General features: G+C 46.3%; 6 protein-coding genes across 11 annotated transcripts in view; 3 read left to right on the plus strand and 3 right to left on the minus strand.

Annotated features, from left to right (window-relative positions):
• The window catches only part of LOC113445918 (uncharacterized), a 12,419-nt gene extending 10,036 nt beyond the window's left edge, over positions 1-2,383 (plus strand). Inside the window, exons 5-6 of one of the 2 annotated variants that reach the window (XM_026715325.2) lie at positions 1,336-1,397; positions 1,942-2,383. In XM_026715325.2, the coding sequence (XP_026571110.1) occupies positions 1,336-1,367 (32 nt within the window). In that variant the 3' untranslated portion in view covers positions 1,368-1,397; positions 1,942-2,383. Of the gene's footprint in view, positions 1-1,335; positions 1,406-1,941 lie in introns of both variants that reach the window. The other variant, XM_087940147.1, reaches the window with a different exon arrangement.
• A 4,677-nt stretch (positions 2,384-7,060) lies between these two features.
• Positions 7,061-17,042, minus strand: CEACAM19 (CEA cell adhesion molecule 19). Of its 3 annotated transcripts, none has more exons than XM_087940148.1 (7): positions 16,756-17,042; positions 11,895-12,260; positions 10,798-11,017; positions 10,117-10,175; positions 9,794-9,876; positions 8,927-8,968; positions 7,061-8,509 (listed from the first exon to the last, which is right to left on the minus strand). In XM_087940148.1, the coding sequence occupies exons 1-7, from the start codon at positions 16,805-16,807 to the stop codon at positions 8,462-8,464; spliced, it is 870 nt and encodes a 289-aa protein (XP_087796274.1). In that variant the 5' UTR covers positions 16,808-17,042; the 3' UTR covers positions 7,061-8,461. The 3 variants fall into 3 exon arrangements, with proteins under 3 accessions (XP_087796274.1, XP_087796275.1, XP_087796276.1); XM_087940149.1 differs by having other exon boundaries at positions 8,911-8,968; positions 16,756-17,004; XM_087940150.1 differs by lacking the exon at positions 8,927-8,968 and having other exon boundaries at positions 16,756-17,004.
• A 6,859-nt stretch (positions 17,043-23,901) lies between these two features.
• LOC113446047 (cell adhesion molecule CEACAM10-like) lies at positions 23,902-38,908 on the minus strand. The gene is made up of 4 exons (XM_026715477.2): positions 38,683-38,908; positions 26,487-26,858; positions 25,148-25,510; positions 23,902-24,088 (listed from the first exon to the last, which is right to left on the minus strand). Exons 1-4 carry the CDS (start codon positions 38,906-38,908, stop codon positions 24,084-24,086), a joined length of 966 nt encoding a protein of 321 aa, XP_026571262.2. The 3' UTR covers positions 23,902-24,083.
• Positions 38,766-66,223, plus strand: BCL3 (BCL3 transcription coactivator). 3 transcript variants are annotated; one of them, XR_015744872.1, is made up of 10 exons: positions 38,766-40,298; positions 43,315-43,495; positions 48,817-48,925; positions 54,907-55,108; positions 56,329-56,417; positions 57,707-57,784; positions 58,436-58,603; positions 60,498-60,615; positions 61,318-62,410; positions 62,538-66,223. XR_015744872.1 is itself a non-coding variant. In XM_026715468.2 (9 exons), the coding sequence occupies exons 1-9, from the start codon at positions 39,833-39,835 to the stop codon at positions 61,824-61,826; spliced, it is 1,920 nt and encodes a 639-aa protein (XP_026571253.2). In that variant the 5' UTR covers positions 38,766-39,832; the 3' UTR covers positions 61,827-66,223. The 3 variants fall into 3 exon arrangements, 2 of the variants coding, with proteins under 2 accessions (XP_026571253.2, XP_087796295.1); XM_026715468.2 differs by having other exon boundaries at positions 61,318-66,223; XM_087940169.1 differs by having other exon boundaries at positions 43,438-43,495; positions 61,318-66,223.
• Positions 66,224-77,177: 10,954 nt separating this feature from the next.
• Positions 77,178-99,003, plus strand: CBLC (Cbl proto-oncogene C). The gene is made up of 11 exons (XM_087940176.1): positions 77,178-78,240; positions 82,798-82,944; positions 84,472-84,628; positions 87,964-88,085; positions 89,190-89,327; positions 90,764-90,851; positions 91,976-92,107; positions 93,573-93,755; positions 95,651-95,767; positions 97,125-97,290; positions 98,130-99,003. The coding sequence occupies exons 1-10, from the start codon at positions 77,621-77,623 to the stop codon at positions 97,260-97,262; spliced, it is 1,842 nt and encodes a 613-aa protein (XP_087796302.1). The 5' UTR covers positions 77,178-77,620; the 3' UTR covers positions 97,263-97,290; positions 98,130-99,003.
• A 22,791-nt stretch (positions 99,004-121,794) lies between these two features.
• The window catches only part of BCAM (basal cell adhesion molecule (Lutheran blood group)), a 66,417-nt gene continuing 48,157 nt past the window's right edge, over positions 121,795-140,054 (minus strand). The window contains exons 4-16 of the mRNA XM_087940170.1: positions 139,683-139,753; positions 137,860-137,956; positions 136,696-136,878; positions 133,425-133,549; positions 132,525-132,684; positions 131,678-131,793; positions 129,832-129,973; positions 127,521-127,636; positions 126,900-127,038; positions 125,581-125,616; positions 125,192-125,339; positions 123,331-123,457; positions 121,795-122,211 (exon numbers count right to left, since the gene is read on the minus strand). Of these exons, the coding sequence (XP_087796296.1) occupies positions 122,206-122,211; positions 123,331-123,457; positions 125,192-125,339; positions 125,581-125,616; positions 126,900-127,038; positions 127,521-127,636; positions 129,832-129,973; positions 131,678-131,793; positions 132,525-132,684; positions 133,425-133,549; positions 136,696-136,878; positions 137,860-137,956; positions 139,683-139,753 (1,466 nt within the window). The 3' untranslated portion in view covers positions 121,795-122,205. The remainder of the gene's footprint in view (positions 122,212-123,330; positions 123,458-125,191; positions 125,340-125,580; positions 125,617-126,899; positions 127,039-127,520; positions 127,637-129,831; positions 129,974-131,677; positions 131,794-132,524; positions 132,685-133,424; positions 133,550-136,695; positions 136,879-137,859; positions 137,957-139,682; positions 139,754-140,054) is intronic.

Raw genomic sequence — 140,054 nt, forward strand, 5'->3', positions numbered from 1 at the left:
AGACCCTGCGAGCCCCCAGCAGCCCATCCCTGGATGGGGTGAGGTGAGGGGCAGGAACTGGGGGATCCAGAGAGAAATGAGAGAAGGATTGGTGGCTACCTCGGATTCTAACTGGGGTTTAAACCAGAGTTTCTCAACCTTGAACTTTAAGACTTGGGAACTTCAACTCCCAGAATTCTTCACTCAGCAAGGATAAAGAGACTAAGCTGAACTTCCAAACGAATTCTTTTCCAAGCTTCTGGGGGAGGGAGGGATTATCTTTCTTATTTTCCTTTATTTATTTTTTTCCTCTGGGAAAACACACACACACACACACACTTGTGGGAGCTTCATCCCTGGAAGCTTTCAAGAAGAAACTGTCAAAAATTGGCTTTCCTTGGGCGGGGATTAGACTAGATGACCTACAAGGTCCCTTCCAATGCTGTTAATCTGTGTCTGTATCTGACACATACACATTACAAATCTCTAGGATGAAATCAGCCTGCCCTCTTTCACTCACCACCAAGTTGTTGCCTATCGACCAATCCATGTTCAAGAAAGAGAAAAGGAAAAAGTGGGAATTGTAGAAACCGTAAGCCGGGGAAATGAATTCCTTAGGCTTCTTTGATCGGTAGTGATTAGGGGATGAGGAGGCACATGGATTTCTCAGAAATTCTGATGTGCCGCTTGTGCCACATGCCTGTCCTGATGTTTGTCGCATGAAAATGTCATTCGTCTCATCAAGTCACATTTTTAAAAAATACACACAGTTTGGGCCTTAGACACTAAGAGTTCAGGATTCAAATATACTGTAGTTGTTATACCATTCAATATGCTTGTAGTCTTTCCTTCCTTCCTTCCTTCCTTCTCTTTTTACTTTCCCTACTTCCCTCTTCTTCCTTCTTTCCTCTCCTTCCTCCCTTCCTCCCTCTCCTCTTCCTTCCCTCTCTCCCCTCCTCCTCTTCCTTCCTTCCTTCCCTCCTTTCCTCCCTTCCCTCCCTTCTTTCCCTCCTTCCTTCCTTCCTTCTTTCCTTCCTTCTCTTTTTGCTTTCTCTGCTTCCCTCTTCTTCTTTTTCTTTCACCTCCTCTCCTTCCTCCTTCCTTTCCTCCCTTCCTTGGTTCCTTCTGCAAGTTAACATGGGGGGAAAACAGAGTTCCCAAAGTATTTTTTTTCCCAGGAAGCATCAAGAGGAGAAATTTGAGTCTATCCGTCCTTCTTTTGCTTTCATTTAGAACAATAGTCCTCCTCAGCTTTTTCTGAGGCTAAAATGACCTTGAGCAGCTTGAAACAAAAGGGGAAGGATAGGGAACGCCTGAAATGAGAATTGCAATTTCTTTTTCTTTTTTTTTCCATAGGCGTGTTGTCACTATTCTCCCCTGAATGCTGAATTTGGAAGCCATTCCTTCTTTCGTGAAAGGTAGGTGTGTGGGACCTTGGGAGGGTTAGAATTCAACTCAATTCAGCTCAATTTTGCCCAGGAAGCCAAGTGTTTGAAGAGTGGTCTGCAAATCAAGAGAGAGATTTAAAAAAAAACAATTTCATGTCCTTCGGAAGAAGTTAACATTCTAAGAATTCCAGAATCTTCTTCTAGGGTGGAGTAGAAATAAGACCCAAGTTCTTCCCACAATGATGGAAGTTCATCAGATGATTCTGGACCAGTCTCTATTTGAGATCATAGGATATAGTTTGGGAATCTCCAACTGAGCTAAGCCATTGACTTCCCTGTCTCAAAAGAGATCATCATTCTCTTACAGTTAGAATTATATTTTACGTTCTTATTAATTACAGTACTCGTTTTAATTGCAAACACTTTTATCAATAATAAAATAGCATTATTGTTATTGCTGTTGTTGATGTTGTTATTGTTATTGTGTGGCTCAGACCAAGATTGCTGTCCAATTGGTACTGGATCATATCGCCCAATTCATATTTTGCTTTCTCCCCATTAAATCTTTCTGCAGATGTTTCCAGAGAAGGCAAACACACACGTTATCCTCCATCTGCGTGTGTAAAGCTGAACAGTTCTGTGCTTGGATATTAATCTTGATCTGATGCTAATTTCTTTTGAAGCTCAACTTTGACCCAAACTGTATGTTAGCTTACTTTGTTTCTGTTTATATGAACAAAACCTAAGTCATTCTCAACTTTTAAAAAGTGAGAATGTTTGCAACCTACAAAACAGCTAAGAAATAAATCCAGGAGTCAAAAAAAAAAAAAGGATGGCACAAAATCAAAATTATCATAACGTTTTGTATTAAGCACCTCAGGCTTTATAGGAAGTCAATGTGATGTTATCCAGTTTGGAACACAACGGAAAAATATATGGATGCCCTTTACACATTCTAACATTGCTCAAAATAAAATGTGTTTTTTCACTTGAATTAAACTATTGTCTATGAAGAATGTCTGGGTCTTTTAATAAATATTTCTGTATTGCATTGTGCATGCTTTAGAATAGAATAGAATTCTTTATTGACTAAGTGCGATTGGACACACAAGGAATTTGTGTCCATATGCTCTCAGTGTACATAAAAAGAAAAGATACATTTGTTAAGAGTCAAGAATCATAAGGTACAACACTTAATAATAGTCATAGGGTACAATAAGCAATCAAATCATACTAGGAAACAGTCATTAAAAATCGTAAGGATGCAAGCGACAAAGTTACAGTCATACAGTCACAAGTGAGAGGGAATGGGTGATAAGGAGTGATGAGAAGATTAATAGTAATAGTAGTGCAGACTGAGTAAGCAGTTGGACAGTGATGAGGGAATTATTTGTTTAGCAGAGTGATGGCATTTGGGAAAAATCTGTCCTTGTGTCTAGTTCTGGTGTGCAGGGCTCTATAGCGTCGTTATGAGGGTAGGAGTTGAAACAGTTTATGTTCAGGATATGAGAGGTCTGTAGATATTTTCACATCCCTCTTTTTGACTCGTGCAGGATACAGGTCCTCGATTGAAGGCAGATTGGCAGCAATTGTTTTTTCTGCAATCCTAATTACTCTCTGAAGTCTGTGTCTGTCTTGTTGGGTTGCAGAACCAAACCAGTTATAGAGCTTCAGATGACAGACTCAAAAATTTTCCTTTCTGGTCAGCAATGAGTTGAAGTTTGAGCTGCAATATTGAGGGATTTTCTCAATAATTTCTTCATACGAACCCTAAGACATTACAAGTGTTGGCTCACAAAACCACCAGTTTGCCAATTTAGCTGGTTGAAATGAACATGCCATGCCTTGTGGTTACAAGAACATTTTGCAATTTTTTTGCAAATACCAAAATCAGCCGCAGAAGGAAGGAATCGAATTTCAACCCAGAGCCAGAGATTTTTTTAAAAAATGTGCTTGTGCAAATAGCGAGGAAGACTTTAGTGACCTTGGGGTTGCAACCTGAATTGTGAGTGAAAATTTTGATGTTCTCAGAAGGATCTAACACCACCCTTTCCTGCGAGTCCTGTCCAAGCTGAGAACCCAATAAAACATTCCAGATGATCAGTAGAGGGTTAAAAAAAAAAATTCAATCGAAGTTTGTCCAGTTAGATTGGGTGGGGACCCTGTTGGTTTCTCTGTCTCCTTTCTGGCAGGTTTTTAGTTGAAAAAATTTAGCCAAACATTATCAATAGAAGAGAATACAGTTCATGTGCTATTAGTATGAACATTCGCCTCCGATTCAATCCTTTCTCCTTTTCGGTCTCTTAAATCATATTATTCCTTATCTGTAAACACAATGTATATATAAATTGGCACTTTATCTTTCCTCCGCATATTTACTTTATTATTTATTAAATTTGTTTGCCACACATCTCAACTCTTCCTAGACATTCCTTTCCACGGGTTTTATTTATTTCCCACCTTTATTATTTTTATAAATAACTCAAGGTCACAAACATATCAAATACTTCCTCCTCCTATTTCCCCCATAACAGCCACCCTGTGTGGCTTTCATTGCTAAGGCAGGGCTAGAACTCCCAGTCTCCTGGTGACTGGCTGAAAATCACCCAGCAGGCTTTTCTGCCTAAGGTGGGACTAGAACTCCCAGTCTCCTGGTGATTGGTCCAAAGTCACCCAGTCGAATTTCATGCCTAAGGCGGGACTAGAACTCTCAGTCTCCTGGTGACTGGCTCAAAGTCACCCAGCGGGTTTCATGCCTAAGGCGGGACTAGAACTCTCAGTCTCCTGGTGACTGGCTCAAAATCACCCAGCGGGATTTCATGCCTAAGGCAGGACTAGAACTCACCATCTCCTGGTTTCTTCTAGCTTGGTGCCTGAACCATTAGACAAAACTGACTCTATATAACATTTACATAGTGCTTTTGCTACAAGATGCGTTCATTTATAATGACAGGACCCTATCCTCTTATTATACAATGGCATGATTGCTGCATATACAATCTTTCATCAATCTTTAATTTAAACTTCTTGTAAACATATAAGGAAAATATTCCGATGCGATCATGCTGCGTCTTTTGATATTTTATGCATGGAAATTCAGGCTACCCGATCCGATCTTCCAAAAATTCTGAGCTGTCTTTCTTGGCTGCCATTCTCCCTGGAACGTTTTAGGTTCCCCGCCGCCCCCCTTGATATTTTATTTCTCTAGATTTTTAACCATTGAACAAACCACTGTTTCTGTGTGACATTTTGAGGTTAGCAGCCTTGCCTATTTGCCGAGTAGCAATTCAGAGCATGAAATCAATGCTCCTCCAACTTGTCACCTTAAAGATATGTGGACCAACTCCCAGAATGCCTTAACTTAGCCAACCATGGGAATTCCAAGAGTTGTAATCCACCCACCTTCAAAGCTGACAAGTTGCTTTAACTTCTCCCTTTATTTTCCAACCTTTGATAAAATAAATCCCATATCATGTAATATAAAATAAAGGAAGAAGTTAAATGAATATAGTTACAATGTTAAGATATATAAGGTTGAGTAGTTTTTAATATGAATGTAACCCTAATAAGAATTCGATTCTATTGAATTCTACCGTATAGTGCAATATTAATGCAATATCAGGGGTTTTCAATTCAATGTATAAAATGTGAAGTATATAAAATGGGTGCTTGTGTTTATTTTCATAGTCATAAGGTACACTGAAGAAGGTGTTTAATTTCACTGTATGAGGTGCAAGGACAATAAACTAAACTAAACTAAAAAAGCTAAACTAAATTTTCTGACAGTGAGGACAATCCACCCATGGAACAGAAGTGGCCTTTGGAAGTTGTGGGAGCTTCATCCCTGGAGGCTTTCAAGAAGAGACTGGACTGCCCTTTGTCAGAAATGGTGTAGGGTCTCCTGCTTGGGCAGGGGGCGGTTGGACTAGATGACCTCCAAGGTCCCTTCCAACTCTGTTATTCTGTTGCCAAGGTTTCTGTTTTGTGCTGGTGCTCAGCTGTGCCTTTAAAAACAAACGACCTAATTTCTTGGTTGGGGGTGGGGGGGAATAGTTTCCTCACTTTTTCTAGGCTGAGAAAAAATAACAACGACATGGACCTGTTGCCTGTTGCCAACCTGTTCTTAAAGGCACACATGTATCCCAAGCGCCTGAGAACTGGCCAGGCGCAGCCTGCATTTTAATGATGCATCCCACACTGGATGAGTTCCAGTTTTGAGGACAAGCCCAGGGGCAGGACGGGTTGCTTTCGGGAAGTTTACTAATTGCAAGCGCTGATCATTAGCCAACCCACCCAAAAATGCAGAAGTAAATGCTGTGGAGCATGCAAACCAAATGTGGGGAAAGGTTCAGTCGCGATCAAGATTAAGAAGTCAGAATACGGCAATTCGATCTCAAGGGAGGAACAGTTAACAGAATAACAGAGTCGGAAGGGACTTTGGAGGTCTTCTAGTCCAACCCCGTCCTGCTCAGGCAGGAAACCCTGTTCCATTTCAGTTATCCAATCTATTCTTTAAAAACTTCCCAGTGTTTGGAGCATTCACAACTTCTGGAAGGATGTTGTTCCACTTATTAATTCACTGCCAGGAAATGTCTCCTTAGTTCTAAGTTGCTTCTCTCCTTGATTAGTTTCCATCCGTTGCTTTTTCTCCTGCCTTGAGGTGCTTTGGAGAAGAGGCTGGCACCCCTCTTCTCTGGGGCAGCCCCTCAAATACTGGAACACTGGTGTCATGTTCGCTCCTCATCCTCCTTTCTTCGGTTCAAGTCATTCAATCAGCCAGCCGTGTCCTCTTCAAAAGAACACACTTTAGTTCTCCTCCCCGCCCCCAGCTTTCTCTCTCTTTCTCTCACGACAGTTATAAGTGTGAAAAATGATCACAAGTCACTTTTTTCAATGCCATTGTAACTTTGAACAGTCACTAAATGAACTGTTGTAAGTGAAGGACTTCCTGTATATTTACAGTATATCTATATCTATATCTCGGTCTCTACCTATCTATCTTCTCTCTCATATCTCTATTTCTCTTATCTCTATCTCTTATCTCTATTTCTATCTTTATCTCCACCATATCTCTATTTCTATCTCTATCTGTACCATATCTCTACCTCTATCTCCATCATATCCCTATCTCTTATCTTTATTTCTCTTATTTCTATCTCTATTTCTACTCTATCTCCACCGTATCTCGCCACCATACCTCTATCTCTTATCTCTATTTCTCTTATCTCTATTTCTATCTCTTCCACCATATCTCTATATCTTATCTCCATATCTCTATCTCTATTTCTCTTATCTCTATTTCTCTTATCTCTATCTCTATTTTTCTTATCTCTATCTCTATCTCCACAGCATCTCATCTCTATCTCCTATCTCTATTTTTCTTATCTCTATCTCTATTTCTATCTCTGTCTCCATCATATCTCTATCTCCATATATCTCTCTATCTCTTATCTCTATCCCTATTTCTTTTTCTATCTCCACCGTATCTTTATCACTACTGTATCTCTTATCTCTATCTCTGTCTCTATATCTAGCTAACACACACATATATAATATTCATATGTACATATCAAGCCCATTTATGTGTTGGTGGTCCAAAAGAGCTGTTCCAAAATGCTAGGAACAGCTGAGATGCTATGAAGAACCCTCAAATTCCGAGGTAGAAGAGGACCCAAGAATGAGAAAGACAGGCGAGAAAAGAATATTTTTAATATACGAATATCACCGCTTCGCCAAACAAAGTCAATGGGAGAAACCAGATTTGCTTAACAACCTTCCAGATGCCTCTCATAACTTCACAGCTTCACAACCGTGGCAAGAAAGGTTACAAAATTGGCCGTGACTCACTTATCAACTAGCTGGTTTAGCAACGAAAACTCTGGTCCCCATTTTGGTTGTAAGCTGAGGACTCTCTGTGTTCCTTGAATCTGGAGGCTGTGCAGCCTCTGCTTTCCTTTCCTTTCCATGGTGAGGTATTCTCTCAATTGAAATGTGAGAATCTCATCTTTTACCCAAATCTCAAAACATGAACTTGTAACCCTTTAATGCTGTTTTGCCGTTTGACCCAGCTTGGAAATTTCCCAGCCTGAAGAGAATGTCCCTTATCCTTTCACCTTATTTTGAGATGGATGCTACAGGCGGTCAAAGATAGATGCCCCATCTTTAGATAAGGGTCAGCCTTTCTTTCAAACTCTCTCACACACACACACACCAAACTCTAGAATGAAAACAAACCAGTTTCGATGGGATATTATCGTTCACAAGAGGGTGTAGGGGCAAGGGCCTTCAAACTTGACAGCTTTAAGACTTGTGGACTTCACCTCCCAGAATTCCTCCTCCAGTCATGTTAGCTCAGGAACTTTGGGAGTTGAAGTCCACAAGGCATAAACTTGCCATGTTGGAAGATCCTTGGTGTAGAGAAACAAGGAGAACATCAGATGGGAGATGTCTACAGATGTGCGAAGGGATTAAATACACTTCTTGGAGACAGAAAACCAACATTGGTGAAATCCTCAGAAGTCCTCACTATTTCCTGGCTATCTCAGAGGAGCCCATCTTCTAGGCCGACCATCGTGTCTCAAAGCTGAGGTCAGATGGACATCTGTGCAAGATCCACACACACACACACATCTGGAGAGAATAAGGCTTTTTCTCTCTATGTGAATTATTTGGGGTCCTCAGAATTTTTAGAAGAACTGCACAATCACAGAATAACAGAGTTGGAAGGGTCCTTGTAGGTCTTCTAGTCCAACCCCCGATCAAGTCTATATTGAGTGACAGCCCCGGCTGTCCATTTCCTCTTCCATCCCTCTAGATCTTTTAAACCGTGGCCCACAGTTTGGGTGAAAGATGTTGGCCAACTGACTGCCCAACTCTGTGTGACTCCATGCCCTCAAGAGACAGTCTTGGGTTCAATAAAATATGGATTTAACAATAGGTTAAAGCTATTTGTATTCGCAGTCTGGCAGAGAAAGACTCTTTGATCCCACAAAGATAGAAATATTTGGATTACAGTATTTTGTTTTTGTCCCAACGTTTTCGGATGGATCGTTATCTGAGATGACCCAAGAATCAGGAATCTCTCAGCGATAGTATCATCTCTTGATTTCAGAGTAAACAGACTTCTCACTGTAAAGTAAGTCCTAAAAAAAGGAGAGAAAGAAAAATGCAATAAATATTTTTATATTTAATAAATATAAATAAAGTTGCACACCATTGGCATTGACAAAATCACCACCCGTCAATTGCAAAAGGCAGCTTTATTTTGATCAGCTTACATCCTGAGATGACAACTTTTAACACCATCAAACAACAACAGCTGCCTATTCCCAGATGATTGAGAAGGACTCGATAGGTGGATAAAAATAAATCCAATCTAAACATCTTATTGACTGTGCAACCATCAATAACTTATAGGGATCTGCTGGAAAATTGGTTGAAAGATTACTTAACAAGCCTCAACCTGTGGCTCCTTTTCATCTCAAGCCCAATGTTGTGATTATTATAAATTAAGCCTCATGGAAGATCCGCTTAGGATAATCACCTGAATTGTAACGTACCGTATAGTTTGAATCCAACTTGGGGCAAGTCCCTGGAAGCGGCTGCAAAAGAGAAAAATATACAACCATGGTAGAGGGGAGAGGGATCCCTTAAAACTAAAAAAACCAAGGTTCTCTTTTTTTAAAAAACAAACTCTTTCCCTTCCTTTCTACTTTGCGTTTTTAAGAGAAATGTTAAAGATCCATTAAACCGAGCAACAACAAAAAATAAATCAAGATGGCAGCCACATGGTACAATTGAAGCGCCACCCATTTTATGTAAATTGCCTGTGCAAATTTTAAAATGGGTGGGGCTTTGATGTCCCTGTTTGAATTTACATGGAGACATTTTGTGAAGGCTCTTTTTTGGCAGTTAACAGGGAGGGAGGGAAGGAAGGAAGGAAGGAAGGAAGGAAGGAAGGAAGGAAGGAAGGAAGGAAGGAATCCTACTCCCGCAAAGAAAACAGGAGCAAATCCTAAAGCCATCCATGCCTAGAGAACAGTGTTTGTTAACCTTGGCAACTTTAAGGCTTGTGGATTTCAACTCCCAGAATTCATGCTGGCTGGAGAATTCTGGGAGTTGAAGTCCACAAGCCTTAAAGTTGCCCAGGTTGGAGAGCTCGGCTCTAGAAAAGTGAAAGATCCAGGTTGAACTCAAAACCAGAAGTTGCTCTTTGCATTAAAGTCATCTGTTCCTCCAATGGGGGGAAAAGGGGACATCAGTCTGTGGAGCCTTCTTTTCCAAGAAACACAGGTCCATCTTCTACTCCAGTGAGGTCACCGATTTGAGAGTCTGGCCCATGTGGATTTGGTCCATCTCCTGAGCCCTCGACCTCCTTCACTGTTCAACCTCAGAAGAACCCAAGGAGAAGACAGGTGGAGACTCACCGGAAGAGGAGCAGAGATCGGGAGCAGATCCTTTGGTGTTTCCACTGCAGAATCCACTACCTCATAAATGGGTTCTTTGTCATCTGGAAAACAGAAGGAAAGGATGGGATCTCATCACTAACCCACTGCTGTATAGTGTAATATTAATGCAATGTCAGAGGGTTTCAATTCAATTGTATAGAATGCGAAGGATGGGTGTTTGTGTTTTATCGTTAGCATTGTAATGCACACTGAAGATGGCATTTAATTTCATTGTACGAGGTGCAAATGACCATAAAGTTAACTAAACTAAACTAAAACTAAACTACCTGTAGCATACCTACCATGTTTAGATGGAGGTGACTTTTTTACTCCTAGACCTAGATCCAATTTTCCTGTTACCCTGAAAGAGAAAGAGAAAGAGGAGATTGAGTTGGATGAGAACGAAGGTTGGGTAACATTTCTAACTTCTTGCACATTTCCACGGAAGTGCAGATACGCATCGTTGGTGGAGGGCACTCCTCCTTCCTGGAACCAAACCTGAAAGGCACGATTCTCTCTCTGACCTGAATCCCAGCAATGTTTGCCCAACAACCCCACCCCCCTGTAATTTCAGATTTCAACATTTGGAGCAGAGGTGGTATTCAATCGGTTCTTCTGACCAGTTCTGGAGAACCGGTAGCGGAAATTCTGAGTAGTTCGGAGAACCGCCAAATACCACCTCTGACTAGCCACGCCCCCATCGATTCTCCGCCTCCAGAGTCCCAGCTGATTGGCTGGTTCTTCTTTGGTTGCCCTGCACAGGAGAACGGAGCTGGAAAGCAGGTTAGTGGGGTGGGGAGGGAAGGGGGATTTTGCAGTAACCTTCCCCTGCCACGCCCACCAAGCCAAACCACGCCCACATAACTCGTAGTAAAAAAAATTTGAATCCCACCACTGATTTGGAGACCTGATTAGAATCATGACCGAACTAGGAAGGTGAGGTAAGAGGGGAGAGAGAGGGGGGGGAAGTGGGAAACTCCTACCCTGTGCTGGGTTCCGATTTCCGTAAAACAAACCGGTAAACCATCACGGCTATGAGTGCCCCGCACAGCAAAACGCCAACCAGAACCCCAGCCACAATCCAGCCCAACTTCGAAGGCTCTTTGGGAACCTCCTTAACGGGTGAGGTTCCTTTTGTTGCTGTGGATACTGCTGTTGCTGTCGTCACCGTTGTTGCTCTTGTCGCCGTGGTCAGAGGTGGTGCTAGAATAGAAATAAGGATGGAGAGATCAGGATTAACCATTCCTGACCCTGTACTAGCCAGTGAGGCTTTGAAGTTGTTTCAGATTAGGCCTCTTAGCTCACCCATCTTTCAATGTCTGGAACTCAGCTAAACCTTCCTGAATATCTACCAGCTTCTCACCAGTTAGGTGAGAATTTTGGTTGCATCTGAGATTCGGTGTTGTTCAACCTCAGCAATTTTAAGATGGGTGGACTTCGATTCCCAGAACTCCCCAGGAAACATGCTTTAAGATGAGTGGACTTCAGCTCCCAGAATTCCCCATCTAGGGTATTTTAAGATGAGTGGACTTCAAATCCCAGAATTCCCCAGGCAGCATGCTTTAAGATGAGTGGACTTCAACTCCCAGAAGTCCGCATTTAGTGTACTTTAGGATGAGTGGACTTCAACTCCCAGAATTCCCTAGTCAGTGTGCTTTAAGATGGGTGGACAAACTCCCAGAATGCCCCAAACAGCATACTTTAAGATAGGTGGACTTCAACTCCCAGAATTCCCCAGACAGATAGGTGGACTTCAAATCCCAGAATTCCCCAGACAGCATGCTTTAAGATGAGTGGACTTCAGCTCCCTGAAGTCCCCGTCTAGGATATTTTAAGATGAGTGGACTTCTATTCCCCAGACAAATAGGTGGACTTCAGCTCCCAGAATTCCCCATCTAGGGTATTTTAAGATAAGTGGACTTTAATTCCCAGAATTCCCCAGCAGCGTGATTTAAGATGAATGGACTTCAACTCCCAGAATTCAACGGTCATAATCAGTATGAAAAATGGTCATGTCATTTTTTTCAGTGCCGAATGGCCGCTAAACAAACTGCTTTATAAGTCGAGGACCCGTACTTACTAGCCAACCGGAGATCAATGGAGGCATTGAGAATTTCTTTGGGCCGCAGTAGAATCACAACATTGTACTGGCCGGCATCACTGTGTTTCAGCCCAGTAATCTGGATAGATCCATTATGGAAACCAAATTCTCTGTTGGTAAATTGAACCCCGTTGCGCTGAGGGCGATAGTTTCCGGGGAAGAAGCTGAAGATCCTTGAAGACCCCTGAGAAGCCAGCCCTCGGAACCAGTTGACTTCACGGATGTCACCCTGCACTCTTTCCACAGAGAAAGTGACATTCTGACCTTCGGCGGGATTCTCTGGGATGGACACTATATTGATCCTGCTTGCTTGGACCAGAATAATCCACAGGGCTAGGAAAAAGGCTGTCGGGAGAACAGAGAAATAATTGTATGGGTTGTCCCACAGAGGGCTGGACTAGAAGACCTCCAACAAACCACTCCCATCCAAATCATCAGTCTCTAGCTGCATAATCTCAGAGTTTAAAAAAAATGATTTATTAGGAGTGACCATGTCGGCATTACCTGGGTGCAGCCAATACTAAGACACATCATTCATTTCCCTCTTGACCCTGGTCTTCCCCACACCCCCTGGATGTATATTCTCCAGTGGGACACGTCCATAGCCAAGAGTCATACTCTCCAGTAATAATCTTGCGCATCAACAGCTTTAGCTGCCTAGCAATTATCTGAAGCATTTAAGGAATGCACTACTTTCTTCCACTCCCTTTCTGCTGGCAACTAAAAAGACCAATGAAGTATTTTTTTAGTTGACACCAAGGTCCCTTCCACCCTCTCTTATTCTGGTTATTATCTCTTTTATAAGAATACAGTTGGACACCTAGACAGGAATCCGACATGGTCTCTGTCTTGAAATAAACAAAATGTCCCCACCAAGATTTCTCATCAACAAAGATGATTCGGGAACTTGAGGCTAAAACAAAGCATGGTTACCGGAATGGGGTATGTCTAGTTTAATGAAAAGAAGGACCACAAGCGACATGATAGCAGTGTTCTAATATCTCAGGGGCTGCCCCAAAGAAGAGGGGAGCCAAGCTATTCTCCAAAACTGCTGAAGGCAGGACAAGAAGCAACGGATGGAAACTAACCAAGGAGAGAAGCAACTTAGAACTAAGGAGAAATTTCCTGACAAGGAGAACAATTAACCGGTGGAACAACTTGCCTCCAGAAGCTGTGAATGCTCCAACACTGGAAGTTTTTAAGACGAGACGGGAAAACTATTTGTCTGAAATGCTATAGGGTTTCCTGCCTGAGCAGAGGGTTGGACTAGGTCCCTTCCAACTCTATTTATTCTACTCTACTTCTATTCTATTCCATTCCATTCCATTCCAACTTCTATTCTATTTCTATTCTGTTCGACTTACTTCTATTCTGTTCTATTCTATTCTATTCTGTTCTGTTCTGTTCTGTTCTACTCTACTCTACTCTACTCTACTCTGTTCTATTCTATTCTATTCTATTCTATTCTATTCTATTCTATATTTACATTATTTATATTTACATTTACATTTATATTTCTATTCTTCCCAGCTCTATCATTTACCCCTCAAGGAAAGGTGTTTATAAAAACCCTGTATTTTCTCCAGTGGCTTGCTGCTTGCTGCAGCTTGGAAGGGGAACGGTGGCCTTGCCAGTCAAGCCTTTGAATTCCAGCTTGGTTCCATTATACAGGGAGAATCCTTAATGGTTCCCAAGGCTACACCTGCTCTTTCAGAGGTTGCCACGATCCAAGTTGACGTTTCTTCCTACTCCTGATCAGCCTCTTGAGGGCGGAAGCCTTCAAGGAGGGCATGTGAAAACCGGGCGTCAAACTCGCCCAGGCTTGACTCTTCTGCTGCCAAGGAATGTCCTGGAATATTAAGAGCTCAATTATCTCCACCGAGAAGCCGGGGGACTGAGGGTCCCCGCCCCCCACTGGCAGGAGCCAAAGTCCAGCGTGACGAAAGATCTCCAACCTTAGGCATGGATTCCAAGATCTTTCCCAACCCCCAGAAAGCTCAGGTTGCCCAAAGATCTGCGATTGGGGTTCCACAGAGGAAAATTCAATCTCTCATTTGTACCTCAGTAAATGTCCGGTTTGGCACTGCAACCAAACAGGACAGACACAGACTTCAACGGATAGTTACGGCCAGTGGTGGGATTCCAAAATGTTTACTATTGATTCTGTGGGCATGGCTTGGTGGGCACGGCAGGGGAAGGACACTGCAAAATCCCCATTCCCTCACTACCCCACTGGCCTGCTTTCCAGCTCCGTTCTCCTGTGCAGGGCAACCAAAGGAGACCCAGCCAATCAGCTGGGACTCAATGGGAGGCAAAGAATAGAAGAGGTGGGACCAAGACAGAGGTGGCATTAGCTGGTTCTTAGAACCACTCAAAATTTCCGCTACCGGTTCTCCAGAACTGGTCAGAACCTGCTGAATACCACCTCTGGAGAGGACTGCAGAAAAAAAAAACAATTGCAACCATCTTGCCTCCTATTGAAGATTAGTAGACTGCACAAACCAGAAAGAGGGCTGAGAAAATATTTACACATACACACCTTGGAGATAAACTGTTTCACCTCCTTCTCTCTGGATGCCACTATAGGGCATTACATGCCAAAACAATTAGACACAAAATAGTTTCTTTCTTCCCTCTGCTGAACGTCTCATTCCCACAGCGCTGTTGTAGACCTGAAGATATTTACCCATCCAGTAGGCTGTCTTGCGATTATCCTTGTTATCTGCTCATCTTTCTCGTCTTCGCCTCTTTCCTATGAGCTTCTCCTCTTGATATCTATGATTATCACTTGTTGTTCATATCTTAAGAATAACGATTGCAAATATGATCTATGGTATATGACCTATCTATATATTGTTGTTTGTATGTACACTGAAAGCTTGTGCACTGGAGAGAAATTCCTTGAGTGTCCAATAACACCTGGCCAATAAAGAATTCTGTCTGTCTGTCTATCTGTCTGTGTCTATCTATCTGTCTGCCTGTCCATCCATCCATCCATCTAGCATGCATCTATCTATCTATCTATCTATCTATCTATCTATCTATCTATCTATCTATCTATCTATCTATCTTATTCTATTCTATTCTATTCTATTCTATCTATATATCATTTATCTATTGTATCTATCTATCTATCATCTATCCATCCATCCATCCATCCATCTATTCTATTGATCTATTCTGTTCTATCTATCTATCTATCTATCTATCTATCTATCTATCTATCTTCTATCTATCTAATCAATCTATCTATTGTATCAATCTATCCATCCATCTATTATATCCATCCATCTCCACCCGTTCTATCTATCTATCTATCTATCTATCTATCTATCTATCTATCTATCTATCTATCTATCTATCATCTATCTATCTATCTATCTATTGTATCTATCATCTATCTATTGTATCTATCTATCATCTATCCATCCATCCATCTATTCTATTGACCTATTCTGTTCTATTCTTTCTATTTATCTATCGATCTATCTATCTATTTATCTATCTATCTATCTACCTACCTACCTACCTACCTATTGTATCTATCATCTATCTATTGTATCTATCTATCTATCATCCATCCATCCACCCATCCATCCATCCACCCATCCATCCATCCATCCATTCTATTGATCTATTCTGTTCTAATCTATCTATCTATCTATCTATCTATCTATCTATCTATCTATCTATCTATCTATCTATCTGTCTTCCCCAGCCTCCTCCCTCCCTCCTAGCTCTCTCGTGAAGGCCATAATACTGGGAAAGGTGGAAAGAAAGAAAAGAAGAGGCTGGCCAGCAGCAAACGGGTGGATTCAAATACATCAGCCATGCATACACTATTGAAAGGTCTGAAGTTCAGGAGGGGAACATGTCATCCTGGAGGAAATCCATCTAAAAGTTTGAGAACGCCTAATCCGCCAGTCACCTAGCTCCCAAGTCGTCCTCTACCGCGGGGTTCTTGGCGCTCTTTGAGCCTGGTGGTTTTCTTGCAGACGTTTCGTTATCCAGTTAGGTAACATCCCCAATGCTGGGAAAAGTTACAGAAACTCTGAAGGCGTCACCTAGTTAGGTAATGGAAAGTCTGCAAGAAAACCAACGAGCTCAGCAAATACCAAGGACCCCCACAATTCAACTCTGAGTTACAAATACCCTCTTCTATCCATGCCTCTCTATTTTCCAGTGGCTAGAATAGCTGACATCCTGCTGTGACACTCCAAGCTATCTAAGGATGGATAATTTGGACAGGAATATTCCCAAAGGATCAAGGAAAGATAATTTGAGAGGAGAAAAGTCGAAGGTGGCCCTCAACAGCTGATGTCTAGGGAGGACTGTCCTTCTTTGCTCTAAATCCAGGACTCCTGACGAATGTATCTTTTCTTTTGTGTATACTGAGAGTATTTGCACCAAGACAAATTCCTTGTGTGTCCAATCACACTTGGCCAATAAAGTATTCTATTCTATTCTGTTCTATTCTATTCTATTCTATTCTATTCTGTTCTGTTCTGTTCTGTTCTGTTCTGTTCTGTTCTGTTCTGTTCCCTCCAAACATGGCAAGTTTAAGACTTGTGGACTTCAAACTCCCAGAATTCCCACAGCGGGCAAATTCTGGGAGTTGAAAATCCACAAAGTCTTAAAGTTGTCAAGTTTGGAGACCTGTAAACATACAGCCATTCTCCTTGCCCCAGATTCAAGATCTCTTAACTGGAGTTTCCTTCCCAACGACGTAATGCTCAAAAGCAGCCTTTTGGGATCCCATAGGAATTTTCCCATTCCCTTCCAGCCCTACCCACTCAACTCTACTCCCCTCCTGCTACGGAAAACTGCTCCGTTTCCTCACCTTCAGTAAAGGAACGGAGTCTCCAAGGAGTCCCCCATCTCGGGGCCTTCATGGCTTGTTTTCCAACTTCATCGGTCTCCGTCCTCCTTCCTTTCCTTCCTTGTTTTTCACCGACAGATTTTCCTGAGATTCAGCAACCGAACCAGCTGGATTCCAGGATGACAGCAAAGAGGCAGGGCAGCTGCTTTCACTCGGGTGTGTAGTAAGGAGTCTGTAGCTCCAAATATGTTGCCTGCCCTTGCACAACACGCTTAGCTGTGTGAACTTCCCCAAGATTTTGGATTGGAAAGCAGCAAAGGAGGCTGGGCTTATACAGCCAAAACACGCTTGAGCCTCGGGGGGAAAAAAAAATAAAATCTAACCTACTAAGTGTAGCCACATCCAGCTTATGCAAATCAATATTTAACAGAGTTGGGAGGGACCTTGGAGATCTTCTAGTAGAGTGGTCACCCACCAGTGGGCCGGGGACCACTGGTGGTGCATGAGAAAATGTTGGTGGTCCACAGAGAAATGTCACCCCCAAAGCAATTAATCCAGGCTGCCTGGGAACACAAGGCTGTGCTGCCCACATGGCCCGCGGGAACACAAGGCTTGTGTCGCTTGCATTGCAAACACTATGAGGTAGTGAGGGGAGGGGGGGAAAGGGAGGAGGGGGGAACTTGCCCCATTCGCCTCATGCACCTGGCTTGGCCACCAGGCTGCTTCTTTCTGCTTCTTTCTTCTTTTGGACTAGATGACCTCCAAGGTCCCTTCCAACTCTGTTATTCTATGTTCTAAAGCAAGCGTCTTCCAACTTAGCAAGTTTAAGACTTGTGGACTTCAACTCCCAAAATTCCTGAGCTAACATGACTGGAGGAGGAATTCTGGGAGCTGAAGTCCACAAGTCTTAAAGCTGTCAAGTTTGAGGACCCCTGATCTACAGTATCTATCTTCTATCTCCATCTCTGTCTGTCTGTCTGTCTGTCTAATCCAAGGGTCTTCAAACTTGGCAAGTTTAAGACTTGTGGACTTCAACTCCCAGAATTCCCAAGCTAACATGACTGGAGGAGGAATTCTGGGAGTTGAAGTCCACAAGTCTTAAACTTGCAGAGTTGGAAGGCCCTTGCTATAAAGCCTCAGAGAGACAGACACAGCTAAATCTTTAAAACAACATTTATTTGTTTGTTTGTTTATTCAATTTATCTGCTACCCGTCTGGCTGCAGGCTTACTCTAACAATGGTTGCCAAACAATGGCTGGCTGAGGAATTATAGCAGTTGAAGTCCACACCCCCTTCAAGTGGTCAAAGTTGAGAAACACTGCATTAGGGCCTTCCCAAACTTGGGGTGTATCTCCAGATGAGCCCAAATATTTCAGCCTGTAGGAACATTGGAGCTAGTTTCCTCACTCAGCTACTGTGACGCTCAAATGCACGCTGCTGCTTGAGTTCACGGAACATCCTCAAATAATCGGGTTACACTGAACACTTTTTTAAAAAGTCTTTGTTTATTTACATCCCTCCTTTATTGTTTTTACAAATCACTCGAGGTGGTGAACATGCTTAATACAACTTCTGCCTCCTATTTTCCCCATAACAACCACCCTGTGAGGTGGGTTGGGCTGAGAGAGAGGAACTGGACTAAGGTCACCCAATCAAATTTCACTGGGCTGGACTAGAACTCACCACCTCCTAGTGATTGCCCCCAAATCACCAAGTGATCTTTCTTGCCTAAGTAAGGCAGGACTAGAACTCACAATCTCCTGGTGATTGGCCCAGTGTCACCTAGCCAGCTTTCATGGCTAAGGCAGAACTAGAACTCACTGTTTCCTAGTGATTGGTCCAAAGTCACTCAGTGGCCTTACTTGCCTAAGGAAAGACTAGAACTCACCGCTTCCTGGTGATTGGCCCAGAGTCACCCAGTGGGCCTTTCTTGCCTAAGGCAGGACTAGAACTCACCGCTTCCTGGTGATTGGCCCAGAGTCACCCAGCCAGCTTTCATTGGCTAAGGCAGAACTAGAACTCACCATTTCCTGGTGAATGGCCCAGAGTCACCCAGTGGCCTTTCTTGCCTAAGGCAGGACTAGAACTCACCATTTCCTGGTGATTGGCCCAGAGTCACCCAGTGGCCTTTCTTGCCTAAGGCAGGACTAGAACTCACCGTTTCCTGGTGATTGGCCCAGAGTCACCCAGTGGCCTTTCTTGCCTAAGGCAGGACTAGAACTCACCATTTCCTGGTGATTGGCCCAGAGTCACCCAGTGGCCTTTCTTGCCTAAGGCAGGACTAGAACTCACCATTTCCTGGTGATTGGCCCAGAGTCACCCAGTGGCCTTTCTTGCCTAAGGCAGGACTAGAACTCACCGTTTCCTGGTGATTGGCCCAGAGTCACCCAGTGGCCTTTCTTGCCTAAGGCAGAACTAGAACTCACCATTTCCTGGTGATTGGCCCAGAGTCACCCAGTGGCCTTTCTTGCCTAAGGCGGACTAGAACTCACCGCTTTCCTGGTGGTTGGCCCAGAGTCACCTAGCCAGCTTTCATGGCTAAGGCAGAACTAGAACTCACCATTTCCTGGTCATTGGCCCAGAGTCACCCAGTGGCCTTTCTTGCCTAAGGCGGGACTAGAACTCACCGTTTCCTGGTGGTTGGCCCAGAGTCACCTAGCCAGCTTTCATGGCTAAGGCAGAACTAGAACTCACCATTTCCTGGTCATTGGCCCAGAGTCACCCAGTGGCCTTTCTTGCCTAAGGCGGGACTAGAACTCACCGTTTCCTGGTGATTGGCCCAGAGTCACCCAGTTCATGGCCTTTCTTGCCTAAGGCAAGGACTAGAACTCACCGTTTCCTGGTGATGGCCCAGATTTTCTTGCCTAAGGCCAGAGTCACCCAGAGTCACCCAGTGGCCTTTCTTGCCTAAGGCAGGACTAGAACTCACCGTTTCCTGGTGATTGGCCCAGAGTCACCTAGCCAGCTTTCATGGCTAAGGCAGAACTAGAACTCACCATTTCCTGGTCATTGGCCCAGAGTCACCCAGTGGCCTTTCTTGCCTAAGGCGGGACTAGAACTCACCGTTTCCTGGTGATTGGCCCAGAGTCACCCAGTGGCCTTTCTTGCTTTCCCATTTTCTAACCTGGTGCCTTACCCCAGGGGTGGGATTCAAATTTTTTAACAACCGGGTTTGTGGGCGTGGATATATGGGCGTGGCTATGTGGGTGTGGCTATTTTTTGCAGCACCTCTCCTTTTTTTTTTTTGCCTCCTGGGCCTTAGGGAAGCCTCCAAGCGGGTGGCGTTTTTGCTCTCGGAAAGCTTTCCTGGGGCCCAGGGAAGCAAAAAAATGGAGTGTGGGGGGGGCACAGTGCACCTGTGCGCCATTTTTGGGCCTCCTGGGCAAAGCAGTAAGACAGAGAGAGGGATCCTGGAACAGCTGATCATCGGAACAGCTGATTGTTGGGAGGGAGGGAAAAGAAATACCTTAAGGAGTGACTGGGCGCAGGAGAATGCAGTCGGCAATGTTGGGCATGCGCGATAAGGACTGACTGGGTGGGAAGGGGAGGGGCAGGTGGAGAGGGGAAGGGCCAGCCAGGGTTATGATTTGCCGGTTCGCCAAACTGCGCAGAATCATAATAACCAGTTCGATAGAACCAGTCCAAACCAATAGAATGCCACCCCTGCCTTACCTACTAAACCTATTTTCTGGGTTCACCATCATGGATCTTTCCACTAATTAAACCAATGGCTGGAATTCACACCCTTTACCTTACTCCAAAGCAAGCCATCTTCTTTTAATGCCCCTTCCCCCAAATTCAGCACGCTGAATCAACATGTCCGTTAGAGATTCTCTGACCTGGTTAAAATAGACTGCTCTAGTCGGCCCCCAAATTGGCCCTTAATCTGTCAAGCGAGGCCTCCTCCTTTTTCACATTGTGTTGGCCTGGAATGTCGTGGTCACAACTGGATTTTTTGTGTGCGTGCTGGAAAGTTGTGGGTTGCATGACTCATGAGAAAATTGCACATTGGTGGCGCAGGCGTTCCTTAAGAGATCGGAAATTTTCATTTTGTTTTCATGCTCAAGTATGCCAGGGGAACCAAGTCATTCGTAAGCTATAGAAGGGAGGAATGCCTTCTGCACATGCATAGAAACACCCTTGCTCCTCCTCTGGGAGAGAAGAGAAGCCTGTTTTGATGTGTCTTTTTTTAAAAAACAAACAAACACAAGAACAAATTATAGTTGTTTCTAGGACAGTATTGGGAACTTCCTAATGCCTGGACTTAATTTATCCAACCTTGGGAACATCTTAATCCATGGACTTCAACTCCCAAACTTCCCCAAGCAACTTGGCTGGTTGGTGAATTCTGGGAATTGAAGCCCACACTTCTTAAAGTTCCCAAGATTGATTAGCAATGCTCTAGAATAGATCCATTCCTAAAAGACAGTAGTCTTCAAGGGTTTCCCCAGGTGCAATCAAGCATCCCAATCCCGATTTGTAGTTTTGTAAACCCAGATATTAGGGTGGTTATGATGGAGCCCAACCAGCGCCTGAATGAGGAAAGAGCTTTGTTATACCATCAAAGAGAGGAAAAATAGCTTGTATAAATCCCAAAGGTGTTTCTCAAATGGCAACTGGACTTAGTTTTTTGGTTTTCCCTTGAAGACATTTCGCTGTTTCATCCAAGAGGCTTCTTCAGTTCTGATGAGAAACGAATCGTCTTCAAAGGAAAAACGAACAAACAAGGAAGTCTAGTTGTCTTTTGGAAAAAGCACCTTTTGGGACAACCGTGTCCTGGGTGATTGAGAAGTTCTACCGACATTCGGGTGGTATAAATCTAAAAAATTGATATATTGGTACCTGGGCCTTTAATTCTGGATGCTCTTTATAATCCAGATCAAGAACCGAGGAAGGGATGGTCGAAATTCTTCTCAGTGTGCTTTTAAACCAGGGGGGAACAAGCCAACGTTTAACCCTGGATGGAATCAGTTCTTTCTCTCCTTCTTCTTCTCCTCCTCCCCTCTCTCAATCTTTCTTTCTTTCTTTCTCTCCTTCTCCTCCTCCTTCTCTCTCTCTTTCTTTCTCTCTCTTTCTTCTCCTCTCTCTCAATCTCTCTCTCTTTTTCCTCCTTCTCCTTCTCCTTCTCCTTCTTTCTTTCTTTCTTTCTCAATCTTTCTTTCTCTCCTTCTTCTCAATCTCTCTTTCTCTCCTCCTCCTCCTTCTCTATCTCAATCTCTCTTCCACTTTCTTTCTCTCCTTCTTCTCTTGCTCTCGCTCTCTATCTCAATCTTTCTCTTTCTTTCTCTCCTTCTCTCTCTCTCTCTCTCCATGTTCAATGACACACTTGTTTCAAAGGCTTTGATGACTTGTGGCTATTAGCAGGGGTGGGTTTCTACCGGTTCTGTCCGCCTCTGTAGAACCGGTAGCTCTGAAGAGCAGCAGACATAGAACCGGTTCTATGTCTGCTGTTTTGTCCTACCCGCCTGCCTAGGCTCTTATCTGACCTTTATTTCCTGGTTTTTCAACTTCAGCTGCCGTGCGAGGCTGCTGAAAGGCTGCTTCTCTGCATATAGCGTGCTGATGACGATTTACAGGTGCGTCCGGCAGCATGCAGGGAAGCACATCGTAAATCACCCAACCTCGTAACTCACCAAACCGGTAGTTAACCCTGTCAGATCCCACCCCTGGCTATTAGCTACTACAGGTAGTCCTCAACTTATGACCAGAATTGGCACCAGACAACCTGTTGCTAAGCAAAGCAATTCTTAAGTGACTCTGGCTTGCCCCATAGATTTTCCCTGTCAATAGCCGGCCAGGAACGTTGCAAATTGCAATGACCGTGGGACATCTCAACCAGTGGTGGGATTCAATGTTTAACCCCAGATGGAGTCAGGAGAGGGAAAAGTTTTGTGAAGAAAGGAATTCTCTTCCCTCTGAGTATAAGAGGAGAATGCAGCTGCTGCTGTTGCCAAGCCATAGAGCTAAAAACCAGCTGAACCAGGATTGATAAAACCCGTTTGGCTTGCTCCAGGCATGCATCAGCAACGCCGAGATAGAGCCAACCATCTAATGTATCCTCGTCATATCACACGAGTTGGGCCTGTGGGTGTGCGATGGTGCAGAGGCCGATTGGCGGGTTCCATGTGGACAAATTTTTGCTTTTATTTTATTTATTGATACATTTCTACACCACCTGTCTCGCTTAAACGAGGCTAGGCAGCTTAAAACAACGGTTAGTAAACCATCATAGTCCATTCCACCTCTACAAGGAGGCCTGCTGGTATGTTCCAGCCTGCTGCATTCAAGATGGACTGGACTACAATGCCCATAATAAAAGCTGTGGTATAGTCCCCTACATTTGATGAGGGAGGTCAATGGTAGGAAAGAGCCTTTCTCTCTCTCTCTCTCTCTCTCTCTCTCTCTCTCCCTCTCTTTCTTTCTTTCTTTCTTTCTTTCTTCTTTCTCCTTCTCCTCCTTCTCTCTCTCTCTCTTTCTTGCAGCACCCCGCACCCCTGCCACCCCCATTTTGGGGGCCTTCTGGGCCTCAGGCAAGCATCCTGAGGGGGGCGTTTTTTCTCCCAGAAGGCTTTCCTAGGGCTCAGGAAGGCAGAAAATTGTGCCGGGGCGCACACACACACCCACCACTTCATTTTGGGGCCTTCTGGGCCTCAGAGAAGCCTCCTGTGGGGGTGTTTTTGCTCCCAGAAGCCTCCCCTCAGGAAAGGGAAAAAAAACAGAGGGGTTGCCTTCCTGGGCCTCAGGGACGCCTCCCTGACAAAGCAGTAAGCAAGTAAGGGGAATCCCAGCACAGCTGATCATGGGAACAGCTGATCGTTGGGAGGAGAGAAAAAAGAAATACCTTAAGGAGTGACTGGGTGGGCTAGCATCAGGCAGGTGGGGTGAGTGAGCATCAGACCAGGTGGGGCAAGCAAGGAGCAGCGACCAGGTGACTGGGTCAGGGGAATAGCCAGGCAGAAGTTACTACCAGTTTGGTGACCCATGCCAAATCTTTGCAACCAGGTCGCCCAAACCGGTGTGAACCGACTGAATACCTTCGGTGGGTGCAGGGGATGCTTCTGACAAATGGCACCCTTCCGAGCTATTTTATATCAGCAGATAGAGAAGTGAATCTGGATTTTGGGGTCCTGAGAACCACATCGCAAAGAGTTGTTCCGAGAAGACACATCCGTTTTGCCAGAAGACATTTTAATGCTGGTGGGTGAAGGAAAGAAACCGGGGAGGGATCCCAGACGAAGTGAATGGCGGATCCCTTCTGGGAATCCCCCGTGACTGACGGACTGCAGCTTCTTTGTTTCTCTTCCAAAGATCAAGACGCCCAAATGGACAGAGGCATCTTCCAAGCATCTCTAGGCTGCAAAATAAATGAGAGGATGAATATTATTAGTTCTTCAGATTTCCCTTTTGGTATTAATTCTGTTATCTTCTAGCCCTTTGTTCTTTTCTTCTTTCTTTCTTTCTTTCTTTCTTTTTTCCTTCTTTTGCTCTTTTTCCTCATTCCCATTTCCTTCCTTCCTTTGTCCCTTCTTTCCTTCTTACCTTCCTGAATTCCCATTTCCTTCTTTCCTCCCTCCCTCCCTTCCACCCTGCCTCCAATTCTCATTTCCTTCCTTCTTTTCATTTACCATCTCCTTTCTTCCTTCTTTTTATTGCTATCTCCTTCGTTCATTCCTTCCTTCCTCCCATCCACACTCCTCCAATTCACATTACCTCCCTTCCTTCTTTTCATTGCCATCTCCTTCCCTTCTTCCTTCCTTCCTTCTTTCCATCCACCCTCCCACCAATTCTCATTGCCTTCCTTCCTTCTTTTCATTGCCAACTCCTTCCCTCCCTCCTTCCTTCCTTCCATGCACCCTCCCTCCAATTCTCATTTCCTCCCTTCCTTCTTTTCATTGCCAACTCCTTCCCTCCCTCCTTCCTTCCTTCCATCCACCCTCCCTCCAATTCACATTCTTCCTTCCTTCTTTTCATTGCCATCTCCTTCCTTCCTTCCTTCCTTTCCTTCCTCCTTCCTTCCTTCCTTCCTTCCATGCACCCTCCCTCCAATTCTCATTTCCTCCCTTCCTTCTTTTCATTGCCATCCTCCTTCCCTCCCTCCTTCCTTCCTTCCATCCACCCTCCCTCCAATTCTCATTTCCTCCCTTCCTTCTTTTCATTGCCATCTCCTTCCCTCCCTCCTTCCTTCCTTCCATCCACTCTCCCTCCAATTCTCATTTCCTCCCTTCCTTCTTTTCATTGCCATCTCTTTTCTTCCTTGCTTGCTTCCTCCCTCCCCCTTCCTTTCTGTCTACCTGTACTTCGGGGTTATCCTTCTCCTTTTGCCTCTCAGTTGCCCCTACTAATAGATTCTACCTCCTACCCCCACACTCAATACTTTCTCAACCTCTTCGCAGTCCCCATCTTTGGCACTTACTGGATACTCGCAATTCTCTCCATGCCGTTATGGGATACGCGTCCCACTCATCCCCCACGGAGATTGTGTAAGGTCCAGCATCCGAGGCCTCCACTTTTCGGATAACTAAGGCGCACGCTCTCCACACCTCCTCCCGTCCTCTGTGGGCTGCTCCTTTTTGATCAATGAGATAGGAATGGCTGGTCCTACTAAATTTTGCTCTGAAGATCCGTCCTTCTTCGCGTCGATCCTTCCCACGGAACCAGCTGCAGTCGGTAGGATTTGGGATATCGTCTAAGTACAGGTAGACTGATTGGCCAACCCGTGGGTTTGGTGGGAATTGGACCAAGCGGGTGGCTTCAGGATGGGAGATGAAAGGGGAATCTGGAATATCAGAGGTGGAATTCGGCCAGTTCTGACCAGTTCTAGAGAACTGGTAGCGGAAATTTTGAATGGTTCGGAGAACCGCCAAATAACACCTCTGACTGGCCCTGCCATCCCCATCTATTCTCTACCTCCTAAGTCCCAGCTGATCGGCTGGGTCTTCTTTGGTTGCCCTGCACAGGAGAACGGAGCTGGAAAGCAGGTTAGTAGGGTGGGGAGGGAATGGAGATTTTGCAGTATCCTTCCCCTGCCATGCCCACCAAGCCACGCCCACAGAACTGGTAGTAAAAATTTTTGAATCCCACCACTGAAGGAGAGGTTAGGGGAGGGGAAGTTGGAGGAGAAGAGGGGAGGGAAAGGAGGGGAAGGGAAGGAAGGAAGAGGAAGAGGAGGAAGGGGAAGGAAAGGGAAGACAAAAGAGAAAGAGGGGAAACAATGGAGAAGAGAAGGGGAAGTTAGGGGAGGGGAAGTTAGAGGAGGGGAGGTTAGAGGAAGGGGGGGAGGGAAGGGGAGGGAACAGGAGTCCCTAAGGCCATTCTTCCCTTTTACCCTTCAGTTGTCCCCCACCAATAGATCCCGGGTTGGTATTCAGCTGGTTCTGACCAGTTCTGGAGAACCGGTAGCGGAAATTTTGAATAGTTCGGAGAACCGGCCAATACCGCCACTGTCTGGCTCTGCCAACCCCATCTATTCTCTGCCTCCCATCGAGTCCCAGCTGATCATTGGCTGGGTCTCCTTTGGTTGCCCTGCACAGGAGAACGGAGCTGGAAAGCAGGTTAGTAGGGTGGGGAGCGAATGGGGATTTTGCAGTATCCTTCCCCTGCCACGCCCACCAAGCCACTCCCACCAAGCCAAGCCACGCCCACCGAGCCACGCCCACAGAACCGTTTAGTAAAACCATTTGAATACCACCACCGAATAGATCCCAACTCGATTCTTTTCCAATAGCTCCGCAACCCCCGTCTTCGATACTTACAAGAAAGTTGCAGGTTTCTCACTCCAGTTACACGGTCCTTTCCTCCCAGCCCCACCATGGAGACAGTGTAAGGTCCAGCATCAGAGTCCTGTACGTTTTGGATGAGTAAGGAGCACCCTCTCTCCACATCTTCCCGTCCCGTGAAGGCTGGCCCCGTTTGGTTGATTCTATAATATCCCGAGACGGGATCGGACTGCCCTCTGAAAATGTGACTTTTCTTGCTTTGATCTCTCCCTCGGAACCAGTTGCAGGCAGGAGGGGATCGGGGGTCATCTAAAAAGAGGAGGATCATTTTCCCAAAAGTGTGGTAGGGTGGGAATTGGGCTATGTGGATGGTTTCTGATGGTGGGAAGTTGGAGGCCAAAGCCCAAACTGGAAAGCCGGAAAGAAACAAGAGGAGGTGAACGTCGCTTCAATCGCTTTCACATCGGAAAGGACTCTGAATTGGCCCGAATTATGAGATGTGAAGCTTACAAAACTAAACAAAGAAACTAATGCTTCATACACAATCAGACTCCAACATAACCATTTTGAGCCTTGCAAGGGGACAAAAAATAACAATAGACTACCCATCTAAATTCCTAACTAGAGTATAACTTTATTAAAGGTAAAAGGTTCCCTCATACATCCATGCTCATTGCTTCCGGCTCTAGGGGGCGCTGGTGCTCATCTCCGTCACAAAGCCAAAGAGCCAGCGCTGTCCGAAGACGTCTCCATGGTCATGTGGCCGGCATGACTAAACGCCCGAAGGAGCACGGAACGCTGTTCTCTTCCCACCAAAGGGGCCCCTCTTTTTTTACTTGCATTTTTTTTTACATGCTTTCCAACTGCTAGGTTGGCAGAAGCTGCTAGGACAAGGAACGGGAGCTCACTCCATTACGCGGTGCTAGGGATTCGAACCGCCAGCCTTTCAGCGTCTTAGCCGCTGAGCCACCACGTCCCAGTAACTTAATTAGGACCACTCAAATTCATAAGAGGTGCTGGTTTCTGTGTTCACCAGAAGTCTTAATTGGAGGAGGAGGAGGAGGAGGAGGAGGAGGAGGAGGAGGAGGAGGAGGAGGAGGAGGAGGAGGAGGAGGAGGAGGAGGAGGAAGGAAGGAAGGAAGGAAGGAAGGAAGGAAGGAAGGAAGGGAAAGGAGGGGGAGGATATAGACAAGGAGGAAGAGGAGGAGGAGAAGAGGGAGGAAAGGGGAATGGGAAGAGGGAGGAGGAGGGGAGGAGGGGGAGGATATAGACAAGCAGGAGAAGGAGGAGGGGACAGGAGAGGGAGAGGAGAAAGGGAAGGGAAAGAGGAAGAGGAAGGAGGATATAAACAAGCAGCAGGAGAAGGGAGGAAAGAGAGTAGAGGGAGAAGAGGGAGAAGAGAAGAGGAAGGGGAGGGAAAGGAAGGAGGATATAGACAAGGAGGAGGAGGAAGAGGGAGGAGAAGAGGAGGAGGAGGGGAAGAGGGAGGAGGAGAGAAGGGGAGGAGGAGGATATAGACAAGCAGGAGGAGGAGGAAGGAGAGGAGGAGGAGGAGAGGGAGAAGAGAAGGGGAAGGGGGAAAGGAAGGAAGATATAGACAAGGAGGAGGAGGAGGAGGGAGGAGAAGAGGAGGAGGAGGAGGAGGGGAAGAGGAAGGAGGAAAGAGGGGAGGAGGATATAGACAAGCAGGAGGAGAAGAAAGGAGAGTAGAAGGAGAAGAGGGAGAAGAGAAGAGGAAGGGGGAAAGGAAGGAAGATATAGACAAGCAGGTGGAGGAAGAGGGAGGAGAAGAGGAGGAGGAGGGGAAGAGGGAGGAGGAAAGAAGGGGAGGAGGAGGATATAGACAAGCAGGAGGAGGAGGAAGGAGAGGAGGGAGAAGAGAAGGGGAAGGGGACGAGGAAGAGGAAGGAGGATATAAACAAGCAGCAGCAGGAGGAGTTATCCACATTTTCCAAGCTTTGCTCCTGTGACTCACTCAGTCCCTTGACCAGCAAACTTTCAACAGGGACAAGAGAAGCTTTCAGGACCATATTCCAAAGTTCACCCCTGTTCCCTCCCCTGCATTCCACCCAGTTTCCTCTCTCGGCCTCTGAGTGCACCTGAGGCAATGCAAGAGCATGAGAGAAAGGTGTGTGGGGCCACGGGGCATGGATAGAAAAGGACTCACCTCCTCCGCTCTACGGCCGTCCCAGGAGTCTTCCCCAACCTGGTGCCCCTAATCTGCGGCAGTGTGGCAAGTCTAGAGCCCCCTCCCAACAAAACCCCCAACCAAGGTGGAATCGGGGACCGCAGCCCATTTAAATCTTCTGCACGGTTGATTCCTCCCTCTGTGGTTTCCTTACTTCCACCGTTCCCTTCTCACCTGCCAGGATTAGACCCATCCAGCCCATGATGGAACAGTTTAGAAGTGCTGGGGAGAGAGAGAGAGAGAGAGAGAGAGAGAGAGAGAGAGAGAGAGAGAGACAGTCCCAAGACAGGGCTCTCGTTTGGGGTGAAAAATGAATATTTTCTTTTAGCCTTATATAGCTTTAGACCGTCTTTTCAAGAGAATAGGGGGAGTTTCCAGGTAAGCCTTCCCAAATGGAGGAGATATATGAGAACGCTGGAATTAAAGACCGGGGAAGAGATAAAGAGAATTGTGTGTTCCTGGAAATAAAACCCGTTTCCCAACTTTTCCCTGGCAGCTTTGCAAGAACTTTACAGATTACAGATTCACAGAGTCGGAAGGGACCTTGTAGGTCATCTAGTCCAACCCTCCCCTCCCCCACCGCCCAAGCAGGAAGACCCTACACCATTTCTGTCAGGTGACAGTCCAGTCTCTTCTTGAAAGCCTCCAGGGATGAAACTCCCATAACTTCTGAGGGCGACTTCTGCATTGATGACAGAATACGGGTAATCCCAACTTAGACCGGTTCAAATCTTAGTGACCATTCAAATCTACAACGGCGCTGACAAAAGTGACGTATGACCATTTCTCACACGGAAATTCTGTTATCTAGAAGAGGATCCTATTGACAATATAGGGTTAACTCTCTCTGTCTCTCTTTTTTTTTTTTACTTAGTTCTGGAACTTTATTCCTTCCAAATCAATTCAGGGATTTCCCCTGATTTTTTGCTTTGTCTGGTTCCAGTTACTTAATCAGCAGTGACCTTTCCCCCTTTGTTCTTGCTGTTACATAAAAAAATATAACAATGCCCCTTATATAAAGGTAATGGTGCAATCTTGTTTTGGGCCAGATATAGCCATGTCTCCCATCATAATACAGGTACTTCCCAGGTGCATAATGTATAAAGGCCTCCGTAGCTGCCATCATCTTCATCAACATTTAAAAAAAAAAACAACAGCAGAATTTACAAGAAATAGCAGGCAAAACTTATTTTGTGACCAAAAGAAGAAACAGTTATGCAGCGGTAGCAGTCCCTGCATTGAAGCTCCTTGAAGATCCCCAATCTGTTACTATGTTGGCAATTTCATTCCTCTTTTTTTGCAGTAAACTACAGGGTCTGGAATCTCCCAGGTTCGAGACCCACGCTTGGCACGACGGGGTGAGGTCCCCGTTCATTGCTCAAGGTCCTGCCGACTTCGCAGTTCAAAAGCATGTGAACGGGAGTGTCAACTCATAAAATATTTCTGTGATCTTTTTAGAATTGCCAACAGAAAAGGAGGAGAGGGAGCAGCTTGCAAAACCGAAACTGCATTCCATAAATGTTTTCAAAGATAGTAACTAGGTGACCTAAGTTTCTGCCTCGCAAATATCTAACTGGAGAGTATGATTGATGACTCTTGGCTACGGATGTGTCCCATTGGAGAATATGAATTACAATACATTCAGGGGATAGGGAGGAAAACCAGGGTCAAGGGTGACAGTGAATGATGTGCCTCAGAGTCGGTTACACCCAGGCAGCGCCGGTATGTTTACTCCTAATAAATCTTCTTTAAGCTTTGAAAATCCAGCTAGAGACTCATGATTTAAATGCGGGTCACTACCGCAGCCCTGACAGTGAGTAGATCAATAGGTACCACTTCGGTGGGAAGGTAACAATGTTTCGTGCGCCTTCGGCATGTAGCCATGCTAGAAATTGTCTTCAGAAAACGCTGGATCCTTCGGCTGGTGAGCCTGGTGATATTCGAACTTCCAAATTGCAGGCAGCCAGCAGAGAGCAGAAGTAGCCTGCAGTACTGCACTCTAACCACTGCACCACCGTGGCTCTTCCACCTGTTACTTCTTATCCTGCCCTCAGGTGCTTTGGAGAATGGGTTGACCCCTTCCCTCTTTTCTCCGACAGCCCTTCAATATTGGAAGACTGCTATCATATCACCCCTAGTGCTTCTCTTCACTGTCTTGACATATCTGTTAAGATGTTGGATGAAATAACTGCTGGAAATACTTTCCCAACCTTAGCAATTTTTAAGATAGGTGGACTTCAACCCCCAGAAGTCCCCAGGCAGCCACGATAGTAGCTGAAGTCCACAGATCTTATTTTATTCCTAGAATAGTCCAATTTCCCTTTTTCTTTTGTTATGGGGAAACATCTGCCCAACTGCTGGAGATTCCACAATCTCTGCTGCCACCTACTGGCTGGGATTAAAATCTCTCCCAGGAAATCTCTCCCTAGTCCAGGGTAGCATTCACACAACAGAGAACTTGGTTAGTTGCAAACCTTCAGGCTGCATTTTCCACAACCTGCCAAGGTTAGTTGGAGTCATCTTATAAGGGAGAAGAGAGAGAGAGAGAGAGGGAGGGAGGGAGAAAAAGAGAAAGAAAGAAAGAAAGAAAGAAAGAAAGAAAGAAAGAAAGAAAGAAAGAAAGAAAGAAAGAAAGAAAGAAAGAAAGAAAAAGAAAGAAAGAAAGAAAGAAAGAAAGAAAGAAAGAAAGAAAGAAAGAAAGAAAGAAAGAAAGAAAGAAAGAAAGAGAGGGAGGGAAGGGAGGAAAAAGAGAGAAAGAAATAAAGAGAAAGAAAGAAAGGAGGGAGGGAGGGAAGGAAGGAAGGAAAGAAAGAAAAAGAAAAAAGGAGGGAGGGAAGGAAGGAAGGAAAGAAAGAAAAGAAAAGAGGGAGGGAAGGAAGGAAAAGAGGAAAGAAAGAAAAAGAAAGAAAGAAGGAAGGGAGGAGGAAGGAAAGAAGGAAAGAAAGAAAGAAAGAAAGAAAGAAAGAAAGAAAGAAAGAAAGAAAGAAAGAAAGAAAGAAAGAAAGAAAGAAAGAAAGAAAGAAAAGAAAGAAAGTTTGGTTGCAGCACTTTGTTGTTTCTGGCTGCGTGTACAAAGAAATTTCATGATGTGTTAACCCATTTTGTGAATCTACTCTTTAAGGTGAACCATCCATTTGCTTTGGTGCAATAAGTGTATTTCCTTAAAAACCATGTGTTTTATCCCATACGATCACCACGGCTGTGGTTTCTTCGCTTGTCCGCCTGCTGCAGAACCACCAATGCCAGCAGTGAGAGCAAAGGAAAGCTCGCAAAGATCCCTAGAATCTGCTTCCGAGGATCTCACGCTGCCATGGATCTCTGACACGGTGTCTCAAATTAGCCACCAGAGGTCACAAGAGTTATTCACATCGAAATTTCAAATGTAGCAGCCACAGCAGACTCCCAATGCCTTGTTATCCTCCTCACCTTTTCAATTTTTTCATTTGTTTTTCTATTATCTTTCCTTGGAAGTTTTCACCTGTTTCTAATTCTGTGCTTAACTTATGCTTTCATCCAGTGGTGGGATTCAAATAATTTTAATAACCGGTTCTCTGCCTCAATAATTTCTTCCAACAACCAGTTCACCAAACTACTCAGAAAGTTAACAACCGGTTCTCCCGAACTGGTGCGAACTGGCTGAATTCAACCATTGCTTTATATTCATTTATATCCATGTATTTATAGAGCCAGTTTGAACTAGCGGTTAAGGCGCCAGGCTAGAAAGTTGGACACTGCAATCGAGTTTGGAGTGGTTTACCTTCAGTTTGTATCGGTTATTTGCCCGTGTATTATTGTGGTTGAAGCTGAAGAAATTGTTGACATGCAAGACATTGTAGCAGACAATTATGTGTACTATACTTAGATTGGACCGCAGGCGGCGGAGTTCCAGGTTGTCCAAGCCCAAAATTTCAAGCCTGGAGACATAGGGAATTCTATGATGAGTAGAAGAGAGGAGAACTCTACTCCTGAAGCCGCTCAATTGTGTTAATGTCTGATATACAGCGTGGGTATATCTATCTATATCGATCTAGCGTTTGACAAGGATTATCTCTTGTCTGTTGTTTTGGGCTTTTTGTGGTTGTTGGTTTTTTTAGCAAAAGTTGGGCGGGCAGGCTAATCCTGACTCCTCACGACACACCCCCACATTGTTATCGTTTTCTAATCACTTTCTGGCATAGGTTGTGGAAGTGCGAAAACGGGGCTTTCCAGGCATTCAAACTTCTGGGAAATTTGATCTTTCCAGGGGGAGGGGGCCAGGGGAGGTACGGGAACCATGGCAAGGTCTGGTCTCCAAGTTAGAGAGAGAGAGAGAGAAAAAAAAACCCCAAGAAGGTCTAGTATAACCTGACATCCCTTTACTGTCCCTCTCTACCTCCCACCTTATAGTGCAGGGGTCTCCAAACTTGGCAACTTTAAGACTTGTGGACTTCAACTCCCAGAATTCTCCAGCCAGCTAGATGAACAGTCTAGTGCAGGGGTCTCCAAACTTGGCAACTTTAAGACTTGTGGACTTCAACTCCCAGAATTCTCCAGCCAGCTAGATGAACAGTCTAGTGCAGAGGTCTCCAAACTTGGCAACTTTAAGACTTGTGGACTTCAACTCCCAGAATTCTCCAGCCAGCTATGCTGGAGTGAAGTCCACAAGTCTTAAAGTTGCCAAGTTTGGAGACCTCTGTATATAGTGGGTGGGTGGGTTGTGGGGGAATAATCCAAAATTTAAAAAAAGAGAATGGGAATTTTGAGAACTGCTGGGGTTGAGTTCGGTTGGGATATCCAGCTGCAATCATAGGAGCTTAGGTTCTTAATACAGGTCCTCAACTTATAATGGTTCATTGAGTGACCATTCGAAGTGAGAACAGCGCTGGAAAAAGCGAGGTAGGAGCGTTTTTTCTGGCTTATGACCATTGAAGCCTCTCCAAGGTCAAAAGTGAGACGCTTGGCAACGGACGCGTGTTTATTGAACACACTCAAAACCGTAGAGATGGAAGACACCCTCCCATGCTACCACCTCTTACAATACTAGACAACACAGTATCAACAGTAGAGACCTTCAAATTTCTAGGTTCTACTATATCACATGACCTAAAATGGACACCTAACATCAAAAACGTCATCAAAAAAGCACAACAAAGAATGTTCTTTCTGCGCCAACTCAGAAAGCTCAAACTGCCCAAGGAGCTGCTGATCCAGTTCTACAGTGGAATGATTGAGTCTGTCATCTGGACCTCTATAATTGTCTGTTTTGGTTCTGCAACCCAACAGGACAGATACAGACTTCAGAGGATAAATAGGACTGCATAAAAAACAATTACTACCCACATGCCTTCCATGGAGGGCCTGTATTCTGCATGAGTCAGAAAGAGGGCTGTGAAAATATCTACGGACCCCTCACATCCCGGACATAAACTGTTTCAACTCCTTCCCTCAAAACGACGCTATAGGGCACTGCACACCAGAACAACTAGAAACAAGGAGTTTTTTCCCCAATGCCATCACTCTACTAAACAGCTTATTCCCACAACGCTGTCAAACTATTTACTAAGTCTGCATTACTATTACTATTAATCTTCTCATCACTCCTTATCACCCACCCCCTCCCACTTGTGACTGTATGACTGCAACTTTATTGCTTGCACCCTAATGATTTTTATTGACTGTTTCCTGGTATGATTTGATTGCTTATTGTACCCTATGACTATTATTGTTGTATCTTATGATTCTTGACTCTTGATGAAAGTATCTTTTCTTTTATGTACGGTGAAAGCATTCCCACCAAGACAAATTCTCTGTGTGTCCAATCACACTTGGCCAAGAAAGAATTCTATTCTATTCTATTTTTGATTCTATTCCATTTTTGATTCTATTCTATTCTATATTCTATCCTATTTTCTATTCTATTTTCTATTCTATTCTATTCTATTCTATTCTATTCTATATAATCTTCTCATCACTCCTTATCACCCATCCCCTCCAACTTGGGATTGTATGTCTGTAACTTTGTCACTTGTATCCTCACGATTTATATTGACTGTTTCCTAGTAAGATTTGTTTATTGTACCCTATGACTATCATTAAGTGTATCTTATGATTCTTGACTCTTGACCAATGTATTTTTTTTTATGTACACTGGAGCATTTTCCCTAAGATAAATTCCTTGTGTGTCCAATCACACTTGGCTAATAAAGAATTCTATTCTATTTTCTATTCTATTTTCTATTCTATTTTCTATTCTAGATAGATAGATAGATAGATAGATAGATAGATAGATAGATAGATAGATAGATAGATCACCACTCCTTATCACCCATCCCCTCCCACTTGTGAGTGTATGCCTGTAACTTTGTCACTTGTGTACTTATGATTTATATGGACTGTTTCCTAGTAGGATTGGATTGCTTATTGTATCCTATGACTATTATTAAGTGTTGCACCTTATGATTCTTGACCAATGTATCTTTTCTTTTATATACCCTGAGAGCATTTACACCAAGACAAATTCCTTGTGTGTCCAATCACACTTGGTCAATTAAAAAAAATAAAGTATTCTATTCTCTTCTTAACAACCATGGCAAGAAAAGGCGTCAAGTGGGGCAACATTCGCCTCTCAAAGGTCGCACTTGGCCATAGAAATGTTGGGCTTAATTGCAGTCATTAAGTGGAGGACGGCCTGCTGAATAAAAACTGTTGAAAATGGGTCGTCAGGAGGCAGGATTTCTGTAATTTCCACAAAAATTACATTTAAGATGAGAAATATCACTTCCTCTTCTGGATATAACCACATCTCCTGGGTTTACGATGATGGGAAGACAGCAGGCTTCTCTGCTGGGGGTCTCCATACACAGAATCTTCCACCTACAGGTAGTCTTTGACTTACAACCACAATGGAATTTCCATCGGTTAAGCAAGGCAGTTACTAAGTGAGCCATGTCCTATTTTACGGCCTTCCCCTCAGAGGTGGTATTCAGCAGGTTCGGAGCAGTTCTGGAGAACCGGCAGCGGAAATTTTGAGTAGTTCGGAGAACCGGCCAATACCGCCTCTGACTGGCCCCGCCCCCATCTATTCTCCGCCTCCCATTGAGTCCCAGATGATCAGCTGGATCTCCTTTGGTTGCCCTGCACAGGAGAAGGGAGCTGGCCTCTTTTTAAAAAGCACCTTTGGAGACCGATTCATGGTGGGGGGTTTTGTCTCAGCAATCCAAGCCGATTCTACAATGCTCCTTCTGACTTCCATCCTGCTCGTCCTTATTCAGCCTTCTGCGTAAGCTGCACCATGACTCACGTCCTCAGTTTCCCACAGCCCCGAGCTGGAAAGCGCCAGATCCCTGAGTCACTCGCAGTTCCCAGTTTGCAAGGAGAAACGCACCATCGTCTCTATAGGACATCGGTGAGATAAAAACCCCAGCAGCCACAAGCTCACGCAGGATCTTCCTTGGGGGGCAGGGGGGGAAGAGAGGATGAAAAGTCCATAGAGGAACAGAAAAAGGACTCCAAGACCCAGCGCCCCCCCGCGGGTTTCCCTCGTTTCTAAAAACCAGGATTTGTAAGAGGGCCTCCGTGTAAGGGACTCCGTAATCCAGCCCGTCCGCCCCCTTCTCCCACTCATGGAGGCAGAGAAAGGATTTCAGCCAGCGAGATGACGGCCGCATATTTGGAACACCCAAGAAATAAACAGATCTTGGGTTTGCTTGCATCCTCATCCGGTTTCCTGAAGGCTCAAAGCTTTGAAAAAGTCGAGAATGTTGATAGAAGAGGATGTTTGTAGCTGAGGGTTAAACTGTAAGGCCTTCGGTGCTCTGCGAGCCTGGTGCTTTTCTTGCAGACGTTTTCACTACCCAACTAGGGAACATCATCAGTGATAGCAGGGAGTGGGGTTTACAAGGAGGAGGAGGAGGAGGTGGAGGAGGAGGAGGAGGAAGAGGAGGAGGACTGTGAGGTCTTCGGTGCTCTGCGAGCCTGGTGCTTTTCTTGAAGACGTTTTCACTACCCAACTAGGGAACATTATCAGTGCTTAGCAGGGAGTGGGGTTTACAAGGAGGAGGAGGAGGAGGAGGGGGGGAGGAGGAGGAGGAGGACTGTGAGGTCTTCAGTGCTCTGTGAGCCTGGTGCTTTTCTTGAAGACGTTTCACTACCCAACTAGGGAACATTATCAGTGCTTAGCAGGGAGTGGGGTTTACAAGGAGGAGGAGGAGGAGGAGGGGGGAGGAGGAGGAGGAGGACTGTGAGGTCTTCAGTGCTCTGCGAGCCTGGTGCTTTTCTTGAAGACGTTTTCACTACCCAACTAGGGAACATTATCAGTGCTTAGCAGGGAGTGGGGTTTACAAGGAGGAGGAGGAGGAGGAGGGGGGGAGGAGGAGGAGGAGGACTGTGAGGTCTTTGGTGCTCTCTGAATTTAGTGGGGTTTCTACATTTCTTGTAGATGTTTCACTGCCCAACTAGGTAACATCATCAGTGCTAGCAGGGAGTGGGGTTTCCAGGGAGGAGGAGGAGGAGAGGAGGAGGAGGACTGTGAGGTCTTTGGTGCTCTCTGAGCATAGTGGTTTTCTTGCAGACATTTCACTGCCAAACTAGGTAACATCATCAGTGCTGAAGGGAGTGGAGGAGGAGGAGGAGGAGGGATGCTGCAACGGTCGTAAGTGTGAACTAAACGAAATGGTTGTATCTTGTAAGCCAAGCACTTACCTGTAGCCCCTATAAACGGGCTCGAAATCCCAGGACGCTCCCCTCCCTCCCCCTCCCCCAATCCATGGGCCTGTTACTCCTTCCTCAGCCACCAGGGGGCCCGATTCCAAAACCACCAGAGGCAGCGCCACCCCCACCTTTAATCCGGTTCTGGCGGGGGGGGGGGAATCCCGTTCTCCGAAACCCCGCCTTTCCCCCCCCCTCTCCTCCCCCTCCCCGCCCGCCAGCCGCACGTCATTTGCAGCATCGCGCGATCCCTCCCCCTTCCCCTCCCCCCGGAAAGAACCGGACGGCCTGGCATCCGTTGGCGAGGATCTACACCGGGTCCTCCTCTCGCCTTCCTCACCCCCCCCCCCCCCCCAACATACACACGCACAGCCCTTCCAGGATCTGGGGAAGGGAAAAGAGCAGATTCCCACGCGTTCCTCTCCCGCCCCCCCCCACGCGTGGCAGATCTCGCCTCCGGACGGCCCCGGGGAAGGGCTGCGAAAGGGGCGAGAATGGCAGGAAGGGGAATGCGTGCATGAGTCGATCAATGAATGAATCAGTAAATAAATCGAAGTAAAGAAATGAATAAAGAAGTAAGCAAGCCAGTATAAATAAACAAGTAAATAAGTATAAATAAGTAAATAAGTATACAAGTAAATAAATACGTATACACAAGTAAATAAATAAATATAAATCAATAAGTAAATAAGTATAAATAAATAGGGAAATAAGAATAAACAAACAAGTATAAATAAATAAGTATAAATAAATAAGTATATATAAGCAAATAAATAAATAATAAATAAATCAATATAAATTCAGGAAATAGGAATAACTAACTAATTAATTAATTAATGTTGGGAAGGGTTTCCCCCCCCCCCCAAAGTTGGCAGCTCACAGCTTCCACGTCGCAACAACCCTCGACTTGCAAACGTGCTGGGCGGTTGAACTGAACCCAGCGCACCCACCCACCCACGCAAACCCAACCACACACGCACGGAGGCACCCTCCTCCCGCCCCTTATCTCCGAAGGACGCGACCGTCCAGTCCCGGGACTTGTAACCCCGCCCGGGAGGAAGCCGGCTCGACCCTCGGCAGGTGAAGCTCGCCTGCACCTCCCCAGGTGGAGCAGCCGGAGCCCACCTACCTAACACCCCCCCCACACACACACACACACCTCCACCTCCACCTCCACTCCCCGGACTGCTTGCAAGCTGCTTCGTGCCCCGTTTTGTTGCCAGTGTCCCGGGAAGGAGGCGGGTAGGTGTGTGGGCGAGGGTGGGGGGTGGGGGGGCAGGCATCGTTAAACGGGGACAAAAGTCCACGGCAGGCTCCTAGGACGGCGGAAGAGCCTGGCCGCCACCGCCTCTGCCCTACCTGGAGTTGGCGAGGCGCCCGGGCACACCTGGCAGCCTTGAGCCACGCACTCCGGGCGCCCGGGCTGGGGCTTCCCTCGGCTCTGGAAGCCGCCGGGAAAGGGCCGAGGCAGGCGGCCAGGAGGAGGAGGAGGAAGAGGAGGAGGGGTTGGAGGCGGAACTCCCCCGGGGAAGGGAGGCCGGTAAGAGCCACTCCGTGAAAGTCCCTCTCTATTCAGCTGAGCCATCGGGGAAGTCCCAGCTTCCTTCCTCCACCTCCCAAGCTGGGCGAAGCCGGTGTCACCGCCGCAGCCGCCCGGGGATCGGCTCGTGTGGGCGACCCAGGGAGACCCCAGCTCGGCCCACCGACCCTCCTACCGGGGAAGGTGGAGGGGGGGGTGCAAACTTCTGCACACAGCCCGTCGTCGTCCCCCGCTATCGCCCGCCTTTCCCACCTCCCTCCCTCCTTCCCTCCAGCCCGAGAAAGCAAGCGAAAGGATGACTTGGCAAAGGCAGAGGCGAGACGGTCGGGAGGCGTTGGACGGGTGACTCCCTTCGCAGGAATCCGGGCGAGGGATCCAACGAGGTGGAGGGGGGCAAGCTTGGAAGAAGCGTTCGAGCCCTCCCCACCCCCCCGCTTCCCCATCTGCAAACCCGGGATCCACCGGAGAAGAGGCTCCCCGGGGGAAAGGCGCACGGCGCACCGCTAACTCTCGCTGGGAAAGGGGGCTCGGGGGTGGCCGCATGGCTTTTTGGAGGCGGGGAGGCCCCTAGGGAATCAGGAGACAACACCCCCCAACTATCCCACCCCACCGAATGGGGTCGTAGTTGGACACCGAGCCCGCAATGCTCGGAGAAGGAGGACGCCGCTGCGCCCTCCTCCTCCTCCTCCTCCTCCTCCTTCTTCCCATCAGCTGAAAACCGTGCACGGGGTTGCTTGGCAGAGTATATTTTTTTTTGGAGGGGGGAAGGAGTAAAGGAGAATTTGTCCTTGCAAAGATGGGGGGTTGAGGCGTCTGCTCCCCCACCCCACCTCCCTAAATCCCCCCCACCCCACCCCACCCGCCTCCAGGAGGAGGAACCTCTCTTGAAAGAAAAAGGAAAAGCTGAAGAAGGAACCTGGGACAGGTAAAACGGCAGCTCCCCTCTTTGAACCCGGACACCCAAGGAAGATGGCCGGGGAGTTTCCTGTGGACCTGCGTACCTGGCGAAAAGAGGGGGGCCAAGACAAGCCACCCCCCGCGCACGGAGACCCTCCTCCCGCCCCCTCGGCGGGCCACCAGGAGCCCCGCTGGGTAGCTACGACCGCGGGAGGAACCCCGGTGCCCCGGGAACCCGTAGCCAGGGAAGCTCCGGTGGGTCAGCCTGGACCCCGGCCCGGGACTCAAGACGCCGCTGCGACCCCCAAAGAGGGGCTGCCCGAGGAAAAGAAGCCCGAGATGTATTTACCTCTGAGGAAACGCCGTTACGCCGTGGAGGGAGCGAACGGGGACGCGCCGGGACCTCTGGCGGGCAAGGTGCCCAAGGCGGAGAGTGAACTGGAAGGGAATGGATCCCAGTCGCCCCACTGCAACGGCTACCACCTCCCTTGTTATGTCTCCATGCCCTACCCCCGGGTCTCGGTGTCCTATTATCCAGGTAAGGGCTCAGCACCTCTTTGAAATGAAAACCTTCCTTCCTTCCTTCCTTCCTTCCTTCCTTCCTTCCTTCCTTCCCTGGTCCCTCTAATTTTTAGGCGTCCCTGCCAGTTTCCTTCTTCTGCGTCCCCCTCCCCCCCCCAGCATCTCACCCCCCACCCCCAATGATTTAGGGCAGCTTCCCTTTCTTCTGGTTCCACACGTCCAATCTATGTATGTTATTTCAGGCAACCTGTGGTAGCCTCCCTGCTGCTCCAGCAGACTCGGGGGTGGCTTAGAATAAATGCTACGGAAACGAAAACAATGCAAGATAGAGAGAGACGTCGACAGGGAAGGAGACTATATGAAGACTATATGAAGAACCATTAAGAGAGAGGAAGAGAACCCTCCCCCCCACCCCCCCCGACCCCCGACCTAGGTTTTTCCTGAGCTCTTTCTTACCCAACCTGGGGTGTGAGGAAGGTTAAGTAAATAAATGAGTGGGGGAGAGATTTGCTTTAATTGGAGCCCCCTTTCCCCCAATCTCTCCTTGTGAAGTAGGCTGGAAGGAGGAGGGGGCAGAGGGAGGGAGAAAGGGGGAGACACAGAGGGAAAGGGAGGGAGGGGAGAGAGGAGAGAGGAGGGAGAGGGGAGAGAGGGAAAAGAGAGAGGGGAGAGAGGGGAGAGAGAGGAGAGAGAGGAAGAGAGAGGGTGGGAGACAGAGGGGAGAGAGAGGAGAGAGGAGAGAGGAGGAAGAGAGGGAGAGGGGAGAGTGGAAGGGAGAAAGGGGAGGCAGAGAGGAGAGGGAGGGAGAGGGTAGAGAGGGAGAGAGGGAGAAAGAGAGGGAGAGAAAGAGAGGAGAGGAAGAGAGAGAGACAGAGGAGAAAAGGGGGAGACAGAGGGAGAGAGAAAAGGGGAGAGAGGGAGGGTAGAGGGAGAGAGGAGGGAGAGAAGGAGGAGGGAGAGGAGGAGAGGGTGGAAGGGAGAAAGGGAGAGAGAGACAGAGGAGAAGGGGAGAGGGAGGGAGAGAGAGACAGAAAGGAGGGAGAGAGAGGGAAAGGAGGGAAAAAAGAGGGAGAGAGAAAGTGGGAGAGAGGAGAGAGGGTGGGAGACAGAGAGAGGAAGAGGAGGGAGAGAGAAACGGGAGAGAGAGTTGGGGTAGAGGGAGACAGACATTGCCCTGTAAAAATGTTTTTTTTTTTAAATTAAAAAAGTGAGAGGTTGCTATCGACCAGCCAGCAGTTCAGGTGTCTTCGTGAGCCCACAGCACTTCCTCAGGCTGCCCTGGGGGTGGGATGGGGTGGGGGAAAGAGGGGCAGGGGGTCCCTGTGGGGTGGATATTAGGATCGGTGCGGGGGGGGGGGGAACCATAAGCAAGACCTTCCCCAGATGAAATAACATCAAGAAAAGCATCTGAGGTGGCCCCCCCATTGCGACAGCTCAATCTCTCCTCACAGTCCTCGCTGAGCGACCGCAGTCGAGAGCGGCAGCTCTGTGGCCGGGGGCCAAGGTCGTAAAAGTGAAATGTCCCATTGGCCACGTCCCTTTTATGACCTCAGTTCTGCTGGGGTGATTCAGCGAATCACCTGCCGTTCTTTTAAGCATGATGTGAGCAGAAACTTGCAACTTCCTGCTGTCTTTCCCATCACTGAGAGACACCCATTAGTTCAAGGACTGGTCATAAAACTACCTTTCCAGCATCAAAAGAAAGGACTATTTGTAGCTCAGGGTGGAACTGTGGAGCCACCGATGCTCTCTGAGCATGGTCGTTTTCTTACAGACATCTCATTACCCTACTAGCTAACATCATCAGTCCCAGAAGGGAGTGGGGTTTGCTCTCTGTTTATAATGTATATAAACGGCTGGCTTTGTCAGTGTTGGGGGCAGGGGAGTTTCTTGGTGATTTCTTAATTAGGCTGTTTTCACACCAGTTCGAACAGTCGCTAAACAGGGCAGTTGTTAATTCTCCATATTTTATCCAGGTGCATAAACAGGTAGATAGTAATGAGGTTTTCTTCCATTCTGCGTTACATTGAATATCCCCAACATAGACAGCAAGTGAGATGCTGGCGCTCTCTCTGGGATGAAGGGAATCAAAGATCACCTTAGAAACCTGGCCAGAAACCAGGAGGCTGTGAGTTCTAGCCCAGCCTTAGGTATGAAATCCTGACTGGGTGACTTTGGGCCAATCACCAGGAGATGGTGAGTTCTAGATTCACCTAGTAGAGTAAATCACCAGGAGACGGTGAGTTCTAGTCCCACCTAGGCATGGAAGCCAGCTAGGTGTCTTTGGGCCAATTACCAGGAGACGGTGAGTTCTAGTCCCACCTTAGGCATGAAAGCGGTTGGGTAGCTTTGGGCCAATTATCAGGAGATGATGAGTTCTAGTCCCACCTTAGGCATGGAAGCCAAGTAGGTGACTTTGGATAAATCACCAGGAGATGGTGAGTTCTAGTCCCACCTTAGGCATGGAAGCCAGCTAGGTGTCTTTGGGCCAATTACCAGGAGACGGTGAGTTCTAGTCCCACCTTAGGCATGGAAGCCAGCTAGGTGTCTTTGGGCCAATTACCAGGAGACAGTGAGTTCTAGTCCCTCCTTAGGCATGGAAGCTAGCTAGGTGACTGGGTAAATCACCAGGAGATTGTGAGTTCTAGTCCCACCTTAGACATGAAATCTGATTGAATAACTTTGGGCCAATCACCAAGAGACTGTGAGTTCTAATCCCGCCTTAGGCATGAAACCTGGCTGGGTGACTTTGGGCCAATCACCAGGAGATTGTGAGTTCTAGTCCCGCCTTAGGCATGAAAGCCAACTGGGTGACTTTAACCCAGTCCTCCTCTCTCTCAGCCCAGCCCACCCCACAGGGTGGTTGTTGAGGACAAAATAGGAGAAGGGAGATATGTTGGATATGTGCAACCACCTTGAGCGATTTATAAAAAATAATAAAGGCAGGAACAGAAGTAAATAAACGAGCAAACCACCTTCGCTTCTCTCATCGCCATCTCCTCTCTTCTCCTCTCCTCCTTTGGAATCCTCAGGTCTGGCCAGCCCATTTTTGAATCCAGAACTCCCTCCCCTTTTGCAACCTTTGACCAGACCATCCCTGCTGGGAATCCTGCCTTCTTACTCAGAATTCATTCATTCATTGATGCCCCCTGCAGAAACCCAGCTGGCTTTGGACATTGCCACGGCAACGCAGCAAGATGAAGATGGAGACACGTAAGTGGAGACATTTCTTTTGCATGCGGAAATCCAGAAGGAACCGGGCAGCGAAGGGAACAGCCGGCGGGGTTTAGGCCCCGGACAACCAAGTTTGGTCAAGGAAGAGAGGCAATTTGCAGAGGAGCATGTGACCTCTCTGATTAGGGTTATGATGCCCAGAATTCATTCATTCATTCATTCATTCATTCATTCATTCTTCCTTCATTCCTTCCTCTATCTTATATTCTTTCTATCTATCTATTTTCTTTCTATCTCTATATTCTTTCTATCTATCTATCTTCTTTCTTTTTCTTTCTTTCCATCTATATTCTTTCTTTTTCTATTTTCTATCTATATTCTTTCTTTTATCTATATTCTTTCTTTCTATCTATATTGTTCCTATCTATCTATCTATCTATCTATCTATCTATCTATCTATCCTTCCTTCCTTTCCTTTCCTTTCTTTTCTTTTTTCTTTCTTTCTTTCTTTCATTCATTCATTCTTCCTTCATTCCTTCCTCTATCTCATATTCTTTCTTTCTATCTATTTTCTATCTGTCTAGCTCTATTCTTTCTTTCTATTTCTTTTCTATCTCTATATTCTTTCTTTCTATCTTCTTTTTTTTTCTTTGTTTCCATCTATATTTTTTCTTTTTCTTTCTATTTTCTATCTATATTCTTTCTTTTTCTTTCTATTTTCTATATTCTTTCTTTTATTTATGTTCTTTCTTTCTATCTATATTCTTCCTTTCTAACTATCTATATCTATATATATTCTTCTTTCTTTCTTTCTTTCTTTCTTTCTTTCTTTCTTTCTTTCTTTCTTTCTTTCTTTCTTTCTTTCTTTCCCTCTTTCTTTCTTTCTGAAAAGATTCAGCGTCCAAGGCCTCATAGGCAAAATTCTGCAGAGAAATTGAATTGTAATTGTGCTTTTAGCTTGATACAGTAGCTGTATGGTTAGTCCTTGACTTACAACCATTCGTTTAGTGACCATACCAAGTTTTAATGGCACTGAAAAAGCAACTTATGATAGGTCCTCATACCTATGACCGTCCCAGTTGTAGTCGTAAGCCAAGGACTACCTGTAATTGGGCTGTGGGGTAAGGGTCATATGCACCCCATTTTTCTGACTATTGTATACTTTCAATATCTTCAATACAGGTAGTTCTCAACTTAGGACCCCAACTGAGCCCAACATTTCGGTTGTTAAGTGGGTTTTGTCCCATTTTATAGCCATTCTTGTCACAGTTATTAAGCAAATCACTGCAATTAAGTTAGTAACACCATCGTTAAGTGAATCTGGCTTCCCCATTGGCTTTGCTGGTCAGAAGGTCACCCAAGGGGATCACCCCCATCACAAATACAAGCCAGTTGCCAAGTGGCCAAATGTTGGTCACGTGACCTGGAGATGTTGCAAATGGTCATAAAGTGTGAAAAATGGTCACAAGTCCCTTTTTTCAATGGTGTTGTAACTTTAATGGTCAATCAATGAATAGTTGTAATTCAAGGTCTTCCTGCACAAGTAATCCTCGACTTACGACTGATCACTGTATCTGTTTGAAGTTACGATGAATGCCCTAAAGCAGGACTCTCCAACCTTGGCAGCTTTAAGCCTGGCGGACTTCAACTACCAGAATTCTATATTCTTTCTTTCTATCTATTTTCTTTCTTTCTATCCATCTGTATTCTTTCTTTCTTTCTATATAACTATCTACTATTTTTCTTTCTTTCTTTCTCTTTCTTTCTATTTTCTTTCTATCTATATTCTTTCTATCTATCTATATTCTTTCTATCTATATTCTTTTTTCTATATTCTTTCTATTTTTTTCTGTATTCTTTCTATCTATATTCTTTCTATCTATATTCTTTTTATCTATATTCTTTCTTTCTTTCTTTCTTTCTTTTTCTTCCTTTCTTCCTTTCTTCCTTCCTTCTTCTTTCCTTCCTTCCTTTCTTTCGTTGCCAAAGTTGGAAACTCCTGCCCTAAAGCTTCTTACAAATAGTTCCAACATCTGGGAGAAACACACAACCACAGTCGTACAACTGCATTTTGGTCACTCGGCAACCCGCTCGCATTTTGTAGTTGTTTCCAGCCCCACCCCAATGATTGTACAATCACGATTTCTGCTGGAAGCTGGCAAACACTTTGGATTTCTGGCCAAAGTCACCCCCGAGTAAACAGCGGGCTTCCTTAACAGCCGTTGCATTCAACTTTACACGCTCTTCAAAAAGGATTTGTAAAATCAGTTGCGGTCAGTCTGTATGACTGTCAGAACTTGCAATTGTAATGACACGGCTCAATTACAGTCGTAACTCAAGAACTACAGGTTGCCCTCAACTTACAACTGTTTGAAATTCCAATGGCACTGGAAAAAAAAAAGGTGACTTAGGACCGTTTTTCACACTTATAAACACAGGAACACCCCCGCTCCCCATAGTCACGAGATCAAAATTCAGACCTTTGACAACTGACTCATTCTTATCACGGTTGCACTGATCTCCTTTTACGGCCTTCTGACCGGTTGACTCGATGGGGAAGCCAGTTTCCCTTAACAACAGAGTTACTCATCCAACGGCGGCAGGAAACGTCGTAAAACGAGGCCCAGCTCACCGATCCAATGTTTCATTTAGCACCTAAGACATGTAAGGCTCTGTGGCGGTCGTACAGGGCTCAGTTACGGTCGTAACTCAAGGACGACCTGACCCTTCCCATTGAGCGGGGCTGTTGTTGGAAACCACGTTTTCAGTCAGTTTCAAGCTCTGCCTGACAAGCCAGCTTTGATCTATTTACAAATAAATAACCTGCAAAGTTATATATCCCCTCTTCTCTTCCTGTTCTGGGCCAAAAGCCGCATTCAAGGGTTCATTTTTTTTTCCTTTTAATGCTTCTGCTATTGTTGCCTCAAGAACAGTTCCTGCTGCTTTTGAATCAAAGCGAGCTTAAGCTGGAAGGGGATTCCCCCATTTCTGCTGCAGCTAAATATCTCTCCTACACACACACACACACACCCGCTCCTCCCTAGCCGGCTGGCGTTTTATTTGGTTTTTTTTTTCTTCCTTTCCTGCTACGTAATAGTTGGCAACTTCGCTCCTTTTACAGGAATGGGGCAAAAGGGTGTTGGCTGGCCCCGAAGGCAGGGTGGGGGAAGAATTTCTCTTACCAACACACAATCTCACACAATCTCTCTCTCTCTCACACACACACAAAACACAGAGAGACACCCTTTTATCTTCTCCTGCTGCCCTGCAGAACGGCAGAGGAAAAAAACAAAAAATCTGGCTTGCAAAAGCGAAGGAGATCGACTAGCCCGGAGGGGGGGGGGGGGCAGAAGAATCCCGGAGGAGAAGTGGTGGGGGGGTTTGGGGCAAAGGGTCTCCAAACTCGGCAACTTTAAAGACTGGTGGGCTTCAGCTCCCAGAGTTGAAGCTTTGCTGGCTGAGGAATTCTGGGAGTTGAAGTCCACAAGTCCTTAAAGTTGCCGAGGTTGGAGACCCCGGATCTAGTCCAAACCCACCCACCCAAACAGGAGGCCTAAGGTCTTCAAAAGTGGCCCGTTTAAGACTTGTGGACTTCAACTCACTTGAGACTTTGAAGAAGAGATTGGGCTGCCATTTGTCAGAAATGGGGTAGGGCCATGAAGGCGAACCTATAGCCCGAGTGCCGGAAGTGGCACGCAGAGCCATCTCTGCCGGTCCCCGAGCCACGACGCATGTGCGTGTCCCTCCCGCCAGCCAGCTGACTGTCAGGTATATGCGGTGCATGGGCAGGGGGGCAGGTGCGCGGGGGAGGTGCGCACGGATGCGTAGGGGGGGGCTTGTGCGCGCATTGCATTATGGGTGCAGGCACGCACACCTGCACACTTTTGGTGACGGAAAGGTTAGCCATCACTGGTGTAGGGTCTCCCGCTTGGGCGGGGGGGGGTTGGACTAGATGACCTACAAGATCCCTTCCAACTCTGATGATCCGTTAAATCTGTTAAATTCCTGAGCTAACATGACTGGAAGAGGAATTCTGAGAGTTGAAGTCCACAAGTCTTAAAGCTGTCAAGTTTGGGGACCCCTGATCTACAGTATCTATCTTCTATCTGTCTGTCTGTCTGTCTGTCTGTCTATCTATCTATCTATCTATCTATCTCTCTCTCTCTCTCTATCTATCTATCTATCTATCTATCTATCTATCTATCTATCTAATCCAAGGGTCTTCAACCTTGGTAAGTTTAAGACTTGTGGACTTCAACTCACAGAATTCCTGAGCTATCATGACTAGAGGAGGAATTCTGGGAGTTGAAGTCCACAAGTCTTAAAGCTGTCAAGTTTGAAGGCCTCCGTGGTTTGGGGGATGCTAGGCTTGGGTTGGGTTGGGTTGGCTGCTCCGGTGAGGAAGCGTCGGCGGCGATGAGGCAGGAAGCAAAGGTCACAGCCAAGATCTGGTGCTTCTTACGGGAAGCCTTTGCTTGGGGAGCCCTTCCCACTGCTGCGAATGGGCCGGAATGGAGCTCAGCGACGCCAGAAGACAAGTTTCGCTTTATTGTAAACGGAGTGCCGGAGAGGTTTGGTGAAATCACACGATGCGGCATGACCTTGGAGAGAGAGAGAGAGAGAGAGCTGTCCCACGCCCGGAAGTGTGGTTGGGGCCCTGAGGGCAGGGACTCATCTGTGAGCAAAACACATTTACAAAGGAGGAGGAGGAGGAGGGAGGTCCTCTCGGTCCGTTTGAGCTCCGCTTTGCAAAAAAGGGAGCGAGTTCTGAGAGAGGCCTCAGCAGGCAAGAAACCCCAGAACTGTGTTTTTCCACCTCAGCAGGGATAGTAGGGATTTGATTCCCAGAATTCCCCAGCCAGCATGTCCACAGGTCTTAAAATGGGATGACTGGGGAACTCTGGGAATTGAAATCCATGCATTTTAAAGATGGTGGCTAGAGAATTCTGGGAGTTGAAGTCCACATCTCTGCCTGTCTGCCTGCCTCCTTCCAACCATCCATCCACCCAACCTATCGTCCGTCGATCCATCTATCTATCTATCTATCTATCTATCTATCTATCTATCTATCTATCTATCTATCTATCATCTATCTCGTTTGTCTAATCTGTCTCCTATCTATCACCTAATCAAGGCGCCACCTTCACTAACACTAACAGGGCAAGCCACTAGTATTGAAACAGAGCAAACCCCGCTCCTTTTGTAGCACTGATCATGTTCCCTAGGTGGGTGATGAGACGTCTGCAGGAAAACCACCCAGCTCAGAGAGCATCGAGGACCCCACCCGCCAGGCGAAAGGTTTAAAAAGAGGTGGGGAGGCTCACTGAAAACGCCCTTTGCCCCCTCTCTCTCTCTCATAGGCCGCTCCACATTGCTGTAGCTCAGGGGAACCTGCTGGCCGCTCAACATCTGGTGATTCTCTTCGACCATGGACAGCGGGACCTGGATATTTTCAACAACCTGCGACAGGTTAGTGCAACCGCAAGGAGAGAACCATTGGGTAGATCCGGGGGGTCTCCAACCTTGGCAACTTTACGACTTGCGGACTTCAATTCCCAGAATTCCTCAGCCTGGGAATTGAAGTCCACAAGTCGTAAAGTTGCCAAGGTTGGAGACCCCTAGTGTAGGATCCTCCTCCTACAAAGCGACGATAAAAACAAGGCGGGTGTTTTTCTAAATCTGAGCCTCCAGTGTCCGGGAGTTTCTGGGCAGCTTTTCTCTCGTGCTAAGTTAAGATAATGTTCTCCTAGCATTCCTTCTTCATTCGTTGGGAGGATGTGATCTTTCGAACCTGGGGTTTTTCTTGCCTGGAAAACACGGTTGTGTGGTGTAACCCTGATCTGTCACCTTTCCTGGGCTAACGGAGGAAAGGTTTCCTCAAAGTACATGACCCAGAGAGAAAGCTGCTGGCGTTGATTTAAATTAAAAACAAGTTTCTAGCCCTTAAGCCTGAGAAGATAGGGTTGAATGAACAGAAGCGGAGAGGCAGCTGAAGTGGGGTGCGGCTTTGGCATACCGCTTGTTTCCCGGTGGCCCTCCCTGCAAGGAAAAAGTTGCATCATCGCTTTGAGGTCAATTGAAGCCAGTGGGGTGAATTTCTGCAATCCAGAGCAGGCAGGATCCGGCTTCCTCCGGCATGGGAATATGGGGTTTTTCAAAACGGGAAACTGGGGACCAGTGCAAGGAAGTAACTGGGAGGTTGTTGGAGCAGGTAGAGGCAAGACTGGCAGGAATTCATCAGAGGGAGATCCAATGATCCGGAAATAAGGAGGAGTAATGGAAATTATCGTGGGTGCGCCATCAAGAAAAGGTTTTCAAGAAAAGATTCGTCCAGGATGGTACACGGATAGTCCTTGATTTACAACAGTTTGTTTAGTGACCATTCAACGGCACTGGAAAAAAAAGTGACTTATATGGCCGTGATTCACGCTTACAACCGTTGCAGCATCTCCATAGTCACGTGATCAAAACTGGCAACTGACTCGTACCTTTGACAGTTGCAATGTCTTAGGGGGCCACGTGATCCCCTTTTGTGACCTTCTGACGAGCCAAGTCAGTCTGATTCACTTAACAACCGTGCTACTTACTCGACAATGGCCGTGAACTTAATTGGGGCAAACAAAGCCATCAAACAGGAGGAAACTCATGCAATGATTGTCTCACTGATTGACAGAAATGTTGGGGCTCGGTTGCGGTGCGTAAGTTGAGGACTACCTGCAATTGGAATAGGAGGCCTCCAAGGTCCCTTCCAGCCCTATAATTCTCTGATTGAGAGAGGGAAACCAGTTCTACACAGGTGATGTCCTCAAAGCAGGAGCTGAGTAGGAATTATGATTTCACAGCAGAACTTGGTTAGTTGGGCAGGAAAGAGGCTGTTCTAGAGAAGATAGACTTGATTTATTCAACCATGCCTGGAGCTTTGATTGCCTCATTGCGACCACCGTTTTTACTTCTTTGATTCTTCCTTGGAGCTTTGATTGCCTTATTGAATCCACCATTTTTATTTCTTTTCCTGGAGCTTTGATTGACTCATTGCACCGCCATTTTTATTTCTTTGACCCTCCCTGGTCTTTGTTTGCCTCATTGAGACCACCATTTTGACTTCTTTGACTCTTCTGTGGAGCTTTGATTGCCTCATTGCATCCGCCATTTTTATTTCTTTGAATCTTCTGTGGAGCTTTGATTGCCTTATTGCATCCACCATGTTTTATTTCTTTTCCCTGGAGCTTTGATTGACTCATTGCGACCGCCATTTTTATTTCTTTGACCCTCCCCTGGTCTTTGTTTGCCTCATTGAGACCACCATTTTGACTTCTTTGACTCTTCTGTGGAGCTTTGATTGCCTCATTGCATCCGCCATTTTTATTTCTTTGAATCTTCTGTGGAGCTTTGATTGCCTTATTGCATCCACCATGTTTTATTTCTTTTCCCTGGAGCTTTGATTGACTCATTGCGACCGCCATTTTGACTTCTTTGACTCTTCTGTGGAGCTTTGATTGCCTTATTGCATCCACCAAGTTTTATTTCTTTTTCCTGGAGCTTTGATTGCCTCATTGCGACCACCATTTTGACTTATTTGACTCTTCTGTGGAGCTTTGATTGCCTCATTGCATCCACCATTTTTATTTCTTTGACTCTTCTGTGGAGCTTTGATTGCCTCATTGCATCCACCATGTTTTATTTCTTTTTCCTGGAGCTTTGATTGCCTCATTGCAACCGCCATTTTGACTTCTTTGACTCTTCCCTGGTCTTTGATTGCCTCATTGCGACCACCAATTTTATTTCTTTGACCCTTCGCTGGCACTTTGATTGCCTCCTTGTAACCGCCATTTTGACTTATTTCATCATGCCCTGTGTTTCGATTGCCTCATTGCCACCGCCATTTTGACTTCTTTGACCCTGCCCTCGGTACTTTGATTGCATCCTCGCCATCCCCTCTTCTTAACGTTTGTACCGGGCAGAGAACACAGTTTGTTGGCTTAGTAGTTCCTGTGGCAACCATTTGGGCTCTGCCTGCACCCCACCCCCCCTCTCTCTCCACCCCTGGGACTTTCCCTAGCTCTGCTGGTGGCAAAAACTCAAGAGTCACTTCCTCAAACAATTGCTCAAGAGAACTTGCTTCATGGTCAGCAAAGCCTGATTAGAAGCACCAGGAGGAAATTGGGGTCAGGGCTCGTGGCTTTGTTCTGACGTCTTTGTTTGGAGCATAGAACAACAGGGACGGAAGGGACCTTGAGGTCGTCTAGTCCAACCCCCTGCTCAGGCAAGAGATTCTCACCTTCATCATTCCTTTATGCATTATACCAGTGGTTCTCAACCTAAATAATAACATTTCTTCAAGGCTTTGCATCACTCCCTGGGATGACTTCGTGGCCCCCTCCAAGGGGTCTACGGGCCACTGGCTGAATGAGAGCACATTATCTATGTGCTGTGTTCACGTAAGGTGTTCAAAGTAGGATAATTAGAGCCTGGTCTTTTGCTCCTAGGGTGAGAACTTTGAGATGATCCATTGATTTGATTTCTTGGCCACCTATGGGGAAGTCTTATCCTTTCCTGCTTCTTTGAAGTTCAACTTTCACTTTCTGAGAGTATCGTAGTTACTGTGGTTTGCACAGTTCTGATCTTTGGAGTTATATAGACTAGTGTTCCTCAACCTTTATAACTTTAAGATGAAGAACGGCTGCTGGTTTTGGGTCTGGCTAGTCTAAGGAAAAGAAGAATTAGGGGTGACAGGATAGCAGTATTGCAGTATTTGAGGGGCTGCCACAAAGAAGAGGGTGTCATATTATCCCCCAAAGCACCAGAAGGCAGGACAAGAAATAATGGATGGAAACTTATCAAAGAGAGGAGCAACCTGGAATTTAGGAGAAATTTCCTAACAGTGAGGACAATTAACCAGTGGAACAGCTTGCCACTAGAAATCATGGGTGCTCCATCACTGGAGGTTTTTAAGAAGAGACTGGACAGTCGCTTGTCTGAGATGGTATAGGTTCTCCTGCTTGAGCAGAGGGCTGGACTAGAAGACCTCCAAGGTCCCTTCCAGCTCTATTCTATTCTAATTCTGTATGGACTTCAACTCCCAGAATTCTCCAGCTAGCCAGGGAGAAGCAGAAAAATTGACACTCTATTTTGCTATCCTGTTTCCCCACTCTCTCGCCTGCGTTAAATAGATCTCCAGTAAAAGTTTAGACTCCTAAACTGCACATGGCCCCTTGGTTTGGAAACAAACTACCATTAGTTCTCATTTAGTGACCATCTCTCTCCGGCAATTGTTCTGACGTTGAGGGGGGAAAAAAATAACTCTGCAACCATTCCTCACATTTACAAGCTTCCCAGGTTTGCCAAGCAAAACACAGCTGAAGTCAGACCCCTAAAATCATGATGATTGCATTGGGTGGCTGCTCCGTTTAATGACCAAGTGGCTAATTGTGGTGGCTAAGCGAGGACTCCTTGCCTTTCGTTAACTTCTGTAAAAGTGTCTCTCTACGGTGGGTGGGTGGGAGGTTTTATTTTTTAACAATTGATGACTTTAACGATTGTTTCGAACTTTTTATCTTGTGAGCCATCCAGAGTTGCTGGATGCGAGATGGATGGCAATTAAAACTTCATTCATTTTATACGTGTCATTTATTTTCAGTCAATGCATGCATGACTGCATGAATGCATGCATGCATGCATGCACGATGGAATGAATGAAACGTTTGCCAAGGCGAGCTGTGCCTTCCTAACAGAAGTCTGCCTGCATTTCCCGCATGCTAGCAATCTTACTGGGACGGGGCAAGAGGGGTACGTCTTTGGGTTGCACCTGTCCCGCACGTGGCTCCCATTCCGCCCCCTGCCATCATTTCCTTCTCTGTTTCTTATAAACCTTCATATAAACCCAGTCCCCCCCACCCTCTTCTGAGAAACCCCCAGCTGCATGAGTGCCGGCAGGTGTAAGGGATGCGGTCTGATCATGAGAACTCAGCTGGTTTCCTCCGAATCGGATGAGTAAGAGCTGTTGAGACGAAGCCGGCGAGAGCTGCCGGGCATTGGCAGGGCCGTGGTTCCTCGGAAGAGCACCGAGGACAGTGGGCTCTGCCTTGTGGGTGTCTCTGTTTGTTGTGTGTTGGCTTCCTCTGCAAGCGGGTGCCGTTACCCAGAAATGACCCGCGTAGCCCAACCAGCTTTCTCGCACCAATCAAGCGTGGGAGACGCTGTGCATGAAAATGCGTGTTCCTGTAGCAGAAACCTTAAGCCCGGCGTGTTCAATTCGGGAGTTGAATTTAGATTCGGGCTGTTTTTTACTCATTTTTAAAATTTATTTTAGTTTTTTCTATATGGCCGCCCATCTGAGCAAGGGACCCCGGAGGGCGAATTGTCTTAAAACAAAAAGGCGGCTTTGTTTTTGTTTTTTGTTTTGTTTTCGTTTTCATTTCTTGCACTTTTTCTAAAATTTTCTTTCTTTCCTTTCTTCTTACTTAATGCTACGTTGGTTTGCATTACTTTTTAAAAATCCGTTTTAAAGGGTTTGGTTAAAAATTCTAGGCAGGTCTGGGCATATCGAGGCTCATCTGGTGTGTGTGTGTGGTGTGTGTGTGTGTTTGGGTGTGTGTATGCGTGTGTAAATAAGCCCTTTACAGAAAAACCCAGGGGCTTTTAACTGAATAAATTTAGCTGCCATTAAGGCACCAGGCTAGAAAGTGAAAGATTGTGAGTTCTAGTTCTGCCGTAGGCATGAAAAACATATGAGTGACTTTGGGCCAATCATCAGTAATTGGTGAGTTCTAGTTCCATCTTAGGCATGGAAGCCAGCTAGGTGTCTTTGGGCCAATCATTAGGAGATGGTGAGTTCTAGTCCCACCTTAGGCATGGAAGCCGACTGGTTAACTTTGGCCCAATTACCAGGAGACAGTAAATTCTAGTCCTACCTTAGACATGAAAGCTGATTGGGTGACTTTGGGTCAATAATCAGGAGACTGTGAATTCTAGTCCTTTCTTATGCATGAAAAAGCCAGCTGGGTGACTTTGGGCCATACCCGTTCTCTCAACCTAACTCACCTCACAGGGTTGTTGTTTTAGGGAAAATAGAAGGGAGGAAGTTGGGCTGGATATATTCCCCACCTTGAGTTAATTTTAGAAATAATAAACATAGGAAAGGAAGGAAGGAAGGAAGGAAGGGAGGGAGGGAGGGAGGGAGGGAGGGAGGGAGAGAGGGAGGGAGAGAGAGAGAAAGAAAGAAAGAAAGAAAGAAAGAAAGAAAGAAAGAAAGAAAGAAAGAAAGAAAGAAAGAAAAGGAAGAAGGAAGGAAGGAAGGAAGGAAGGAAGAAAGAAAGAAAGAAAGAAAGAAAGAAAGAAAGAAAGAAAGAAAGAAAGAAAGAAAGAAAGAAAGAAAGAAAGAAAGAAAGAAAGAAAGAGAATTCCATGTATTCTCTGGCGGTGATCAGTCCCTTTTCTTACCCCCCTTCCAGACTCCTTTACACTTGGCAGTTATCATAGCTCAGCCTTCCCTGGTGAAACTTCTACTGTCCCACGGAGCATCTCCCATGGTGCTGGACCGGCATGGACAATCTGCCCTCCATCTGGCTTGTGAACACAGGAGCCTCCGGTGCCTGCAGGAGTTGTTGGAAGGAAGTCCAGCCACACTGGATCTCGAGGCCCGGAATTTCGAGGGTGAGCGAGGGAGACCTAATCGGTTGACATGACGAAATAAGATCGTCGAAAAATTCCAGACGATTTAAAGAGTTTGTAGCAGAGTCTTCGACTTATAACCATTCATTTACTGACTGGTACTGAAAGAAAGGACTTTATGATCAGTCTTCACACTGAACAATCCTAGCATCCCCTGTAACCATGCGATCAAAAATTGGGCACATGTATTTACAACCAATGCAGCAAATCCTGAGTCTCAAGCCAAACTTCCAAAACTTCAAAAGGATTTATCGGGAGTTAAAATGTCCGGCACTGCCTGGGTGTAGCCAACTCTGAGACACATAATTAATTGTCGCCCTTCAGCCTGGTTTTTTCCCCACCCCCCTGGGTGTATCATAATTCATATTCTCCAATGAGACACATCCATAACCAAGAGTCATCAGTCATGTTCTCCAGTTAGATATTTGCCCAGCAAAAACTTCAGTCACCTAGTTACTATCTTTGAAAAACTATTTATGGAATGCACTTTTGATTTCCAAGCTGCCACACTTGCTCTTTCAAACCCCTTCCTCCCCCCGCCTTTCTGTTGGCAATTCGAAAAAGACCATGGAAATATTTTATGAGTTGACAACAGCATCTTTCGGTCACGTGATCGCCATTTGCGGCCTTCCCAGCCAATGAGCAAGTCAATGTGGGCAGAGCCATATTTGCTTAAGGACCGTGTGATTCATTTTGCAACGGTAGCAAAAAAAAGGTCACAAAATGGTGGACTCACTCAATAACTGCCTTGCTTAGCAATTGACATTTGAGTCCCTTTTCTGGTAAGACCTCGACTTACAGAAGTTCCTTTAGGGACCTTTTAAAGTTACACTGCTGAAAAAAAGTGGCTTAGAAGCATTTTTCACGTGACAGTTGTAACATCCCTCTAGTCGTGCGATCAAAATTCAGGTGCTTGGCAACTGATTCATATTTATGACAGTTGTGGTTTCCCGGGGTCATGTGATCTCTTTTTACGACCTTCTAACCAACAGGGGAAGCCAGCGTCACTTAACAACCGTGTTCCTAACTTCACAAGTGCAATGATTCCCTTAGCAACTATAGCAAGAAATGGAGTCAAACTCGCTTAGCAACAGAAATGTTGGGCTTATTTGTGGTCGTTAAGTGGAGGGCTACCTGTATCTGGAACTGTTTCTCGTTTTTGAAATGTCCCTATTGTGTTCCCCCTTGTTGTCTTCGAATAGGTTTTACCCCGTTGCATTTAGCTGTTGCATCTTTGAATCGTGACATTGTTCTTGCTTTGCTGGATCACGGGGCAGATGTAGATGCCGTGGTAAGTACGGAGTTCAAGAGGTTATTGTCAAGCGCCCGGGAAATCAGGAGATTCAGGCAGTTCAATGAGTATAAAGATTTATTGCAAGTTCTCGACAAGAATCTGGCCAACTGGCCGTTCAGGGAAATGAGACGGAGATAAGAGAGGCGTTCAAGGTGGGCTGGACTTAGATCTGTTACCTGGACATGCAGGGACTGGTGACTTATGACACGTTTGACGCCTCCCTCAGGCTCAGCCTGGTAATCTCTTACAGATATTGGGTATTGTTCATTTTGTTGGTGTGGGAAGGAAGAAATGAGCTGAGAGAAACTGCACAAAAACTCAGCTGATCTCTGCGATTGATTACAAGCCATGAATAATTAAAGGATGAAATGGAGGGACCTGTTAGTGAACCGTAAAGTTACATGATATTTTGCATGTATTTGCTTCAGTGAAACCCGGGATGGTTAAATGAAACTCGGGAGGTGTTCTGATTAATGGGAAAGTTTGTTTTACAAAAGTAAACAAAAAGAACTTGAAATGAATAAGCAGAGGAAAAATTCCGGGAGACGGGTTGTGGAATAGGATGATACAATTTTAAACAACTGACTGGTGGAGGGTTGGAATTTTTAAAAGGAATGTTTGAGTAGATGGAGGAAAGGACAAGGAGGAAAACAGACAAAAAAAGGCCCAAGCTAGAGTTGAGTGGCTATATTTTGTTATGATGCCATCTTACTTTGATACATTTTTTAATGAAGAGTTAATATGTTTGCCTGCCTGCAAACTTGCATCTTGCACTAGTACAACAGTGCATAATGCAACAGAATTCCATTGGAATATAGCAAAATTATTATGTTTTTCCATGAGAGCTTAAGTGGCCCTAATACGTTGCCTGTTTCAGAGTTACTGGTTCCCATAGTGTTCCCCAATGTTTCTATGGGAATTCAGACTTCAGACCTTTGGATAATTTTTTGATGAGGAGTTAATGAATTTGAAATAAATTGTTACCGTGCATGTCTGGGAGTTTACTGTACAACAGAATTACATTATAGCAAAATTATTGTTTTTTCCCATGAGAATTTAAGCCTCACACATTATCTATTTCAGAGTTATTGGTTTCCAACAGTGTTCCCCACTGTATGGGGATTCAGACTTCAGAGCATCATAGAAGACTGTGCTAATGTTAACTACTGCTTTTTAAAGAGTAAATGGAGAAAAGGGAAAGAATAATGGTTTCGGAATTGTAAATTTAATTAATGTTCCCAACTTAATGCCAGTTGTAACCAACTCTTATTGACTCTTGTTTTTAGGATATAAAGAGTGGCCGATCTCCACTACTACATGCTGTGGAGAACAATAATTTGGATATGGTGGAGTTGTTGCTACAGGTAAAGGATGATTTGCCCTTCTTGAGAAAAATCCTCTCTCAGCCTTAAACTGTTTTTTTTTTAAAAAAGAAACACAAGAAAAATATTTTGACAAATGTTTGATTCCAATAAACAATAGTTTAGTGCAAATTATATGGAAAGATTCAAACCTGGCCACTTTAAGCTCTGTGGACTTCAACTCCCAGAATTCCCTAGCCAGCATGGCCGGCTGGAGAATCCTGGGAGTTGAAGTCCACACAACTTAAAGTAGTCAAATCTGAGGAAACACTGACAAACTTCCACTTCCCCAAACTATCATTTATTTTGTCATCTGGGGTCAATGGATACGATTATCATAAACCCTGTAGCAATACCGCCACTCAGTAACCATGACTTTAAATGCGGCTTGTTTGTAATAAACCATTGTTAACATTGATCAAAGTTTTCACACTGGCAGAAAAGTTGTAAACCAATCCAGCCTAGAATTGTAAGGACCGGCAAATACGAAATTGATCCCTGAGCAAATACTTTCCGTTCCATAAGTCCCGTCTTATCTTTTCATTTCCTCAAATGCCCTGAATTTTTGGCAAGCGTGCATGCAGAATTTCTGCGACCTCGGTGGTTGCACATCCTTAAAGTGTTGTGTGTGTGTGTGTTATGCCCGTTTTACAGCATGGCGCCAACGTGAATGCCCAATCCTACGGGGGCAATACAGCACTCCACACAGCTAGCGGAAGAGGCCTGTTGGACATGCTGCGGCTTCTGGTGAGGAACGGGGCGGACGGCAGCCTGAAAAATTACCACAACGACACTGCCTTGACGATAGCAAAGAACAAAAGGGTGAGATGATACTACGGAGTGAATTTGTGTACGTCTGACTAAGAACTACAGTACAGGTGGTCCTCGACTTACAACAGTTCATTTAGTGACCGTTCAAAGTTACGATGCCACTGGAAAAAGGGGACTTACGACCATTTTTCACACTTACAGCTGATCCGCGTCCCACGCCCGTGGTCCCATGACCGAAATTCAGAAGGTTGACAAAACTGACTCAACTTTACAACGATTGCAGATTCCCGGGGTCTCGTGATCTGCTTTTGCGACCTTCTAACATAGTTAATGGGGAAGCCAGGTTCATTTAACAACTGTGTTACTCACTTAACAACTGCAGTGGGGGAGCTGCTGGCAGAGGGGAAATATTATTCCAGAAATGTGGACAAAGGCATCAAGAGAGACGCAGAGCAATTGCTTTGGCTCTGGGACAAAGGACAGGAAGCAGAAAGCGGTGTTTACAAGGGGAGCGACATCATTCAGGTCAGACTGGTTAAACCGTTTCCTCAAAGTTAACAACAGGAGGATACAAGAGGCGCATCTTTGGTGTAAATGCAGTGGGGCTTCGGTAGGTGATTTCCCCCACGGATGGTGACCCGAGTTCATAACAGGCAGTCCTCGGACTTAACATCCACGATTGAGCCCAAAATTTCCGTGGCTGAGCGAGACGTTAAGTAAACTTTGCCCACTTTTCTCGCCACAATTGTTAAGTGAAGTACTGCATTTGTTAAATTAGTAACTTGGTTGTTAAGGGAATCTGGCTGCCCCTTCACTTGTCGGAAGGGATCACATGACCCTGGGACATGGCAACCATCGCGAATGTGAGCCAGTTGCCAAGTGTCCAAATATTGATCACAGAACTAGGGGCATGGTGCCAAAAAGGATGTGAAAAATTTCCCAGCCAGGTCCTGACAAGGAATGTCAGGGGCAGAAGCCTGATTCACTTCATTTAACCGTGACATTCACTTCATAGTTGCAGGGATTCGCTGAACAACCGTATCCAAAAATGGTCATATAATCAGGCGTAACTCAATTAAACATCAACTTCCTTAGCAACCAGAAATTCTGCTTCCTGTTCTGGTGGTAAGATGAGGGTCCTCCTCTCCTTACCTTATGACCTTAAATTTTACCTAAATTTGATCAAAATTTAGATCCTTTTTACCTGTTGCTAGTTTTCTCATCTCAAAACCTTGGAAAACCAAAGGGTTGAAGGTTATCCACAAATTAACATCCACTTGTTTATGTGACTGCTTGAGGTTACAACGAGGAACTTACTATGGGTCCTCATAGTTGAGATTGTTGTAGTTGTCATAACACCCCCATGGTCACAGGATCGCAATTTCGGGCACGCAGCAACCTGTACGCAATGACATTGTTGCAGCGTTCTGCCATCACAGAATCGCTTTCTCTGACCTTCCCTGACAGCTTCTGATATGCGAAGTCAATGGGGAAGCCTGCAGGAGGTTGAAGGCATAGTCAGGTGACCTCAGGCTTAAGGAACCTGTACAGTGGTGGAATTCAAAATATTTTGCTACTGGTTCTGTGGGCGTGGCTTGGTGGACGTGGCAGGGGAAGGATTTTGCAAAATCCTCATTGCCTCCCCACCCCACTAACCTGCTTTCCAGCTCCGTTTTCCTGTGCAGGCCAACCAAAGAAGACCCAGCCAATCAGCTGGGACTCAGGAGGCGGGGAAGAGATGGGGGTGGGGCCAGTGAGAGGCGGTATTTGCCGGTTCCCCAAACTACTCCAAATTTTCACTACCAGTTCTCCAGAACTGGTCAGAACCTGCTGAATACCACCTCTGAACCTGTGGTAATCCGCTCCGTGATGGCGACTGAGAGCGACAGATCCAGTCTTTCGGTAGAAACAGTACAACATGTCACCTTCTCTTTTGGATCTCCAGGTGATTGACATCCTGAAAGGAAAAGCTGTTCGGCCTATCCCACACCCCGAAAACAGCCATGATGGCTCGTCCCCCACAGTCAGCACTGGCAGCTCTCCGGGCCTTCGGACTCACAGCCGTAAGTAACTTCTTCCCCAGATAGGCAGCCTGGATTTTGTGCCATGTTTCAACTGCCTCCTTGGCAGTGGTGGGATTCAAAAACTTTTACTACCGGTTCTGTGGACGTGGCATGGCAGGCGTGCCGTGGCTTGGTGGGCGTGACAGGGGGAGGATACTGCAAAATCCCCTTTCCCTCCCCACCCCACTAACCTGCTTTCCAGCTCTGTTCTCCTGTGCAGGGCAACCAAAGGAGACCCAGCCAATCAGCTGGGACTCGGGAGGCGGAGAATAGATGGGGGCAGGGCCAGTGAGAGGCAGGGCTTGCTGGTTCTCCGAACTACTCAAAACTTCCGCTACTGGTTTTCCAGAACTGGTCAGAACCTGCTGAATACCACCTCTGGATCACGTTGATGTTCCTCAAAACAGTTTGCTCACAAGAGCAATATGTATTTCATGCTAAGCCCATAATTAATTCCCATTTAGGAATGGTCATTCCTTCTTCCATCTCAGAGGTGTCCAACCTTGGCAACTTTAGGACCCGTGGACTCCAGTTCCCAGAATTCCCCAGCCAGCAACACTGGCTGGGGAATTCTGGGAGTTGAAGTCCACAAGTCTTAAAAGTCACCGAGGTTACTCCACCACAACCCAGCCCCATAAAATTCAATATGCGTTCAGTTAATCAATGGATTGCCCTTCTAACAGTGCTTTTATCCCCCTTCAGATGTGCTCCACGCTTCACCTGACTCCTGTTCCACCATCCCCAGCCCTGATCACACGCCAAAGCCTCACATAGCAGGCCACTCGCCCAACACAACCACTCTGAGGCCAGAAAGCATTATCGTGACGAATGGACCTTCAACCTCTGCCCCGTTGCCTGGCATGGAACTGGACAGAAGTCCCCATTCATCCACCCTAGAGCAGCCGATGGGCTTTCCAAGATCCTCCCAGGTTCTCCACCCCGAGAACGTGACCGATCCTGCCTTCCACACTGCCCTGTATCCCTTTACTCCTTCCAGCCCTCACGTCTCCTCCCATCCTCTCCAGTTGCTTCCGATAGGCCTGAACCATCCGGTAATATCCATGCCGCCAAGAACCCTGGCCAGTCGGATGTCCATGAGGTACCCAGGGATGGACCAGTCACAAAGACTACTGGACTTAGAAGGTCAGGCGGTTCTTGGCTGCGAAGGGCAGTGGCTCCACAGCACTGACGGTGGCCCTGGGGGCAGCTGACGAGAGGAAGTCCAGAGGCCTTCAGCAGCTTTGTGGGACAGGATGATTTCTCAAGGACCATTTCACAAGGCAGAAGAATGAGTCAAGGCGTTGCTGCCGCCGTGGGTTTCCAGCCTGACATTTCTTCACGTTTGCTGCAGACTTGAAACTACTTTCCTTTTCAAATTGACATGTAGCAGAGCCCAGCACATTGAGTATATGTCCACTGAATATAACTCCGCATTGGCAACAGGGAGGGTATCCGGCCAGTAAAAACTCAGCTCCATTCAGTTGCCCAGAATCTACCCCGCAAGGGATTATGGGGTTGTTAAAAGATGGTGATGTAGCAGAGCCCAGCCAGCCTGAGATGACCCTTCAGGCGTCCAAAAAAAAAAAAAAATCAACAGTGACCTTCTTGATCCAGCGATATCTCCCACTCTCCCAATCTCTTTGAATGTACCTCACACCACTACCTGAGCAGAATCTGGGTTGGACCAATTTGGGGGTGAGTGTTCAAGGGGACGTGATGGCTCAGCGGTTAAAGACACAAGAGTTTGTCAGCTGAAAAACGGAGGGGTTCGAGACCCGCGCTCCATACTACAGGGGTGAGTTCCCGCTCCTTGCTCCAGCTCCTGCCCACCTAGCCGTTCGAAAGCGTGCAAATGCGAGTAGATAAATAGGTACCACTTCGGTGGGAAAATAACAGCCTTCCATGCACCTTTGTCGTTATAGCTATGCTGGCCCCGTGGCCATGGAAAATGTCTTCGGACAACCCTGGTTCGCTCGGCCAAGAAACAGAGATGGACACCGTGCCCTAGAGTCAGACACGAAATCTTTACCTTTTGTTCAGGGATCATGTTTTAGCTCCAAGGAAGAGGAGCTGTGAGAACTCAAAATCCAAAGCCCAATCCACTCCTCTCAGCTGAGGGCCGAACGTGACTTTTTGACACAATGCTGGAAGCGACGCTCGAGTGGGGTAAAAAAAAACCCATCCATTTGAATCAATGGTGTTCTTTGTATTTAATAGGCATTAATTTAACTTGAGTGAAGTTAATATGGTCGCTCTGTGTGTATTTAAGCCTTGTGGCTGTGTATTGTGTTAGGGATTGCAATATGATGATGGCACCTTCTTCGGGGTTTTGAGGGGTCTTGTTTACAGGTTGAATTGTGTGCAGCGACATGTGCAGGTGGGATGTAGGAGGGTTGGCAGCCACGAGGCTCTTCCCCAAGGCACCCCCAAATCGCAGGAGTGTGCCCAGGTAGTCCTCGACGTACGACTGCAATTGAGACCCAAATTTCTGTTGTTGAGCGTTGAGACCGTCGCTCAACAGTGAGTTTCGCCCCCATTTTACGATCTTCCTTGCCATCGTTGTTAAGTGAGCTTGTTGCAGTTCTTAAATCAGTAACACGGTTGTTAAGTGAATCGGGTTTTCCATGCTGACTTGGTTGGTCGCCAAAGGGGATCATGTGATCCCAGGACTCTGCAACCGTCATAAATATGAGTCAGTCCGGATTTCAGATGGTGTGATCATGGGGATGCCACAACGGTCGTAATGGTGAAACACGGTCACATTTTTCAGTGCCGTTTTTAATCTTTGAACGGTCGCTAAACGAACCTTTGTAAGTCAAGGGCTGCCTGCCTTTAACACACCTAGTGTTTTGGGGGATCGAGAGCCAATTCCTCGGCCCAGCATCAACTGGGGTACCTTGATTAAAGACGAGGAAGGGGACCTGGTCAAGAAAGGAAGCGAGGCATTTCCCAGAGTAAAAAATCCTATTTTCTTTAAACCCCTTTATTTTAATCCCCCCCGCCTCCCCCAATGAGCTGATTCCTTTTCACCCTCCTTGATCTTATCCACTTTCAACGTGATTTCAACTGGAAACGACCAGCCAGTAGCTACACCTGAGGGATCATGAGAGAAAGAAAGACCTCGAAGAGAGAGTGCAGAGAAGAGCAACAGAAATGATCGGGGTGGGTGGGTGCGGGTCAGGATGAATTATATGATGAATAATTGAGGGAATCGGATCTGGGTGGGCTTCAAAAAATTTAGCAAGGGGTTCTCTGCCCGGTTGCTGGGTGACCGTAGCCATGGTGGGTGTGGCCTAGTCGGCCTCCTGCACCACGGTGGGTGGGTGTGGGGTGTTTTTCCTAAATCCTCCAGGAGGATGCAAACAGCCTCCCCAGGCTCCGGAGGCTCTCTGGAAGCCGGAAATAGGCCCATTTCCGGTCTTCCCGAACTTCCGGGATGCCTGCTTTTCACCTTTCTCAAGCTTCCGTGCGCCCCCTGCACTTACCTGCATCCAAAACGGGCCACGTGGGGACTCCTGGGAGGGGCAGGTGGGGCCAGCCAGGAGTGGGATTTGGGGGTTCCCTGAACTGTGCAGAATCTTAGCTAGGGGCTCTCGCGAACCCCCTGCAGCCCCAGCCCTGACTTGGATGTGTCTGGTGTAATAAAGAGAAGGACCCGAGGTAACCGGATAGCCCTCTTCCAATATCAAAATGGCTTCCACAAAGAAGCAGGGGTCAATCTCTTCTCCAAAGCAGGGGTTTCCAACCTTGGCCACTTTTAAGACTGGTGGACTTCGACTCCCAGAATTCCTCCTCCTCCAGTCATGGTAGCTCAGGAATTCTGGGAGTTGAAGTCCACCAGTCTTAAAAGTGGCCCAGGTTGGAGACCCCTGCTCCAAAGCACCTGAAGGCAGGACAAGAAGGTACAGATGGAAACTTTATCATAGTGAGAGCCAACCTAGAATTAAGGGGAAATTTCCCGACGGTTAGAAGAATTGATCAGTGGGACAACTTGCCACCAGAAGTTGTAGGTGCTCCATCACTGGAGGTTTGCAAGAAGAGACCAGGACATCCATTTGTCTGGAATGGTTATAGATTCTCCTGTCGGAGCAGCGGGGGGGTAGACTAGAAGACCTCCAAGGTCCCTTCCAATCCTGTTATTCTATGTCCTATGATTTCACTGTCTCCTAAAAATTGCTAAAGCTGCCAGTGTTGGTGGCGCTGTGTCTCCGACCAATGGCGAGACTGTGAATTGCACCACCGTGAGCAAAATAGAAGCAGAGCCAGGAGGAAGAAGCCAAAAACTCTTTCAAAGTCAATCTCCCCACACCCCCTCCGAGAAGACCCAGGAAGGCTGACTCATTTTCTCCGTTCTCCCGGCTCTTTCGTCACCACGAGGTTGAAGAAATAAGCCTGAGCTGCACGGATATTGGAATGGGGGAAGGACCAGAATGATAAAACGTCTGGGAAAGAAGGGGAGAATTGGGGGAATTTCCAAAAAAACGGCTAGGTGGAATATTGGGTGCATTTGAAGGAGTGAAATTTCAGAAACTCCCAAGGTCGATTCCTAGTCATCGGAGGAAGTTGTAGCACTGGAGTGTGAGTCAGGGCGGTTGCGATGATCGGAAAGGAATTTTTAAAAAACGGAATCGCTGTACCTGGGAAAAATGAGACCGCCCTAATATGAAGTCGGTGACAGTTTAGGTGGTGCCTTGCTCAATAGGAGTAATTGTGAGAGGGATCTCGGAGTCCTAGTGGACAACCATTTAAATATGAGCCAAGAGTGTCCAGCAGCTGCCAAAAAAGCCAACACAGTCCTAGGCTGCATAAACAGAGGGATAGAATCAAGATCACGTGAAGTGTTAATGCTCCTTTATAAGGCCTCGGTAAGGCCACACTTGGAATCCTGCATCCAGTTTTGGTCACCATGATGTAAAAAAAGATGTTGAGACTCTAGAAAGAGTGCAGAGAAGAGCCACAAAGAGGATTAGGGGGCTGGAGGCTAAAACATATAAAGGACGGTTGTAGGAACTGGACATGTCTAGTGGGTCTAATGAAAAGAAGAACTAGGGGTGACATGATAGCAGTCTTCCAGTATTTCAGGGGCTGCCCCAAAGAAGAGGGAGTCAAGCTATTCTCCAAAGCACCAGAGGACAGGACAAGAAGCAATGGGTGGAAACTAATCAGGGAGAGAAGGAACTTAGAACTAAGGAGAAATTTCCTGACAGTGAGAACAATTAACCAGTGGAACTGCTTGCCACCAAAAGTTGTGAATGCTCCAACACTGGAAGTTTTTAAAAAGATGTGGGATAACCATTTGTCTGAAGTGGTGTAGGGTTTCCTGCCTAAGCAGGGGTTTGGGCTAGAAGACCTCCAAGATCCCTTGCAACTCTGTTATTCTGTTATATTCATATCTTGACCCCAGCATCCATTTTATATGCAGGGAATTCTCCAGCAAGCCGTGGGAAACTGAAATTCTGGAGAATAGTGGCTAGTTATATGTATATCAATGTAGACTCCTCCATCACCCAGGCCAAAAGTATTGTGGCAACTGGAATTGGTTAATCTGAGACGCTTCCTTGCTCATCCAAGCAACTTCCTCAGTCAAAATAAAATAAAATAAAATAAATCAATCAATAAATAGGCAGAGAGTCAGAGAATTGTTGGAATGTTCCGACTCTTGCCACACTGACTTCAAGGGTTTCTTCCCAAAATGATTTGTCAATGTAGACTCAATCATCCAGCCCAAAAGTACCTAAAAAGTTGACTTGTGACAACTAAACTAGAATTTATTAATTCATTAATCTGAGATGTTTCATCGCTGAGCCAAGCAATTTCATCAGCGGCTGGTTATAATGAAATGGATGGCTAGGTTGATTAGCTATTCCTTTGGCACACTCCTTCCTTCTGGGTAGAGCTAAAAAGGGCCCTTAAGCACAGTTGGCAGCTTGGCTTCACTGGGTTGTCCTTCTTGGTTATCCTGTGAAGAATTGCCTTTTGGGACAGCCAGCCCTGATTGATAACAGTAGATAAAGTCTAGTGCAGGGGTCTCCAACCTTAGCAACTTTAAGACTTGTGGACTTCAACTCTCAGAATTGAGCTGGCTGGGGAATTCTGGGAGTTGAAGTCCACAAGTCTTAAAGTTGCTAAGGTTGGAGACCCCTGGTCTAGTGTTTTCCCAACCTCTGCAATGTTAAAATGTGTGGACTTCAAGTCCCAGAATTCTCCAGCCAGCATGCCTGGACTTCAGATCCCAGAATTCCTAAGTCAGCACACCTCTACTTCATCCCCCAGAATTCCCCAGCTAACATACTTGAACTACAACTCTCAGAATGCCCTGACCAGCATGTATGGACTTCAACTCCCATAATCCCCTATACATGGACCTCCGCTCCAGAATCCCCCAGCCAGCATGCATGGACTTCAACTTGCAGAATTCCCCAGCCACTGTACTGTCTAAAGCAAGGGTCTTCAATCTTGGCAAGTTTTAAGACTTGTGGACTTCAACTCCCACAATTCCTGAGCTAACCTGACTGGAGGAGGAATTCTGGGAATTGAAGTCCACAAGTCTTAAAGCTGTCGAGTTTGAAGGCCCCTGATCTAGAGAACTCTGGGAGTTGAAGTCCACACATCGTAAGGTTGTCAAAATTGAGGAACGCTGGGCTAGAGAGCCCAGGAATTTATCTCATTTAGTGCCGTGTCATGGTTGCTACTAACTTTTCTATTCTCTAAGTAGCCTTTCCCTTCCCTTAAATAAACAGTGGTCTGTCCTTTCGATGGGGACCGTTACTTGAAAAAAAAGAAATCAGATCCTCAGATCATCTCCTGTTGGAACAAAGGAGATCGGAGGGGGCCTTGTGTGTTTATAGTTGAAATGTGTCAATAAAATATTTTTTCTACTTTCAAAGCTGTGTGGGTGTTTTTCTTTTTTCTTGTTTGTTTTGTTTTTTTGTTACAGAGACCAGCCCCAGGGGACTGAAATGATGCAACCTTTGGGGTTTTTCTCTTTTTAGCAGAAAATCAATTCTGTGAATTCACACCCTCTGGTTATAGTTCCCTGGAACTGGACTCTTTTGAGGAGGCCGCGTCATTGTGTAAGCACAAATGCCTGCCGAAGCGTTTTGAGACATTTGAATAACCTCTGCCAACCAGCGCCCATGCAAATTCAAATCTGTCAGGCTATTTTCTTCTGGTGTTTGGCGGGGTGTGCCTGCTCTGTGAGACCTGCCTGATTCCCAGAAGGATCTTCCCAAGGAAATACAAACCCTAGACGAGGAAGATCCAGGAACAGTTCCAATTCTTTCTACCCTGCTTCCTTGAAAATAAGATGCTGCCTTACATTTTTTTGCCACTAAAAAAAAGCCACCAGGTCTTATTTTCAGGGGATGTCATCCACTGATTCACCTCACTTGCATGCGTTGCGCCCCACCTCCGCTCTCCTTTTCACTGTCAGAGGCCTTCAGGAACTACTTCTTCTGTGGCCAGCAAGATTTTCTTGAAGGCCTCTGCAGCCGATAATGGAGCTCTGGGTCGATCCAGAATTTTCTTATCAGCTACAGAAGCCTTCAGGAAAGCCTTGCCAGCTGCAGAAGAAATGGGCCGGCAAGGCAGGTGTCGGGGTGTGCGAGGCCTGGCTACAACTGTCCAAAGGTACGTAGTAGGGCAGCTCTACCCCCCGCATCCCCACCCTACCTGAATTTTTACCTGTGCACTCGAGTGAGTGGGATCTTAGGGCTTATTTTGCGGGTAGGACTTATATTGGGCACACATGTAAAAATCAAGCTAGGACTTACTTTCAGGGAAGGTCCTATTTTGGGGGAAACAGAGTAGTTGTCCTTAGATGGAGAGTCTCTCACCCTAGAATGGATCTTCTTCAGATCTTTTTCAGTCTGGAGACCAGCCTTCCATGGTCCAGAAAAGGGAGGAGATGACTGACCTGGAGTCGCGTACTCAAGCAGCCTGAACTTTGGGGGACTACAGTTCTCCGCTGTGTTTTCCCAGCCGTTCTTTCAGCTATGTGGCCAAATTCAATCTAATGAAATAATGCTTAATTCTGTTGAGTACAGTTGAGGTCAATTCTTGAAGCAAGCTTGGTAGATTTTCTTAAGCAGGGTGGACCACAGAGAAGGTGAGGGAGGGAGGGAGAGAGAGAGAGAGAGAGAGAGAAGGAAAGGGAGAGGGAGGTCCAGGGTCAGTAAAAGGATTGACCCCCTTGCCCTGGGAAGGATAGGGCATTGAACCAGGGACAAAAACTTGACGATTAAACATACCAACCCAACTTAACTCAGTTAACCTCTTCTCCAAAGCACCTGAGGGCAGTACAAGAAGTAATGGGTGGAAGATCATTAAAGAGAGATCCGATCTAGAACTAAGGAGAAATCCCCTGACAGATAGAACAATTAATCAGTGGAATGGCTTGACTCCAGACCTTGTGGGGTGTTCCATCAATGGAGGTTCTCAAAAAGATGGCTGGAGAATTCTGGGAATTGGAGTCCACCCTTATTATAATTGCCAAGGTTGAGAAAGACGACCCTAGATTGCCTTTCCAACAGAGGCTTGTAAAATGGAAGAGATTGGAGAGTCATTTGTATAGGATCTCCTGCTTGGGAAGGGAGTTGGATTAGAAGACCTAAGTTCCAACCCTGTTATTCTATATTCTATGAAATTCTACAACAGTGGTTCCCAAAGTGGGTGGTGCTGCCCCCTGGGGGTGGGGGGTGGGATGCCTTAGGGAGGGCGCTAAGAGGCAAGGGAGGAGGCGCTGGAGGTGGACCCCTTGCAGGGTGCAATTCAGGGGTGGGATTCTACCGGTTCATTACCGTTCCCAGTAGTTTGGAGAACCGGTAAAATGGGCGCCTAGCTGGCCCCGCTCCTCTCCGCCCACTCCTCCATTCCCTGCCCGGGGAGTCCTTATTGTGCATGCACGACATCACGTCCATCGTGCAACCATCGCTGACTGCCACAGCGGCACACTGGAGAAGCCGAGCAAGCAAAGCCAGAGGTCGGAAATTTTCGCTCCAAAAAGCCTCCAGACGCCATGTGGAGTCCAGCCGCTCTGAAGAAAACATGTAACATCTGGAGGCTTTTTGGAAAATTACTGACCTCCAGCTTTACTCTGCTTCGTTCTAGACACCGGACGTGCAGGCTCACCCCACTGACTGCTGCAGCACTCCGCTCGGACTTGCTTGGGCAAGTCTCTCCCGTGCAGCGGGCTCAATGGGGTGGACCTGCGGAGCCAGTGCTTAGAATGCGGTCGCAGCGGTGCATTGGAGAGGCAGAGCAAAGCTGGAAGTCGGTAATTTTCGGTCTGCAAAAAAACTCCAGCCGTCGCGTGTTTTTCCGGTGCAGTTGGACTGCAGCTGCACCGAAAAAAAACACACGGGGGCTGCAGGCATTCATGATAAGGACGACATGGGCTGGCGGGGAGCCCAACAACAACAATGGCTCAGCCCTGGCTTGCTTTCCCCGGCAGCCAGCTGTGAGAGGAAGGTAAAGTCACGGCCATGGGATGATGAAAGAGGCGGTCATGGGGGAAGAAATGGGGAAATTAAGGGCTGGAGCCTCTGAAAACGGAAACGGAGTGATGCAGGATTAGCCCAGGCCCAACTCCAAAAACAGGTCAAGTAGCTCTGGGGAGGCCAGTCATACATTAGAACGCTTACCACGGCCATTAAGCGAGGACCACTTATATTTGGTTTTGTCGGTCACCTGGCCACCTGGCCACACCCACCCAGTCATGCGACCACCAAGCCATGCCCAGCCAGCAAGCCCCACCCAGCCAGTCACATGACCATCAAGCCACACCCACAAATTAGGCCATGCCCGCAGAACCAGTTAAGACATTTGAATCCCACCCCTGGGTGTGGTGGGGCAATGAGAATGAGTTTGTAGCATCAGTGTTCTACAACAATATTTGGGGTGGGGAACTCCAAAAGGAGGGCCTAATTTAGGGACAACCTTAGGAAGAACCCAACCTCACATCCTGTCGCAGTGGAAGGATGGAATCATGGCAGAATCTCCAGCTGCCAAGAAAAACAGATGTGGAGATAAAGACTTTTTTTTTTGTCCCCCAAAACAGAGCAGTAACGACAGAAACTTGGTCTTTTGGAGGGATTGGGGAACTAAGAATTAATATAGTATTCTAAGTTTATTAGAAGTTAACGTACAGGCCATCTTCCATTTACAACCTTTCCTTTGGTACTACAACAGTGCTGGCAAAAGTCTGGTCCTCAGACTTAACCAGTTCTCTCACTTATGACCATCACACCACCCTCCAGGGTCACATGATTGCGAGTCAAGGCTTGGCAACCAGCTCGCCACCGGTTGTAGTGTCCTGAGATAACCACGGGATTGCCAATTGTAACCCTTATTGCTGGTTTCTAGCAAATTTGCAACAACTTGCAAGTGCATCATTTGTTTAACGACTGGAAGATTTGCTTAATAACTGTGGTGACTCAGTTAGCAGCCGTTGTAAAAAATGGTCATAAAGTCATGGCTGAGGAAATTCTGGGAGGTGAAGTTTACTCATCTTCAAGCTGCCAAGGTTGGGAAACATTTGTACAGGATTCGCGGTTTGTTAGGACACAAAATTCTTTATTTACATGTGAGTCAGGCTTTGTTATGGTCTGTGTGGTTGATTTGCAAAGTGTGGTGGAGCAACTTTAGAAAAAGGATTAGAAAGCCTGGAGAAATGTAATCCCAAGATTGTTCACACCTACTAGACATGACCTACGCAACATCCGAGTTCATTCACATGTTAAAACCATCCCAATCCTATGTAGATTGTGGTTTAGCCCGATATGGGAACTCAGGGTTCTTCTACCATAATATTGTTTTTTTAAAACAGAAAGAAAAAAGTTCACATTTCATAGAACATCCTTTAAGTTTCATCCTTTACGCATTTATTTTCAGCGTGTCGTTTGGATGAACAGAGGAAAAAAAAATAGCACTACCCTCTATGGCACACAGTAAGGAAAAGCTAGAACCATATTTCCCTCTGGTGGTTACAGTAGTAAACAGAAAGGTGACTTCTCAATTTTATTGAATCTCCACTTCTTCTTTGGCTTTGTAAATAGCCACCTTCTTCACTCAAGGGAATGGAGAAAGGGAGGGTTTCTCAGGTGAGCTATTGGTTATACAGGTGCAGTGAAATATGATAGAAGAGAATGATAGAAGATAATATCTGCAGTTCAGGGTTGAACGGTTGAGTCCTTTTTGTGCAGACGTTTCATTACCAAACTAGGTAATATCTTCAGGAGGCGGAGGAGGGGGAGGACTGTGGGGGTCTTTGGTGCGCTCTGAATTTAGTGGTTTTCTTCAGACATTTCATTACCAAACTAGGTAACATCATCAGTGCTAGAAGGGAGAGGAGGAGGAGGAGGAGGAGGAGGAGGAGGAGGAGGAGGAGGAGGAGGAGGAGGAGGAGGAGGAGGACTGTGAGGTTTTTGTTGCTCTCTGAATTTAGTGGTTTTCTTGCAGACGTTTCATTACCAAACTAGGTAACATCATCAGTACTGCAGGTAACACCAAAGACATTACCTAGTTTGGTAATGAAACATCTGCAGGAAAACCAGCAAGCTCAGAAAGCATCCAGGACCCCACAGGTGTGTCCTGGCTGTGCCAGTGGCTCTATTACTGCCTCCTCCTGCCCTCCTTTTCCTGCACCCCCCCTCCCCAGTGAGGAAGCCTCAGCCAAAAAACCCAGCCGAGACTCATCAAGGAAAGGAAAAAATATCAGTTCTTCTAATTCAGTTAATCTTTTCTGGGTTGGACTGGGAGAGAAGTGAGTCTGTTATCCAGGTTTATCAACCCCAAACCAACATCAGACCCATAGTTGCTTCAGTGAGTCTGGTAAATGGGATTGCGAGACCTGTCCAGGTAAATGTGACACCTGGTGCACTTATCGGTATGATTCCCAGAGCTGAGCCTAAGGCGACCACTTTAATTTCAGGTAGAATTCCTGTGCATTTAAAGGTGCCAAAATTGGACCTGATGCTCGCCGTAATCCACAACTTACAATCATTGGTTTAACGACCGTTGGATGCTACTGTGGCAGAACTGACGGGGGGGTGACTGGTCCTCAGATTTACAACCATTGTAGCATCTCCACAGTCACATGATCTGAATTCGGTCGCTTGGCAAACCGCTATGCAGCTTGCAGCATCACCATTTGCAATCTTTCCTAGCCGGCTTCCGGCAAGCAGACTCAATGCGGAACCAGGATTCGCTTTATGACTTTGTGACTCACTTAATGATGGAGTGATTCGCTTAACAACTGTGGCCCAAAAAAAACCCATTTGTAAAATTGGGAGTGAGTGTTGCGGTTAGCCAGCAGCAAGCGCGGGTGGCTGAGGAGAGCGAGGACTCAGATGAGGGGCCAGGACCATTAGGGAGTGGACTGCTGCATTCAGAGATTGTGAGGGCTGACAGCAGCGATGAGGAGGTTCCCGAGGAGCCTGTGCCAAGTGTGCGTGTGTGCAGGATTGCTCATAGGAAAGAGCAGCTGCAACAACACGGGCGACTTGGGAGTAAGGCTGCAAGGTAACGGCCCCTGCTTCAAGAAGATAAAAGCCAGCTGTGAAGCGAACGTTCTTTGCAGGAAGCAAAAACGTTTTGAAACTCAGCCTCATGGACATTTCAGTATCTTAAGTTGGTATTTGTGTTGTGAAATATTTCTTATCTGTGATTCTTGGCAGTCTTGCACAGTTTTGGCAAAGTTTGTGCTTATCAAAGTTAATTAGTTTGCAGCAGCCTTTTCACTGGTGATTCATAAGACTCATTAAAAAGTTTCTGTTCCCTTTGATTATTGTTTGTTTTATTGGAAAAAGGTTTGGGTCAGAACAGTGACTCCCTTAACCACCACCTTGCTTAGCAATGGAAATTCTGCATCCGGTGATGGTCGTAAGTCAAGGACTACTTGTAAGCCCCGAGATCACATTTGGGAGACCCATGTACTAGTGATGGGATTCAATTTTTTTTACTACCGGTTCTGTGGGCGTGGTTTGGTGGGTGTGGCATGGCTTGGTGGGTGTGGCTTGGTGGGCGTGGCAGCAGAAGGATACTGCAAAATCTCCATTCCCTCCCCACCCCACTAACCTGCTTTCCAGCTCCATTCTCCTGCGCAGGACAACCAAAGAAGACCCAGCCAATCAGCTGGGACTCGGGAGGTGGAGAATAGATGGGGCGGGGCCAGTCAGAGGCGGTATTTGCTGGTTCTCCAAACTACTCAAAATTTCCGCTACCGGTTCTCCAGAACTGGTCAGAACCGGCTGAATACCACCTCTGCCGTGTACCATATTTAGCAAGGCCACTGGGCTTTTTGAGAGAGAAAGAGAGCAATCTGCGAGCCGCTCAACGGTTGTTTAAAAATGACACTGGTGGCTAATTTGAGGCAGGAAAACGCCGAATGGCTGTGTTCCAAAACCTCTCTGGAAATATGTCCACCTGTGCAGAAGAAAAGAAAGGTAAACTGAGGACGTGGAGGGAGTAGTCGAGGGGAAAAACTCCACAAGTTGACTTTGTGGAGTTGGTATTTTGCGTCTGGCTTTGAGGCAGGCATAACTCATTCAAATTTGCCTACCACAAATATTTTCAAACTTTCAAGCCCTTTTCCATTTGCCAGCATGCATAGTTCTGGAACAGAAAAAGCCTGGGACAGAAGGAATATTTGCAGGGGTGGGGGGTTGGTCAAAAAAGTCAAGATGGCCACCACTGGGATGCAATCCCACCTAAAGAAGGGGAGGCCCCTCAACTTGCTCTTTCGATCATGTCCCCTAAGGCATGTCCTTCTGAACCTTAGCAATTTTAAAATGTGTGGACTTCAACTCCCAGAATCCCCCGACCAATGCTGGAAAATTTCCCACATGCTGGCTGGGGAATTCTGGGAGTTGAAGTCCGCACATCTTACAATTCATAAACAAGTTTCCTGAGGAATTATGGGAGTTGACACCCACACATCTTAATGATCATTAGCATGGCAGCTAAGGAGTCCTGGGAGTTGAAGTCCATATAACTTACAGCTCAGAAACATGCTGCCTAGGGAATTCTGGGAGTCGAAGTCCACACATCTTACAATTCACAAGCTTATTTCCTGAGGAATTATGGGAGTTGACATACACACATCTTATAAAAATCATTAACTTGTTGGCTGGGGAATTCTGGGATTTGATGTCCACACATTTTACAATCAGTAAGCATGTTTCCTGAGGAATTACGGGAGTTGACATACACGCATCTTAAAGATCATTAGCTTGCTGGCTGGGGAATTCTGGGAGTTGAAGTCCACACATCTTACAATTCATAAGTATATTTCCTGAGGAATTATGGATGTGGACATACACATCTTAAAAAACCATTAACTTGCTGGCTGGGGAATTCTGGGAGTTGAAGTCTGCATATCTAACATTTTCTAAGATTGAGAAATAGGTAATTTACCTGGGGGGGAGGCATCTTGGAACACGTGCAAAAGGGCCTTTTCTTCTAATACTAGGGGAAAGTTTAACTTCCTGGGACATTCTTGCTCAAGGCTTATTTTGTAATCGGAGAAGCAAACAAGTTCAAGATTGCCCAGAGGGATTATCTCAAAAAATTCACTTCCCAGTCTAATCACGGGTGTTGCATAATGGGTTACAAGTGGCGGAGAAAAATGCCTGGTACCTCAAGGTACTTTAGTTTTACAGTAGTTATTGTTAGAGCGGGCTGAACTTTATCCAAAAAATCCCACCTCTGCAGCAAAGATTAAGTCCCAGTCAGGGCTGGGTTGGCCTTTCACTGAATTTCATTTTTATTTCATTCCCAGAGTATAGGAATCCACAATAAATATGAGTCGGTTGACAAGCGTCTGAATGTTGATCACGTGAGCATAGGTCATAAGTGTGAAAAATGGGCACGTCACTTTTTTATTGCCATTGTAACTTCAGTCACTACACAAAGTATTGTAAGTCAAGAATTACTTGTATAAATAAGTGGCATTATGATACTACAGTGCTAATTTGGTGATCTTCCTCTTGTGGGTCCTTATGGTACCCCAGATTAAATCATGGCTTACTTATTTAGTTGACTGTAAATCACAAGTAGCTGGGTTCTCTTCTGTCATCTTGTGGCCTGTTAGGTTTAATGCTGTGTTGCGCAACCTCGGCAACTTTAAGGCATGTGGACTTCAACTCCCAAAATTCTCCAGGCTTGCTGGAGAATTCTGGGAGTTGAAGTCCATACATGTTAAAAATTTAATGGCCAAGGTTGAGAAACGCTGCCATAAAGCATGGCACGGCGGCCTGTGGACAAATAAGTGGATTCTTTAGCCACTTATCAAGATTACTGGCAAGTAACAAGAGAAATGTCTGCAGGGTGAGGTCAAAAAAGTCAAAATGGTCTCCACCACAGTGTGCTTAAAGCAGCCATCTTGACTGTTTTGAACCCACTCTGTGGGCATCCTATATGCCAGTAGCCTACAACCAATATAAATTTACTGGTTTACTAGTCCTCTAAAAGTTTGTCAGACTTCTGTACAAAAAAAATCTAACTTTTGAGGATTCCTTTTTTAATGGCTTTCATATTTCTTGTGGTAAATGCAACTTGCCAAGTGCAACTTATCATTGTTGAACTTTGCCCAAGAAATTTCAAGATATACCGGACTTTGGTTTCTACAGAACTGTTTTGTTCAATGAAGCTGAAAATAAACTTTAGTCTGATATTGTTTGAGATCCCCTGGTTCATGTTTACGTAGTTATTTTTATTTATTTAAACAACGCTTGCAGCTGCTCATCTCAGGACAGTTTTCGCACAAGCATCATTTACAAAATAAGCACCCCAAAATAATAATATGTGTCTCAGTACAAAAATCAATCAATGTTCAATTTGTAAAGACACAAATAAGACAATCCCCTCATCAGGGCTGATGAGGAAAGCTAGGATTGTATTTGTCTGGATCACACGTCCTTCTCCTGAGCTCACAAAGGAGGATTTTGGATCTTTTTTAAAAGTGCAAAAATAACTTTAAAATGTCAGTCCTCCTTTCTTTCTTTCTTTCTTTCTTTCTTTCTTTCTTTCTTCTCTTTCTTTCTTTCTTTCTTTCTTTCTCTTTCCTTCCTTCCTTCCTTCCTTCCTTCCTTCCTTCCTTCTTCTTCTTCTCTCTCTTCACACTCTTTCTGTCTTCCTTCCTCCTTCCCTCCGCCTCCCTCCCTTCCTCCCTCTCTCTCTCCTTCCCTCCTTCCTTCCTTTCTCTCACCCCCTTGTTTCTCCTCACTCCTTTCCTCCCTCCCTCCTTCTTTCCTTCCTTCCTCCCTTCTTTTCTTCCTCTCTCCCTCCCCCTTGGTTCTCCCTGCTCATTTCCTCCCTCCCTCCCTTCCTCCCTCCCTCCTTCCTTCCTTCCTCCCTCCTTTCTTCCTCCCTCTCTCCCTCTCCCTCCTCCTCCCTTCCTTCCCATTCAATTCATTGCCCAACCTAAAACAACCAATTAATACCACCATTTCTTAATTTTGTCTGCTTTTATCAGCTCAGCCTTTTGCGGGGAGGGGGCAGAGCAGGATTGCAACAGAATTTTGTGGCGCTGCAATTGATTTCTTTCGTGCCATGAATTACACCCTACTTCACCTGACTCGGCCCAAAAAGAACAGGATGGAAACAAAAGAAAACAAAAAAAGAGCAATCAGCCACTGTTAGAGTCAATGCAACACGCATATGCCTGATTAAAATCTATCGAAAGAGGGAAACGTAACTTCTGGTTGTTGTTGGGTTTTTTTTCCAGGCCTTGACCTGCTGCTCTGCGGATGAAACAATAGCAGAAACCTCTGTCTAAGGTTGCCGGCCTCCGGACTCCTTCTTCTCAGGACCAGGTGGAGCATTGTACGAATTGGTTTTTTTTATTTTGCAATTTGTCTGGCGCTGGCACTCCCGTCGTTCCCAGAGCTGAATTACAGGCGGGACCCACCGCCTGCCTTGAAACCTGACCTTCCTTCCCTGCAAGCTTGAACCTGTCCACCTCACTTGTTGACTTCACTCTCTGCTTTGTGGCCTATGTGTTTGTCTGATGCTCTCAAGCCGTTTGTTATTTCCTCTTCGGTTCTCCCCCACGCCACACACACACACACACACACACACTTACTACTTCACTATTCATTGCCTTTGTCACTTCAATCCTCCAGTTCCCTTCCTCCCTCCCTCCCTTCTTTCTTTCTCTCTTTCAAGCTGGCTGGGCTCCTTCCTTCCTGACACACGCAGCAGTGCCCTCGCTGACCTGCAGGTTGGCAGCAGGAAACTCCGTGGCAAGCAAGCTCCCTCCTTCCTCAGCTCACCTGGGAATCCCAGCATGGCCATGGCACCTGGGCCGACTTGGATGCCCCGCTGGACGGGAGCCCACCGTTCTTTGGAGAAAGCCCTCCAGGGGTTAACCAAGCTGCAACAGCTGGCGTGCCAACCTCAGGTGGCCCTTCGGAATAGCCCACCTCACCTGCCTTCCCTCCTGCCCCTCATCTACCAGCACCTGAGGCTTATTCGAGAGCATTACGGGGCCGGTTTGGCCGAAGTTTGGGAATCAGATTTCTTTCGCATTTTTCTCCTGAATCTGCTGGAAAAAGTTAAGCAAGCCACACGGCTGTTCAAAAGAGGGAAAGACAAGGAGGAGATTTTGCTGGAAGGCTCGGCTGCCAGGTAAAAAATAAAAAATGTTTTATAATTGTTTTATTTTCATTGCATTTGTTTTTTTTAACCTCAGGATCTCACTTCGTTGTTTTAAAGTTGCATTTACCTCGAGGTCTGGAAGCGGCTTAGAGCTGTCTTCGGTCAGCTCCAAAGAAATAGTTTTTTAAAATGTTAAAATTACACCGCTTCAATGAGCGGCAATGTTTTTGATTTATTAAATAAATAAGCAATAATTATACATTGTGGCTAATTGAAATGGTGTAGTTTGAATGTTTTAATAATCTTTTTACTTGTTTCATAATTTGTAAGCTGCCTAGATTCACTTTAGAGGGAATTTGGGCAGCATAAAAATTTAGTAAATAAAAATAAAGAGCACCGTATACACCTACTTCCTCAAGCATGAGCATAATTATTCTTCAGTCCATAGTTAGGATTTGAATTATGAAGTGTTCCCCTTTCTCTTATCTAACTGTAGATAACAATAATAACAACAACAACAACAATTTTAAATTGTGATACATTTGTAAATGTTCAGTTGACCGAGTTTCATGTTTAATGAATAAAGGAATAATTATTTTATTAATAATTTTAAGAAGATACTTGGCTGATACTTAGGATGCTGATCAGTGCCAGTCAATATTTGAGATACATTTTGAAATGTTCAGTTGACTGAGTTTCACGTTTAATGAATAATAATAATAATAATACTACAAAATGATGACGACAACAGCAATAATAGCAATAATAATAGAAACCAAGGTTGAACTATGTGATGTTGCATTGTTATGGGGGACAATAAAATCTGGAACGAAACATGTTGGAGAGAACCAGAATAGTAAAGAAATGAGGAAATTTTGTGCATGAGAGAAGAATAAGTAGAAAGCATCATCCTAATCACCTCATCTTTGTGACTGTGAGAAGATCTTGATGCCTAGTTGGTGGCTGGTACTTAAGGAATGATGGGCAGAAAATGTTTTTTTATTTAGCCTTTCAGTATGTTGTGCCTTTTATTACTTGTTAAATTGTTCAGTTTAGGGCAGTATTTCTGAACCTTGGGCACTTTAAGAGGCATGGACTTCAATTCCCAGAATTCCCCAGCCAGAAACGCTGGGGATTTCTGGGAGTTGAAGTCCATGCCTCTTAAAGCGCCCAAGGCTGAGGCACTAGTTTAGGACCTCTATTCCAACTGCAAATATCCAACTCTCCTTATACAGATGGATAACAGTCACGCAAAACTGATCAAAAGAACACGTCTAATTAAAGATCTGTCTAAATATTATTTGTGGCCTTGTTGATGCTACCTAAGATGGGTAGCCGAATAAATCTTTTAAATGCATACATATCCAAGCCCTACAGAACTGAGAAGGGAGGGGAAGAAAAACATTTATATATACAAATGCAGGTAAAAAGGCAAAAAAACTTTTTTTTATAATCATTCATTTTTATTTTCATTGCATTTTGAAAAAAATTCAGGATCTCTCTTTATTGTTTTAATGTTTTATATGTTACGATCACCTTTGTGGAACTGTAAAAAAATAGTTTAAAAATATTAAAACTACACGGTTTCAATTAGCTGCAATATATAATTATTTATTTATTCATTTAAACGTAGCTAACGAAGAGGAACCAATGAAGAGACAGCAAGGCGATTTTCAAAACGAAGCGTGAAAGCAAATAGTAATTTTTAAAAAGCCGTATTTTATGTCCAAATAAAGTAGAATAACTCTAATATCATCATAACTCACTATCCTCATAACTCCAGTATTCAGGGGAAAATGGACAACCAATTTTTGTTTTGCACTTAATGTGCAGCGTTTTTCAAAGTTGAAGATGTTAAGATGTGTGAACTTCAACTCCCAGAATTCCCTCTTCAGCTGGGGAATTCTGGGAGTTGAAGTCCACCCCTGTTATAATTGCCAATTATTGAGAAACGTGACTCAGGATTGCCTTTCCAACAGAAAACTGTAAAATAGAAAAGACTGGACAGCCATTTGTCTGGAATTGTGTAGAGTTTCTGCTTGAGTAGCAGATTGGTCTAGAAGTCCCTTTCAACACTGTTTATTCAGTCACTTTGGCCCCAAATCCTGCTTAAAAATTATAGCTTGATACTATAGGCTTATCAACCCTTTGTTAAAAGCAGAAGGAAAGGGTTGATAATCGAAAATAAGAACCATGGTTTACACTGTTTCCCCTTTATCAATGAATGATAATATGGAGGTTTGATAACCAGCCTCTCCTCTCCCCACCTGTGGGCCCCCTCAGATAAAAAGCTAAATTCACAGGTGCCAGAGAGAAAGAGAGAAACCAGACTGGATTTTGGGGGCAAAAAACAGGGAGTGCCAGCTTATCAAACTACCTTTGGCACCCTCTGGGTCTGCATGAAGTAGTTAACCTGCCTCAAAATATTCCGTTGCTGTAATTTCTGTATACAGTAGCAGAACTACTTCCTCTTTGCAAAGTAAGAGTAAAATTCGCTGCGTTTGAATCAGGTGTGTTGGCCCAGGTTATTATTTATCCCCCTCCCAATCCTTGTCTGGCTTCCCACATCGGGCTAAGTCATGGTTTGTTAAAGGGGTGGCTGTAAGGGGCAGGAGGCCTGAAAATCCAGGCCGCACAGTTGCAGCTGCCATCTTGACTTTTTTGACTTTCCCACTTTCGTCTACCCCACTGACACTCCTACTTTACTTCAGCTTAGATTTCTGACGAATCCCTGAATCCATGGCTAAGCCACAATCGGCCTACAAACCAAAACTGTTTGCTTTCCGCCAACGGTTTGAGCCGACCGGTAAAAAGGATTGGGAGGATGTCTTTGTGGTTTTATTACAAGGCTTATTTGGGCCTCTTGCAACCTGGTTCTTTGGCCTTTCAATCAGTGGTGGGATTCAAATTTTTTTACTACCGGTTCTGCGGGTATATCTTGATGAGTGTGGCAGGAGAAGGATACCGTAAAATCTCCAGTCAGAGGTGGCATTTGCCGGTTCTCCAAACTATTCAAAATTTCCGCTACCAGTTCTCCAGAACTGGTCAGAACCTGCTAAATACCACCTCTGCTTTCAATCTCAAGCTGTGCCCCCCTGTTAAATATAAATGCCCCCTCCAGGTTTGATTGGTTATAATGGATGTGGTGGCTCAGTGGCTTGTCGGTCAGAAAGGCCAGCAATTTGACGGTTCGAATCCCTAGCACCGCGTTAATGGAGTGAGCTCGTTATTTGTCTGCCAACCTAGCAGTTTGAAAGCATGTAAAAAAATGCAAGTAGAAAAATAGGGACCACCTTGGTGGAAAGGGAACAGCGTTCCGTGCGACTTTGGTGTTTTGTCGTGCCGGCCATATGACCACGGAGATGTCATCGGACAGCGCTGGCTCTTCGGCTTTGTAACAGATGAGCACCACCCTCCTAGAGCCGGCTAGCATGTATGTGCGAGGGGAACCTTTACTAATGGTTGCAAGTATAAAGGAGATCGGGGTTGCACACTGCCCACATCTGGATAAATCTGACAATGATGGTCAAGGCCCAATCTGAGGTTCATTTACCCTGTCTGTAAAATGGGTGCTTTAAAAGATGAAGTTTGGGGGTCCCAGGCCTCTCATGGGCCTCCTCAAACATGTCTCTTGCGTCTTGCTCTACCCTTTGTTGACGTTCTAACACACATTTATGGGTGATGGAGGAAATTCATGGCTGTTTGATGCCTGTCTCTTCTGCAGCTGCTATAAAGCATCCTATTGCAGAGTTTCCAGGCTCCAAGCAAACACAGAGCCATGTTAAAGTTCACCTCTTTATGTCTGGCAGACAGGTGGGACGTGAACAAATTCACTTTTCTCCAGGCCAAACGTATCAGCAAAGCTGTTCAATAAAAACCAGACTGTCTTTTCTTTTCTTTTCTTTTCTTTTCTTTTCTTTTCTTTTCTTTTCTTTTCTTTTCTTTTCTTTTCTTTTCTTTTCTTTCTTTTTCTTTCTTTCTTTCTCTCTCTCCTTCCCTCTCTCTCTCTCTCTCTGTCTTTCTCTCTCTCTTTCTTTTTGTCTCTCCCTCTTTCCCTCGTTCTCTTTCTTGTTCTCTCTCTCTCTCTCTCTCTCTCCCTCCCCCCTCCCTCCCCCCCTCTCTCTCTCGGCAGTGTTTGCAAACCATTATAGATTTGCAGGCCTGCTGAAGCTGACAAGTAACAGGATAACAGAGTTGGAAGGGACCTTGGAGGTCTTCTAGTCCACCCCCCTGCTCAAGCAGGAGGTCCTATACCATTCCAGACAAATGGATGTCTGGTCTCTTCTTAAAAACCTCCAGTATTGGAGCATTCACAACTTCTGAAGGCAAGCCGTTCCACTGATTAATTGTTCTAACGGTCAGGAAAATTTCTCCTCGTTCTAGGTTACTTCTCCCTTCATTAGTGTCCAACTGTTGCTTCTTATCCTGCCTTCAGGAGCTTTGGAGAATAGGCCGACCCCTTTGTCTTTGTAGCAGCCCCTCAAATATTGGAACCATGCTATCATCTCACCCCTAATCCTTATTTTCGAGATACCTAATTCCTGCAACTGTCTTCGAATTCAACTTTTCCTTCACTTCTCGTTGCAGGAGGAACCTGACAAAGCTTTCCCTGATCTTCAGTCACATGTTGGCTGAACTACAAGCCGTGTTTCCCAACGGGGAGGACCAAGGCAGCACGTACCAGCTGAGCAAGCAAGAGGCCCAGGTCTTCTGGAGGGGCACCTGGAAGGAACGGTGAGCCCCCAAAAACCAGTTTTGCAAGACCTTTACAACTCCTTCCCAGGCGATGAGATCTGTTCCTCATCACACGTCTTGCTCATCCTTTTCGCATGCATCCTGTCTCTGCTGCTTCCCATCGGTAGTACAGGAAGTCCTCGACCTGCGACCACAATTGAGCCTAAAATTTCTGTTGTTAAGCGAGGCATTTGTTAAGGGAGCTTTGTCCCCTTTTTCCCCCATGGCTGTTAAGTGAATCACTGCAGCTGTTGAATTAGCGACGCGGTTGTTAAAGTGAATCTGGATTCCCCATTGACTTTGGTGGCAAACATTTCCCTGGAGCGCTACGTCATAAATACAAGTCAGTTTCCAAGGATCTGTACTTGGATCACATGACCTTGGGGAGCCCACAATGGCCATAAATGTGAAGAATAGCCCTTAGTCACTTTTTTTCAGTGCCATTGTAACTTTGAGCAGTCCCTAAACAAATTGTTGTAAGTCGAGGACTAAGCAAACACTGAATGACTGTAAGCCTCCCAGAGTTATCTTGTAATAAGATGGATGGCCAATAAATTTTATAAATGAATAAATAAATGTTATTCTCCAAGTTCTTGAGGTTCAAACAATTCTGAGTCCGTTGTCCTCTGGAAAAACGTTGAATTCACCCCAATTTTATCGGGATTGGGAAAAGCAATACAAAATGATTTCAACAAGCTTTTAAAAGTCCAAATTGACTTGAATTTTTTCTCCTGATTAACGACTATGATTGACTATTGTTGTTCTTCGGCTTTGATTGGACTCTAAGTGGTTTTTTTGTCGATGTTTTGTGACATTATGGTTGGTTATATCCACTACTTTAATCCTGTTTGTCTATAATCGATAGGATTGAAAGATTCTTAGAATTGACGTCGGATGGAAAGGGCCTATCAGCCTAGAAACTGTTATTACCTTGTTTTTTTTATGAGGATAACAAGAAAGAGCATTCACCTTTGAACTGAAATGGTTTAATGACATCTCCAATTCCCAGACCTAAGATCTATAAAGAGTCTACTTATCGCTTTCTTGAACAATTTTGAGAGTTCCCTCTGCGCGCTTCTTATGGGATGCTGAAATCTGCATGTTCCTGCCCATAAGTATCACTTTGATTCGCAATTCCCCTCGGTCCTACTCTTGCTTTCTCATATAAACAGAATGACAGAGTTGGAAGGGACCTTGGAGGTCTTCTAGTCCAACCTCCTGCTCAAGCAGGAGACCCAATACCCATGATGGCAAACCTATGGCACGGGTGCCACAAGTGGAACGCAGAGTCATTTGTGCCGGCACGCGAGCTGCAGGCAAACTTACCTCACTACGCAGGTGCGCGCATCCCAGCTGATTTTTGGCTTGTTTGAGACCTTTTTCGGCCTCCCAGAGGTTTGAGGAAAGCTTCTGCAGCCTTTGCAGGCCGAAAAATAGGCCCGTTTCATCACTTCCTTGATTTCTATCCCTCTGTTTATGCAGCCTAGGACTGTGGCAGCCATAACCTCTCCTTTTTCTCCTCCATAGGAGCCTGGTTCCCTGGTCTGAATTTCAAAAAGGCCTCCAGCAAGTCCATTCGGTAGATTCTGGTCCGATGGCCATAGCTTTGAAGTCCACCATTGACCTGACCTGCAGTGGCCATATCTCCATATTTGAATTTGACATCTTCACACGTCTCTTCCAGGTAGATCCTGGGCAGCTATTTATTTATTTATGTTTCTTTAACTTTTCTTTTATCCCACCTTTATTATTTCTATAATAAATATACTTGATACTCCTTCCTCCTCCTATTTTCTGCACTACAACAGCCTTGTAAGAATGGGCTGAGGTGAGAGAGGAGGACTGCCCAAGGTCATCCAACCGGCTTTCATGCCTAAGGTGGTACTAGAACTCACAGCCTCCTAGTTTGTAGCCTGGCACCTTCACCACTGGACCAAGCTGGCTGTCATGCCATGAACCATGTTTCTATTTAACATCAAAAATGAAACAGGCCACGGATAAAGGATAGACGCCGTGTGTTTTTTTTAAAAAAGAAGAAATTTGGAAGCCTTTTAGGAGCAAGCGAGATGAATTGAGGGGTGGGGGCGAAGACAGCTGCCTCGTAACTCATCATTTATGTTTGTGATGTTGTTCCTCTCTCTCTCTCTCTCTCTCCCTCTCTCCCTCTCTATCTCTTTCTCTCTCCTTTCTCTCTCCTCTTTCTCTCTGTCTCTCTCTCTCTCTCCTTTCTCTCTCTCTCTCTCTCTCTTTCTCTCTCTCCTCTCTCTCCTCTTTCTCTCTCTCTCTTTCTCTCTCTCTCCTCTCCCTCTCCTCTTTCTTTCTCTCTCTCTCCTTTCTCTCTTTCTCTCTCTCTCCTCTCTCTCCTCTTTCTCTCTTTTTCTCTCTGTCCTTTCTCTCTCTCTCTCCTCTTTCTCTCTTTCTCCTTTCTCTCTCTTTCTCTCTCTCTCTCTTTCTCTCTCTCTCCTTTCTCTCTCTCTCTCTCTTTACTCTTTCTCTCTTCTCTCTCTCTGTCCTTTCTCTCTCTGTTCCTTTCTCTCTCTCTTTCTCCTTTCTCTCTCTCTCTCTCTCTCTCTTTCTCTCTCTTTCTCTCTCTCTCTCTCTCTCTTTTCTTTCTCTCTCTCCTTTCTCTCTTCTCTCTCTCTCCTCTCTCTCCTCCTTTCTCTCTTTTTCTCTCTGTCCTTTCTCTCTCTCTTTCTCTCTCTCTCTCTCTCTCTTTCTCTCTCTCTCTTTCTCTCTCGACTATCAGTTGATGAGTTGTTGATCGTGGGCAGGATGTGGCTTTGCAAAGTCCATCCTTCGAGGCAGCCAGGGTGGGTGGAAAGCGAGGGTCACCAACACCCCAGAGAGAGAGAGAGAGAGATGGGAGTTGCAAATGTTTCCACTTCTGAGAGAGGAAAAACACCTCACTCTTTTCAAAGGTGTGGGTGGAGAAGCACGCAGCTCAATCAACAGCCCTTCCTTGGCTCAATTCACCAAAGTAAAACCGCAAGAGAATGTATGTCGAAGGACCCCTTCGGGTTCAAACCGGCGGCTCTGTCAAAACTGATCCCTTTTGCTGGAATTTTCCAGAAAGGACCATCAAGGGGGCAACTGAAGAGAATTAGGGCCTCCTCCAGGCCGTCCTAGCATCTAAGGACCACAACATTTTCGGTGGAATGATTGTGGGTGCAGGGCAGGCTGGTGGCGGAAACTGTGAGGTCCAGAGGAAGCAGTGATGCTCTCCCCACTCTTTAGCCACATAGACAATTGGTGCTACCACAGTGGAAAAAAATTGCATTCTGCCATCTCCGGCACCCTGGGTTTGCAACACCTTGCAAGACGAGCAGGCGCGATGAGCAGCATACATTTGTTTAAAAAAATAAATAAAATAAAGAGGGACAAAATAAAAAGAAAACATTATATCAAAATCCCAGGATGGCTATCAACAATGGAAGCTATGATATATATCCAAATATATTAGACGAAACCAAAATGATAAGATACACTCAATTACTAGATAAGCCAGGAAGATTAAAAAATGAACCAAGAACGGAGAGTAATGATAGATCAGTGGTCTTACTTGCAGTTGCAAACAAGATATATAAAAAGGATATAGAAGAATTTGGAATAGGTAGAACGTCACAACAAATCGACAAAATTTTATTAGGGTTAGAAGAAAAATATATAACTAAAATGTAGAATTATTTACTCAAATTTGATAGGGAGGGGGAAATTGTTAAAGGAACAATGATAGCCTGGGTGAAAAATTTTGGAAATTCTGGGAGGGAAAAAAATAAATACTTTTTACAAAGAGTTCGTAGTTTCAACATATCGTAGAAAACACCCAGTCCCGGCAGAGAGAAGGAATCAAGTTGTAAAGTTAATTTGGAATTACTGCACAATCACAAAAGGCTAGGGCCAATCCCTTCGAAGTTCCTTGGAACCTCATTTAATTGTTCCCAAGAAACGGCTGCCAGATTGAGAGATAAACTGTATAGTTAGACCTTGATTTGCAACGGTTTGTCTGCTGACCGTTCCAAGTGAAAATGGCACTGAAAAAAGGGACTTCTAATCGCTTTTCACACTTCATCGTCTTTTAATAATCCCTTGTAGAGTGGAGTCTGGGCGACTGGATGGAGCTGAGTGTTTACTGGCCGGATGCCCTTCCTGTTGCCAATGCGGAGTTTTACTCAGCAGATAAATTCTCATTGTGCCCAGAGAGAAATAAATATAGGATCGAACTCACAGCCTTCTGATTGTGAGGCCACCGCACCCCTCTATCGTTTTTTTACACTTATACTCTCTAAATTTGTCTATTAAATAAATGAATACGGGTATTCCTCAACTTACAGTAGTTTATTTAGTAACCATTTGAAGTTACAACAGCACTGAATTAGTGACTAAGGGCCGTTTTTCTCACGACCGTTGCAGCGTCCCCCATGGTCACGCGATCAAAATTCAGAGGCTTGGAAACTGACTCGCATTTATGACGGTTGCAATGTCCCGGAGGGGTCACTTGATTCCTCCTTTTGCGACTCTATGACAAGCCACGTCAACGGGGAAGCCAGATTCACTTAACAACCATGTCACTAACTTAACGACCGCAGCGGTTCCCTTAAACAACTGTGCCAAGGGAGGCCGTCAAAGGGGCATTAAACGCACTTAATGACCATCTGGCTTAGCAACAGAAACGTTGGGCTCGATTGTGGTCGTAAGTCGAGGACCACCCATTTTGTAGGCAGAACACAATAAGGTCATTCGCTCGAATTCTGCGCGTGCAGGTCCTGTTTACTCACACCTGACAACACACCACAAAATGATCAGTCTGCCAGGCTCAAGCAGCTGTGTGAAATGAGAAAACTGAGTAATAAACTGTGATTTATCCTGAGGCAATTTTTAAAAATTGCTCTGAATTTGTCAGTTGATTCTCTCAGTTTTTTCCTTGCAAAAACCTGTTGGCTGTGTAACGTGAATCTGATGGCATTTTCTACGATCTGCTTTGCTTGCTCATCTAATTCTTTTCCGGTTTTCTCTTCACAGCCTTGGCCAACCCTGTTGAAGAACTGGACTTATCTAGCAGTAACACATCCAGGTTACATGGCGTTCCTCACTTACGACGAGGTGAAGGCACGGCTGCAGGCATACGTCAACAAACCTGGCAGGTAAACTCTCTATGGGTTGTATTAATCTGGGGGAGGGGTTGGATCTCAAAAGAGCTGCTGTTCTCACCCACACCCTTTTCCAACAAATCAAACACCATCCAAAAGGAACAGAAACCTTGGAACGCTTTTACAAAATAATTAGCTGTGATAAGCGCAAGCCTTGCCATACTGTGCAAGACTTGCAAAAAAAGATAACAGACAAGAAATAATTTGCAAAATAAGAATCTTCAAATACAAACTCAGGATACTGGAATGTCCACGAGGCTGGAGTTTCAAAACGTTTTTGCCTTCTGCAAAGTACGTTCGTTTCACAGCTGGCTTTTATCTTCTTGAAGTAGGGGCCGTTACCTTGCAGCCTTACTCCCAAGTTGCCTGTGTAGAGAGTTGCCTGCTCTTCCCTATGAGCAATCCTGCGTGCATGCACACTTGGCACAGGCTCCTCGGGAACCTCCTCATCACTGCTTGCAGCCCCCACAATCTCTGAAGGCAGCAGTCCACTCCCTGATGGTCCTGGCCCCTCATCTGAGTCCTCGCTCTCCTCAGCCGTCTGTACCTCCTGCTGGCTAACCACAACAGTTCCTCTCTCAGGCCCCTGCTAGTTGATCTTATCATAAACTTTAATAAAATATTTTTTTTAAAAATCATTTTTTCCTGGAAGCGCTGTAAAACTGCATATATATTGTTACAAGTATTTCTCGCTTAACGATGGACATTGAGACTCCAATTTCTACCATTAAGCAGAGAGGTCATAAAGTGCAATGTCGCATAGCCATATTGCTTAGTGACAGGAGTTCCAGCAGTCCCCAGTTACCCTCCTTATCAGAACTTTCGATTTCCCACCGTCTTCCCCACTGACCTTGTGGGAAGCCGGCAGAGAAGGTTGCAAATTGTGATCACATGACCCCCTTGGCTGGAGAATTCTGGGAGTTGGAGTCTAGACATTTTAAAGTGGCCAAGGAAGTTTTTCTTTTCCTAACTTAACTTCTGCCACCACCACCCCACAACTTGGGTTGAAACTAGCTTGCTCACAGAACATTCTCCGTAGCCATAACTCTCCCTGACACCCCAATTTTGGATTCACTTCTTGCTGTCTTTCTCCCCCAGCTACATTTTCCGACTCAGTTGCACCCGGTTGGGCCAGTGGGCGATCGGCTACGTGACGGCTGATAGAGGCATCTTACAAACCATCCCAGAGAAAAAATCCCTCTTCCAGGCCCTGGTGGATGGACACAAGGAAGGCTTGTGAGTATCAGAGGTGCAAGTGGACATAAGAGGGTTATCTTTGATCAGAAATCCACAATAGAGTCCTAACATCTTACTGAGTGTGGCTCTGTTGGCTGTGGGGGAAACTGGGGAAGGGCAAAGTCCAGCTGGGCAGAGCAGGAGAGAGGTAGAACAAGGGAGAGAAAGTTTAGAGGAAGACCCAGGCCCACCCCTTCTTCATCCTAGGGCACGTAGGGAGGAATGGAGAAGGGAGCAACGTGGGCTGCGTGGCTTATGGGAGAGGAAAGGGCCCTGATTCCCTTCATTAGCTGCAGCTGGGAACGCAGTGTATAAAAGAGGAAACTGCGCACAGCAAGTTGTTGGGAGCAAACATGAATTTATCTTGTATCATGGTGGCTTATCTGTGCTCTTGGCGTCTTCCCAACTATGTGAATTTTACTGTGTATTCAAGTCTGAAATTCCTTCTCCTTCCTTGCCAAACTAAGTACTTCAGTTTGGCTTGTTTGGACTTTAAGTTACATTTTGTGTTTACCCTGTTTTGGACTGAATTTTCTACAATTAAAAGCTGTTTCTGGGAGAGTTTTTCTCCAGCCGAAGGTAACCTGGATATTGGGGGCAAAGTTGGAGATAATAAAGGGAGTCTTACTGCTTATTTGACTGTGTTGCCTTTGTGCCGCGCCCCTTTGGGTTGTCATACTTACTTCCTCTGGATCAACCAATGACGCAACAGAACGGGCAAGCTGTCAAAATCCCCGGAACAAAGACTTTTGAGTTGGTCCAAATTTGGATTTATGGAATAATGTAGCTGTGGAGTTATATTTATCTATTTATTAGATGTTTTATTCCGCCTTTATAACTTCGTTAAGTAATTCAAGGTGGCAAACCTACCTAATACAAGTAGTCCTCGACTTACAATAGTTCATTTAGCGACCGTTCAAAGTTACAACGGCTGAAAAAAGGGACTTATGACCATGTTTCATACTTACGACCATTGCAGCATCCCTGTAATCACGTGATCAAAATTCAGACACTTGGCCACTGACTCATATTTATGATGGTTGCAATGTTCTGGGGTCATGGGATCCTCCTTTTCTGACCACAAAAATCAACTTGCTGAGATTCACTCAACAAGTGTTGCTAACTTAACAACTTCTGTGATTCGCTTAATAACTGTGACAAGAAAGGTCATAAAACAGGGCAAAATTCCTTAACATATGTCTCACTTAGCAACAGAAAGGCCAGGCTCAATTGTAGTCGTAAGTCAAGCACTACCTGTATTCCTTCCTCTTCCTATTTTCTCCACAACAACAACCCTGCGAGGTGAGCTGGGCTGAGAGAGAGAGGGACTGGCCAAAGGCAACCAGCCAGGAATTCTGGGAGTTGAAGTCCACACATCTTGAAGTTGGGAAGGAGGTGCTTAAAAAGGTATCTCTGTGCTCCATCCAATCTTGTAGCTACCTGTATCCAGATGGGAAAAACATGAATCCGGATCTGGCAGAGTTGATGGAAGGCTCCACTCGTAATCGAATTAAGGTCTCGCAGGTAAGTTAGTCCTTACAAGCCTTTCAGATGTTGTGTATATAAAGGTGTTAAGCTGGAATGAATAGCTAAAGGCCTCACACTCTTAGGAACCATTCATGCCATAAACTTCTGTTGTTTTCCAGAAGATGATAGATAGATATAAAAATATAGATAGACAACAGAAAGATGATGATAGATAGATAGATAGATAGATAGATAGATAGATGATAGATAGATAGATAGATAGATAGATAGATAGATAGATAGATAGATGATAGATAGATAGATGATAGATAGATAGATAGATAGACAGATAGATAGATGATAAATAAATAAATAGATAAATAGATAGATAGATGATGGATAGATAGATAGATAGATAGATAGATAGATAGATAGATAGATAGATAGATAGATAGATAGATAGATAGATAAGATAGATGATAGATAGATGATAGATGGATAGATAGATGTGTGTGTGAGAGAGAAAGAAAGATAGAGATAGGCAGGCAGGCAGGCAGAGAGAGAGACAAACAGACAGAAAGAGAAGAGGAAAGAAAAGAATGCAAAAGGAAGAGAGAAGATAACAGAAAGGAAAGGGAAGAGGAGAAAGAGGAAAGAGAGAAGAGAACACAAGGAAAAGGAAAGAGAAAGGGAAGAAAAGAGGAGGAGATGAACAGGACAAGGAAAGATAACGGAAGGGAAAAGGAAGACAAGAGAAAAGAAAGGGAAGAAAACAACACAGGGGAAGAGGAAAGGAAAGGCAAGAAGGAGAGGAGGAGAAGAACGGGGAAAGGGAAGAGAGAAGAGAACAAAGGGGAGAGAGGAGAGGAAGAGAAGAATAAAAGGTTTTCAAATTTCTCATTCTCACTTCATTGGTACCTTGGTCCTTAACAGCTTTGAAACTCATCCAGTTGGGTACTCCACACATTACTCATCATTTGTTTGGTACTCGACGCATAAGCTCAAACTTCTCGGCGTCAGCTGCCTTGTGACTCACTATCTTCACTCACTCTTCCTGATGGGAAAAGTTTGGTACTCCTTGTGCCTCCCGGAACGAATTAACAACGAGCACCCAGGTACCCCACTGTTATCTGGACTCTGGTTTCACGCCTCTGCCTGTCTCTTCTCTTCTTCCTCTGCAGGAACAGTTCGAGCTCTACAGCCAGGTGGAATCCACTTTCCAGCTTTGCAAAATCTGCACCGAGAACAACAAGGACGTTCAAATCCGTCCGTGCGGTCATCTTCTCTGCCGGGAATGCCTGAAGTCATGGCAGGTGATTTCCTTCCCCTTCCCTTTCTATTTTTATTAAAACCTTTTCATTAAGAGGATCCATTCTATAAAATACACATGAAAAGAAAAGCCGTAGGCAGGGATGGGCTTCTATTTTTTTTAGCAAGGGGCTCTCTGCCCTAATGATTGGCTGGGTGGTCATGTGGCTAGGTGGGCGTGGCTAGGCGGTCATATGATTGGGTGGTCATGAGACTGGGTGGGTGTGGCCAACTCGACACCACTGCCAAGAATGTAATAAGGGTTAACAGAGAGGCAGTTTCCGTAAGCAACACCAGAATGTTTCCTTCCTGCCCTCCTTACAGGATTAGCCCAGTAATTTCTTCTACCAACAGGTTCTCCGAACTGCTTAGAATGTTAACAACCGGTTCTAGCGAATAGGCGCAAACCGGTAGAATCCCACCCCTGGTTCTAAACTCACCTCCTGCAAGCCTGCACGATCTCCCAGTCGTTTCAGCAGCTGCCGCGCGACACTATTCTGTCCCGCGCAAAGCAGCTGCGCTTCAAATTCAGAGGATAAAGGTGAGGTGGGAGCCCAGTCAGGCAAGTGGGCCCAAGAGCAGATTTAGTCTCCGCTGCTCATTGCTGCTACTAGCTCGCCAGAACCGGGCTGAACCGGTCGAATACCACCACTGAGTCAAATAGGGAATTAGTCTGGAATCTTTTGGTAGGCACAAAGAGAGCAAGATTTGACATGCCACAAACTTTAGAAATCAAAGATAAGGGTGAGACAAGAGTATTATGAAGCCTGGAGTAAAATGTATCAAAGGCTAGAGCCGAGGAAAAAGAAATAAAGGGTTGATGCTTTATAGAAATGAAAGCAGTGGTGGGATTCAAATAATTTAACAACCGGTCCTCCGCCCTAATGACTTCTTCCAACAACCAGTTCCCCAAACTGCTCAGAAAGTTAACAACCGGTCCTCCCGAACTGGTGCGAACTGGCTGAATCCCACCACTGAATGAAAGTTAAAGTTTTGTAAACCAAAGAGAACGGAATATAATGGACAACTATGAGATGACACGAATGCATGAGTTTAAAAGGTGGTTGTAAATATGTATATATTGTAAATAAATGTATTTAAATGTAAATAGTAATAACATGCAGCTAACGCTATACTAATAACATAAGGGAAAAAGGAAATTAACTGTTATGTGTATCGCTATACTATAGTTTTTATGGCCAAAATGATGGTCAAGAAAGTCGCACTGTGTTCAATTGTTATTAATGTTTATTCAATAACATTTATTATTAAACAAAAAAGATTTGACATTACACACACACACCGGCCTGGAATGCTGTTGAACCTCATCTACTGCCAATCTGGGAAGATTCCTGCAAACAGGCGTAAGCAATAGAGTAGCCAATTGAACTCTTCGTGGGTGGAGCTGCCTCTTTGAGTCATGGGGGCGGGCAAATAATCCTAACGGGACCCTCTCTGCTTCTTTGCCAGCTTTCAAAATCCCCCACATGCCCCTTTTGTCGCCAGACGATCTGGGGCCATGAAGATGTGGAGGTCAGCCCGTATAGCTCCAAGGAGGGCAGCCCTACCACCAAGGATGAAAGCGACGAGGGCGACCTGGAGGATGTGGACCTGGTGTTACAACAGCTGATGCTCATGCGGCAGAATCAAGGGGTTAGTGCAAGGGTGGGCTTCAAAAATTTCAGCAACCGGTTCTCTGCCCCGGTTGCCGGGTGGGCACTGTCAGGGTTCTGGCATCCACCCCCATTCAAATCGTGAGCCACAGATTTATTAGGAGTGAAACATGCCAGTGCTACCTGGGTGTAGCTAACACTGAGACACATCATTCATTCCACCCTTGACCCTGGTCTTCTCCCCACCCCCTGGATGTATATTCTCCAATGGGACACATCCATAGCCAAGAGTCATCAATCATGCTCTCCAGTAATAATCTTGTGTGCCAACAGCTTCGCCTGCCTAGCGATTATCTGAGGCATTTAAGGAATGCACTGCTTTCCCCCATTCCCTTCCTGCTGGCCACTAAAAAGACCAAAGGAGTATTTTTTAGTTGACAGGTATGGCCATGGTGGGGGTGGCCTTGTCGGCCTCCTGCACCACGGCGGGAGGGGGGAGGTATTTTCACCCTCCCGGGGCTCTGGAGGCTTTCTTCGAGACTCCGGGAGGGTGAAAATGGCCTCCAGAAGCCCTCTGGAGGCCAGAAATGGGCCTGTTTCCAGCCCATTTCCTGCCTCTGTATGGGTCCTGTACTTACCTAGCATCCAAAACAGGCCGCGTGGAGAGTCTTGGGAGGGATGGGCAGGGCCAGCCAGGGGTGGGATTTGCGGGTTTGCCCGAACTGCGCAGCATCTTAGCTAGAGGATCGCCCCGAACCCATGTGAATCCCCAGCAGCCCACCCCTGGGTCAGTGTGAGATGAGGCGCGCTTCCTGATTTTGAGGAGCATCACTTTTGCACCCAGGGGCGCCGAGGAAGGAGTGGGTGGGGCTAAAAGGTGGCAGCCAGGACCACAGCATTGAAACTCCACCCCTTTTAAGATGTATGTTGAGTAGAGCAGCCAGGTAACATAAGATGGAGCCTGAATGCAGGTTCGCCCAAAGCCGTCTTGATATTTTTATCCCTTCCTAGGTTGCAGTCTCCTTAACGTTCCACGCCGGTCTCCTTTTTTTAAATATATTTTTATCAATTTATATCTCACTTTCATTATTTTTATAACTAAGTCAAGGCACGTAACTTATCTAATACACTTTCCTTCTCCTATTTTCCCCCACAACTGCTACTCTGTGGGTGGGTTGAGTTAAGAAAGAGGGACTGCCCTAAATTCCCCCAGCTGACGTTCATGGCTAAGGTGGGACTAGAACTCACTGTCTCCTAGTAATTGGCCCAAAATCACCCGGTCAGTTTTTGTTCTGAAGGTGGGACTAGAATTTACTGTATCCTGGTGATTGGCCCAGAGTCAACCAGTCAGCTTTCACGCCAAAGGTGGCACTAGAACTCTCAGTCACCTGGTGATTGGCCCAAAGACACCCAGTCAGCTTTCCTGCCTAAGGCAGCACTAGAACTCTCAGTCACCTGGTGATTGGCCCAAAGACACCCAGTCAGCTTTCCTGCCTAAGGCAGCACTAGAACTCTCAGTCACCTGGTGATTGGCCCAAAGACACCCAGCTAGCTTTCCTGCCTAAGGCAGCACTACAACTCTCAGTCACCTGGTGATTGGCCCAGAGACACCCAGTTAGCTTTCGTGCCTAAGGCAGCGCTAGAACTCACCATCTCCTAGTTTCCAGCCTGTGGCTTTAACCATTACACCCAACCTGGGTCTTTTTTTCACCCCTGTCGGGGAGGGGTTTCTCTGTGGAAATGGGGGTCCCCCTCAATCAACTGAACCGGGGATGAAACGTTTTCCCCCCTTTTCTTTGACTGTCCTGAATGCCTCAGAACAATTCTCCCCCTTTGCGTGGATTGTGACGTGCGGCCGATTGCTTTCCCCTCAGGATGTTAAATGAGTGGGTGGGGGAGGAATTCACCCTGTCCTTTCTCCCTCCTCTGCTCCAGAGAGCGGATCCCGTTTCACCTCCGGATCTAGACCCTCCGTTGCAAACCCCTCCGGTACCCCCAAGACTAGATCTCCTGCAGCCGAGACCTCCAGCCCTTCCTCTTCCAGACTATCAAGTAAGTGAAATCCTCAACAACAGTTCATTTAGTGACCACGATCGCAACAGCACTGGAAAAAAAGTGACTTAGGACCGCTTTTCACACTTAACGACCATTGCAGCCTCTCCGTGGTCCCCTGATCAAAATTCAGACCAGCTTGGCAACTGGCATGTACTTATGACAGTTGCAATGTCCAGGAGTTATGTGATCCCTTTTTTGTGACCTTCTGACAAGTCAAGTTAATGGGGAAGACAGATTCACTTAACAAACCGTGTTAACTTGACTTAACCGATTGGCAACTTGTTATGGCCTGTTGGCTGCCAGCCCCTCCAGCAGCCAAATTACAGGAGGAGGAGGAGGAGGAGGAGGAGGAGGAGGAGGAGGAGGAGGCAGCATCAGGGCAACTTGGAAGCTCCGAGGGGGAAGAGGGAATAAAGTTGTCAGACAGAGTGACAAAGGCGGAGCCTGGGCTGTCCTTCAGCCCTCAGGTGGACAGTCAACAGCCCCCAGGTCTGGAAGTGGCTGATGAGGAAGAGGAGGAAGAGCTGGGTCCAGTGCCTGACATGCAAATTCACAGAACGAAAGGAGAGCAGTGGAAATCTATGGGCCGATCCTTGGGACGGAAGAGCCACTGCTGCTAGCAAAGCCCCACACTAGCTCTGGGGATAAAAGGCAGGGGGCAGAGATGAATAGATATGGGCAGACAACTATTCCTCTCCCTGCTGGACAGACTTGTTATCCTGCGGTGAGAGAGGAACTTTTTGCCAGCGCTGCAGCGGCTCCTAATAAAGGAATCATTGGTTTAACTTCAGAGGGTTGGTCACGTTTGGGGAGCAACTGTGACAAGCAAGGTCGTAAAACAGAACCACAATCACTTAGCAAGTGTCTTGTGTCAGCTGTGGAATCCTTATTAAAAGCTGCCGCACCGCTGCAGAGGGGGGCTGCTGTTGTTTGAGTAGCTTTCAGTAGACAAAATAGATATATAAAACCTTCAAGGCCATTCTCTGTGGCGCAGCCAGAATTGTAGCTGAAGGGTGATTGGTTCACATGATGTATGAGGTGAAAGAAAAGGGTGTAGCTTGAGTCTTGTGGGAAGTCGGGGACGAAACTTTAGTTTCGGAATTCCACAGAGGTGCCAAGTTTCTGTTTTAATAAAGCACTTTGAGATGATGGTTGTCTCGGAGTTACTGATTGGAACGGATCATTTCTGGAACTCTGGCAGTCTTGCTTAGGAGCAGAAACGATGGGCTCCATTGGCGTCATAAGCCAAGGAGTACCTGTATTTTGTCATGGGAATAAGACTGCTGGGTATCTAAGACGTCGATGCCAGTTATCTCCTCAACACCCCAACCCATTTCTTCTGGTGCCCATTTAGACCCACTCCTCTTCAAGCCACTGGATCAGGGATCGCCCGTTGCCGAGCCTTCCTCGTGAACACCCTCCGTCCGTCAGCTCATGGGACAGCCCCGCAGCTTCTCCAGTTGAGGAGAGGCGAGAGGGATCCCAGCAATGAGTTGCTTCCAGACCATCCGAGTAAGCAGGTAAGGTCGGCTAGGATCTAGAGTACAGGGTCTCCAAGCGTTAAAGGGCTTGTGGACTTCAGCTCCCAGAATTCCTCAGCCAGCCGTGCTCTTCCTGTGCTGGCTGGGCAAATTCTGGGAGTTGAAGTCCGCAGGTCTTAAAGCCGTCATGTCTTGGAGACTTCAGGATTTTTATCCACCCATTTGTTACGGGCAATCTGGACACACTGGGTTGTTTTCCCAGGAGAAAAGGCCCCAAATGAGATATCTTCTAACTTCTACACAGCTAAATCCAGATCTTCCTGAGTGGTGCATTAGTAAGACCACACCTAGAGCACTGCATGCAGTTTCGGTCACCACACGATAAAAAAAGAAGTTGAGACTCTAGAAAAAGTGCATAGAAGAGCAACCAGGATGATGAGGGGACTGGAGGCTAAAACATACGCTGAACGGTTGCAGGAACTGGGCATGGCTAGTCTAGTGAAGAGAAGGACCAGGGGAGACAGGATAGCGGTCTTCCAATATTTGAGGGGCTGCCACAGAGAGGACGAAGGGATCAAGCTATTTTCCAAAGCACCTGAAGACCAGACAAGGAATAAAGGATGGAAACTGAACAAGGAGAGATTCAACCTGGAAATAAGGAGAAACTTTCTGACAGTGAGAACAACCAACCAATGGAACAGAAGTTGCCTTCAAAAGTTGTGGCAGCTTCATCACTGGAAGCTTTCATGAAGAAACTGGACTACCATCTGTCAGATATGGTGTAGGGCCTCCTGCTTGGGCGGGGAGTTGGACTAGATGACCTACAAGGTCCCTTCCAATTCTGTTAATCTGTAATCTATAATTTTGTCCTCTTCTAGGGTCATATCTGATCTGCGCTGCCCGATTGGTGGAATCAAGTCTGGGAGAGCCAAACAACGGTGTCTACTCTGTCCTTCCACATGGCCGGATGAAGGAGAAGTTGGTTTACTCACAGTTCTGAGGCTTCACCCAGCTTGTCTTCTAACCGAAGGAAATCCACAGAGCAAAGTCAAGTGCTTTTGAGATGACAATCAGGATATTTTTAGGAATGTTTTACATAACAGGTGTCTTTTTCCGGACGAACTACCATGATTTTATGATTCCGCATTGCTACCATCTCAAGAATCACATTTCCTTGTTTTGGGAAAAGAGGACCTATCGGACAGTAACTGCATGATCACCATTCATGCCTTATAAACGATAGTTCTCAACCCTTTCTTCACCACAAACTCCCTTCAAATACCTTTTGTGGCCCGGTGACATCATGGCCATGGTGGCACAGTGGTTAGAATGTAGCATTGCAGGCTAATTCTGCCCACTGTCAGCAGTTCGATCCTGACCATCTCAAGGTTGACTCAGCCTTCCCTCCTTCCAAGGTCGGTAAAATGAGGACCCAGATTGTTGGGGGCAAGAGGCTGACTCTGTAAACCGCTTAGAGAGGGCTGGAAAGCACTGTGAAGGGGTATATAAGTCTAAGGGCTATTGCTATTGTCCCCCAGGGCTCCGCAGACTACAGATTGAAAACCACTGCATTGTAGCATGGTCGCCTTCTTCATTTTGGAAAGAGGGTTGATTAAAAAGAAAAAAAGACTTTTCCGCCTTATTTCTCTCTAGGAAGCTGTACACGTCTTCTTCAACAGGAGAAATACCCTCTTTTTCTGTTCAAAAGCTTAGAGAAAGCAGGACTTTTAGAACTAAACTTAAGTTGAACTAGCCTGTTGCCTCTGGATACCGTCTATCCGTTTCCTGGGTTGAATGGATAAAATGGTGAAGCCGTCCACTAGGTGGTGCTGGTGTCCCAGGGAGAAAAAAAAGGGGAAAATACCAGGTGGATTTAAATCAAACTTTTTTTTAAAAAAAAAATAGGTACTCCGTTCTCTTTGGGAATTTTCAATTATATTTTTCTCAGGTATGGATGTGGGTGCAATCTATTGTTTATTTAATTGTATCCCGCTTTATTATTTTGGCTTTATTATTTTCACACATAGTTCAAAGTGGCAAATATCTCCAATTTTCCTACCTTTTCCTCCGGTTTTCCTCACAACAGCCACCCTCTAATTTTAACAGTTTCTTGGATGAGAAGTAAAATATTTTCCAAAAAAAAAAAAAAAGCCAAGAAAGTCCAGCTGCTTTTTTGAAAAACCACCTTTGGGACAACCAAGACTTGTACAACTAGTCCTCGACTTACGACCACAATGGAGCCCAAAATGTATGTTGCTAAGCAAGACACTTGTTAAGTTAGTTTCCTCCCTCGCTTTTCACGACCTTTTTTTGGCCCGGTTGTGATGTGGATCATTGCAGGTGTTCAGTTAGGGGACACGGTTGTGACCTGAGGCTGGCTTCCTCATTGACTTTGCTGGTCAAAGAATCACATGACCTGGGGTGGGATTCTACCGGTTCGGTCCAGTTCTATAGAACCGGCTGTTATGATTCTGCACAGTTCAGAAAATCAGTAAATCGTGCCCCTAGCTGGCCCCTCCCTTCTCCACCCTCCCTGCCTAGTCAGTCCTTATCGTGCATACGCAACATCGCTGACTGCGTTCTCTACCACCCAGTCACTCCTTAAGGTATTTCTTTTTTTCCTCTCCCGACGATCAGCTGTTCCAATGATCGGCTGTGCTGGGATTCCCCTGGCTGTCTTACTGCTTCGCCCGGGAGGCTTCCCTGCGGCCCAGGAGGCAAAAAGGGGCATACCGTGGGGGAGGGAGGAGCTGCATTTTTTTTACCTTCCAGGGAAGGAAAAAGGGAGGAGGAAGAGGATAGGGAGGAGGAGGAGGAAGAGGGGGAGGAGGAATGGAAAAGGAAGGTGGGAAAGAAGAAGAAAGGAGGAAGAGAGGAAGAGGAAGAAGAGAAGGAGGAGGAGGAAGAGGAGGAGGAATGAAAAAGGAAGGTGAGAAAGAAGGAGAAAGAGGAGGAGGAGGAAGAAGAAGAGAAGGAGGAGGAGGAAGAGGAGGAGGAATGGAAAAGGAAGGCGGGAAAGGAGAAAGGAGGAGGGATGAAGGACAAGGGATGGAGGAGGAGAAGGATGGGAAAGGAGAAAAGGAGGAGGAAGAGGATGGAGGAGGAGGAGGAGAAATGGAAAAGGAAGATGGGAAAGGAGAAAGGAGGAGGAGGAGGAGAAGAGGAGGAGGAGGAGGAGGAGGAAGAAGAAGAAGAAGAAGAAGAAGAAGAAGAAGAAGAAGAAGAAGAAGAAGAAGAAGAAGAAGAAGAAGAAGAAGAAGAAGAAGAAGAAGAAGAAGAAGAAATAGTGACACCTACCCAGTCACATGGCCATGCCCACCTAGCCATGTCCACTCAAAATTTCCACTACCAGTTCCCCAGAGCTGGTCAGAACCTGCAGAATCCCACCTCCGCTAGATCCCTCTGACAATGAACTGCTGTAGAGCAAGGTGCCACCTATTCTATGCCTGTGTGTTTGGGTTTTTCTTGCCTAAGTGTAAAACCTTACTTGTATCACCGCTGGACTGATCCCCTCTCCTCCAGGAATACCCCTCCACTACTCTTCCCGGGGGTCTCCCTTCCCCGCCGCTTACCCGCTTCTTGCTTGTTTAGCAAGAGGATATTGATCCGTCTTCTCCTAGGAGGAAAGTCTGTTGACTGCAGATGCTTTGCTGAGATCAGCTTCTATTCCAGGAACCTCCATCAATGCAACGGGACGGGTTGGGTTGCAGAAGACATGAGGAGGCTCCACGGGTGCAGGGTGAGGTGGGGGAGACGAAATAGGAGAGCCCAAAAAGGGTTTGGCCCAGAGAGACCTTGGGGAACCCACCGTCCTGGAGCCCCTGCTCAGGAATGGCCTCCACAGGGAGTCCTCAACTTATAACTGTCTGTTTAACGACCGTTTGAAGTTACAATGGCACTGAAGAAAGTGACTGGCCCAAAGTCAACCAGTCGGCTTTCATGCCTAAGGCAGGACTAGAACTCACCATCTCCTGGTGATTGGCCCAAAGTCACCCAGTCAGCTTTCATGCCTAAGGCAGGACTAGAACTCACCGTCTCCTGGTGATTGACCCAAAGTCACCCAGTCAGCTTTCATGCCTAAGGCAGGACTAGAACTCACCGTCTCCTGGTGATTGACCCAAAGTCACCCAGTCAGCTTTCATGCCTAAGGCAGGACTAGAACTCACCGTCTCCTGGTAACTGATCCAAAGTTACCCTGTCAGCTTTCATGCCTAAGGCAGGACTAGAACTCTCAATCTCCTGGTAATTGGCCCAAAGTTACCCAGTCAGATTTCATGCCTAAGGCAGGACTAGAACTCACCGTCTCCTGGTGATTGACCCAAAGTCACCCAGTCAGTTTTCATGCCTAACGCAGGACTAGAACTCACCATCTCCTGGTGATTGGCCCAAAGTCACGCAGTCAGTTTTCATGCCTAACGCAGGACTAGAACTCACCGTCTCCTGGTGATTGACCCAAAGTCACCCAGTCAGTTTTCATGCCTAACGCAGGACTAGAACTCACCGTCTCCTGGTGATTGACCCAAAGTCACCCAGTCACCTTTCATGCCTAAGGCGGCACTAGAACTCACCACTTCCTGGTTTCTAGGCCAGCAATTTCACCAAGCCATTACAGGTAGTCCTCGACTTACGACCACAACGGTCTCCAAAATATCTGTTGCTAAGCGAAACAGTTTTGCATTCCCCTCCCCCTCCGTCATGACCTTTCCTGCCCCAGTTGTTAAGTGAATAAGGCTAAATTATACGATGAACGGTTGAAGGACCCGGATATGTCTGGTCTAATGAAAAGAAGGACTTGGGGAGACATGATAGCAGTGTTCCGATATCTCAGGGGCTGCCCCAGAGAAGAGGGAGTCAAGCTATTCTCCAGAGCACCTGAAGGCAGGACAAGAAGCTACAGGTAGAAACTAAAGAAGAGAAGCAACCTAGGAGAAATTTCTTGACAGTGGGAACAATTAACCAGTGGAACAGCTAGACTCCAGAACTTGTAGGTTTTCAAGAAGAGATTGGACAGTCAGTATAAGGTCTCCTGCCTTGGACAGGGAACTGGACTAGAAGACCTCCAAGGTCCCTTCCCACCCTGTTCTGTGTTCTTGTTCCCAGAAGGGTGAGCTTGCTTTTGAATCGCCGCTCCTCTCGCCCCCTTCCCCCTCGCCATTCTACTCCCTCCATTTGCTCCCTGTGAATATCACTGAATTGCACAGACATTTTGCTCCCTGGAGGATAAGGGAGACACTAAAAATAAACTTTGTTTTTTTTAAATTTGGTTGGGGATACGCAAGTCCCAGCTGTCCTGTGTGACTTGTAGTATCTGGTTTCCCCCTGCAGTTCAGGAGGGAGGGATGTGTCGAAGGACGTACAACCTATTTTCGCGGCGGATTCTCCCGCCTTCACGGACATTCATACCCAAAAAAAGTCAGAATGGCAGCTGGGGTTATGCCCAACTCTTGTTTATGTGCGACACAGATGGCTTAACAGAATGACGGAGTTGGAAGGCGCCTTGGAGGTCTTCTAGTCCAACCCCCGGCTCAATCAGGAGGCCCTATACCAGTGGTGGCTAATCTTTATGGGCTCCTGTGCCAAAAATTGCATGCACGCTAGTACCCAGAATGCAATGTGTGCCTCCCAGTGCCCCCTGGGTGTGTGCATGCAATCCCCACCCCCGTCACCTTACCTGCACTGCGGCTCACAGCCGATTTTTCGGCTAGTTTGAGGCCTTTTTCAGCTTCCTAAGAGGCTTGGAAAAAGCCTCTGCAGGGCTTTTCAGGTCGAATTATAGGCCCGTTTCGTCACTTCCGGTAATACAGGAAGTGACAAAACGGGGCTATTATTTGTCCTGAAAAGCCTTGCAGAGCCTTTTTCCAAGCCTCTGGGAGGCCCCAAAAGGCCTCAAATCAGCTAAAAAAAATCAATTGTGAGGTGTGCGCATGCGCAGTGAGGAAAGTTTGCCTGCGGCTCGCGTGCCAGCATAAATGGCTCTGCGTGCCACCTGTGGAACCCGTGCCATAGGTTTGCCATCATGGCCCTATCCCATTTCAGACAAATGGTTGTCCAATCTCTTCTTTAAAAACCTCCCGTGAAGGAACATCCGCAAGAGGCAAGTGTGGTTAATTGGAAGCAAGCATGGTTAATTGTTCTCACTGTTGGGAAATTTCTCCTTAATTCTAAGATGCTTCTATTGCTTCTCTCCTTGATTAGTTTCCACCTGTTGTTTCTTGTTTTACCTTCAGATGCTTTGGAGAAGAGATTGACCCTCTCTTCTCTGGGGCAACTCCTCAAATATTGGAAGTCTGCTATCATGTCATCCTAGTCCTCTTGGAGGCTAAAACATACAAAGAACGGTTGCTGGAATAGGGGGGGGTCTAGTTGGTTGAAAAGAAGGACTAGAGGGGGTGACATGATAGCAGTCTTCCGATATTTGAGGGGCTGCCCCAAAGAAGAGGGAGTCAAGCTCTTCTCCAAAGCACCAGAAGGCAGGACAAGAAGCAACGGGTGGAAACTAATCAAGGAGAGAAGCAACTTAGAATTATGGAGAAATTTCCTGATCGTTAGAACAACTAATCAATGGAATGATTTGCCTCCAGAAGTTGTAAATGCTCCAACACTGAAGGTTTTTAAGAAGAGATTGGATAACCATTTGTCTGAAGGGGTGTAGGGTTTCCTGCCTAGGCAGGGGGTTGGACTAGAAGGCCTCCAAAGGCCCTTCTGACTCTGTTATTCTATTCTATATACTATATTCTGTATTCTATATTCTCTTCTCTTCTCTTCTCTTCTCTTCTCTTCTCTTCTCTCCTCTCCTCTCCTCTTCTCTTCTCTTCCTCCTCAAATATTGGAAGACTGCTATCATGTCATCCCTCTTCCTCTTCCTCTTCTCTTCTCCAAATTAGCCCTGCCCAATTCCTGCAACCATTCATCGTATGTTTTATCCTCCAGTCCCCTAATCCTCTTTGGTGCTCTTCTCTGCACTCTTTCTAGAGTCTCCACATCTTTTTATCTAGTATTTTATATCGCATTTTACATGCATCGCATGCATTTTAATTGCATGCGATGCACATCAAATGCACACCCTGCAAGATTTGAAAAGGGTGAGGCTTCGACCATGTCATCGCAGTTGCCATTTTGACTCGACCAGCTCAGTCCTCACATCACAAACTGTGGCCATTACCTGCGTCATTTGCAGATAGGCCTCATCCTTGCATGTTTGATTCATCCCTTGGTTCCTTCAAATCTACTTTGAGGTGTGTAGAGAATCCCCACAAGGCTATCCCGCATCTGCCTTTTTAAAATATTTCCATGTAGGGACATATTTGCATGATGTATGAAGCCCAGGAACCACTATTGGATCAGATAAATATATGCACCAAAGGCATTTTTTTTTTCTGGGTAAAGGAAAGACACCGTTAGCACAAAGGGGGCATGTCAGGAAAGATATATAGAAACATAAATATATTATAAAGGAGCCAGTAAGTGCACAGGGATATCTGAGCACATTTCTAGTCTGGGATTGAAGGAGGGAGAGCCAAGCGGCTGCCAAAGAGCAGAGAAATAATTCTGACAAAAGAAAGACAGTCTTTTCCCTAACCTAGATTGATCTCTGCCTCTCTGTCTGTCTGTCTGTCTCTCTCTCTCTCTCTTTTCTCGTTCTCTGTGTGTCTTTATCTTTCCCTTGTTCTCTTTCTGTCTCTCTTTTTCTTTCTGTCCTTGTCTCACTCCCTCTCTCTTGTTCTCTCTTTTCTCCCCTTCTCTGTCTCTCTTTTTCTCTCTTTCTTTCAGTCTTTCTCTCTTTCCCTTGTTCTCCCTTTCTTGTTCGTTCTTGTTCTTTCTTTCCTTCTCACTGTCTTTCTCTCTTTCCCTCGTTCTTGTCCCTGCTCTCTTTTTGTCTCTTTCTCCTTTCTCTCTTTCTCCTCTATTTCTTTCTCCTTCTCTCTTTCTTCTTTCACTCTCTTTCCCCTTCTGTTTTTCTCCCTCTTTCTTTCTTCTTCTTTCTCTTCTGCTTGTGTCTCCTTCTCTGTTTCTCTTTCTCCTTCTGTCTTTCTTCTTTCACTCTCTTTTCCCTCCTGTTTCTCTCTCTCTTTCTTCTTCTTTCTCTTCTGCTTCTGTCTCCTTCTCTGTTTCTCTTTCTCCTCTGTTTCTCTCTCTCTCTCCTTCTTTCTCTCTCTTTCTCCTTCTGTTTCTCTATCTCCCTCTCTCTCTCTGTTTCTCTCTCTCCCTCTGTTTCTTTCTCTCTCTTCCTGGTGATTTTAACATCCGGATCCATCCAGCCCATGGAGCCCCACCTGCAGGGACCCTGCCTCTGTCTCCTCTTCGCCTCCCTGCTTCCACGCTCAGGCGTGCAACCCTGTGCCACAGAAGGAAACCAGATGCACCCTGCGTTGATGAGGCCATCAAGAGCTCCTAACTCCAACAGCCGCGTTTTCTCATTTTCTTTCAGAGGCCATTAAACTCAGCCGCATCATTACCCACCTTCAGTCTTCCTTCTCTCCTGCTGTTGCCACCCCTCCAAGCGAGTCCTTCCCTTCCCTCATAATCTCCTTCACAGTCCAACGCTCCTTTCCGCCCCAAAATGTAATCTTCTTGCTTGTCTGTTTATTTGGATTCCTGATGCCCTTGATCAGAGTTGTGAACCTTTTCCCTTCTGGCGTGCAGCTTGGCTCACTTCCTCGAGCCGCCTGAAACAGCCTGGTCTTCAGACACTTGGCTCAACCCTCGGGGTTTTTTTTTGAGATTTTTTTTTTTTTAATGCAACAAGGCAGGCGAAAGGTTCGCGCTGTTGCACCCGTGACCCGTTGTCCACTTCGAAGGTTTTTATGAAATTTCTGGGGAGCATTTGACTGGATAATTCATTGCAGGTTGTCCTCAACTTACGACGGCAATCAGGACCGGAATTTCTGTGGCTAAGCAAGGTTAAGGGAGTCACGCCTGTTTTTAAGACATTATTTGCCACGGCTGTTAAGCAAATCGCTGGAGTCTGAATCGGTTTCCAAGCGTCTGCATTTTGATCACGTGACTCCGGGGATGCTGCATCGGTCGTAAGTGCGAAAAACGGCCATAAGTCCCTTTCTTTCAGCGCTGTCGTAACTTCAAACGGTCACTAAGCAAACCGTTGTAAGTCAAGGGCCAGGTGTATTCTATCTTTCTGGACAAGAGTGGTTGACTAGTCTACCAGCCCCCCTTCCCACCCATCCGCCCACCCCTCATTTTACTGTCCCAGCAAAGGTTGCTGCCTGGGTCTCACCCGTCTTGTCTCGGGACTCGATTTCCTGTTCGCGCCAATTAAAACCTGGATTTGCAAACCTGAATGAGCCGCTCAGCAGCCCAGAAAACCCAAAAAGCACTCAGACGGGTTTCAGCTCAGACGGAGGGCTCTGCAGGTGGCCTCCCACCTTTCCCCCCCCACCCCGCCAGGTTGTCTGGCTGAGCTGACAAATGCTGGGGAAAAGGGGTGTGTGTGTGTGTGTGTGTGTGTGTGTGTGTGTGTTAATCATCATCTTTTTTCCTGTCTTTCTCTCTCTCCCCTCCCCTCACTCTCCTCTACGTATGTATCTATGTATGTACGTATGTTGGTGGGTGGATGGATGGGTGGATGGATTGAGATAAAAATCAGCATAGATGGATGGATGGATAGATAGATAGATAGATAGATAGATAGATAGATAGATAGATAGATAGGAGATAGAGAGATAGAGATAGATAAATATCAACATCTACATAAAGATAAATAGATGATACATAGAGATAAATATCAGTATCAAGATAGATAGATAGATAGATAGATAGATAGATAGATAGATAGATAGATAGATATCAGCATCTAGATAGATAGATGATAAATTGATAGGTAGGTAGGTAAGTAGAGAGATAAATATCAGCATCTACATAAAGATAAATAGATGATACATAGAGATAAATATCAGTATCAAGATAGATAGATAGATAGATAGATAGATAGATAGATATCAGCATCTAGATAGATAGATGATAAATTGATAGGTAGGTAGGTAAGTAGAGAGATAAATATCAGCATCTAGATATAGATTGATAGATGGATGGATGGATGGATGGATAGATAGATAGATAGATAGATAGATGATAGAAAAAGAGAGAGAAAGAGAAAAAAAGAGAGAGAAAGAGAGAGAGAAAGAGAGAGAAAAAGATAGAGAGAGAAAGAGATAGATAGATGGATGGATGGATGGATGGATAGATAGATGATAGATAGATAGATAGATAGATAGATAGATAGATAGAGATAAATATCAGCATCTAGATATAGATTGATCAGCATCTTTATATATAAAACATATCTAAGGCAAAATTCAACGAACGATGCTCCTCTTCCGCCTCCCCCTCCTTCCTCTTTCCCAGCAGATGTATCTATATATCTGGGAAGGCCAGGAAGGAGGGGGAGATGGAAGGAGACCTTCACTTGTTGAATTTCTGCCTGCTCTACCACCGCGCTTTCTTTCCTTCTCTTGTTACAGATGGGTAGAAACAGATCCAAGAAGCGTGGAATTAACCGCGAGCTCAGCTTTTCCCAGCATCTACGTCACATCCTCGATCTTTTGCAAATTTAAAACAGCTTTGATAGCAGGACAGAGTTTTGTAGCAAAGAGAGAACATTTGCAAACTAGACACAATCCAGCAGCAGCTGGAAGGCTGTTTCGGTCCCGTATTAAACGAAGCAAATTGAGCCCAGGAAGATTTCAGGGTTATTAACTCCCCCGAAGTCACCCAGCCAGCTTTCAAGCCTAAGGCGGGACTAGAATTCCCAGCCTTCTGCTGATTGGCCCCAAATCACCCAGCTGGCTTTCATGCTTAAAGCGGGACTAGAACTCCCAGTCTCCTGGTGATTGGTCCCAAATCACCCAGCTGGCTTTCAAGCCTAAGGCGGGACTAGAACTCCCAGTCTCCTGGTGATTTGCCTCAAATTTCCCAGCTGGCTTTCATGCCTAAAGCAGGACTAGAACTTCTAATCTCCTGGTGATTGGCCCCAAATTTCCCAGCTGGCTTTCATGCCTAAAGCAGGACTAGAACTCCCGGTCTCCTGGTGATTGGCCCCAAATCACCCAGCTGGCTTTCATGCCTAAAGCGGGACTAGAACTCCCAGTCTCCTGGTGATTGGCCTCAAATTTCCCAGCTGGCTTTCATGCCTAAGGCAGGACTAGAACTCCCAGTCTCCTGGTGATTGGCCTCAAATCACCCAGCTGGCTTTCATGCTTAAAGCGGGACTAGAACTCCCAGTCTCCTGGTGATTGGCCCCAAATCACCCAGCTGGCTTTCATGCTTAAAGCGGGACTAGAACTCCCAGTCTCCTGGTGATTGGCCCCAAATCACCCAGCTGGCTTTCATGCCTAAAGCAGGACTAGAACTCCCAGTCTCCTGGTGATTGGCCTCAAATCACCCAGCTGGCTTTCATGCTTAAAGGGACTAGAACTCCCAGTCTCCTGGTGATTGGCCCCAAATCACCCAGCTGGCTTTCAAGCCTAAGGCGGGACTAGAACTCCCAGTCTCCTGGTGATTGGCCTCAAATTTCCAGCTGGCTTTCATGCCTAAGGCAGGACTAGAACTTCTAATATCCTGGTGATTGGCCCCAAATTTCCCAGCTGGCTTTCATGCCTAAAGCAGGACTAGAACTCCCGGTCTCCTGGTGATTGGCCCCAAATCACCCAGCTGGCTTTCATGCCTAAAGCGGGACTAGAACTCCCAGTCTCCTGGTGATTGGCCTCAAATTTCCCAGCTGGCTTTCATGCCTAAGGCAGGACTAGAACTTCTAATCTCCTGGTGATTGGCCCCAAATTTCCCAGCTGGCTTTCATGCCTAAAGCGGGATTAGAACTCCCGGTCTCCTGGTGATTGGCCCCAAATCACCCAGCTGGCTTTCATGCCTAAAGCGGGACTAGAACTCCCGGTCTCCTGGTGATTGGCCCCAAATCACCCAGCTGGCTTTCATGCCTAAGGCAGGACTAGAACTCCCAATCTCCTGGTTTCTAGGCCTGCACCTTCACCACCAGACCAAGCTGGATCTCATATTATACGCCTGTGGAACATGGGCTCTCTGGAAAGAAAGTGGGAGGAGTCTTCATGCTACAGAGAAGGACCCCCGCCCCCCCAAAAAAGCATCCACCCCATTGCCCCCAACAACTGGGTTGTCCAGCTGAAAAGCAGTTCCTTAGACTTATGTAACTAGGGCACTTATGTGGCTAAGTTGCTGAGCTTGTTGATCAGAAAGCTCGGCAGTTCAGCGGTTCGAATCCCTAGCGCCGCGTAACGGAGTGAGCTCCCATTCCTTGTCTGCCAACCTAGCAGTTCGAAAGCATGTAAAAAAAAATGCAAGTAGAAAAATAGGGACCCCTTTGGTGGGAAGGGAACAGCGTTCTGTGTGCCTTCGAAGGCGTTTTGTCATGCTGGTCACATGACCACGGAGACGTCTTCGGACAGCGCTGGCTCTTCGGCTTTGTAACGGAGATGAGCACCAGCGCCCCCTAGAGACGGAAACGACGGATGGCGGATGCGCGAAGGGAACCTGTACCCTTTACCTGACACTTACGTGGCCAAAGTTCTCTCTTCCTCCTCTCCCTCCCTCTCTGTACCACTCCTGCAACTTCCACGCATGCGCCAAAGCCCACACACACACACACACGCGCGCTTGTATTTACACACAACCTTGCCAATTCCATTTCCTAGTTGCTAGGGAGTTCAGGTCAGGTTCCAAAAACGGCCCAAGGAAAGGAAATGACTTCTCCACCCAAACTCTTCCGTCCGAAGGGAAACTCAACCCAACCCAACCCACCGCCTGCAAAGCCCAGCCGGGACATAGGACCGAAAAAATCCCCCACCCCCGTTTTTTTTTTCTTCCTTTTTTGCACCAGAAATTTATCTCCGGGACCCCCCCCCACCCCATCTCTTCTTCTCTGAGCCACCCTCAGCATCTACCCCTGGAAGCAAAATCCAACCTCGCTGCTTGGGGTTTTTGGCTTTTTTCCTGCAAACACGGGTCGTCCTTAACTTACAATGATCTGTTTAGTGACCGTTCGAAGTTACAACGGCACTGGGGTAGGAAAAAAGGGACCAGGGATAGTTTTTCACACCAACAACTGTGGCAATGTCTCCTGTGGTTGCACGATCAAAATTCGGACGCTCGGCAGCTGACTCGTAGTTACGACAGTCACCGTGTCCCGTTTTGTGACCAAAACCAGATCGACTGAACGACTTTGTGCGACTCGTTTAACAACGGCAATGATCCGCTTTACAAATACAGCCAGCCAGGTTGGGCCCGGGCTCACCAAACATATTTCTCATTTTGCAACATGAATTCTGGGCTCAATTGCGGTCATAAGTCGAGGAGTTGGACTAGAGGACCTCCAGGGTCCCTTCCAACTCTGTTTTATTCTGTATACTCCCTGTTTTATCAGGCACTGCCCAAAATGCATCAGCTGAATTGCTGCCAAAACAGTCCAAAGCTTTCCAAAGTACGGAGTTTTCAAAGCTTTTTTTTTTTTTTTTAAGTTTTCGGTCCTTCCCAAAGGGGGAGGCAGGAAAATGTGACATCTTTGGGGAGGGAGGAGGTGACTTTTTTTTCCCCTTTCCTTGTTTAGATGGATGTCGTGCTTTTTCCCTTCGGGGAACAAAAAGCCAACATAAACAATACGGCCTGTTGTTTCCTTGCAGCGACAAGCAAGAGTTGCGGGTGTCCATAGGATGTGGCGTGTCAGGGGTGCCATCATGATTTTTGTTAGGAATAACAAGGTTACCTAACGTAGTTTGGGTAAAATAATATATATAAACTATGATAATAAGTTTAAGTGTGTGTCACTTTAAACTGCAAAGCATGTAATTTTGGGTGTGGTGTGAAACCGCCATAAGAGGGAGCAAGAGAACCTGACGATTGCTGATGATTGATGGTTTGATGGATTGATGGTTTGCTAACTGCGTGTTCCCTACTGCTGAGTTGCTGAACGTCGAAGGAAGAAAGAAGGTTTGACTTCTTCATATCTCTACTGCGAGGAGATATATTACTGGACTGATATTTGTAAGTTTACTGACCTTTTTTTCGACACTGGAATTTGCAACTGAATAATCCCCGGATGGATTGAATTAGTGAATGATATATGGACTGTTTGACTATGCTATAACTCTTACAGGAATAAACTATTTAACTAGCACAGTGTATCTGTTTTACTGAGTGTAAGCTACAAAAACGTTTATGTCACATATTTTGCCTGCCTGCCTGACTGCCATGCAGATTCTGCTAGGGTGTATCCCTAACAAGTTTTGGGGTCCATGCCCTATGGACACCCCTGAGCGGGTGGGCTAATATGCAGGGGTGGGGTTCAAATTTCTTCACAACCGGTTCTGTGAGCATGGACTAATTTGTGGGTGTGGCTTGGTGGTCATGTAACTGGGTGGGTGTGGCTTGCTGACTGGGGTGTGTGTGTGACTTGGTGGTCACATGACTGGCTGGACATGGCTTGTATGTAAATATTGTAAATATTTATGTAAATATTTATTTATTTTTATATATAGATATAAAAAAGAGCAACTTTTACCCAAAATCAGGCAAAGCAAGATTGAGTTGCTTGCAGAAACACAGATTCATTCACAGATCTACCTTTCTGCCATCTGCTGCCTGAGTCTGCACTGAAAAATAGAAGCTTCAGTCCTAAAGAAGGTTCAGCTCTGCTCTCAGGCCACTTCTCAATCCCCGCCCCTCAACCCCCTGAATACCACCCCTGACTGGGCCTCAAGGAAGCCTTTTGGGCGAAGGCAAAGCAGTACAACAGCGATTTAGATGAGCTAGAAAGCAGAAATCCGACAGGAGGGGAGGGGCGGGGCCAGCCAGTGGCGCGATTTGCCGGTTCTCCGAACTGCACATAATCGTAACAACCGGTTCTATAGAACTGGTCCGAACTGGTAGAATCCCTCCCCCCCTGCTAATATGGCAGGGGTGGGCTTCAAACATTTTAGCAAGGGGTTCTCTGCCTGGTTGGTGAGTGGGCGGGGCCATGGTGGGCGTGGCCTAGATGGCCTCCTGCGCCACGGTGGGGTGTGTGTATATATTTTTGCCCTCCCTGGATTCCGGAGGCTCTCTGGAAGCCAGAAATGGGCCCATTTCCGGCCTTCCCGAACTCCCGAGGCCCATTTTTTGCCCTCCCTGAGCATCCACGCGAGCCCTGCACTTACCTACCTCCAAAACGGGCCACGTGGGGAGTTCTGGGAGGGGTGGTCGGAGCCAGACAGGAGTGGGATTTGGGCGTTCTCCGAACTGCACTTAGCTAGGGGCTCTTCCAAACCCCTGCGAACCCTCAGCCCTCTGTCAGAAATGGTGTAGGGTCTCCTGCTTGGGCGGGGGGTTGGACTAGATGACCTACAAGGTCCCTTCCAACTCTGATTATCTGTTAATCAAGGAGAGAGGCAACCTAAAACTAAGGAGGAATTTTTCTGACAGGGAGAACAATCAACCGAAGTTCCTTCAGAAGTTATGGGAGCTTCATCACTTGAGACTTTCAAGAAGAGACTGGACTGCCCTCTGTCAGAAACGGTGTAGGGTCTCCTGCTTGGGTGGGAGGTTGGACTAGATGACCTACAAGGCCCCTTCACACTCTATTATTCTGTTAACCTTAGTGGGACACTAGCTGGCCTTAAACCGGGGGATGGGGAACTGTTAACAGCTGCTCACAGAGGTGGAATCAAATGAAGTCTGGATTCAGGAAAAGGAAAAGGAAAAAGAAAAGGGAAGGAAAGGAAAGGAAAAGAAAGGAAAGGAGGAAGGGAAGAGAAGGAGGAAGGAAAAGGAAGGGAAGGGAAGGAGGAAGGAAAAGGAAGGGAAAAAGAAGGGAAGGGAAGGAAAGGAAGGAAAGGAAGGGAAAAGGAAGGGAAAAGAAGGGGAGGGAAGGAAAGGAAGAAGGGAAGGGAAGGAGGAAGGAAAAGGAAAGGAAGGGAAAAAGAAGGAAAGGAAAGGACAAAGGAAAAGGAAAGGAGGTAAATGAAGGAAGAAGGGAGGAAAGAGAGGAGAAGGCAGAAGCTGAATAGACAAAGCTTCCTCCATCCCTCTCTCCTATTGAAGGCTGCCCCCTTGGGATTTCTGCCTGCCAGATAACGTGCTGGGTTGCAAATAATCCCCGGCCAGTCTCAGCCAAGACACATGGCCTTTTAGTTCCCTCATTAAACATCTCAGTTCATTCCTGCCTAGCGAAACAGACAGGGTCTCCCAGACAAAATAAAGCTGGTTAGACTTTCTTCTTTTTTAAAAAATAATAATAATAAAAAATAAATGCCTCCGGGGGTTTTTGGGTTGCAGCCCAGGCAGGCTAACCTGCCTTAAGTGCTGTAAAACCGAGATCATAAATGTTCCGGTGTGATGGATTAGATTTTGGCTGCCAGATGATCCTTAGCTCCAAGCAAGGCAAAAGGGCAGCCTCGGATATAAACCTTACAGCAGAAATTCTATAAAACCAGAGTCTGCTCCCCTTTTCTCTCCGAGTACAAACCTCTCCGCTGTATTCACATGTATACAGATACTCCTCAACATACAACTGTTTAGTGACCGTTCGAAAGTTACGACGACGCAGGAAAAAAAGGACTGAGAACTGTTTTTAACACTTATGACACCCCCGGGCTTATTGGTTCCTATTTATGACGGTTGCAGTGTCCTGGGTGTGTGTGTGTGTGTGTGATCCCCTTTTGTGATAAGGTAAGCCAATGGGGAAACTAGATTCATGCAACAACCGGGTTACTAACTTAACTGCAGTGATTCACTGAACAACGGTGGCAAAAAAAAGCCATAAAGTGGGGCAAAAACTCACTTAAGAAATGTCTCACTTAGGAACGTAAATTTTGGGCTCATGTGTGGCCATAAGTTCAATGATTATCTGTATGCCATGCTTCCCTTAACTACAGCTGATTGTTCAAATGAACAATGGGCAAAATTCACACATTGTGCCAGCCCTTTGAATCGTCAAATGCTAGTGCTGGAAGGGGCCTTAGAGGTCTTCTAGTCCAACCCCATGGCCAAGGCAGGACTCCTGATTCCATGCTGGGCAAATGTTTATCGGATCTTTTCTTGGATATCTCCAATGATGGACCTTAATCGAGGGTTAACTAATCACCCTTTGTGCCAGGATGGTGATTGCTTTTCCCTGCTGGATAGCAAGACAACATGGCAATTGGGACCCTCTGAAATATTAATCCCACACCTACAGTGCCTACTGCAATTTCTGCAGAACAACTTTTAAGATGTGTGGACTTCAACTCCCAGAATTCCCCAACCAGCAGAACAACTTTTAAGGTGAATGGACTTTAACTCCCAGAATTCCCCAGCCAGCAGAACAACTTAGTTAATGTGTAGACTTTAACTCCCAGAATTCCCCAACCAGCAGAACAACTTTTAAGGTGTGTGGACTTTAACTCCCAGAATTCCCCAGCCAGCAAAACAACTTAGTTAATGTGTGGACTTTAACTCCCCAAATTCTCCAGCCAGCAGAACAACTTAGTTAATGTGTGGACTTTAACTCCCAGAATTCCCCAGCCAGCAGAACAACTTTTAAGGTGAATGGACTTTAACTCCCAGAATTCCCTAGCCAGCAGAACAATTTAGTTAATGTGTGGACTTTAACTCCCAAAATTCTCCAGCCAGCAGAACAATTTAATGTGTGGACTTCAATTCCCAGAATTCCCCAACCAGCAGAACAACTTCCTTAATGTGTGGGCTTCAGAGCTGTCTGGGCAATTCTGGGAGTTGTTTTCCACATTTCTTAAAAGTGGCTATGTTTGAGATACACTGATCAGGGTCCAGACAGACTGCAGCATTAAATCTTTTTGGGGGGAGGGCGTGGGACATCTTCAAGACGTGCCCCTGTCTTCTTTCATTGACTTCTCCAGAACATTCCTGGTCTCAGGTGGTCCCACGGTCCACAAGGAGCTAAAAAGCTGGAGGGGATTCACTTACCAGCTGGGGAAAGCATCAAGCCATTTCCCCCGACACCAAACCTACATATTTAACAAGGCCACGGGCTTATCCGAGTCCTTTGCTAGCGGGATCCTTGCCCAGTTGGTAAATCAGAATACAGTAGCAGGCCTGGGTTTGACAGATTTACGGCTTGGCCGGGAGATAATATTCTAATTTTCTTCTCAGCTCTGGCTCATTTCAGACCCAGCTGTGCTGAGTAAGGGGGGAGGAAGCATCCAAAATCTATTTTGAAACAATATGCGGAGAAGTGTTGCGCATTTGCAAAAAGATCTGCGCTGGAGTTGCCAAAATTGTGGGGTTAGCATGCTTAAAATCTGGGTGTGAAAACACTGCAAAAGGTTCAGAAAACCACCGACTGCTTTTAAAAGTTCGTGTATTTAATTCTGCAGCAGGCAGTGAGTTGAGAAGCCACTTGAAGTCGCATCAAAGGCTGTAGCAGTTGCTTGGGGAAAAAAATGCAAGAAAATTTATACAGGCAGTCCTCGTTCATTTAGTGACCGTTCAAAGTTACAACGGCACTGAAAAAAACAACTTATGGTCATCCTTTCACACTTAAAACCACTGCAGCATTTCCACGGGTACAGGATCAGAATTCAGGCGCTTGGCAACTGATTCGCATTTATGATGGTTGCAACGTCCCCCTTTGCGACCTTCGGGCAAGCAAAGCCAACGGGGAAGGCAGATTCACTTAACGACGCCATTAAGAACCTGCGGTGGTTACATTTAACGAAGGTGGCAAGAAAAGCTGTAAAATGGGACACAACTCACTTTGCACGGTTTCTCATTTAGCCACATCAATCTGGGGCTCCATTTGGGTCATAAGTTGAGAACTAGCTGGAAAACAACTGCATAGACTAGAGGTCTCCAACCTTGGCCACTTTAAGATTTGTGGACTTCAACTCCCAGAATTCTCCAGTCAGCTAACTGGAGAATTCTGAGAGTTGAAGTCCACAAGTCTGAAAGTGGCCAAGTTTGGGGACTCCTGGTCTAGGATGAGAAAACCCAAATCGCCAGAGAAAAATGAGAACTTTAAAAAAAAAAAAAAGGAATGGCAGCTGCTCCCAGGAAAATCAAGCAGGATGGCAACACGGATAGATCCTCACCCAAAAAGTCACTCGGGAAGTTGAGAAGCTTTAAAAAAGCGAAAATAAGAATGTGGTTTTAAAATTTCGGAGGAACAAGGGGTCCTTTTGCACGCCTAACTTCCAGGTGCATCAATTTAGGGTAATTGCCTGAGTGAAAATATAATCTAAGGCACAACTGTGATAAGTTTAAGATAGGTGGACTTCAACTCCCAGAATTCCCCAGCCAGCTTGGTTGGCTGGGGAATTCTGAGAGTTTGAAGTCCACGCATCTTAAAAGTTGCCAAGGTGGAAAAATCCTAATTTAGGGCACAACCCTGCAAAGCAAGATAAGAAGTATCCTTTAAAAAAAACAACATTTCTTAGAGATGTTTGGCCTTGGTTCTGAATATTCACAATGCAGAACCTTGAATTCAGAATCCTGGGAGTTGAAGTCCAACAAGTCTTAAAGTTGTCAAGTTTGGGGATCCCTGGTATAGGCCACCCCGGCAGCTTTTAGCGTAACGCAACCTGTGTCCCAAAAGTGCTTTTATTTTATTTTAATTTTGAAAAGGCAACGGGACTTTCTTGCTTGGTTCACTAACCGAGAGAGTCCAGTTTGCCTTTTGAAGAAGAGAAAAAACAATAAAATAAAAAGCACCTTTGGGACAACGACCTGGATGATTAAGAACCTCCACCAACAGCCCAACCTGTGTTTCCACAATGATTTGCACATTTGCAATCTTGCCAAAGGAAAAGAACCATCGCTGCTTGGAGAGGAAGGTCACAAAGGCAGCCCAGATCCCAGGAGCCAAGCCCAAAAAGCTGGCATCCCTCTTAAGAAGTTGATCCCGGAGAGGGAAATTCGAGGTCTTCCTTGGCCAGGAATTCAGGGGACTTTGGAAGCAAACTCAAAGGGGTGTTCAGACGGGGGAAACGAAAAACGGAGGCAATGACAAAAGAGGGCAGGAAGGAACTCTCTCTAATTAGCCAGGGCAAGCAACAAAGCCGAATCCCTGCGGACCGCGCGTGAAATCCGTTGGAAAAATTAAAAACACTCCCCAGGAACCTGCAGAGCAGGGATGGTCAGCCTTCCCTTCTGAATCTTTTGAAGCCAAGCCCGTAAAGATGAACGGTTCAGCACGGATGCACCCCAATCCGAGCTCTGATCCTGTCATGCTTGACTTGCGTTCTCCAAAGAAAGAGTTTTAGTTTAGTTTGTCATTGCACCTCGTACAATGAAATTAAAATTAATCTTCAGTGCACATCATGACCATGAAAAATAAACACAAACACGCATCCTTCATACTCCACACACTGAATCGAAAACCCCTGATACTGCATTAATATTGCCCTCTAAAGCAGGATTCAGTACAGCTACTGCCCTGGGATAGAAGCTGTTTTTCAGCCTATTTGTCCTTGTTTTTATTATTCTGTACCGGTTTGCCAGATGGTAATAGTTCAAAAAAAGGGAGCCCCGGATGAGATGGATCTTTGAGGATGCTTTGAACTTTCTTAAGGCAGTGACAGCTATAAAGCTCTTCCAAAAAGGGGAGAGGGCAACCTAGGATCCTCTGGGCAATGACATTAACCCTCTGGAGTGCTTTCCTATCTGCCACAGTGCAATTGGCAAACCCTACAGAGGTGCAGTAAGTTAAGATACTCTCTGTGGTGCAGGGGTAGAAGGTCACCAGCAGTTTTTCATTCAGTTGTTGTTTCCTGAGACGCCTCAGGTAGTAGAATCTCTGCTGGGCCCTTTTTGACCAGGCCTGCAAGGTGAGCCCCCTCAGGTCAGGTCCTCTTTTACGGTAACACGCAGAAACTTTTAAAAAGCCAGGAACATCGAAAAATGCTCTGCAAGGCACAAAGCCACTTACCTGCAGGCAGTCCTCGACTTGCGACCAAAATCGAGTCCAAAATTTCTGCAGCTAAGCCACAGAGTTGTTTACATGAGTTTTGGCCCGGTTTTACAGCCTTTCTTGCCGAATGGCTGCAGTTCTTAAATTAGGAACACCGTTGTCAAGCGATTCTGGCTTTCCCATTAATTTTGCTTGTCGGGAGGTCGTAAAACTCACACGACCCCAGGGCACTGCAACCGTCATAAATATGAGCCAGTTGCCAAAGCGTCCGAATTCTGATCACATGACTGTGAGGGAGGCTGCAACGGTCATTAAGTGTGAAAAACTTCAGTCCTAAGTCCATTTTTTTTTTCAGGACCGTCATAAACTAAAGAAATGGTTTACCTGTACGATTGCGCACGCCGTTTTGTTTTGGGGGAAGTAAAAACAATGAGAAAAGGAAAATAAACAGCTTTTCTTTCTCTCCGCTGAAGTTTCCTTCCGAGATTGGCAGGAAGAGCAGCCTCGAAATAATTTTCTTTTGTGGGCTCTGACAAGGGGTTGGATCGGGTCATTTAGCAGTTCTGAGTTGCATCCGACGTACGAGACGAATCTCGCAGAGACACACCAAGATTCAAGAGTCAAACAGAGGTTATAATCTTTTTTTTACTTTTTTTTAATGGCTAACATACAGCATAACCTGGCAAAGGCTGTAGAAAGTAGAAACATCCGAATGGAGACCCAGGAGCCATGGCACCGGAGGGAGGGGGTAGGAAGAGGCGGCCCAGAGGATGGAAGGACTCCTTGGGTTGCCAACTGTTTTTTGTTCTTCCAGGTTGCCAACTGATTGGATCTCCCAAACCTGCTTTCTCGAAAGGACTTTTTCCCTTGAAGAGGTTTCACTTCTCATTAAAGAAGCTTCTTCCATTCTGATGGAAGGACTGAAGTCAGAAGTGAGGAAGCTTCTTGGATGAGAAGCGAAACCTCTTCAAGGAAAAACAAAGAAAGTCCAGTTGCCTTTTGAAAAAGCACCGTTAGGGACAACCCATGACCTGGACTGACCTACGAACCTCCATATGCAAGCTTCTTCTGTCTTGATCTGTAGAGAAATCCCTACCAAGGAGGCTGAAAAAATTATTTGAAAGGCCACTTAATCCCCCTCTCTCCCCCAGTTGATGCAAAAAAGAAAAAAAATCCAACAAGCAGTGGCCAAATAACCAAATTTCCCAAAACTGGCATCAAGAAGAAGGATGGAAAGGTTGCCATTTTATATTTTAAGTGAAGCAACCCTGGAATTTGCAGTCGGGACGAAGAGAAGAAGCCAAAATTGCAAAAGTGGCCGTTTTTAAACATGGGGCAATTGATAGCAAGACTTCACCCTTCCTAACTGGGTGTTGATGAACTACATTTCCCAGAAGCTCTGGCTGTTGCTGGGAATAGAAGTCCAACCATCTCAGAGAGGCAGAGAGAAAGGAATATATTCCAGCTGCCATTCAAGGCAAAGCTCTTAAAGTTTCCAACTTTCTTTGCTTTTTTTTTCTCTTTAAATTAAAAAAATGCTTTTTTTGGGAAAAACCCACCGGGCCTAGGGGAGCCGCCTTCTCCTAACCTACTTTTCTCCACCGTTGTGTGCCATAGCTCCCAGCTTCACTCCGTTCTAGGCTGCAACACCATTAAAAGGTCTCTAATTATTAAAAAAAAAAAAGGCCCAAATATTTCCCCACCCTACCCCAAACGCCAGTGTCTCGACCAGACAGTGCAACAGAGAAAAGCAGTGACATATCTCAGGGATGAGGGCAGTTTTTCCCAATGTGGGGATTTTAAGACAGGTGGACTTCAACTCCCAGAATTCTGGGAGCATAGCTGGCTGGGAATTCTGGGAGTTGAAGTCCACCCGTCTTAAAAGTTCCCCAAAACACAGGACCAGATCACAACCCTGAAAAAGACATTTATTCCGACGAGATTTTGCCATGCATGCAAAATTACGGTGTCCTGTAAAAAAAACACAAAAAAAACCCAATATATATACATATAGAAAGGAGAAGATCCACAGATCGGTTTGAATGCCAGCCAGGTCGATCGGGATCAACCTCAAGAGCAAAGACACGGAGAGAACAGAACATGAAAAAAAAATACAATTAATTGTCTGTCGTCCTCCGTTCCCCCAGCCGTCTTTTTTAGAAGGAAATCTGTAGCCGGAAGACACATACCTCACTACCTTCTGCCTGGAAAGACCCTTCCCCGAAACCCCTGAAGCCAAAAGCTGTACAAAACAGAAAGCAGTAATATTTTTCCCCTCCGGGATGGCTAATTTATCAGACGCGCGGGCCAAAATCGCTTTTCTTGGCAGAGCAGATCGGGATATTACGCTCGAATTTGAATTTGTGAGTCAGGATGAATTCATCACACCTTACGGCCACGGGGGGATCACAGGGGTTGTGAAGGATTGCTATTGTCTCGGGGGAGTGACGCATACATTCGAAGCCGTTGGCTGAGCTCTATCCATTTAGAGCAAAGGTCTTCAAACTTGGCAACTTTAAGACTTGTGGACTTCAAGGAAGGAAGGAAGGAGGGAGGGAGGGAAAGAAGGGAAGGAGGGAAGGAGGGAGGGAGGGAAGGAAGGAAGGAAGGAAGGAGGAGGGAGGGAGGGAAAGAAGGAAGGAGGGAAGGAAGGAAGGAAGGAGGGAGGGAAGGAAGGAAGGAGGGGGGAGAGAAGGAAGGAAGAAAGGAGGGAGGGAAGGAAGGAAGGAGCGAGGAGGGAAGGAGGGAGGAAAAAGGAAGGAGGGAGGGAGAGAAGGAAGATGGGAGGGAGGAAAAGGGAGGGAGGGAAAGAATGAAGGAGGGAGGGAAGGAGGGAGGGAGGGAAAAAGGAAGAAGGGAGGGAGGGTGGGAGGGAGGAGGGAGGGAAAGGAAAGGAAGGAGGGAGGGAGAGAAGGAAGATGGGAGGGAGGAAAAGGGAGGGAGGGAAAGAATGAAGGAGGGGGGGAAGGAGGGAGGGAGGGAAAAAGGAAGGAGGGAGGGAGGGAGGGAGGGAGGGAAGGAAGGAAGGAAGGAAGGAAGGAAGGAAGGAAGGAAGGAAGGAAGGAAAGCTGGCTGAGGAATTCTGGGAGTTGAAGTCCACAAGTCTTAAAGTGGCCAAGTTCGGAGACCTCTGGCCGGCACCATTCCAGACAAGTGGCTGTCCAGCCTCTCCTTCAAAACCTCCAGCGATGGAGCCCCCCCACAACTTCTGGAAGCAAGAGGTTCCCCTGGTTAATTTTCCTCAGGAGAGAGAGTGGAAGGCGAAGGCTTGCTGGAGAGATCTACTACAGGTGATTGATGTGCCGTCCGAGAATGGCAGGTGGACGGAGGCGGCGGTGAGGTGCCTGCGGCGCCAGAGCATCTCTTGGAGGTTGGCTTTTCGGTGCCTGCCTAGCACAGGGCTGGGTGTGTATTGGGGGGAAACGGGTAGATTTACACAGGGGGGGATGGTGGCAAAGGTTTGTGTGACTCGCTTTGTGGAGAGGTTTAACCACACACTGTTCGTTTTTAGATCGTAGGTAAACCGGCAGAATTGGGCTTGGTGAAAAAGTTGGTTTAAAAAGGGGGAAGGGGAAAAAAAAAAAGGAACCTCAAAAAAAAAACACAAAACCCCCGAAGGGTTAGCGACTTCCGCAAAGTTGGTCGGTCCCCCTGAACAATCGATGTGTCTGTGGGCGACTTTATTTAGGAAAGGCTGCAGGCTAAAAATGGAGCGTCTGTCCGGATAATTGTCAGTTCCTTTTTAAAAACAAAGCCAAAATAAAAAAAAAATAAAAACAAACAGCACCCAAAAGGGGGGGAAAAATGTGGTATTTTGAAAGGAGGAAGAAGCAGCGGCAGGATAGCTCTCCCCCTTGGCATCTCTACCCCTCCAGCCACCAAAGTCTAGGTGCCAAGAAAGCCCCTTGCCTCCAGGGAGAGGGAGGGAGGGAGGGAGGGAGGGGGGCGAGGAGGGGGGGGGCTATCGTGCCCTGGCAGGATTCTCTCCAGCATCTTCTCCATCCGTTTTGTGGGCGGTACAGAATGGGAAGTGGGGGGCCTCCCCTGGAAGAAGACAGCTCCAGCCTTCCCTCTGCTCAGCACTGCAAGGGAGGGAGGGAAGGGGATTAGGAAGAGGGGAGGGGAGGGAGGGAGCAAAAGAGGATTGAAAGAAGGAAGGAAGATATGGAAGAGGAGAAGGAAGAAGGGAAGGGAGGGAGGAGAATATGGAAGGAGGGAAGGAGCAAGGAGGATTTGAAAGAGGAGGGGAGGGAGGGAGGGAGGGAAGGAAGAAGGAAGGAAGGAAGGAAGGAAGGAAGGAAGGAAGGAAGGAAGGAAGGAAGGAAGGAAGGAAGGAAGGAAGGAAGGAAGGAAGGAAGGAAGATATGGAAGAGGGAAGGAAGAAAGGAAGGGAGGGAGGAGAATATGGAAAAGAAGGAAGATATGGAAGAGGGGAAGGAAGGAAGGGAAGGAAGGGGAGGAAGGGGAGAGAATATGGAAGGAGGAAGGAGCAAGGAGGATTTGAAAAGGAAGGGAAGGAAGGAAAGAAGATATGGGAGAGGGGAAGGAAGAAAGGAAGGGAGGGAGGAAAATATGGAAGAGGGAGGGAGGGAAGAAGCAAGGATTTGAAAGAAGGAAGGAAGGAAATGGAAGAAGGGAAAGAAGAAAGGAAGGGAGAGAGGAGAATATGGAAGGGGGAGGAGGGAGCAAAGAGGATTTGAAAGAGGGAAGGAAGGAAGGAAGATATGGAAGAAGAGAAGGAAGAAAGGGAAGGAGGAGAATATGGAAGAGGGGAAGGAGGGAGGGAAGAAGCAAGGAGGATTTGAAAGAGGGAAAGAAGGAAGGAAGGCGAAGAGAAGGAGGGAAGAGGGATTGGAGGAACGAGGGAATGGAGAAAAGGAAAGAAGAAGAAGGGAGACAATATTAATTCACACTCCATTGTCTTCCTTTGCACCCTCCCAATCTCTTCTTTCCCCTAACCCTGCAAAGCACACCACATATAGGGACTTCTGTTCCCAGGATCCCCCTGGCAGCTTGGCCCTTGCTGAGAATTCTGGGTACTTAAGGCCCCACCCAACCAGGAGCACCCAAGTTTGCTGCCTCGGGAATTCTGGGAGTTGAAGTCCGCAAGTCACAAAGGGGGCCAAGAGGGTTCTCCATCCCAGCTGTGACGCTGAAGCTTAAAGGGCAGGGGGGGGCTCTTAGCCCAGCCCCCTCCTCACCTCGTTCGTCCCCCCTCCTCCTCCTCCTCCTCCTCCTCCTCCGGGACTCAGCAAGCCCGTCTGTTCGTTCCGCCTGTCCGCCTTCATCTCCACCACGGTGTTATCCGGAGTCCCTTCCTTGGGGGTCCTGAAAGCAAAAGGAAACATTAACAACCATCTCTAGAATCCAGCATCCTTTGGGGCGGGATAAGCCAGGATCGCTCCAGGATACAGCAAGCTTCGCCTCGAGCCCTAAGCTGGTTTGAGAGGCTTAATCTAAAATATACTATTTTTAAAAAAAAAAAGGAAAAGAAACGCGACTTTGCCAGGCTACTGTATATAAATCAAGGGTCCCCAAACTTGGCAACTTTAAGACGGGTGGACTTCAACTCCCAGAATCCTCCAGCCAGCTGTGCTGGCTGGAGATTCTGGGAGTTGAAGTCCACCGTCTTAAAGTTGCCAAGATTGGAGACTTCTGGTATATATAAACAGCCAGCAAAATCCATTCTGCCTCCCTGCACTGGATGATGTTGTGTAGGCCGGTAATGTAACGTCTGCGTGAAGAAAACTATAGATGCCCATCGAAGGGCCAGAATGAAATACAGTCTATTGGAACTAAAGAGTGAAAAGCGGATTAAGGTGCCCAGGTCTTGTCTCTTCTTTTCTGTCACTCCTCTTCTCCCTTCCTCCTCTTTTCTTCCCTTTTCCCATGCTTCTCCTCCTCCTCCTCTCCTTTCTGTTCCTTTGTCCTCTCCTCCTCTCTCTCTCTCTCCTCCCCTCTTCTCCTCTCCTCCTCTCTCTCCTCACCCTTGCTCTCTCTCTCTTCCCCTCTCCCTCCTCTCTCTCCTCTCTCTCCCTTCCCCTTTCCTCTTCTCCCTTCCTCCTCATCTACGCTCTCTACCTTCTCTTACCTTCCCAACCCTACCGCTTCCCTCCTTCCGTTCTCCTTTCCTCCCTCTCTCCTTTCTCCTCCCTTCCCTGCCTCTTCCTCTCCCCCTCCGTTCCCTTCCCCTCATCTCCATCCTCTCTTCCTTTTCTTCCCTTCCCCTCTCCTCTCTCTCTCCCCTCCTCCTCCCCTTTCTCCCTCCTTCCTCTCCTCTTCCCCTCCCTTCCCCTTTGCTCTCTCCCTTTTCTTCTTCTCCCGTCCCTTCCCCTCTCCTCATCCTCTTCCTTTTCTTCCCTTCCCCTTTCCTCTCTCTCCCCTCCTCCTCCCCTCCCTCCACTTCCGCTCTCCTCCTTCTCTCCCTTCCCTCCTCCTCCCCTTTCTCCCTCCTTCCTCTCCTCTCCCCCTTCCTTCCCCTTTGCTCTCTCCCTTTCCCTCATTTTCCCATCCTCCCCTCCCCTCTCTTCCTTTTCTTCCCTTCCCCTTTCCTCTCTCTCCCCTCCTCCCTCCTCCACTTCCGCTCTCCTCCCTCTCTCCCTTCCTTTCTCCTCCCCTTTCTCCCTCCTTCCTCTCCTCTCCTCTCTCTCCTCCCTTCCCCTTTCCTCTCTCCCTTCCCCTCATTCTCCCTTCCCGCTCTCCCGTCCCCTTCACCTCTCATCTCCACCCTCTCTCCCTTCCCTTCCCTTCCCTTCCCTCTCCTCCCTCTCTCCTTCCCCTTTCTCCCTCCTTCCTCTCCTCTCTCCCCATACCTAGAGCAATTTCCGGCAGAAACCGCCACCTGGGAGGCACAACACCTTAGAACAAGGAGATCTCCAAACTTGGCAACTTTTGAGACTTGTGGACTTCAACTCCCAGAATTCCTCAGCCAGCCATGCATGCATGGCTGGCTGAGAATCTGGGAGTTGAAGTCCACAAGCTCAAAAGTCGCCAAGTTGGAGTCCTCTGCCTTAGAGGACTGATTGGGGTTGCCAAGCGCCGCGGTCTCTCTCTCTCACTCACAGCGATCTTTTCTCTCCCCGGCTGCAGGGCAGCTGGCCCCGGCGTTGCATGAAGTAGAAGAAGCCGACGATCAGGAGCAGGAGAAGGACGCACACGCAGACCGCAATCACCGCCACCGTGCTTCCGGTTTGACCCTGTTCCTCCTCCACTGTTGGGGAGGGGGGGTAAAAAAGAGGGGGGCACCGGTGAAAACAGAGGCGATCGAGGCGCCATCAACTCCTCCAGCGATGCAGAAGAATGCAAGAAGCATCGCTGGAGTAGGGACTTCTTGCCCGGAACGGCTAACTCGGAGTTTTCCCAGCTGCGTTAGACTACAACTCCCATCGTCCTGAACTGCCCGTTTCTGATGAGCACAGACAGAAAGGGAGAAACGGAAAGGATATACTTACGAGCTGGCTTCGAAGAGACTGAGGGTGTTGGGGTTACTGCAAGGAGACACAGAGAGAGAGAGAGACAGAGAGATTGGTTAGCAAACTTCACCCCAACATCGAATCGCAGCCTCAGTTGTAGTAAGGACCATCTGTAGCTCAGGGTTCAGCTGTTGGGTTAAGTTATACATGTTAAACTAGCTCGATACCCGGGTGCTTCGCTACGAAACGATGTGGTGGGGCTTAGTTTTTGGGGAGGAAAATTAGGGGGAAAATTTCTGCCTCTGCCCACCAGCATCCATCGGTATTCATCTGGCTAGTGTCCCGTCAGTGTGAGTAAGTTGAGGGCTGTTTGGAAACTGAAGCAGTATTTGCTGTGTGAGCAAGAAGGAGACAGCAAGGAGCCTGGGCGTGGCTTAGCTCCACTGCAGTTGGAACAGATTTCTTTTCAGGTGAGGAGTGAAAGAGTTGAGGGATGTTTGGAAACTGAAACAGTATTTGCTGTGTGAGCAAGTAGGAGACAGCCAGGAGCCTAGGCGTGGCTTAGCTCAACTGTTCTGTACTAAACCTGCTTGGTGCTGTGAAACTGAACGGAAACTCCCCCTCTTCTCCTTGTGTTTTGCAGGTGGAACATGTTTCTTTTTAGGTGGGGAAGGGGAGTAGAACTCCTTAGCATCAGAGCGTGTTAATAATAATAATATAGGAAATACAAATGCTCTGGATGGTCATTTTGAAAAATCCTTTTTTAGTGAGCCCCTAGAAGCCAAGAGGAACATAAGTGGCAAATTTCAAGTTTGTAGGCTTTACGGTTCTGGAGATTTTGTGATGACGTCTGAGTGGCATTTCGCTTTTATACATATATAGATTTACAGGTAGTCCTCAACGTACAACCACAATAGAGTCCAACGTTTCTGTTGCTGAGCGAGACATTTGTTCAGGGAGCTTTGTCCCCATTGTACGACCTCTTTTTTTTTTGCCATCGTTGTTAAGCGTCAACTTAGTAACACGTCCTTAGGGGAATCTGGCGGCTTCCCCCGTTGACTTTCCTCGTTGGAAGGTCGTAAAAAGGGATCCCCTGACCCCAGGGACGCTGCGACCGTCGTAAATACGAGTCGGTTCCCAAGCGTCTAAATTTTGATGGCGTGACCGTGAGGAAGCCACGACGGTCTGAAAAACGGCCGTTAAGTCACGTTTTTCAGGGCCGCTGTAACTTGGAACGGTCGCTAAATGAAGTATTGTAAGTCGAGGACTCATCTGAATCAGAACACTCTGCCCACTCACGGACATGCCCACAACCACAAACAGGCACACGGTGGACTGAAAAAAATTGAGTTTCTTACCCATTTTCAGCTCAAAGTTCTTTCTGGTTGAGCCATATTTATTCTCTGCTGTGCACTGAACCCCACTTTGGATTAGCTTGGGGGTTAGTTCCACTAACAATTCGGAAATATATTTATTTGCCGAGTGTTTTACGGGAGCCTGGAGAGAGTGAGTGAGAGAGAGAGAGTTTTAAAAAAAAGGATTTGGCACATGAAAACAGGCAGAACAATTGCTGGCATTCATAGCAACAGCGTTCTAGCGCCGTAGACTTATAGACTGCTTCCCAGCCTTCTCTAAGAGGTTTATAGAGCCATCATGATTGCCCACAACTATCTGGGTCCTCATTTGACCGACCTCGGAAAGAGGGAAGGCTGAGTCGACCGTGAGATGGTTAGGATCGAACTGCCGGCAGTTGGCAGAGTTAGCCTGCAAAGCTGCATTCTGACCATTGTGCACCACAGAAGGGAAGGATGGACGAAGGAAGGGAGGAAGGACAAAAGGGGAGGGAGGGAGGGAGGGAGGGAGAACAAAGGGGGAGGAAGGGAAGAAAGAAAGGACAGAGAGGGAGGAAGGAGGGAAGGGAGGGAGGGAGAGAGGACAAAGAGGAAGGAGGGAAGGGAAGGGACCTTGGACAGACTCACCTCCCCACCAGGTATGTTCCATCTGATCTCTGGAGGAGGATGGCCTAAAACGGTACAGGTGAACTTCACTGTCTGGTCTTGGAGGATGGTTTGTTGAATGTCTACCTCTGGCTTTCCTGTATGAGAAAGTGAGAGTGAGTTAGTGAGAGAGAGAGAGAGAGAGAGAGGAAGAGAAGGAGAGAGACAAGGAGAGAGAGAGATGGATGGACATTGGCCCCTATGTCACAAAATGAAATTCAAGGGTGAAAAAAGTCAGGTTCTACATTGAGGCAAGAAAAACCAAAGGCACAGGTACAGTATAGGTGGCACCTGGCTCAAGAGTAGTAATTGTGAGAGGGATCTCGGAGTCCTAGTGGACAACCATTTAAATATGAGCCAGCCTTGTGCAGCAGCTGCCAAAAAAGCCAATACAGTCCTAGGCTGCGTAAACAGAGGGATAGAATCAAGATCACGTGAAGTGTTAATGCCACTTTATAAGGCCTTGGAAATAAGGCCACACTTGGAATACTGGATCCAGTTTTGGTCGCCACGATGTAAAAAAAGATGTTGAGACTCTAGAAAGAGTGCAGAGAAGAGCCACAAAGAGGATTAGGGGGCTGGAGGCTAAAAAAACATATGAAGAAGGGTTGCAGGAACTGGATGTGTCTAGCTTGATGAAAAGAAGGACTTGGGGAGACATGATAGCAACGTTCCAATATCTCAGGGGCTGCCCCAGAGAAGAGGGAGTCAAGCTATTCTCCAGAGCACCTGAAGGCAGGACAAGAGGCAACGGGTGGAAACTAAACAAGAGAAGCAACCTAGGAGAAAATTCCTGACAGTGAGAACAATTAACCAGTGGAAAAACTTGCCTTCAGAAGTTGTAAATGCTCCAGCACTGGAGGTTTTTAAGAAGATGTTGGACAACCGTTTGTCTGAAATGGCAGGGGGGGTTTTCCTGCCTAGGCAGGGGGCTGGACTGGAGGACCTCCAAGGTCCTTTCCAACTCGCTTATTCTGTTATTCTGGCATCCCAGGGCTCGAGGCTTTAAGGCTGGGCTCCCAAAAATGTGAATAGTAGATTAGGTAAGCTAATTGGAATGCTTGTGTGTACGTGAGTCACAGGGAGGGGGAAAGGATGTGACTTCTAACCCCGTCCTCACCCCACCCCACCCCGAGCTATAGTGTCTGACAGTTCCTACTAATCTTCACACCTTTGCCAGGATTGTCTCGTCTCATCTTTCTAGGAAAAGCTGTGTCAAAAATAACCTCTGAATGAAGAGCGTCACACCTCCACAAGCTTTTGAGGGCCAAATTGTTTACTACGAAAGGAAAGTTAGCTAGAGAAAGAGGATCCCAGGCCAAAAGGTGTCTTTAAAGTATCCGAAAGCCCACTGTTCCTTCTTTAAGAGGGGTGGCCTTCAGCTCCCAGAATTCCCCAGCCGGCGTGTTTCCAGATGGGTGAATCCCATCCTATCCCAGAATCTCCACCCCCGCCCCCGCAAACCGCCATGTTTTTTGATGTGTGGACTTCCAACTATGTGTATGCCTGCCAGAGTTCCGTTTTTGTAAAACGGGGGCGCCTAGAAATCTTTTAAGCCAGCTAGCTGGAGGGTGGGAAAAAGGAAGGTTATTTATTTATTGAGCGGTACCCTTCTTTCAAACAATTCTGGGAGCCAGTTTGGTCCAGTGGTTAAGGGGCAGAGCCAGGAGACAGGGAGTTCTAGTCCCGCGTGAAAGCCATTTGGGTGACTTTGGGCCAATCACCAGGTGACGGTGAGTTCTAGTCCCACCTCAGGCATGAAAGCCGGCTAGGTGACATTGAACCAATCATCAGGAGATGGTGGGTTCTAGTCCAACATTAGGCACAAAAGCTGGCTCGGCGATTTTGGGCCAATCGCCAGGAGACAGTGAGTTCTAGTCCCACCTTATGCAGGAAAGCCGGCTGGGGGATTTGGGGCCAGTCTGTCTCTCTCTCAGCCCAACCTTCTTCACAGGGTTGTTGCCATGGGGGAAATAAGAGGAGGAAGAAACACTATGTGTGTGTGTGAGCCACTTTGTGTTACTTATAAACACACACACACAAAAAAACCACAGGATAAACATCTAATAAATAAATACACCAAATCTCCGGCAGGCCCCCAATCCAAAATTAAAAGACGTATCAAATCCTATCCAAAGCATAGAATTAAACGGATTAAAACGTTAAAAGCTCAACGGCTCTGTCCTCTTCCGGTTACTGATTGCAGCATCTTCCTTTCCTGCACCCTCCCTCCAGTTCCACTTCACCTCCTTTACACACACACACACACACACACACCCCACTACCTACCTACCTTCTACTATAACTTGGACTGACTCGTTCCGCTTCAGTCCGGAGATGCTGGGCACGGAGGCCTCACAGATGTACGTGCCCGCCATGGGGTATGTCAGCCGTTCCAGCGACAAAGTCCTGCCGCTGCCCAACTGCTGCCTCCCCTGCAGGAGAAATTTAAACAAACAAACCCCACAATTGCTGCTGTTCCCCCAGATGTGATTCCCTGCCAGGAGAGATAACGGTCTCAATTCAATCAAAGGCAAACTGCAGAACGTGGGTCCCTTCTTTGGGTCGGGGGGTTCGTATCACGAAACCAAGGCAGGAAAATTGAATCCGAAGGAATATTATGGCTCCCACTGGGAAAATCCCGTGGAAACCAAATTGGCTTCTGTGAGGTCCTGCCTTTCCGTCAAACTTGTCGGCGGGAAAAGGGCCAATCGATTCTGTTCGGGATTCCTTGCTTTTAGAGATTAACGGAGCTTTTCGCTTACGAGACCAGCACTGAAACCGGTATCCAAAGTAGTGAGGATCCAAATCCTTTTCCCACCTCGCCAGAGTGTGATCTCTTGTGTGTCTGATCCGCCTGGCACAGCGGAGGAATTGTAGAGGAAAGGATCCGAAGAGAGTAGCCTCATTTTTTTTTTCAATGTGTATTCCCCAATTGTCTGCTTGTTTATTCTCTTCTAATCCCTTCCTCTCAATGGTAGGATTCGAAATTTTTTTACTACCGGTTCTGTGGGCGTGGCTTGGTGGGCGTGGTGTGGCTTGGTGGGCGTGGCATGGGAAGGATACTGCAAAATGTCCATTCCCTCCCCACCCCACTAACCTGCTTTCCAGCTCCGTTCTCCTAGGCAGGGCAACCAAAGGAGACCCAGCCAATCAGATGGGACTCAGGAGGCGGAGAATAGATGGGGGAGGGGCCAGCCAGAGGCGGGATTGGCCGGTTCTCCCAACTACTCAAAATTTCCGCTACTGGTTCTCCGGGACTGGTCAGAACCTGCTGAATACCCACCTCTGCTACCTCTCCAATGAATGTCAATACCAACATTTAATTTCTTTCTTGGTAATTATCCCAGCATCAAGGTAAGAATTTAACGGGAGTGGAGGGGGCGAAAATAAAACCTGAAGTAAAATCCCTCCTAGCAACCGTGTCATTTAGTGACCAGGTTACCGATCCCAGGGGTGCTCACTAAGTAAGGACTTGTAGCAGATGACCAAGCAGAGCCCAAGGAAGAGGTCAAATGCATCATCAGTCATGACTCCTTTCATGCGCACAAGAGATCTGAGTCCAGCCCATCGTGAATTCCTTGTTTACCTCCAATTTGCTTGGACCCTCGCACATCCGTGCTAGTCGTTTCCGGCTCTAGGGGGCGCTGGTGCTCATCTCCGTTACAAAGCTGAAGAGCCAGCGCTGTCCAAAGACGCCTCCGTGGTCATGTGACCAGCATGACAAAACGCCTTCGAGGGCGCACAGAACGCTGTTCCCTTCCCACCAAAGGGGTCCCTATTTTTCTACTTGCACTTTTTTTACGTGCTTTCGAACTGCTTAGGTTGGCAGAAGCTGCTGGGACAAGGAATGGGAGCTCACTCCATTACGCGGCGCTAGGGATTCGAACCGCCTGAACTGCCGACCTTTCTGATTGGCGTCCTTAGCCACTGAGCCTACAATAAACCTTTATACCAATTTGAACGGCCCGGGTCTTCTGTTTTCCCTGACACATGACAGAGAACTACTTGTATACAAATTTCCTAGGGCAGCCAGTTTTCTCAACTCTCAGGATTTCGAAGAAATCCGGACCATGGATCCACGCAGCGTTCCGGCAGAGGTGTGACTTACGAAGGAAGCCCTTGCAGATCCTACCTACCTTCTTCCAGGACAACGTGGGTAAGTTGGAGCCACTGCCAGAACAGTTCAACTGAAGGTCTTCACTTCGGTTGACTTTCACTACCTTGGTTGGGTGGAGGACCACGGGGTCCAGATCTGAAACCCAGAAGACAAGGCTTGATTTTAATTAGCCATTTAGCAACTGTCTGTCGAGATTCTCAGTCCTCCTGGTCGTGGTTGTCCCAAAGGTGCTTTTTTTAAAAGAGGCTTAAAGAGGACTTCCTTGTTGTTGTTTTTTTTCCTTTGGAAGACGTTTTGCTTCTCATCTTGTCAAGAGATGAAGAAGCTCCTTGGATGAGAAGCGAAAGGTCTTCAAAGAAAAAAAACCAAGGAAAGTCCAGTTGCCTCCTGAAAACAAGCGCATCTTTGGGACAGTGGCGGGATTCAATTTTTTTTTACTACTGGTTCTGTGGGCGTGGCTTGGTGGGCATGGCATGGCTTGGTGGGTGTGGCTTGGTGGGCGTGGCAGGGGAAGGATACTGCAAAATCCCCCTTCCCTCCCCACCCCACTAACCTGCTTTCCAGCTCCATTCTCCTGGGCAGGGCAACCAAAGAAGACCCAGCCAATCAGCTGGGACTCAGGAGGCGGAGAATAGATGGGGGCGGGGCCAGTCAGTGGCGGTATTGGCCGGTTCTCCGAACTACTCAAAATTTCTGCCACCGGTTCTCCAGAACTGATCAGAACCTGCTGAATCCCACCTCTGCTTTGGGACAACTTAGCAACTGGATGATGACAAGGAGGGTTTGGCCTCTCTCTCTCTCTCTCTCTCTCTCTCTCTTTCTCTCTCTCTCTTTCTCTCTCCCCCAGCATTCCGTGGGGCACTCACAATGGATGAAGATGCTGACGTCTTTCTCCAGTTCTACCTCGGAAGGACTATAGAAGTCCAGTACCTGACAGCGGTAGGTCCCACTGTCAGCCTTGGTCACTTGTCGAAGCAGAAGGATACCATCGGTGGTAGTGGGCAGGTCTAACAGGTTATCTGAACCCTGGGAAAGAGGAACAGAAGCAGATAAGGCTGGAGAGACGACCTCATATCCAGGTCTCAGTCTGTCTGAATGGATCGTGCCAAAATAGGGTTACCAGTTTAATTCTTCTTCCTTGGGGGAAAGGAACTAGGATCGGACCAAGAAGTACCTTCACTTTTATATACATACATACATACACACATACACACATATATACATGCACACACACACACACACACTGTATATACATTTTTCTTTAATATATATAAGTATTTAATAGACAGTGTATTGTTTGGTTCATTTGACATAACAACAACAAAACAACAACAACAGCAATAATAATAATAATAATAATAATAATAATAATCTTTACTTATATATAATAGTCTTCCTCCAACTTCTAATTTCTACTTTTATTATCTAACCATTGGTAAAACAATTCCAAAGTTAAAAAATATTCCGTCTCTTCTCTATGCTTTATCTGTAACGTTAACCAACCCATTTCTGCACAATCTAACGTTTTTTGGATTATATTTTCATCTGAAGGAGTTTCCTCATTGTTCCAATGTTGGGCATACCATTCCCACTGCTGTCAAAACATGTAGTGTTAAATATACATTCCCTTTATTATATTTTTTTCCGGCCAAATACCTAACAAAAAATATTTCTGGCTTTAAACCGATATGTTGCTTTATCATTTTCTTTAACCATGCGTGTATTTTCATCCAACATTTTATTTTTTTTTGCCTTTGGGCAACTACCTGCACTTTGAAGAATGAATATTCGGGTTGGGGAAACCCATCGCCCTGGCATCGCAGCTGCACATCGTCTCCTTCTTTGATGACTTTTGGCGAATCCAAGACAAATTGCACGTTTTCGGTATAATCTACGGTGGGTAAAAGTAGGAAACAGGAGCAGCAATTAAAACCGAGTGTTCTAGGAATTATAATGCAATAGAATAGGATAGGATAGGATAGGATAGGATAGGATAGGATAAGGATAGGATAAGGATGGGATGGGATGGGATGGGATAGGATACGATAGGATAGGATAGGACAGGACAGGACAGGATAAGAATAGGATAGGATAAGGATGGGATAGGATAGGATAGGATAGGGTAGGATGGGATGGGATGGGATAGGATAGGATAGGATAGGATAAGAATAGGATAGGATAGGATAGGATAGGATAAGTATGGGATAGGATAGGATAGGATAGGATAGGATAAGAATAGGATAGGATAGGATAGGATAGGATGGGATGGGATGGGATGGGATGGGATAGGATAGGATAAGAATAGGATAGGATAGGATAGGATGGGATGGGATGGGATGGGATAGGATAGGATAGGATAAGAATAGGATAGGATAGGATAGGATGGGATGGGATAGGACAGAATAGAATAACAGAATTGGAAGGGACCTTGGAGGTCTTCTAGTCCAACCCCCTGCTTAGGCAGGAAACCCCACATCACTTCAGACAAATGGTTATCCAACATCTTTTCAAAAACTTCCAGTGTTGGATATTCACAACTTCTGGAGGCAAGCAGTTCCACTGGTTAATTCTTCTCACTGTCAGGAAATTTCTCCTAGGTTGCTTCTCTTGTTTAGTTTCTACCTTCCTGCCCCCAGGTGCTCTGGAGAATAGCTTGACTCCCTCTTCTTTGGGGCAGCCCCTGAGATATTGGAACATTGCTATCATGTCTCCCCAAGTCCTTCTTTTCAACAAACTAGACATACCCGATTGCAGCAACCCTACTTCATATGTTTTTTTAGCCTCCAGCCCCCTAATCCTCTTTGTGGCTCTTCTCTGCACTCTTTCTAGAGTCTCAACATCTTTTTTTACATCGTGGCGACCAAAACTGGATGCTGTATTCCAAGTGTGGCCTTATTTCCAAGGCCTTATAAAGTGGCATTAACACTTCACGTGATCTTGATTTCTATCCCTCTGTTTATGCAGCCTAGAACTGTGTTGGCTTTTTTGGCAGCTGCTGCACAAGGCTGGCTCATATTTAAATGGTTGTCCACTAGGACTTTATGAACGTTTTTCACACTTAAGACCGCTGCAGCATCCCCCGACTCGTGTTTATGATGGCTGCAGTCACATGATCCCCTTTTGTGGCCCTCTGACAAGGTCATCGGGGAAGCCAGATTCACTTAACGACTGTGTTACTAATTTAACAACTGCAGCAAGTCACTTAACAACCCTTTTAAAAATGTCGTAAAACTGGGCAAAGTTCACTTAACAAATGCCTCTCGCTGAGCAACAGAAATTTTGGGCTCCATTATGGTCGTTATTCGAGGACTATATAACACTTTTTTTTTTTTTACAAAAAAAAAATTGTTCACCACCAGTTGGCCATCAGCTGAAATTAAAACAACAACAACAACAGCTTGCAAGACAGCTGAAACAACGGCAGCGAAATAACACATCAGGTTCATCCACGAGACCTCAGGAAATGAAAAGCTGCTGACGCGTCCAGAGTTATCAAATATCTTTTACACATTTCTTACTTTTCATTCCCACAAAAACAAACACTAAAAACTCCACAAAAGACTCCGGTCCTTGAAAAGAAAACACAATAAAAAAAAGAACAAGAGAGCAACAACAAAAGTCAAAGAGGTTGTTATGATTCTGCTTTTGCCAACTTGGGCATCCTCACTGTGTGTGTGTGTGTGTGCGTGTGTGTGTGTGCGTGCATTTCAGCTCCCAGAATTCCTAGCGGCAGATCCATGTCTAAGAATTCTGGGAGTTGACGTCTACACCCCTGGAAAGTTTGACCCACTGAATTCGTCTATGACAGGTAGTCCCCAAGTTACGACCACAAGGGATGTTGCTAAGTGCAACGTTTGTCAAGTGAGTTTGCCCCGTTTTCTTGCCACAGTTGCTAAGTGAAACATTGCATTTGTTAAAGTTAGTAACATGGGTTGTTAGCCACTGACTCGTATTTACGACGGTTGCAGTGTCCCGGGGTAATGTGATCGCCTTTTGCGACCCCTCCCCCCCGCCCCCTCAACAAGCAGAATCAGCGGGGAAACCAGATTCACTTAAGAACTGCAGCGATTCGTGTAATAACAAAAGTCGTAAAACGGGGAAAAACCAGGGGTGGGATTCTACCGGTTGGGACCGGTTTAATAGACCCGGTTGTTATGATTCTGCATGGTTCAGAGAACCGGCAAATTGTGCCCCTGGCTAGCCCCTCCGCTGCCCACCCAGCCAGTCCTTATCGTGCATGCCTGACATCGCTGGCTGCATTCTCCCCAGCCCAGTCACTCCTTAAGGTATTTCTTCCACTCCCTCCCGACGATCAGCTGTGCCAATGATCAGCTGTGCCGGCGATCAGCTGTGCCGATGATCAGCTGTGCCGACGATCAGCTGTGCCGACGATCAGCTGTGCCGACGATCAGCTGTGCCAATGATCAGCTGTGCCGACGATCAGCTGTGCCGACGATCAGCTGTGCCGACGATCAGCTGTGCCAGATCCCCCACGCTGTCTTACTGCTTTGCCCAGGGGGCTTCCCTGAAGCCCAGGAGGCAAAAGGGGGCACACTGGTGTGTGTGTGTGTGTCTGTGTGTGTGTCTGTGTGTGTGTCCCACCCCCCACCCCCCGCTCCTTTTTTTGTCTTCCTCGGCTCCAGGAAAGCTTTCTGGGAGCAAAAACGCCCAAAAATAGAGGCAAAAAAACCCCCAGGGGGGTAGGTTTGCTACAAAAACAGCCACGCCCACCCAGTCACATGGCCACGCCCACCTAGCCACGCCCACCTAACCGGTTGTTAAAAAAAATTGTGAATCCCACCCTTGGGTAAAGCTCCCTTAACCGCTGTTTCACTTAGCAAACAGAAACGTTGGGCTCCCATTGCAGCCCTAAGTCAAGGAGTAGCTGTATTCTGAAAACCCCACAGGGGGGGGGCTATTTTCATTTTTGTGATTCAGGTTCACTGCCCTCCTCCTGGAAAGCATTTTTTTTTGGGGGGGGGAGGGAACAGGGACTACAGGAGAACAACTGCAAGAGCCCCCGACAACCCCACTTACAATGCAACGTGAGATTGAAAGGTTCCGATTCCTCCATGCTGACTTTCCCCTTCGGCATCTTGTAGCTGACTTTGCACTGGAAAATGGAGTTCTTATCGGCCTTTTTGGGGCGCATGTAGAGCATGCTAGACCTGGAATATAGTCCTGAGGCTTCTTTCACCGTCCTCACCACCTCATAGAGTTCTGGGGAGGAAAGACAACACGACGAAGATTGCCCAGGGTTTCAAAGGTGTGCAGGCTGGAGGGGAGGGGTTTATTTCCCCCTACCTCTCCCTCTGAGGGCTCCAGGTGTATTTGTGTCAGAAAAACAAAACAAAAAAAATCAAGGGGGCAGCTGCAATTGTGTATTCATAGGTTGCCCCTCTTACACAAATTGGGCAAGGTGTCCGTCGCTCATTGTAGGAAAGCGGTGTTTCTTAGCCTGGGGAACTGTGGGAGTTGAAGTCTACACAACCTCAAGTTTTTGAGGTTGAGATTATTAGAGCACGGAGCAATTTTTTAGAAGCATAGATGTTCCTGTTTCAAAAATATTTCTTGCAATTATTTTCTCTGCAGCCCCAGCCTGATTTGGCTATTCTTCAAAATCTATATCTGTCCCTCTCTCTCTTCTACCTACCTACCTACCTAACCTACCTACCTATTTATTCTATCTATCTATCTATCTATCTATCTATCTACCTACCTACCTACCTACCTACCTATTTATTCTATCTATCTATCTATCTATCTATCTATCTATCTATCTATCTATCTATCTACCTACCTACCTACCTACCTACCTAACCTACCTACTTATCCTATCTATCTATCTATCTACTTATCATATCTATCTATCTACTTATCATATCTATCTATCTATCTATCCTACCTACTTATCATATCTATCTGTCTGTCTGTCTGTCTGTCTGTCTGTCTATCTATCTATCTATCTATCTATCTAAATCTATCCCTCCATCCAGCTATCCATTCATCTATATCTTTCTATCTGTCCCTCCATTCCTCTGTCTGTCTGTCTGTCTACCTACCTACCTACCTACCTATCTACCATTAACGTCCAGGTAAAGAGTGTCTCTTTATTCAGTCTGTCATTCTGAGACCCCTTTGGGGAAATACCTGGAGACCCTCCTTGCATGCAATGATCAGAGAAAGAAACAGCTTCATTACCTTTGTTGTGTTCGGTGGTAATATTCAGGAACTGCCCATCTTTGTACCAGCTGATGGTTGGCGCTGGGTAGCCATTTTTGCCTGTGCACGTGGCAATCTGAGGAAGGAAAAGAGAAAGACCTTAAGAAGCCCAGGGATTTCCACAGTGGGTGTGTGCAGGTGTGCAAAATCAAGATGGCACCTGCTCTTCCACAACCCCAAAGCCTTGTCGTTTTTATCAGGAATCTCACGCTTATAGAAACAGGTCAAGGCATCGACCACACAGTCTTAGCTTCTATCTTGAGTTGCTTGACCCCTGTTGCCCCCCAAAGATAGAATAGAATAGAATAAGAGAGTTGGAAGGGACCTTGGAGGTCTTCTAGTCCAACCCCCTGCTTAGGCAGGAAACCCTACACCACTTCAGACAAAGGGTTATCCAACCTCTTTTTAAAAACCTGCAGTATTGGAGCATCCACAACTTCTGGAGGCAAGTTGTGCCACTGATTAATTGTTCTAACGGTCAGGAAATTTCTCCTTAGTTCTAGGGGAACAAGCTCATTCTGTGTGTATTTTATTCATTCCACAAATAATTATAAACCGTGGGCTACCAAGATGGGCCACTTGGAACCTCTCTCTCTTTTACATAGAATTCGCAGCCCTCTGAATACAATTGCTCAAAACTTTCCAAATTAGCCATTGCAATAGAAACAAAGAATCTTTGACAGCCCCTATCCCCAAAACCAGCTGAAATTCCATTGTCTTTGTTCTCGCTTACTTTATTGCCTTCAGCCTTCTGAATTTCAAATTGTAGCCCATGTTCATTTAACACTGTCCATCTCAGCCATTAAAAACTCTTTGCAGCTCAAATAACAGTTGAAATAACTTTCCAATAATAATAATAATAATAATAATAATAATAATAATAATAATAATAATGAAAAACCTTCAGTGCTTCTCACCCTTCAAAAAAACACAACCAAAACAGGTAATCTTCCACTTATGGCCACAACTGAACTCAAAATTTCTGTCGCTAAGGGAGACGGTTGTAAAGTGAGGTTTGCCGCATTTTGCGAATATTCCTGCCCCAGTTGTTAAGTGAATCACTGCAGTAACCTGGTCATTGAGCAAATCTGACATTCCCCCATTGGGACACCGTCATAAAAATATGAATCAGTTGCCAAGCACCTGAATTTGGATCGCGTGACCACAGGGGACACTCTCGACGGTCATTAAGTGTGAAAAATGGTCATAAGGCACATTTCTCAGTGTTGTTGTAACTTCGGACTACCCCCTACAGGAACTGCTGCAAGTCAAGGACTACTTATACTTCAAACTTGACAGCTTTAAGACTTGTGGACTTCAACTCCCAGAATTCCTGAGCTAACATGACTGGAGGAGGAATTCTGGGAGTTGAAGTCCACAAGTCTTAAAGCTCTCAGTTGAAGACCTCTGATCTACAGTATCTATCTTCTATCTCCATCTCTGTCTGTCTGTCTGTCTAATCCAAGGGTCTTCAACTTTGGCAAGTTTAAGACTTGTGGACTTCAACTCCCAGAATTCCTGAGCTAACATGACTGGAGGAGGAGGAATTCTGGGAGTTGAAGTCCACAAGTCTTAAAGCTCTCAAGTTTGAAGACCTCTGATCTACAGTATCTATCTTCTATCTCCATCTCTGTCTGTCTGTCTGTCTAATCCAAGGGTCTTCAACTTTGGCAAGTTTAAGACTTGTGGACTTCAACTCCCAGAATTCCTGAGCTAACATGACTGGAGAAGGAGGAATTCTGGGAGTTGAGGTCCACAAGTCTTAAAGCTGTCAAGTTTGGTTTAAAGAGAGACAAACTCACCTCCAAAGCAAGATCAGCGGTCACAGAGAGAGTCCCCGGGTTCCGTGTAAGCTCAGGGGGTTCTGGTGGATCTATAAAGAGAGAGGATCGGTCAGAGAGAGAGACAGAGAGTGGGCAAGAGAGGCGACAGGCCTGTTAGTTAAGCCACAGCCTCCCGAGGTGGCAAAATTGCTTCCTCCATTAAAATACAGACGTTCCTCCACTTAGGACCAAAACTGCAAACAGAACCTCCATTGCAAAGCAAGATCGTTTAGGGTTAGAGGGCTCCCTCCCCCAAAACTCTTAGTTGCTTAATCATCACTGCTGCGGTTTGTAGTTATTTATGTGGAGGGTTTTTATGGTTTTAATGTTTTTTTTAAATGGCTTTAATTG

The sequence above is a fragment of the Pseudonaja textilis genome, chromosome 10 (assembly GCF_049901715.1).
Source record: "Pseudonaja textilis isolate UNSWEBS1 chromosome 10, rPseTex1.2, whole genome shotgun sequence".
Lineage (NCBI taxonomy): Eukaryota > Metazoa > Chordata > Lepidosauria > Squamata > Elapidae > Pseudonaja > Pseudonaja textilis.

What these genes read in the sequence shown, in the direction of transcription:
- CEACAM19 (XM_087940148.1), bottom strand. Translation starts at nt 16,807, where the DNA reads ATGAAGGCCCCGAGATGGGGGACTCCTTGGAGACTCCGTTCCTTTACT. An exon ending in ACTCCGTTCCTTTACTGAAG is followed by an intron (nt 12,261 to 16,755) that starts GTGAGGAAACGG and finishes TTCTCCCGACAG; the next exon opens with CCTTTTTCCTAGCCCTGTGG. An exon ending in CATTGATCTCCGGTTGGCTA is followed by an intron (nt 11,018 to 11,894) that starts GTAAGTACGGGT and finishes TTTCTATTCTAG; the next exon opens with CACCACCTCTGACCACGGCG.
- LOC113446047 (XM_026715477.2), bottom strand. Translation starts at nt 38,908, where the DNA reads ATGGCTCAGCTGAATAGAGAGGGACTTTCACGGAGTGGCTCTTACCGG. An exon ending in GGGCGCCTCGCCAACTCCAG is followed by an intron (nt 26,859 to 38,682) that starts GTAGGGCAGAGG and finishes CCGGCTTTCCAG; the next exon opens with TTTGGGCTTTGGCCTCCAAC. An exon ending in GAGAAACCTGCAACTTTCTT is followed by an intron (nt 25,511 to 26,486) that starts GTAAGTATCGAA and finishes CTGATATTCCAG; the next exon opens with ATTCCCCTTTCATCTCCCAT.
- BCL3 (XM_026715468.2), top strand. Translation starts at nt 39,833, where the DNA reads ATGGCCGGGGAGTTTCCTGTGGACCTGCGTACCTGGCGAAAAGAGGGG. An exon ending in CAAGATGAAGATGGAGACAC is followed by an intron (nt 43,496 to 48,816) that starts GTAAGTGGAGAC and finishes TCTCTCTCATAG; the next exon opens with GCCGCTCCACATTGCTGTAG. An exon ending in TTTTCAACAACCTGCGACAG is followed by an intron (nt 48,926 to 54,906) that starts GTTAGTGCAACC and finishes CCCCCCTTCCAG; the next exon opens with ACTCCTTTACACTTGGCAGT.
- CBLC (XM_087940176.1), top strand. Translation starts at nt 77,621, where the DNA reads ATGCTCTCAAGCCGTTTGTTATTTCCTCTTCGGTTCTCCCCCACGCCA. An exon ending in CTGGAAGGCTCGGCTGCCAG is followed by an intron (nt 78,241 to 82,797) that starts GTAAAAAATAAA and finishes TTCTCGTTGCAG; the next exon opens with GAGGAACCTGACAAAGCTTT. An exon ending in AGGGGCACCTGGAAGGAACG is followed by an intron (nt 82,945 to 84,471) that starts GTGAGCCCCCAA and finishes TCTCCTCCATAG; the next exon opens with GAGCCTGGTTCCCTGGTCTG.